Source organism: Cupressus sempervirens, chromosome 6 (genome assembly GCF_028749045.1).
Source record: "Cupressus sempervirens isolate cs-2001-9-10 chromosome 6, ASM2874904v1, whole genome shotgun sequence".
Taxonomy (NCBI): domain Eukaryota; kingdom Viridiplantae; phylum Streptophyta; class Pinopsida; order Cupressales; family Cupressaceae; genus Cupressus; species Cupressus sempervirens.
The window spans coordinates 346,064,706-346,208,884 of record NC_143123.1 but is presented as its reverse complement, the minus strand read 5'-3'; the positions used below and the strand labels follow the sequence as shown (position 1 = coordinate 346,208,884).

General features: G+C 35.7%; 1 protein-coding gene across 2 annotated transcripts; it reads left to right on the top strand.

Annotated features, from left to right (window-relative positions):
* Positions 1-39,144: 39,144 nt before the first annotated feature.
* Positions 39,145-134,485, top strand: LOC149552547 (T-complex protein 1 subunit alpha). 2 transcript variants are annotated; one of them, XM_089788120.1, is made up of 18 exons: positions 39,145-39,429; positions 39,509-39,573; positions 67,300-67,389; positions 67,552-67,638; positions 67,812-67,871; positions 68,064-68,114; positions 68,424-68,519; positions 86,547-86,612; positions 103,121-103,338; positions 103,771-103,867; positions 103,960-104,046; positions 128,612-128,746; positions 128,868-128,972; positions 129,122-129,250; positions 129,349-129,452; positions 133,521-133,611; positions 133,709-133,828; positions 134,196-134,485. In XM_089788120.1, the coding sequence occupies exons 1-17, from the start codon at positions 39,357-39,359 to the stop codon at positions 133,793-133,795; spliced, it is 1,641 nt and encodes a 546-aa protein (XP_089644246.1). In that variant the 5' UTR covers positions 39,145-39,356; the 3' UTR covers positions 133,796-133,828; positions 134,196-134,485. The 2 variants fall into 2 exon arrangements, with proteins under 2 accessions (XP_089644246.1, XP_089644247.1); XM_089788121.1 differs by lacking the exon at positions 134,196-134,485 and having other exon boundaries at positions 133,709-134,118.
* The last annotated feature ends 9,694 nt before the right edge of the window (positions 134,486-144,179 follow it).

The window sequence follows — 144,179 nt, the reverse complement described above, 5'->3', positions numbered from 1 at the left end:
AATGAAAGCACTAGACTCTTCAACCAAAAATGATGAGAATCAAAATAGAGTCGCCAATCTCAAGTAGAGATAATAATATAAATTGAGGAAGTAAAACTTCAATACTAATCTTTGTTTCCGCTTCCCCAGCAGAGTCGCCAAAAATCTATTGGTAAATAGATTGTTCTTTCCAATGTAACTCTTACATGCCCGAACCTGTGAGAAATAATTTGATACCAACAGTTGGATAATCTATCATGAGATTGATAGATTTCCTCTTAATTGAAAGGTACAGCTCCCTTATCAATGATATTCAATAAAATTTTTTGTTCCTAAACTAATTGGGTACGTTCTTAACTCGAGAATGGAAGAGGAAAACCAAGCCAGTCCTAGACAGAACTAACTCAGGCATATTTTAACTCCTAAATCTAGCCAATGCCAAGAATCCACAACTCCTATGACTTCTTGATAGCGGTAATGCAATATGGATGAAAATTATGTGAATGCAATAAAGAAATGAAGATTTAATATTCAGATTTATGCAATAGGAATACGTGCAAATACTCTGATCTACAACACATTCATTATTTGACACAAGATGCAAGATAATGTCCAAAATTGAACACAACAATGCTCCAATTGAATATATTCAGAAAATAATACCCAAATTCTCTGGTTTGAAGCAAAACTTTTCTTTGTTTTGAACACAACAAATACAATGCTCTGATTTTTATTTGCCTGCAACTCTGGCCAAATCTATTACAGAAATTAATGCATGAAATGAAATGCATAAAATAAACTATTGTCTTCCCTCTACTCTAGCAATACCTACTCTTGCAGAAAAGAAGCCCCTCTCAATGGAAAAGGTTTTACAATAAATAGATTCTCCAGCAACTGTTTGGTTTCTTCCAGTGACTTTTCAATTCTGTAACTGATCTTGTCTCTTCAACTTCTCATATTTTTCCTTTTGAAAACTGATATGCTTATTAAATTTTTAAGTTAATAATGATAGATATTGACATATTTAAATTATATGTTAACAATTGACATTTAAAAATGTTAAATCAATATCAAAATCTTTCCTTCATTGAGTGGACAGCAAAATAGATAGTTCTGCCAGGTAAAAATGATCCATTTTTCGTGGGGCATATCTTTTTATTCCACCGTTGGATTGAGCTCATTTTTGGATATGTTCTTCCAAACTTAGTTATCTTCATCCTGACAGGAGCGATCGAAAAAATAATCAATGAGTAAAAATATATGAATTTCTAAATTCTGCTCTATATGAGTGCTACAAAATCAGAATTAATAAAATAAAATTTCCAGCCATTCTTCTTTCGATGCTCTATAATCCATGTCTTCAATCTGCAACAATGTTATCTTCAATGCTTGCAATGTTAATTCTCTGCTAAAATTTGGGAGAAATTCTCTGGAATTCTTATAGCGGAAATCTGACTTTTGTCTTCTCCCTTTGGTGGAAAATTGCACTTTGACTGCGAAAGTCGCAGTGGAAAATGAATTTTCGATTTTCATGTAGTGCGCACAATTTTGATGTAGATTGATTCACAAATTATTTTTTTAGAGTAATCTTGATGCTAGACCCCATATACCTTCATCTTGGATTGAGATTTTCCTTTTCTCTCCTCACGTGGAAAATTGGACTTTGCCTACGAAAGTCGTAGTGGAAAATGAATTTTCCGCTATGCATTTTTCTTTTTGCTAGAAAATGAAATATTTGCTTCTCCAATGAAAAATTAGAAAATGACTACGAAAAGTGAAGTAGAAAATGGGTTTTCCATTACCCATTTTTCCTTTGGTGAAAAATCCCAAGTTGGCTTCTCCATTGCAAAAAATTAGAAAAGTGCTTCTCCATGGTGGAAAATTAGAAAAGTGCTTGAAAGTCGCAGTAGAAAATGAGTTTTCCACTACACTTCATTTTTCCTTTGGTGGAAAATGCCAAGTTGACTTCTCCATTGTGGAAAATTAGAAAAGTGCTTCTCCATGGTGGAAAATTAGAAAAGTGCTATGAAAGTCGCAGTAGAAAATGAGTTTTCCACTACACTTCATTTTTCCTTTGGTGGAAAATCCCAAGTTGACTTCTCCATTGTGGAAAATTAGAAAAGTGCTTCTCCATGGAAAATTAGAAAATGACTGCGAAAGGCACAGTGGAAAATGAGTTTTCCACTACACTTCATTTATCCTTTGGTGGAAAATCCCAAGTTGACTTCTCCATTGTGGAAAATTAGAAAAGTGCTTCTCCATGGTGGAAAAATGAACTTTGGCTTCTATTTGCTTCCACATTTGCATATCTGGACTCAGAAATAATTCAATCCTTCATAGAAATTTTGTTAAACACACTAAGAACAATTTTAAGAAATTCTTTATGGGTGGCAACTTTAAAAGTTTTTAAAATGGTGTACTAAAAGTGCACCTACAGGTATGCATGGTCATCCAACACATGATTAAGGCTCTCGTAGTGGACACCCAATTTATATGGACCCTTTGCATCATTAGAACTAAACCAATAAGCAAAAAACAAAGAAAAGGTTATGTCCCTAGTCATCACTCCTTTACTCAAGATAGCATCACAAAGTTTCTTAGAGGGGAATAATAAGTAAAAATCAATACAAATAATATCTAGTATAACTCAAGCCTATCTCTATTTAATTTTCATGTTCATAGATTTGGTTGTCTATAATGTTTGAAGTTTTAAGATGTTAGTGAGAAATCCCTTCAGTCATCAGGAGACAATAAGACTGACTCAAAGAGGATAGATAGTAATTGATACAAGGATGACCAGACTCAAATGTTAGGACATTGTGCAAGTATAGTTTGGTTGCCCCTAGACTAAGACATTGATCGATTTCAAGCCATGATGATTTTAGTAGAATCGCGAAAGTGACTGAAAGCTATATACAAGCTAAAGTGGTAGATGAAAGTGGGAAATGCAAGAAACTAAAAGCACTAGAATGTAGGGAATTGTAAGCAAATAAAATCAATAAAGTAGCCAAGAGATCCATTTGATAGATGGATCATTTAGAATCAAGAGGCACCTATTTACCAGGTTTGCACCTGCTTGGTAGAGATTCTATTTTCAATACTAGGATATCTATTTGTTGGGTTTTTATCAAGGTGCTTTTTCTTCTTTTTCAATTTTTTGGGTTCTTTTCTTTATTTTTCTATTTTTAAAAATTTATGATCCTTTTATTTTGTCGATATCATCAAGGCGCCTATTGCTAGGTTTTCACTAGGATGGTGATTTTTTTAGAACTTTTTCCACTTTTTATCTTTTTTTAGGACTTTTATGTATATAAAAAAAAGCTTCTTAGAATGTTAGTTGTAGAATTTCAATTACAATAGTTGGTGTTCCTGATATTCTTGCATGCATACCAATTAACCTATTGTGATGAACTAACTTAATTATCACCAATCAATATTGGATTTCCATATGAATTGCTATGGATTTCCATCAGTAACAACTATATAATATGTCACTTAATTAAATTCCTTAAGTGTTGATCTCTAATAGGTAGTTCCAAAAATCTCTTAATAATCGCCCAATTCCAACAATCTCCTGCTTTGGCATTGGTGGAAATATACTTGAGATCAATGAGATTGAATATTCCCCCTGAGTTTATATTCACCATTTTGTTATTTGCAATCCATCTCATCTTCTTCTAATTTTAATATTGATCATATAAACTTCTCCCTCTTTCTTCCTTCTCTTTAATCTTTTCCTTCTATATTCCCCCCAATCTTTAAAATTCTCCCCCATTTGACAATAATGTCAAAGGTGTAGTATTTAATAGGTAAATACTAATTTAGAACCTATAAAAGATAACCTTGTAGTTGATCTTTGCTAACTCCACTAATGTCTCCCATGTCTTCTACAAGTGATTTAAGAAAATAACATGTTCATACATCTTGGTTGTTGTCCCATCCAAACTATTAAATGATTATAAATCTAGTAATTCCAATGCTTCATTTGTTGTCTTTAATTTCTTCTACATGACTTATAAGATAGGGGATAAATTTTCTTGAAGATCAAGTATACTCATCATTCTAGTATCTTGTTCTTCTAATAGTTGTCTCATTTTGTGTAAAGTCTTCTTTACTTCTTCACTAGATATAGTAATCAAACTTGATATTGGATTATGTTGGCTAATAATAATATCTATCTCCTTTTGTGCATCACCTTTATGGCCTTTTAGATCCTTTACAAACTCTGAATAGTTTGATATCTAGGTGAATAGGCTTCATGCTTATGTTAGTGTTTTTCTAATGTCCATCATGATATCTACTAGCTTTCCTCATACTTCATTAACTCTCTCTACCATTTTACATGCCATTTTCTTTTCCATGTTTTCTTCAACAATACTCATTGTGGTCTGCAAGTCTATATCTTGATCGTAGATGGCTTTTATTAGTGTACATGATTAATCAATTATAGGATCCTTTGAGTTATATTCTACCTAGGTGCAAACTTAGCTAAAATATTTATTGTTTGTCTCAACACCTATTACTTCTTTTTTTTGTCTTTCATGGATCTGCTTTTCACCTTCTCAAAGTATTCTACTAACTCTTTTGGCTTTGTCCTATTGATATCTGCCAAAGTGTAAATTATTCCTTCTCCTAAATCTTCTTGTTCTTCCTCTATCAAAACTCTCACTAGTTTACATTTCGTCATCACACTTAGATTGAGACTTAATTTTCTCCTTTCTTGATATTCTTCTTCATTATTTTCTTCTCTTTCTTCTTGTTGAATTTCTTCAAGTGCTTCATCCTTATTCTCAAGTGCTCTTGATCCTTAGGTGATTCCTATTGGATGTCTTGTACCTAACTAGGAATATATTGAACAACATTTCTAATTATTTCTTCAACTATAAATGTATTGTCAACTTGAATAGGTGATAAGTGTCCCATTGTTTCCTCGTCAATCTTCAAAATCTTTCTCCATGTGTCTCTTGTTTTATCATGAAGACTTTGTGTATCTTGTATAAAAATTCTTGTTGCTCTTTTCTCCAAATTTGATTTTGTAAGCTTCATATATTATTTTGGCATCTTTAGAGCTTACATCAAGATCTAGCTCAATTAAAGATTTCTCTATAGTCTCCTTGTTCATTTGCAAAGCATATGACCATCTAGCATCCAACAATTATTGCAACTCATCTAGAATTATAGAGTACAATTCCAAGGGTATTCTCTCGAATTTATGAAGATGTTGGATTATTTCAATCTTCTTCTTATCATCCTCATTCTTAATATTGTACCTCTTAGCCACTATTATGCCACTGGTATATATTATAACTTTCACAATTTCATCTATTTTAGGGGCTTTGCTCTTCATTCCTCTCTTCTTTAGTTCAATATCTTACTTGATAGATTCTATATTTTCAACTTCTTCCTCTTTTCTTCTATCATACTTTTTCGTCCTAGAGATCTCTTTGGTTGCTTGACTCTTCCTCTTCGTTTGTTTTGACTTTACCTTTTTGGAAACTGATTGAGTAGGTTTGTTATTTACTCTCATGTAGGTAGATGAGATATTTATTTATGGATATTCAATTACAATGGTTGTTGTTCCTGATGCTCTTTCCTCCATTCCTAGTGCTATTTGTACTTGACCTATTGATATCCTACAAATTGTCATTGGTATTTTCATTTCTTTCAGTGTAATTGTAAGGATTTCTTCATTGACATATTTATTTAATTCAAAATACTATAAGAATTTCTTCTCCCTATGTACATTACGTTATTTAAATTCTCACCTTATTCTCTTATGAGTTCACCTATTTGAGTGACTGCTAGTTTGGTCTTGGACCATACAACATTTCCCTTTCCTGGAAAGTATTTTTTAATGGAAAATAAAATACCACTAAGGCTCCATACTTTATACTATCTCTATTTATTCTCTGCATGCTCTTCAGTGGTTGTGATCTAACCATCTCACATAGATCATAGATTATATCATTCTTCACCATTTGATAAGTGACATGAATGGCATCGCTTGGGATGTTGTTTGTTATGCTCAGCTGGTAAAGTATCCTGTTACCATTAAAGAAAAATAAACTTCTACATCTTCTATGTGATCAATAGTCATGTCTCTCCCACTGTATCTTGACTTAGTTAGGTTAGTAACCAAACTTGTTGGGATTTCCTTACCATACACTTCTCTCTCTGTGCTCAAAATCATCTTACTCTATGAATGATTGTCTTTGACAACTATTTTGGTTTATCAAACCACATGAATAGATCATAGAATCAACTAAGCATGAATCTTATCTAGTTTGGGTAAACTTTGGTTAGAATATTCACCACATAGGTCAAACCTTTCATTTGCAGATGCTTGTGCTCATCCTATAACACTCCATTTGAACACATATTCTTGTAATTATTCTTGATCTTTTTAGCTTCCAATTATTCAATCTTGAATTGGATATAATATTCAGCATCCTCCAACATCAATACTCCCGATGGTATAGTGGACAAATCACCAGACAGGTCAACTTGGGGTGTGTAAGTTGGGTTGAGATTCTTCTTTTGTATCGATTAAATAAAGTATTTCATTATTCTTTTCCATTATCCCTTTGATTCCAATGATCAACAAATCAAATTGGTAGCTTGTGATGGACCAATTAGGGCTCAAGAAAACACAATATAATTTTTTTCTGCACAAATCTCAATACCAATCTCAATGAATCATTTGACAATGCTCAATGTTTCTCTTGAATACACAATCAAAAGTAAACGTGTGAAATAAATCAACCTTGCACTATTTATCATCATGAAATAGATGTTGTAGTCACCAATGATTTGAAAAATACCATTACTAATGGTAGGAATAATGTATTGTCATCAATTGATGAATACGTATTGATTAGTTCGTTTTTAATGGTTATGACTAATTAAAAGAAATGTAACTTATGAAATCTTTTGAGAGACATGACTATTCAAAATTTCCATATTCTTTTTAGAAATAAAAATAACATACCTTTGTTGCATATCATATAAATTGTATCATTACATTCCTTACTATGGGGATCTTTAGATAGGTTCCTTTTATTTGCTCCCCCTAAGAAAGTGGTGTGCTTAGTTTGAAGATGAATTCATTATACCAAAAGATAGTGTTGTTTCTTCAGATGAATTTACCTATTCCAATTTCTCCTCCTTATTTATCCAATTCTTCTTCATATCATTTCTAAAATCCTCAAAACTCACATGATTCTTCACTTTTCCATGTGATGACCAATTAGGAGATGATTTCCTAAACCTATAATCCTTTTCAATATGCACAATCTTATTACATTGAAAATATAGTACTAGCAAATTATTTCTAGAATTATATTCATGTGCTCTAAACTTTTAGTTCTTTATTGAAATTCCTACATACCAAGCATGTAGGATTTAATTTTCATTTCCTTCTATAGGAGTTTATGAGTTAGATAGGTGATCTAGGGAATTTTACCTTGAATCTACATTCCTTAGCTTTGTGTTCATACTTGATCCAAGCATAACAGTAACCATTGAAACTATTATTACTATATTTAGGTTTAGATTTAAACTCTTATGTAATGTGTCCATACTTATAACAAGTATCAAGGACCTTCAAACAAATTGGGCTTATTAACTAGTTTTCTTCTACACACATTTGTAGTATGACCAATATTTCCACAATTGAAACAAGTGGGTTTGTTCAACCTCTTACCTTGATTGTTTGTGGTTCCTTTTTGGTTGTGTTATTGCTTCTTGGAATCACCTTTAGATGTCTCACCAATCATGTCTACTTCTTGGCCCATGTAATCAATCCTAATTGTATCATTGTGTCTTCTTTAGTTCTTTATCTTGTCAGCAAGCTTTTGCAAGATTTCATTGTATTGCTTTAGTTTCTCATTTGTATTATTCTTAGTTTGCAGTTATTTCCTCAATTTATCATTTTCTTCTTTCAATAGCCAATTCTTAATTATAATCTCTTGATTATCCATAGTCTTTGTTCGAAGGTGTTCATTCATGATAGCATACTCATGGGATATACTAAAAATTTGTCCATTCTTTTCATGTAGTGCATTATCAACATTTCTTTTGGAATATTCTACAAGTTTCATAGCTTCCTTGGTAGTTCATTTTCCTTCAAGGTCTTTAGACATTCTGACTTATTGACTTTCCATTTCTCTTTTTAGATTGGTCACTTTGTCTTTGAGCTTCTAATTATTTTCCATAAAATTTTCAATTTATTCTTTGGATTCATTGTACATAGAACTTTCAATCAATTATTCAATATAATCCTAACTTTAATTTAGCCTTCCAATGAGTTCTCTTCTCAGAGTTATGGATTTTCTCATATTTTCTTACAACTCTTAAATCATCTCATTAGCCCTTTTAAGGTACTTCTCATACTTGTAACTCTTCATGATTACGGATATTTTCCTCAAGATATTAGGCTTAGTATCAAGAGGATCAACAATCTGATACCAATTATTGGAATTCTTGCGTATTAAGAGTGGGGTGAATTAGTGCCTATAGGTAATTTAAAACTTTAAGCACTAATACGCCAAACCAAATTAATGTTGGAAACTACAAGTGGAATGATTGTTATATTATCATTGATGTCAAACCTTATTGGTAAGAAAAATTGTTATATGATTTGAGTTTCATAACTAGATGATTGATGAAGAGGACTTGTAATGTTAGACATATCAATAACACCTAGAGGAAAGGCTGAGTTATGAGATGAAACTACAATGGGCACTTGATTAGTTAGACTTTGACAAGATAAAGTGTTTGTCTGATCATGCTACAAGTGGAGAAGATAGTTGTAATGAACCCTTGAAGAAGTGATCAACGAATGACTCAAACATTGGCTTGACCGATCAAAAGAGTCGAAGATTGAGGAACTTGAAGTAAATTTTGAGTGACGCTAGTGTCAACTGAGCCCCAATATGTGTCGAGTAGAAGTAATGTCGACCAAACATTAGTATTCACCAAGCATCAGTATATATGCTGAACAAAAATTTGGTAGCGACTAAGTAACCCAGTGATGAGCGAGCATCAGAACACAGTAATGGCCAAGTGACAAAATTTTGACAGTTTATGAGAAAATAATGATTTCCATTCGACAGAGATAATTTCTTGGAATATGTAAACCGTGTTGAAGATAAGGATAGATGACTTGGAACATTGAAATTAAGGGAAATCATGTTTGTGTGTTTCTATGCAAGATTCAAGGAGAAGTTTGGAGAAGTTTCTAGAAGGGAAAGAGGAAAAAAAAATATTGGAAGGATTTGATGAATCTAATCGTTATCACAAAATTTTGCACCCTTGCCTAAAGTTTGACCTAAAGGAAACCTTGTGAAATATGGAAACAATCTCCAAGTTGTGGGACTTGAACAATGAGATTGAGTTTCCAGAGAAGATCAAATTCCTTACTATCAAGATGTACCTAACTACTTCTTAAGAGGAAAAGGGAGAAGGAAATGCATGAAAATCAAACTACCTAATCTAATCTAGAGGGGTGATACACCAAATATTATGTTTAGTCTTATCTCTACCTAAGAAAGCATAGTTCATTAATATAATCTCAAAATTTATAGATTTGATCCTTGCTTAACTCAACAACCATATATAGATTAGGAACCAAAAGAATGCTATAAGGAAGGAACTTCACTCTATATCATTCAAAGTAAAAAATAGATACAACATATTAGTTGAAGAATGAGAGCAATACATCAACATAAGGAAAGAAGATATTGCATAATATATTAATGGAAGAAAGAGATATAACAGAGAATTATATTCACTCATATGCAAAGGAAATTACAGTAGTAGAGTATGCAATACAACTACTATAGAATTAGACCAAAGATCAACCCTTAAAAGAGTTACAAAATTTACTTTTATAGCTTAAGCATAATTGAGAGACTTCCACTGAAAGCCAAAACTCAACTACTGCCTTCAAGTTGCAAAGAGAAATCACTGTTGATCCTAGGAATATTTGATCAGGGTATACAACCATATGTAAAAAAACATATCTTTGCTTGCAAATTCTGGTCTTGAAGAGACAAAACTGGTGGCCCTAACTGCTTTGGCTAGGTAGATAGATAAACAAGGCGGCAAAAGGATGAAAACTGCATTTACCAAGCATGGAGAACACCAAAAGGTGGTTGTAGATGATCAAAAGGACATGGTTTCCATCAAAGAGCTATTTGGTTTCATGTTCATGACCATGTTAGGTTAGCCATGTCATCAAGTCAACCAAATTCAAACATCTAACCTGCCACGTGGCCCTATATCCTTTAAACATTATGCCACCTTGCCCAATATTCTAACTATTATGTTGACCTGTTGACTACTCATGTTTGTAGATTTGCAACTCATTCTCCTCTTTAACTATTTTACCATGCAAAATAGTGACATACTTATTTCATGTCTTATCGTTGCTTCGCAGCTTGAAATCACTTGCAAACATCATAGAATTGACTACTTCGCACCCTCACAATGCTTAGGACCTAACGATCCTTTAACCGTGCAATGTTGTGAAGTACCTATCTTTAATCATGTTTCCCCATTAGAACTGCCAAACACAAGGTCCATTACAATCGTATGATGTTGTGCACATTGTTTTGATTGACTGCTACCAATGCTTCGCAACTTTGTGACTGAAGACTATAACTATGGGTGAATCCTTGCAAAGTTGTTCCTAACCCTTAATTGCTCCATCATTTCTTTTTTTGTAGCTTCACAACTTAAGTTTTAAACCTCGACTTTAACCTTGTGAGAGTGCGACAAAGGAAATCACCACTTCACAACCTAAACTAGGGTTCAGTGTTAACCTCTTCTGACACTGTGACTGCCCTTTAATTCACTGTTTGTATTACCCTTTCGCACCTTTGCAACTGTAAATGATCTCAAAGCCCTTTAACCCATGACATTGTGATAACTGCATAACTGACTACCATCACACCTTCGCAACTTAAATCATTAACTCAGCAATTGACCCTGCGACGGTGCGAACAAAGCATTTTGCATCATCACCAATCTAACTTTGGGTAACCCTTCACTATGTGTGAGGATGCAAAAGCCATCAAACCTAATTATTGCTACTCTCTGTTGAATGGTACACATGTTGCTATCTCACTTTCCTATTTTGGCTATCCTCTGCACAACTTTGAAAAGCAGGGAAGCGATAGGCGTTGATCTAGTGGATTTGACGATAGAGAATAATAATTGCTTATGTCTTTGACCTTTAAAACCTCACAACCAAAATTCATAACCACAGATGAATCATTGCAATATTGTGCTTGACTACTTTTGCTCCCTCACGACCCAAAATTGGATGGTAGCCCAAACAACTACGAAGTTGCACTAACCATGATTTTGACTATGTCGCACTTTTGCAACCAATCTAATGATTAAGTCACAAATCAGAATGACAAGGAGATGAAGGGGAATTGTATCGTCGCAACTTGAAGCGCTTATAGGATGGGCATACGATGCAAAAAATTATAAGGCTTAAGGATATAAAAAGGAAGGAACAATGTTTTTACATATCCCTTATATGCTTACATGGCAATAAATGAATAATTAAAAGAACGTGATCATGGCTATCACCCTGGATGTTCACGAAGATGACACTATTGGAACTTTAGGAAGGCATCTAAAATGGCTAACATTTATGGCAATTTAGAATGGATGCTTGCCTGCTAAGCATGGACCAATGGCCTTAAGCAATCCATTGAGCTAGAGTCACAAAAATGGGCCCTATTCTACAATAAACTATAACTTCTACAACTACAACTTCAAAAAAAAACTTGCTATCTCTCAAAGAAATAGCCTACACTTGTGCACTTATTAAAAATAAGAAACTACTCTATTATGTACAGAAATTGTTAACCTTCTCTAGAAGCAAGGTTTAAGGTAAATTTCATTGATTGGAATTGGCAGAATATCACCATTATGCCTGGACAACTGAAAGGTGTTGGCCTCTTTGCAATTGGTCATAACATATTGGTCACTTCACATAGCATCAAACTTGGAGTATCTACCTAGTTTAGCTCTACCTGCATCCCATTTGAGGACAAGATATCCCTCCTTGAAAACCCTAGCTTTAGCCCTTTTGTCAAAACTTCTTTTGACATGTTGTTGATGTGTCTAAAGTTTTTGCATAGCTTGTTGTCTTTTTTTGTCTAGCTCCATTAGTTTTTCCATCTTGACTGTCATGACACTATCTTTAATCAACTCCAATTGATGAGCTAATTCAAGAGAGGGGAACTCAAGCAAAATAGGAAGCCTAGCTTCCCTTCCATATACTAATATGAAAGGTGAGCTCCCAATTTCTCTCTTAGGTGTAATCCTATTGGCCCAAAGGGTTGTTCTTAACTTGGAATGCCAACACCTCTGATTGTCCTTAATTGTCCTCTTGCTAATCCTTATTAGGTTCTTGTTGGAGGACTTAGCCAAGACATTTCCTTGGGGATAGCAATTTGAGGAAGTGCTCAAATCGATACAATGGTCAACTACCCAAGAGAAAATGTGAGTCCCAAAAAAGGACTTGGTATTATCTAATATTATTATTGAAGGGACACCAAAACCTAGTAATAATTCCATCAAGGAATTCCACTACTGAAGTCTTTTTGGCATCCTTTAAAGCTACTACTTCTGTCCACCTTGTAAAGTAATCTGTTATAGCTAAGATCCACTTGTGACTAGAGTTGGAAGGTGGATTGATTGGACCAGTGAAATCTAGCCCCCACTGGACAAATAGTTGATCAACCTGAATAAGATGAAGAGGAAGAGTTGCTAACCTTTGTTTACTTGAAAAAAAAAAGCAAACTTCTCACATGTTTATGATAGTCATGGAATAGAGTTGGCCAATAATATCTAGCTCTCATGATATTCATGGTTGTCATTCTAGCTGAGAAGTGACCACCATTAGGGCCATCATGGAACTCTTTGATCATTCGATTTGTTTGATCAGGGTTAATGCACCTTAATAGGGCTCCATTGAGATCCTTCCTAAAAAGAATCCCATCCACTAGGATAAAAGGAATAGACTACAATCTGAATTATCTTCTTTTTGCTCTGTCTAATCCTTGTGGATATCCTCATCCCAACCAGAAGGTTGTCATGTCATGTATCTAATTATTCAAATTTCCATCCCCTATTGGTTCTTCATCTATTAATACCAATGCAACCTCTTCAGTCATCTCCTAGGATGAAATGATCTGCTCACACAATCCTTTGCCTCTCATAAGCTTTGTGACCTTGATGTCAATGTCATATTCCATAACCTTAGTGATCCATCCAGATCTTTTCTCATTGATATCTTTTTTCAAGAGGAAATCCTTCACACTTGCATGTAGAACTAGGTGTTGGACTTTTTTATGTGATAACAAATGTATGAATTTCTCCAAAGCTCTTATGATAGCAAGAACTTGCTTTTCCAAATAACTGTATTTGTCCTCATAATCATTTATCCCTTCACTAAAAAAGGCTATAGGTTGCTCTTCATCTACATAATTTAATTGTGTCAAGATAGATGATATGCTTGACTAACCCCCAAGGGTGTAGAGAATGAAATCCTTATCAAAGTTGGGGTTGATAAGGGTGGGGGTTGATGCTATTGTTGCTTTGATTTCTTCAAAACTAGCTCTCCCTCCCTTTGTCCAAGTGAAAACCAAATTCTTCTTTAGGATGGTTGTAAGAAGTTTGACCATGGTAGAAATATTAGGAATGAACCTTCTTACAAAGTTGATTCTACCAAGGAAGCTTTACAACCCTTTCTTATGACTACGAAGTGGAAGAGTAAGGATTGCTTTTGTTCTCTCTGGAACAATGGTTAAACCATCCTTAAACACAATATGTCCTAGCAACTTTCCTTGATTGGTGGCAAACACATGCTTGGATTTAAGGACACACCATATTCCCTACACTTGATGAACACCTGCCTCAGATGACCAAAGTGGTCTACCACATTCTTTGAATAAACTATTATGCCATCAAGATAGACCAGCACAAACTTCTCAAGCATGCTCTTGAAGGCCATCTCCATTTCCTTTTTGAAGGTAGCACCTGCATTGATTAGTCCAAATGACATTTTACAATAGGCATAAGTACCCCATTTGGTAGTGAAGGTTGTCTTGTAAACCTATCTAGGAAGGAAAATCTTTCAAAGCCATTGACCTTATATAGGATTTGTTTCATGGAAGGAAGAGGATGGTGATCTTTGAGAGAGGCCCTTTTTAAATCTCTAAAATCTACACATTTGCTAATTTCTCCATTCTTCTTCCTAACGGGAACAAGGTTGGCTACCCAAGAGAAATGCTTAATAGGAAAAATAATATTAGCCTCTATCAGCTTGAATAGCTCCTTTGTCATCATAGACTAAATCTTAGGATTGATTGGTCTTTGATTTTGGCTAATAGACTTTGCATCACTATTTAATTCTATGGTATGTTGAAACAAACTTGGGTCAAAACCCTTTAAATCATCATATGTCCATGCAAATACATCATTGAATTCTTGACATAAATGAACAAAATTTTCTCGTTCAGCTTTAGAGCATACTTTTCCCAAACTAAGAACCTTTCCATCAGCAATGACAACTAGTATGTGATCATCTTTATTTGTAGCTAGGTTCAAACCCTTGCTCCTTGCTTGGTCATCAAGATTGAAAACACTTTCTAAAGTAATTAGACCTTTAAGAAACTTGTTAGAGTTGAGGTTCATGATCTAATCACCATATTGGTTTTGTAGCTTGGATTGGTTCCTATCATAAAATTTTGCTTCATTTTGCAGATAGTTAACAATTTGCACATCAGAGTCAAACATCTCCCATTTGGTATGATTATTTGGAACTGAAGGTCTTACAACTAGTCTGATGTGTTCCTCCCTTTTGTCCTCAACATGCTTTGGTACATCATAATGATCACCTATTGTTGCAAGTCTATCAACATGTTTTTTATCCCTTTTAAGGACACTCTAGATATTGAATACTTGGAAACCCTAGCAGATCCCAAACTCTATGTTTGTATGATTTGAGAAGATTATTCTTTGTGATGTTTTGGCTCCTTACTTGGTTAAAAACTAGTTCACTGTCTCCAAAGACCTTTAAAGATTTTATCCCTCTCCCTTGTGCAAGTTGGAGACCTTGAATCAATGCTTCATACTCTATGATGTTGTTAGTGCAAGTGAATTGGAGTCTATAAGAGAAGTAAAACTTCTCCAAACTAGGGGAGACTAGCATCACACCAGTACCTAAACCATTCTTGTTTCTTGATCCATCAAAGAACATGCTCCATAATCTATTAGTATCTTCTTGCAATTTTATAAGATTAGGAATAGGAGCATTCTTTTCTAATATAAAATATGTACCAAGGCTTATCTTTAGAGCTTCTTATGTTGGATCAAATTGAAAAGCAGTGGCCCACTCATCTAAAAGATAATTAGGCACCTTTTCTAAGGAAGTGGTAGGTTCATATGTTATACTTCTATCATCTATCTTATTAGTTGAATAATTCATGTCTATAGGGTTGGGTGTGTAGGTCTCTATGTGATTAAGGGTCAAAGGTTCTTCCCTTATAGAAGCTTTTGTCCCATATGTTGTCCTAAAGAACATATAGGACCAATCTGATGCAATATAACCAACTATCTGTGCAGTGAAGTCTCTAGAAAGACATATGGCAAAATGTGGCTCAACCTTAGCTACTGATATGTCTTGAGTAATAGTACAACCATGGCATGCATGCAATGTCATTTCCACATTTTCCAAAATTCCTACAATTGTAACAGAGCTACCATCTAACTAAAGTACGCCTCTTTCGTAACAGAGCTACCATCTAATTGATCCGGTGATTGTGGCTATTTCGAACAGAGCTAGGGAGTCAGGGATGAACCTTTTAAATAATGCTTGCAACAACATGATTGATAATTTTAGATCAATCAAATGGATTTTCCATGAGCTTGAGGAGGTTAAAGACCAGGTGAAACACATTGAGGCAACAAGGAAAGGAATGGATGCCAATAGGAAGACAGATGCGGCTGATAGGCTCACTCTGGCGGAACAGAGGATACACAATCAGGAAAACTACAATCACAACCTTGCGAACCAAATGTTTTCCTTATTAAGTTCCATCAATAACAACATCATCTCTCTCATGGGCTGGATCAAAGACAGAGAAATGCACGATGATGAGGATGGAAATGACAGGGACGAGGCCAGAAAGGAGGATGACCCTGAAAAGGACAACTCCACTCCTGCTCAGGACCAGGTGAATCAAAGGGTGCAACAGATGGAAGAGGAGGAGAATCAACATGCCTTAGAGGCTGCTCAGGTGATGCATGATCTGGAGCAAAAGAATGAGGAATAACTCTTGCCTGTTCTTTTGTTTATTGCTGTCTTTTGGCTTTTTGTTCTGGCTTTTGGCTGTGGCTTTGTTTGTTTCAGTACTCTTTCCTTTGGCTGGGCTTAATTCTTATTATCAGCCTTTAAAATTTTACTTTTTTGGCTGGGCTGTCACGCTTATTATTAGCCTTCTTATGTACTAACTTTCGGGTTTCAGGTTCCCTGTAAAACCTGTTTATCTAATAAAAAAAAAAAACTAAAGTACACCTCTAACCATTGGTTCATATTTAATACCAAGGAGGTTAGCTATACATTTAGGCATTACTGAACTACTAGCTCTTGAATCTATCTTACAATTATGAACTAGTTTGTCTCCTATAATCAAAGAGACATAAAAAGGAGGATTCTTGTTTTTCTTACTTGTGTCTCCTTCTTTTGTTGGTTGTACCAAACTTGTTGCATCATCTAAGGTGGATGACTTATTTGACACCTTTATACTCTCCAATTTTTGTTGTAATAGCTCCATTTGTGATGGTATATTGACAACATCCCACAGAGGAATATTGACAATAGTCCTCTTCATCTTATCCACTATGTTGAGAGGAGTGTCAATTGCTTTGACTGGAGCCTTGGGGGCTATAGAAACTGATGACTGAATTTGAGTAACCTAAGATTCAATAGACTTCTTGTTGCTCATATTTTGCTTCTATTAGGGAGCAACATTTGGTTGTGCACTTGTAACTAGAGTTTGAGGGGCAACACCTAAAGTTGAAGTGTAGTTTGATGGAGGACATGTAGCATTCTCGATAGCTCTTCTTTTGCTTCTAGTATTATGAGAAATAGCACCATAGTTTTCATGATTAGTGTAACAATGTTTTTCTAATTGATGGTTCATAAAAGAACAATCACCCTGTTGCTGTAGATGGGAAACATCAGTAGGTTGGATGGCACCATACTGTTGTCCCAGTGCTTGATTTTGTGTGACTAATGCTTAGGATCATTCTGCCCTATAACACATACACTATTCATAGGAGTAATTTCAAGATGGACAAAAATCTTTCTCTTGAGCTAGATTGTTTTGAGGAACTAATGTCCTTGTTATATTTGTGTTTGTATTTATTGAGGCTGCATTACCCATAGCTTTACTTTGGTTTTGTGGAACATAACCCTAAGCCTGATTTGGTGGTCTATTATATGTGGGGGTTTGAAAATAAGGTTAGAGAGATCTATTACTTTGAGCTTGTTGCCTTTCTATGGTCACCACCTTGTTGCTCATCTTTTGCACCACTGAGAAGTTATCTTCTAGTTTCTTTTCTATATTGGAACCTTGATCTTGTAACCTCTGATTACTTAACATTGGGGACTACATCATGTCCCTCAACTCCCCTAACTCATTAGAAGAAGTAGAGGCTATTGGGGCTATGACAAGAGGTTGGCTTGTGGATGTGGTAGGAATAGGGGCTACTGTAGGCTAATGAGTAGGCATGTTAGGAAAGAAAGGAATTAGAGGTCTTGGAGCTAACTTTCCTCCTTTAATCAAAATGTTTTTTTGCTCTTATGGTGATTTCATAGGTAGTTGGTAAAGTATCCCCTCCCATGGCTTGTAAGGTAGTAGCAATATCACTATTGAAAGCTCTTAGGTAATGCAAGAAGGCATTACTAGGGGAAGGTTTTACTGCAACAAGTATTCCATCCCATGTCTTTTGGAATCTATAATTAAAATCAATCATATATTCATGGGGCACTCTCTTGATGGTAATTAGTTTTTCTAAAAGTGATAGGTGATCACTTTTATCTTCAAAATGTTTGCATAATCTCTCCTAACTCATCCCAATTATTGATAGAATTATGTGGTAATCTCGTATACCATATAAAGATTTTCCCTCTAACGATGAGGCTAAAAGTCTAACAACAACATCATCCTCTGTAATACCATGTATATTGTAGATGTTTGAAATTTCTTGAATGTTCTCTATAGGAGAAATGAAGGTTTCACCAATAAAATCAAGGAGACTCTTAAGAGTAGATACTGGGATATCATGTCTTTGGGCTAAAATGAGAGGACTACCACCATTAAAGGTAGAAAACACCTAATTCCTAGGGAGGGCCATGTGGAATAAAGGTCTATTCATATGAAGAGAGGGTATCCCAGGTTGTGATCTATCAATAGGAGGAGTAGAAAGAAATCTTGCAGGTGTATGTACTACAACTGAACTCCTAACTGGTGATAAATAGAGTCTACTTATTTTTCTTCTAGGATTTGAAAATGAAAGTTCACTATATTGACAAGTACCTCTAGAAGATGCCCTTGTTTGAGCCTTGGGCATGAATTACAACAATTCTAGTTTAGAAACCAAGATATATAGATGGAGTTGCCAAGTGCTTGGATGAGAGCCTCTTGAAGGATTGAAATACTAAGAACAACATTGTCTTCTCAACATGGAAGTTGAAGTCCTTTCTTGACACTAGTGAACTAGTAGAATTAAGAAGTTCTTCAATATCTATCCCACTAGGTGTGCCAAAAATAGTTGTCACAAAATTTTGCACCCTTGCCTGAAGTTTGACCTAAAGGCAACCTTGTGAAACATGGAAACAATCTCCAAGTTGTGGGACTTGAACAATGAGATTGAGTCTCTGGATAAGGTTGGCTTCCTTCCTATTAGGATGCACCTAACTACTTCTTGAGAGGAAAATGGAGAAGGAAATGCATGAAAATCAAACTAACTAATCTAATCTAGAGGGGTGATACACTAAATAGTATGTTAAGTCTTATTTATGCCTAAGAAAGCATAGTTCATCAATATAACCTCAAAATATATAGATTCGATCCTTGCTTAACTCAACAACCATATATAGATCAAGAACCAAAAGAATTCTATAAGGAAGGAACTTCACTCTATACCATCAAAGGCAAAATAGATAAAACATATGAACTGAAGAATGGGAGCAACACATTAACATAAAGCAAGAAGATATTGCACAATATATTAATGGAAGAAAGAGATACAACAGAGAATTTTATTCACTCAAAGGCAGAGGAAATTATAGTAGTAGAGTATGCAATACAATTTCTATAGAATTAGAGAAAAGATTGACCCTTAAGAGGATTACAAAATTTTCTTTTAAAGCTTAAGCATAATTGAGAGACTTCCACTGAAAGCCAAAACTCAACTACTGCCTTCAAGTTGTAGAGAGCAATCACTGCCAATCCGAGGAAGATTTGATTGAGGTACACATCAATATGTAGAAAATTAGATGTTTGCGTGCAAATTCTAGTCTTGAAGAGATAAAAATGAAAGCCATAACTACTCTAATTGGGTAGATGGATAAACAAGGCAACAGAAGGATGAAAACTATATTTATCGAGCATGGAGAACACTAAAAGGTGGTTGTAGAAAATCAAAAGGACTTGTTCACAATGAAAGAGCTTCTTGGTTCCATGTTCATGACCATGCTAGGTCATCCATGTCATCAAGTCAACCAAATTCAAACATCTAACCCTCCACGTAGCCCTATATCCTTTAAACATTCTACCACCTCACCCAACATTCTAACTATTATGTTGACCTATTGACTGCGACTATTTGCAACTTTGCAACTCATTCTCCTCTTTAACTATTTGGTCACGTGAAATGACAACATCTTTATTTCATGTCTTATCATTTCTTTGCAGCTTAAAATCACTTTAACTCACAAATCGTTGCAACCCTACGAACATCATAGAACTGACTACTTCACACCCTCGCAACGGTTAGGACCTAGCAATCCTTTAACCATGTGATGTTCTGAAGTACCTATCTTTAATCATGTTACCTTATTGAAACTTCCAGAAACAAGGTCCCTTACAATCGTGTGATGTTGCGCACATTGTTTCGATTGATTACTATCAATACTTCACAGCTTCACGATTGAAGATTGTAACTGTAGGTGAATCCTTGTGAAGTTATACCTAACCCTTAACTGCTTCATCATTTCTTTGTTTGCAGCTTCACAACTTAAGTTAATGGATCAACATGTGAGGTAAATTGTGACCTATATTTGCAAAGTGAGTTGTATTTGTCAAATCAAAACCTGATGTTACTTTCTAACCATTGTATCAGTATTGAAATCCTTTAATCAAGGTTGACCTAATAGTCATATGTAAATCCTTTAATCAAGGTGGAATTCTAATGGAATGTTCTAAAGTGCTCTTATAAGGCCACTCCTGACAAGGTCATTAAATCCTTTACCAAGATCACATTTAACAATGTGTTTTGTAACCTTTAACAGGGTTGGCTCCTAACAAAACTCACTTCAAAAGAGTGAAAATATTGGTGACATGTTACTGGCATTTTTTTCCTAAATTAAGTTTTTACGTTAAATCCTAGTGTCAAACTTGTGTGGATGTTATTTGTGATAATTTACTATTAATGTTTTACATTCTGCAAGTATGTTGTTATTAGGACAATGGACTTCTAGTTGATGTTATTGATAATATGCTATAGAGGTTGAGCTAATGGATGTTGAGATCTAAAGGAGATTAAGTGTTTTTTTTTTTTCAAATTGGTACATCTGGACCTTGGATAATTGATTCACCCCCCCACCCTCTTAGTTATTCTAAACATTCTAACAATTGCTATTAGAGCATTGGTGATTGTAGAGAAAATCTTGAAGCTACTTGAAGCTAAAGATCAAGATCTACAAAAAATATGTGCTAAGGTTAAACAAAGAGAACATCCCTACATTGCAAAGTTTGATGAGGCTACATTTGGTAGGAATAAGAGATGTTGCAATACATTTTTTGGACAATGCATATGTGGAGATAACAATTCTTCGTCTGATAGCTCAACAACTGAATGAGAAGTGAGAACACAACCAAGTTATGTTGGAGATAACATCTTCCCTTAGCTATTTCGTGTTTCATGACATTAAAGATTGCAAAACTACTAAGGAAACGTGGGATACACTACAAACCATCTATGGAGGAGACAAGAATGTCATGAGAGTAAAACCAAAGAGCTTGAGAAGTAAATTTGATGAAATGAGAATGATGGGAGGAAAAAATATAGTCCAGTATTGTGGAAGGATCAAAGAAGTTGTAAATGCCATAAGAGGAGCCAATGGAAAGATTGATGATGAGACTACGATCAGCAAGGTATCGAGAATTCTACTTCCTATTTATGCTATTAAGGTTTCTAAAATACAAGAATTGAGATGTACTCCTCGTAATAGCCTAACTCTAGAAGGTGTGATTGGTAGACTTACTACTTTTGGGATGTCAAATTTTGATAACTTCACTCCTACCACTATTGAATATGGTTTTGAATCACAATTAGTTCTTAGCAAGAAAGGAAAAGGAAAATGTGTGAAAAGTGAAAGTGATTTTTCTGACAATGAACTTGAAGCACTAATGGCTAGAAGACTTCTAAGAGGCAGAGGAAAATACAAAGGTAAACTTCCTATAATCTATTTTTCGTGTAACAAAGTTGGTCATACTACTGTGAGATGTCTTGACAAAGAATACGAGGATGAAAGAAGGGAAATAAAGTACCAAGGCAAAAGAGATGATAAAGACAACAAAAGAAACAAGGACTACAAAGACAAAGGTAAGAAATTTTGTTACATTGTTGAAGAAGAAACTGATAATGAATCTAAAAGTAATAATAAAGAAGTTGTCTATGTTGCTATGAAAGAAGATTCTAATTAAGATGATAAAACTACATTAATCTCATATATGAGTAAAGGTGATAGGTGGATAATTGATAGCGATTTTTCACATCACATGACTGGTGATAAAAGTAAATATGAAACCATGGGATCATACAAGGGTAGTTGTGTAAAGTAAGGTAATGATGCACCATGTCTTCTAAAAGGTAAATGATCAATACAATTGACTGATAAGATCAAGTTTGACAATGTTTATTAGGTTGAAGGACTAAACTATAACTTGTTGAGTGTTTCACAATTGAAAAAACCAAGATACAGGGTTGAATTCCATCACAAGAAGGCTAAGATATTTGATGTTGATGGTGAACTAATTGGAACTGGTGATCAAACAAAAGGTAATTTGTTCTATCTAGATTTATTTGATGAAGCATGTTTGTTTGCACAATATGAAGATATGTGGTTATGGAACAAGAAGTTATGTCATGTGAATTTTGACAATTTGGTAAGAATTAGTAAGATGAAAAGAGTAAGAGATTTGCCAAACCTGAAGAAACCTAACAATGCTATGTGTAAATAATGTTAATTGGGAAAAATGACAAAGTTTAGTTTCAAGAGCAAGACATATTCATCCGATGATATTTTGGAATTGGTTCATACTAATGTTTGTGAACCTATTAGTGTTCAAAGCTATTGTGGAGACAAATATTTCATTCTATTTATTGATGACTTTTCTAAGATGATGACTATGATATTTCTTAATGATAAATCCAACATTTTTCAGTAGTTTAAGTGGTATTTTCCCAGAGTTGAAAAGGACACAGGAAAGCATATGAAGTTCCTGAGATATGATAGAGGTGGAGAATTCATCTCTAATGAATTCAATATATTCTGCAATGATAGAGTAATCAAAAGGCAGATGTCAACACCTATAACCCCTCTCCAAAATGGAATAGCTAAAAGGGAAAATAGATCAATTGTGGATTGTGCTAGAATACTAATGATGGAGAAGAATGTGTCACAAAAATATTGGAGAGAAGCTATAAGTACAAAAATTTATACCTTTAATAGAGTGCAAGTAAAGAAAGGTGCAAATGTTACACCCTTTGAATTGTGGTATGGATATGCACCTAATGTGAAGTATTTTAATTTTTTTGGAAGAAAATGTTATATAATAAAGGATAATAGAAATGGAAAACTTGATGCTAAGAGTGATGAAGGCATATTCCTAAGATATTCCACTAAGATAAAAGCTTATAAGTGTTTGAACTCTAACACTAACAAAGTTGTGGAAAGTGCAAATGTGAAAGTTGATGAATATGCAAAAAAGAATGAAGTTGAATGCAAAACAAAGCCTCAAGATTGTAATACATTCATATATGTGAATGAAAGTGTTCCCTGCACCCTACTTGAGAAAGAGACAAAACCTACAAATCAACAACAAAATGGGAATGTTGAGTTGCAACAAGAAGTTGCCGAGATACATGTAGAAGAAGTCGAACATCAGGAAAAAAATGTTGACCAAGCAGAACCTGAACTAGAGAGAGAAAATGAACTTGAAATCATTTTTCAAGATGTACCTGAACAAAAAGAGAGAAGGAAAGAACATGTATTAGCAAAATATGTGAGAAGACACCATGCACCTAAGCAAATCATTGGTAACAAAGAATTTGAAGTTATGAAAAGAAAAAGACTCATAAGTGATACATGTTTACTTTGTGAGTTTGAAACTATATCAATGGAAGATGCTTTGGAGAATGAAGATTGGATTCAAGCAATGAATGAAGAAATAGAGCAAAAAGAGAAGAACAAAACATGGACAATTGTACCTAGACCAAAGGACAAAAATGTTATTGGAACAAAGTGGGTATTTGGGAACAAGATAAATGAAAAAGGTGAAGTCATAAGGAACAAGGCTAGACTAGTATGCAAAGACTATGCACAAGAAGAAGGAACTAACTATGGGGAAATATTTGCCCCAAGTGCAAGATTGGAAGAAGTTAGAACACTACTTGCATATTCTACTTACAAAGGATTTAAGATATACCAAATGGATGTCAAGTCTGCATTTTTGAATGGAATATTGGAAGAAGAAGTTTACATTGATCAACTTAAAGGATTTGTTGACCCTAGAAAGAAGAAAATGGTATGTAAAGTGCATAAGGCTCTGTATGGTTTGAAACAAGCCCTTGGAGCATGGTATGAGAGATTACATAATTACTTGGTGAAAATTGGATTTGCAAGAACTAATGATAACATTAATCTATATTTGAAGAATAGTAATAATAGTGAGGTATTGTCATTTGAAATCTTTGTTGATGATATCATATTTGGAGAAAAGGAAGCATTATGCAAATCAATTACAGATGAGATGAAGAAAGAATTTGAAATGTCTATGTTTGGTGAGATCAAATTGTTTGTTGGTTTACAAGTATATCAAATGAAGCAAGGTATCTTCATTAGTCAATGAAAATACATCATGGAGATACTGAAAACATTTTTAATGGAAGATTCAAGACCAGTTAGTACACCTATGGCCACAAGACATAAATTATCTAACAATGATGATTCTGTTGATGTGAACCAGACATTGTAAAGATCAATGATTGCAAAACTACAATATGTTGTTCACAAAAAATCTCATATTGCATTAGTAGTTGGGATAGTTGCAAGATTTTCTACAAGTCCTAAAGAGAATCACATGATGACAGTGAAAAGAATATCGAGATATTTGAAAGGAACATAATACTATGGATTGTATTACAAGAAGAATGAAAAGTTTGAATTGAAAGTGTTCAATGATTCAGATTGGGCATGAAATGTATCAATGACAAAAAAGTACAAGTGGAGGAGTATTCTTTCTAGGCAAGAGACTAGTTTCATGGACAAGCAATAAGCAAAACTGCATATCTCAAACAACAACTGAAGTTGAATATGTGGCAACAACATTGAATTATTCAAATATCATATGGATCAAGCAATTGTTGAAAGGGATGAAGGAAGGGATCACTGGTCTAATTTTTATCTATTTTGATAACATTAGTGCTATAAATATATCAAATAATCTTGTGATGCACACAAAGACTAAGCTTATTGCTATCAAGTATCATTACTTGAGAGAGCTAGTTCAAGACAAAGTAGTGAGATTGGAGTATGTAAATACTAAGGAGTGAATAGATGATATTTTCACTAAGTCCTTACCTAAGTATGCACATTTAAGAGGTAAATTAGGAGTGAGTAAATAGATGATATTTTCACTAAGTCCTTACCTAAGTATTGTAGAAGTTGTGAAAACCAACTTCACAGATCACTAAGAACACCTACATGCAAATAACCTGTACTTAAGAGAAATTAGAGAAGGAAAAAGTAGAGCTTGGAAAATCTCAACAGAGTGAGAGAAAAATGTATTCCAAGATAATGAAAATGAAAATACAAGCATTCAATCTTAAAGGTGAATGAAACCCTAAAGCTCAAGAAAGCTAGGTTGCACATTAATAATTAATATAAGGATTAATTATTAATGCACATAAGAGAAAGCTTAAGCACTAAAGAGTAATAACTTGATTAATTAAATCAAAATGATTTAAGTAGTAAGAAAACAAAATATTACTCTAACACTCCCCCTTAAGCTAAGCGAAGGGGAAAAGATAACCTAGCACAACTATGAAAGTAGGAAATGGGTCCTCACAACAAGGCCTGATCAGGTACCCAATACAAGGAAATCTTTGTAAACCAGAGACAAAGGAGAAAACCCAATGGGAAAAAGTCCTCTCCAAAAAGAGATAATAAATAAATAAAAAGAAATGGCTCAAGAGACTCTCTCAAAACCATAAGTACAACCAGTCCCCCCATGAGAGAGAGAAGAGACACCAAAGCCCCCCCAAAATGATGGAGCCCCTATAGAAATGAACAAACCAATGGAACTCCAATGTGGAAGAAACAAGAGCACAGAACAAGGAAACCTTTGAATGACTGGAAGGCCTAACTGATGCTCAAAGGAGAAAACATGAGGATCCTAAAAGGGAATCCCCAATGCAGGTGTGCTGACACTGTCATGAAAGAGGGGATGAATGCCCTCTATAGAATCCTCAACAAGTGCACCTGGAGGCTCGATGAATGGAGCTAGAGGGTTAGGCAAAGAGGAAGAAGAATCCTACTAAAGAGAAAAGACCTCAACTAGATGTGGTGTGGTAGTCAAAACAGTGATCTTAGGAATAATACAAAGGTTTAAGTGTCCTAACTGCACCACATGATGTTCTCACGAAAGAGAAGAGTTGTGCTCCAATAGTGGAGATAGTGGACAAAGTGCAAGAAGGTGTAGAGATGAGTGGAATGATCTACTATCCTTGTAACAATAAGGCCTCCTATTGCACTATCTCGAATGAAGACTAAATCTGTAGTGAACTCAACTATCTTCCTTGATCCCCTACGTGTAATATGATAAATCGAGAGAAGGTTTGCTGAAAGAGATGGAACATACAATACATCATTGAAATTTCTGACCCTAAATGCCAACTGAACCTTTCTCATAGACTGTTAGGGCAGTGTTATTCCCCATGAGAATATGAGGAATGTGAGAAGCCTCAATAGTGGAGAAGACCCCTTGAGAAGATGCCATACAGTGAGAAGCACCTGAATCTAGTATCCAAGGGACCTCGAAAGGGGATACAATGGATGCCCGTAATGCATGACCCTGTCCAAAATTTAGCGTGGATGATGAAGAGATGGAAGAAGATTGAAAGGCAGACCTCTGTGAGGTAGAAGAGGATGGAGAGGAAATAGTATTCTTCTAAAGAAGAGCTTGCAAATTTGTAATCTATTTCTCATAGCCATCAAATCTCTTCTAAAACTAATGTGACTCATCATGAGGTCCCTTCCAACAATATGAACATGCAAGAGTCTTAGTCTTCTTTTTCTCATTCTTAGAAGAAGATGATGGACCAATAGAGTACTGAGAAGAGGAATCTGATATCTGCTTCAACTTCAGCTTCTGTGTATCCTAAGGTGACTTAGCAAGCAATGCCTATGATTGTGAACCTGTAAGTGAATCCATCTGAGTGAGCTTGGACTACTCACAAGTTAACATGTCATGCACCTAGAGTATCCATAGTGGAGTAGAAGGTAGAGGTGAAAATTTGATAAGGACCTCAAAGCTTTGAGAGTATCAAAAAGATACACTCAACATTTGACTTTGTCTTTCTAGCAACCTGTAAAATAGATCAAAGAGACTTGAATTTCATCAAAAAGTCTTCAATACTGGTGAATGATTAAGGAACCAAGGAGGTGAAATTTGCATCTATCTGTAGAAACCTGAACTAATTCATTATCCCAAACAAGGTGGAAAACTTGTTCCACATATCCATAGGTGTAGTCAAACCATCCACATGAAATAGTAACCCATCTAAAATATTCATTGCAATGAGGCCCATTGCCTCATCCATCTTATTGCGCTGCATAAGAACCTCATAAGGCCTCTGTAGAACTAGCTGAGCCACATCGAAGCATGACCATAACCCCTTTGCAATAAGTAATTTGGTCATCTGTCCTTTCCAAGTATGGTAGTTGTGAGGTATAAGGCAGGTGACAGAAGAGTCTGCCATTAAGAGAAGAAGACAGAAGAAGAAGGGTTGTTTCTGAATTAAATGACAGAAATGAAAATGCACCTCCTCATAATGTATAAATCTATCCCTTGTAAACCAAAAAACCAACTAAGGAAAGCACAAAAAATGAGAAGAAAGCTTGGATGCTAGATGCAGAGAGGGAGGAAATAGAAGCCTCTACTTCAATGCCAAAAATAGGAGCTCAAATAGCCTCGTAACAAAATGAAATTTGCATCATCATCTCTGACACAGAACCAACTTTTTGACGCTTCTTTCGGATCGAAAAAAGACCTCTATATGCTTAAGTTATGGCCAAAAAACAAACTGCTCCTTCAAAAATAATCTCTTTAGAAAAGTACAAGCACGAGAAAAAATTTGACGACCGTATGGCCATCAATTGCCCATTTGCCAAAAAAATTAGGTCGCTAAAATATGATGTCAACATGCCAACAAATGATGTCAGCCAACCGAAAAGTGATGTTAGCAACTGAAAAAGTCCCTAGCTGAAATGCTAATGTTAGCCTGTCTAAAAGTGACATCACCGCAGGGAAAGTGATGTCACCTATTGGAAAGGTGATGTCAGCTCGCTAGGTGCAAGACCAGCGGTGTTGTGCCGATGAAGGTGGCTGGAGGGGCAACCCACTAGTGGTGGTTAGGTGTGGATCTTGTTGCTGGCGGTGCGCTGGCTGCGACAGAGCGCTGGGCAGGTGTGGATGGCGCTTTGGTGGCAATGGGGCAGCATCCAAGTAGAGAGGCCAAAAATAGAGTTTTTTTAAATTTTTAAAAACTTTTTCTTTGTTTTTGTGTCCGTATGGCCCCCCGAGAAGCCAAAATTTTTTTCCAGAGGCTACAGTGGCCAAAAATCACAAATTTTATATGAATATTGACTATACCAGGCCTTTTGAGTGTGATGGCGGTGTTCATTTTTGCCCAAAGTGTACCAAAAAAATGCGCCTCCTCCCAATTGAAAAAAAAATCTCTAAAAAGTTGGGGTTTCTATCTCCAAATTGCAACTTCAAAATCTCCAAACCAAGAAGTAGCAAAGACGCTTTGATACCATGTAGAAGTTGTGAAAACCAACTTCATAAATCACCAAGAACACCTACATGCAAATAACCTATGTTGAAGAGAAACTAGAGAAGGAAAAAGTAGAGCTTGAAAAATCTCAACAAAGTGAGAGAAAAATGTATTCCAAGATAATGAAAACGAAAATACAAGCATTCAACCTTAAAGGTGAATGAAACCCTAAAGCCTAAGAAAGCTAGGTTGCACATTAATATTAATATAAGGATTAATTATTAATGCACCTAAGAGAAAGCTTAAGCACTAAAGAGTAATAACTTGACTAATTAAATCAAAATGATTTAAGTGGTAAGGAAACAAAATATTACTATAACAAGTATGCACATTTAAGAGATAAATTAGGAGTGATTCACCTATACAAGGCTACTTAAGTTGAGATGATGTTCTGCATCAAGTGTGTTGCTCTAAATATCTTACAAGCTTATGCAAATAGTCATACTTTAGGAGTTGCCTAAGATAGTAAAGGAAGAAGGACAAAATGTTGTATCGGTCATGCACAAATGATAGATGATGAATTTAGTACCGACATAAAGATATCTACATGACAAAGATGTATGAGAAAGATATAGTGTCTTTGGCATTGTTGCCAAAGAGGGAGATAATATTATGATTTAGTTACCTGTGCAATAACAAGAAAGAGGGAGACTATAGTAGAAGGGGATGTTATCAAAGAGGGAGTTCATAGAGCTTATGCAAGGTGTTTCCAGCAATACAAAAGAATCTGATTGATTTCATGATCTAATATGATAGAGGGAGCTTATATGTTGCATATCAGAGTTGCATGGATGATAATAAGAATGAAACTAAAAAGAGAAGAGATTGTTGGACATAGAGATGATAATTAAAATGAAACTAAGGATATTAATGAAGAGTTGATAATAAATAGAGAGGGAGATTGCTCGTAGCAGTACATGTTTTGGATTGCATGGTAACTAGATGTGTTGCCATCAATGCCAAAGACGGAGATTGTTGGAAACTAAAATTGGAATAATTGTTATGTTGTCGTTGATGTCAAACCTTATCGATAAGACAATTTATTATCTAATTTGAGTGCCATATCTAGATGATTGATGAAGAAGATTTGAGAAGTTGGACATAACAATAGTACCTAGAGGAAAGGTTGAGTTATGAGATGAAACTACAATGGGCATTTGATTGGTTAGTCTTTAACAATATAAAGTGATTGTTTAATCATGCTATAAGTGGAGAAAATAGATTTATTAAAGCCTTGAAGAAGTGATCAAATAATGACCCAAACATAGGATTGACTGAACAAAAGAGAAGAAGATTAAGGAACTTGAAGTAAATGTTGAGTGATGCTAGTGTCGACCTAGCCCCAGTATGTGCTGAGAAAAAGTAGTGTCGACCAAGCATTTGTATTGGTCGAGCATCAGTATATGTGCTAAATAGAAAGTTGGTAGCGATCGAGTAACCCAATGATGACCGAGTATCATAACACAATGTTGGCCAAGGGACAACATTTTGATATTTTATGTGAAAATTATGATATCTAGTCAACATAGTTGATTTCTTAGAATATGTAAAGCATGTTGAAGATAAGGATGGATGACCTAGAACATTTAAATCAAGGGAAATCATGTTTGTGCGTTTCTATGCAAGGATAAAATATTGGTAACATGTTACTAGTGGTTTTTCCCAAATTGGGTTTCCACGTTAAATCCTAGTGTCAAACTTGTGTGGATGTTATTTGTGATGATTTATTGTTAATGTTTTACATTCTCCAAGTTGTTATTATTACGAAAATGGATTGTTAGTTGATTTTATTGATAATCTTCTATAGAAGCCGAGCTAATGGATGTTGAGATTTGAAGTAGATTAAGTGTTTGTTTGTTTAATTGGTACATTTGGACCTTGGATAATTGATTCACCCCCTCTCAGTTGTTCTAAACATTCTAATAATTAATAGCTTCCAAATAAAAAAGTATATAACTAGTCTCAGTAAGTAAATCACAATAATATAAAACCACCACACATTCATCACATATGACACAATGATTTTGGTATTGTGAAAACCCTCATTATAAGGTAAAAATTATGGTAGGAATGATACTCACAAAGCTCACTATTGCAATACATGAATTGCCCTATTAGGAGCATATAATTACCCTTTCTAGGGGTTCACCCTTTTAGGAGTGACTTTCCACCCTGTTAGACCTACAAATAAATCTTATAAGATCTACCTTGCCAAAGGATTTACAAATCTTGTTTAAGTGTTTATCTTGTTAGGAGATCACCCAATTTAGGGTTTTACAACTAGAACTTGTTAGAGCTCACCTAATTTAGGGATTTACCTATTATAATTGTTAGGAAACAACAAAATCACTGATCTCATTGTGGCAATCCTTTCCTATCAAATACAATTAGTTCTTTGATCTTCTACCATTATACAATGCACTTGTCTGCTCAATGTCTTGATTACAACTGATCAATCACTCTACTAATTCTTGATCTCCTTTCTTCTCTACTTCTTTCACCACTTGTTCACATTATTTCTTACCTCTTATTCTATTAAAGAGCATATTTGTGTGTACCTATTCTCTTTTTCCTCTTAATCCTAACCATCCATTAAATCTTTAAGCTTCTCGACCATTCTCCTTAAGGTTCTCACATATCTCAAAGTCATATTATAATATTCTCCTCATCATGTCGACCTCCAACTAGATTTACCTATGTACTTCTTAAATCATTCAAAACATGCCACCTTTTCCCAATGTGTCGTTGCATATTTTTTTTATACAGGTCTAACAATCCAAGTTATACCAATGTAAGCATCTCTTGTCCTTCGCTTTTTCATGCCACACTTTCCAATGTGACTACATCTCAATTTTTAAATGCATGTGGCTTTAATGAGAAGTATTACCTCTACCCACTTTGTAAGGTGCTTCGCTGTTGTAATAATGAACTTGTGTCCATTATATGAAGATGGGTAAATTTTTCATATTAGATCAAAGACCCATTATTGAAATGGTCAATGCATGATAAAAGGTAATAACTCTCTATCCAAAGCATGGTTAAGATTACCATGAAGCTGGTACTACTTGTATGACTTAGCAAATTTGATAGCATCATCTTCCATATTTGGCCAATAGTAACTTGCTCTAAGTAGTTTCCAAGCTAGTGTTAGGCCATTAGAGTGAGATCCACAAATGCCTTCATGTACATCAACTAATGTGCATTTAGAATTTTTTTTTTTTTTGGGATCGACTGTGTAAGTTTTCTTTACACCTAAAAAACTTACATAATCGATCCCAGAAAAAAGATAGAATATTTTACATGGATTATGGAAATCTAATAGCTTTGATCTAAGTAGGATATCGTATAGACGTAGACCTCATCTATATAAGTCATTTTCTATGACAACATACCATGAAGCATTATGGATGATGTTTCATTTCTCATTATGTGTGTGGTTTTTAGGAATGATTTGATCATAGAGATATGAGTACATGTGATGGTAGCAAGATGAGTCACATCCTACAAAGAAATAGACCATTCAAGAGGTAGGATAATCATAGGCAAGGTAGTGTAACATCTCCACATGAACTTGGAATGGAATTCAATTTCTGGCATTTGTAGCATTAAGACAAATATTTCTGTGACATTACCTACTTCTTCTTCTTTTATGCCCTTGGTATCTGTTGAAAAATAACATATGCGGAGTATTTCTTGAGATTATCTACCAACCTGTTGTAAGGAAATATTTTTTCATCTTTTATTTGGTAGACAAAATTTACTTGATTTATCACCAAATGTGAATCTCCATAGATATGTAATTCATTTACTTTCCATTTAATGGCTATTTTCATACTATTGATTAAGGCTTCATATTCTGCAATGTTGTTAGCACAAGGGAAAAGTATCTTGTATGCCTTAGGTAGAGAATAATACTAAGGTGTGATGAACACATTTTTGACACCAAATCCTTACTGAGTAAAGGAGACATCAAAGAACATCATCCATGTATATTGAGTAAGATGCATGATGGATTCGTCTAGAAATTTAATACTTGGTGGTTGATCATCATTAATTGGTGCTTCTTCCGACTAATCTAGAATTACTTGTCCTTTAATAGCTTTCTAATCCATATCTGCAATGTCAAACTCGCTAAGGATCATGACCCATTTAGCTACCCTTCCTATTAATGTTCCTTTATTCAACATATATCTGAATGGATCAATCTTTGCATCTAGCTTGATAGAATGAGATAACATGTAGTGTCCAATCTTTTGAGAAACAAATACAACTGCCAAGAAAGCCTTTTCAATTATAGTGTTCTTGATTTCATAAGAGACTAGAGTCCTACTAATGTAGTATAATACTCTTTCTTTCTTATTTTCATATTCTTGTGCTATGAGTGCTCCTAATGAAGCTACAATTATTACTATGTACAAGATCATTGACTTCCTTGAATAGGAGATATCATAATCAATGGATTTGTGAGATATAACTCTTTTCACAGTCTTCATTCCACATACAAGTGGTTCTTTTATGCAAATTTTAGGTGAATGGTTGTTCTCTTTAGCTAGTTGTGATATGAATCTTCTAATAGATTGTAGTCTTACCTGTAACCCTCTCATTTGACTAATATTGTAAGGTCATTGCATGTCCATTATAGCCTTTACCTTTTTAGGATCTACTTCAATGCCTTTAATTGACACAAGGTATCCCATTAGTTTTCTAGATGTAACACCAAATGTGCACTTCTTTGGATTAAGTCATACTTTGAATTGTTCCATTTGATCTAGGATTGGAATCAAATCTTGAAGATGTGTTGTCCTCTACATAGATTTAGTAAAGGTATCGTCAATAGAATCATCTATGGTCTTGTGCATCATATCATAGAAGATGGTTGTCAAATTGCATGTTGATATATGTCTCTTGCATTCTTTAGACCAAAGGGCATAACATGCCAATAGAATGTTCCCCAAGCACAAGTGAAAGTTGTTTTCTCCTAATCTTCTGGTGTTATTTTTATTTGGTTATACCCAAAGAATCCATCCATTATTGAATGCATTTCATACCCAACTATCATTTTTCACTATTATATCTATGTTTGAGAGTGAAAAATCATCTTTAGGACATGCCTTATTCAAATCTCAAAAGTCAATGCACACCCTTATTGGTTTATTGGGTTTTGATACTGACACTATGTTAGAAATCCACTCAGTATAATCAATTTCTCTAATGAACGCTACTCGTATGAGTATTGTTGTATGAATAGCTTTGCAAGTTCATTAAAAGTTTTAATCCCAGTATGTAATCATGAAAACTATTTTATAGCTTGTCCACCTAGGGTTCACGGAAACAAGTGCATAAGGTAAGTTTGATCTTGTAAGAACTCCATAAATAAAGTAGGGAACTCTCTTAGATGATCTTGGAGGTTAGATATACCCAAGTACTTGTCATATTTTAGTATCTCCACTCCTTTAGGGAAAGCATGTATAAACATGTTCTTATCAAAAGGGAAAGGATAGATGGTGTCCAATGAGTATTGTATGGTAGGTTTGTCATTTTTTTCCTTAAAAAAAAAAGTTGATCTTGAATGTCTTGTGATTTTTTGGTTGAGATAGATATAGGAGTTTCCTCCTTTGTGACAATAGTTTCTAGATTGTAGTATTTGGGTAGTTTGGATTCTTCAAGAGTGAGTTCAAAGAAGTAATTCTCATTCTCTTGTTTGATCCTTCTATGTTCCTCGTTGTATTGGTTGTGTTCAAACATCTTTGTTGATAGTTGTTGTTCAATGTTTGGTCTTACAAAAATTGATGTCTTACTCCTGATAATAAACTTAGGTTCAAGAAATGAGTCATCAAAGATCTCGTCTAAAGTTTGTTCTTAGAACAATGGGTTATGAGCTTGGTTGAAGTTTTGGTTGAAGGGACATTTCATGTAAACACATTTCTTAGATGATGAAGACCACGAGGACCCATCAATAGAGGAAGAGTATGTCAAAACCTGAGTGGGACTCTTTCCTTTTTTGTATCTCTCTATTGTAAATTTTCTAGCACTCCTAGTCTCAACAAACATCAAGATGTGTAACAATGGTATGATAAGTTTTGATCAATATCACATTCAAGTTTCATCTCAATGTAGATGAAGATAACAATGAAGGTGAAGCATATCAAGCTACAAGCCATAAGAGTAATGAATAAATATCCTAGATGGGTGGCTCTAGCAACAACAAGTGACAACAGAATAGGTAATAGTAGATGGATCAGAGATATGAGACTAGCTTTAGCATGGATCAAGATTGTAACTAGGTTCCAATCAATAGTTTTAGGTGTTGTTGAAGATGTGAGAATGTGTAGATAGTTCCTAGAGAATGACCAAGTTAGACAAAGGACCACATAGAAAAAAAAATTATCTTTTTTTGATGTTTCAGGCTAGGCTCGACAACAAATTGATCTACCAGATGACATAATGTCAGTCTTGTATGACAAAATATATGACCAAATGATATTATGCAAGTTCATATGATAAATAATTGATTTTGATAAGTTTTGATAGTTTGACAACAGATCACTTATACAACAAATTGTAGGATCAAATAATACTATGCTAATATCGTACGATAGTATGCAAGGTTTGATAGGTTTTCGTAGTAAATGAGCATATGCTCGTACAAATGAGAACTAGGTTTCAGATGATGGTAGGTAGGCTACCAGACACTAAACCATGGACAACATGTCCCAGAATCTTGACTCATATAGGATTTTGTAGTTGATAAGATGATAGTTTAGGAAGAGTTTCTAGATTTTTTAGTTTTAAAGGAATATTTGTGGGTTTCTAGTTTGTTTAGGTTGTTTTTCCAAAATGCTTGACAATAGGTAATATATTGGTGCAAATAGTAGTCTCGAAAACAGATGTTCCACAAGGGACAAAGAAAAATTATGGGGCACCGAGTGGGGTTAGTCTATGAGATTTGACAAGTATAAACTAAAAAATACACATGTCTATCCCCAGAAAGAAAATGGTTGAGAGAACATAACCTTTGTTTTACATCTTATGTGCATACGCTCACCTCACAAAATCATATCACCCTATAAAGGCGCCCAAATTTTTGGTGTTTCCAAGGGCTCAATAAAATATGTTCAAAGGTTACCTTGCAACAAAGGCCAACTCATATTCCACCTTCAACCACCCAAGTGTATGCCTATGGTGAGAATTTAGGGGAGAGATTCTTCCCCCTCCATGGACAAAGATTATGACTCCTTTCAGAGGTAAAATGAATGACAACTATCTAGAAGGTATTTACTTTGCTTTCATTTATATTAACCCTTGGTGCTCTCGCAAGCAAGATTGAGGCCTCTCAGTCACACTGACACCTACAAGTGTATACCCTTGGCAATTAAGGTTGGGAGTGACACTGTTCAGTACAATGAATATGGCATTCTCAAGATATGTGTTGATCTTGAATCAAGAGGATGCAATTTAGATGATTTTAGAGTCTTTGGACTATACATAACTTCTTTATAATAATAGGGTAGAATCACCAATGCTAAGTGTGTACCCACTTGGGTAATTCCCATTTCCCTCATCTGACAGACCCTCTAAAGGTGACTCATGGACTGACTAGTTTAGATCCAAAGGCTTTGAGTTTCTAATTCTCCTAAAAGGAGAAGAGCACACTCCCTTATCCTCTTCACTTCACCCGAGCACACAAAAGATATTCATCACAGAGCTAGATCCTCTTTCAACAAAGTCCAAAAGCTTATAGGTTTTTGATTGTCCCTCAAGGAGAGAAAAGCACACTCCCCTCACTAATAGAGAAGTCAAGTGATTCACTAGCTTTTCTTACTACCAAAAGAGTCTATCTCATAAAGAGGTCTAGGTTTTTTATTTTTCCATGGTCATCACCTCCATGTGACAAAGAGCATAAACCCCTATCTCAATATCAAGACCATAGAAGGAATTTAACAGGGCCTAACTAGACTAGTTCTTAAGAAATAATCTAAAGAAGACAAAATATCTCAAGTTCTCAAAGGTAACTTCCACACAATCATCAATAGTCTTGTATGATAGTCTTCAACTACATGTCCTACAAATACACGCCAGTTATTTTATATGAGAGTTCCTCAACAAACATCTTATAAACATGTGTGAGTAGTTTATATATATAATAGCCTTTGATAATGTGTCCTGCAAAATATGTTATGTTTCAAATTTAGGACAAAATATAGAACATGCAAGGGTTAGCATTAGTAATAATAAAAATTCAATTGAAAAACCCTAAAAATTATTCTTTTTTTGACAAGAAAACAAGTTACCAAATGATAGAGTGAATATTTGTATGACCCAAAAAAGGATCCTGCATGACAAATCAAAGTAGTCAATCATTCATACGAAGTAAGATCAATGATAAGATGAAAAAAATATGACGTATAACAAAAGACTATTCCAAACAAGAATCTATGATGATGTATAGAAAAATAAAGAATAAAAAAAATTGAGAACGGATGCAAATGAGATTAGAAATAAATTTTTTTGCCCCATGGTGGAAACCAAAAATGTGTGTGTAAAATATGGTCTTGCAACCGCAACAACATACTTCAATAAATCATTATACATCAGGTTAATTAGATAATCAAATGACTACATATGAGTAACTCAACAAACTAATTGATTGCCTTCTATCTAATGTGATAATGAATTTTCTTAGAATCAAAAGCTAATAAGCAACTATAGATGACATCACAACGAAGGATTTGAATGCAAATTAGGGCATTAATTTGTAGTTTTATATGCAAGTAAGATGACAAATTAATCTAGATGAATGGATCTAGTATGCAAGACTAAACTATATGAAAAAGTAAGGAAAATACTAAGTAATGATCTTCAATTCTCTTTAAAGTGATGCACAATGTCGCTAGAGATAATTCAACAACATGTTTTTACTCTTCAATTGCACATGCCAAATGAGGGATATGAACCATTCTTTTATAGAAACTCCTAATAAACAAACAATTGAGATTTATCCTAATGAATGGTCGAGATTGATCCAAAGTTGAGTTGAAGCTAAGTTATCACTTAGGCACCTCCAAATAAATGTTCTTTAAGAGGTGGAAGCATAGTTAACCAACCTGATTTGGAGTGATTTAAGAAGATGAAGGAGCTAACAAAATAATTAGATTTGTAAAGCTTAGTTAACACTTTATCACATTTTCACAACTGTTTATTTCTTTAGTTAACTCACTTTTTTGATTTTGAGTTAATTGATCTATCTCTTTCTTTGACTTATTTATTTATTTAAACTCACTTTTCCCTCAAAATTGGGATCTTGTGGATTTTTGAGAGGACCTTTGAATATTTATCTCAAATAATTGGATTTTCCAATTTATGAATATTTAATTCAATGATTGATGTTTTTGAGAGATTTTAATTTAATTTAATCAATTTAATTATTTTTTCATGTGTAATTGGCAAATCATGGGTTTAATTTTTGTGCAAAAGATATTAAATTAAATTAATTAGTTTAAGATGATTTAATTACCAATTGATGTCAATATTTAAGAATTAATATATTTTTGATGATTATTGCAAGTTAAGGATTTTATACAAATAGTAGAATTTGATTGCCTTTTGCTTAGGACTTTCATGATTTTTTTGATCAATAATTATGATTAGGGGCACCTGGTTTAGAAGACCATTTTTAGGTGATTACACTAACAAGGTGTGTAGGATCCTAATAGGTTTGAAGAATAAATCCTCTAAATAGATGACTTTTAGAAGGAGTTCTATATCTCTTAACATGGAAGATCCTAATAGATATCATTGAAAAGTTTCAAACAAGGCTTAACATTCTTAATTGGGTGAAACCCTAATCGAGTGGATTGTAATGCTCTTAACATGACAACTTATTGTTGCATTGGTGAGATTTTGTACTAATTCTCACCATGGTTTTTCCCTCTAACCAAGGGTTTCCACATTAAAAATACTAGTGTTGAAGTGTTTCATGTGTGAATGTTTGAATAACTTTTCCATTACTTGTTTATTTCCTTTACATGTTCCTTATTATGCAAGTTGGTGGTGAAATTAGTTAGATCTTTAGTTACATTGATTCACCCCTCCCCTCTCAACGTCATCTAGCATCAACATAACCACTTTATATTTTGTTTCATACAAGTTTTTCTCCTATGATAAGACCCTCTTTCATTACAATTTAAGCCAACAATGATAATCAATATTTTCAACCTTCTTTAAAAAGCTTATTAATTTGATTATCACTAATTAGATTATGAGCCATTTCCAACATAAAAGTATTGACTTTACTAATATAATTTCATATGAAACAGAAATTTCGACTTTTGAGGCTGTTTATAATTAAATACGTCTATATTCTCTCTAGCTATCTCCATCTACATTTTGTAATACTACCTCCATAAACTTGGCAACCATAAAGAATGACCAACCTAACAAGCAAACTAGAAGAATTGTCTTCATTGTCCACTTCCATGATCATAACTTGGAAATAGAAAAGAGGAGCCGTCGTTCAACCATGAAGCAACAAATAGAGAGGTAAAAAGTGCCATTGCGGGAGTTTCGAAGGGGTTGAAAGCTCAGCAAGAGAAAGGGTAAAGAAGGCGCCGAAACAATCAGTCCCTCACAGCGTCGGACCAGCTCTGTCGACGATTGCTCCTCGTAACAATACCACATAAATCTCTTCAAACGTTTCGTCTGATACATTTTTGCAAGCGCGTAAAATGGCACTTTCAATGCAAAATTTGGACATAATGGGTGAACGACACTCCGGGCAGGATGTCCGCACTCAAAATGGTTTGTCTTACATTTATACACTTAAGCTTTTAACATAATGCTTTTGGATGGAAATCTAACAGTGATAGTTGTATCACAGTAACGGCATGCCAGGCGGTTGCTAACATTGTCAAGACGTCTCTGGGACCAGTTGGATTGGATAAGGTGAGTAGATTACGTTTTCTTTCCTAGAAAACCTTAAATCTTTAGTAAAATAGGGTTTCGTTTTTGAAAGCTCCAAAAATTGCTGTGGTAATGGATGAATGCATTTTGAGCCAATGCTTTCACAAAGCTGCATTTTCGCTCGAGTGTTTAAAAAACTGTGTTAGATCTGATCCTCTTTTTGTGAGTTCAGTAGTCTTTGGTCTTTAACCTCACTCAAAATATCAATGCAAGTCAAATCTTTTTTAAAACATATGATATGACACTAGTTCTGTTGATAATTTCCATGTTGATAAGACGAGGTTGGCTAGGAGGTTGAGAAGTTGATTCAACTCACACCAGCTATGTCCGTAATGGACAATATACTATAGGATTACAAGAACATGAAATAAGTTTGAACCTTTTGACATGGGCACTTAGACATCAGTTTGAAATAGCGGACAGTTGTATTACATTTAAATACTATATTTTCAGAAAATGAGTATGGCTAAAAATAAGTCAAGGGATCTAGAATTCTTTATAAGTAATATCATAATGCATATTGATCATGGGCGTGTTTTCTCTTTAACAATGCAAAGAAACAAGGATTTATATATACTATTGGGAAACCGGTAAAAGCACGATTTTTCAAGTTGAGGGAGGCAAACTGCTGCCAAGATCGAAATGATAAAGATATTTGCCAGCTTCTTGGCAGAGCGAACATTTAGAGGACATGTTAGATAGTTTCTTGCTAAAGCTTTGATTTTGTCCCTTCGTCAGGAGGAACAAAAGAAACAAACCTGGATAGGCACATACTTCATAATATTTAGATCACTCCTGGGGTCCGGGTTTGAATGTTTAATTATTTAATATAAAAGTTATGTTGAAATCTTATTAAATTTAAAAGCAATATCACTACTTGAATAAATAAATGCTATGGAGCACAGTAGCAAAATTTGGGGGAAACTTGCAAGTAATAACTCGATATTATTGTCCATTGGTTTTTAAGTGCTGGTTCTGCTTAAACGTTATTCATTTAAACTTACAAAAGCTGGTAAAAAACAAGTCATTCAATACAGTCCACAATCAACCATGCACCATTCCTCTTGTATCATGCCACTTTTATTACGAAGTAATTGAAAAATATTTGCCTTTTATTAACAGTGATCAAGAGATCAATTTAGACAAGAGACTGAACGATGTTTCCTTAAGAAACAATCATAAAGAATACAAAAATTCTATTCTAGAAACAGAAAACCAAATACTAGAAACATTCTAATATTTACTGAATATTACAATAGATAACCATTAGATACTAAGCATATATAATAGAAACTATCTATTATTGTAATACCCTCCCTTAATGGTAATCTATCCAAAGCATGAAGCTGCCAAAAAGTGTAAAAGACAGATTCTGTCTACTCAAGGTGCTCCGCATTGTTCGCTGTGGGCTGTGAACTAGATTGCTTAGATAGGGCAGCTAAGTGCTTCTGACATTCAACCTTAATGCCCAAACTTGTGGCAATAGTTGCATTGAATGTTTTTCTTTCGAGAGCCTTGTGAAACTGGAGTAGAGGATGTCTGTTGAGAAGACTGCTGAAATTGACCTTTATCCTTTTAAAAGTTATGGCAGCAAAGGCTTGCTCTATGGAGGCAGAGTTGGAATTGCTACCGAATTGTTGTTTCCACCGATCTTGCTGAAGCAGAAGTGTGCAGAGATCGGTGAACTTAGATCAACAGTAGAAGACGAGATGTTGAAAGTCTTGACAAAATGCTCGTAGGACTTTGGTAAACTCTGAAGAGTGATACGATGCCCTCTTCCTCCATCTTGTGACCAGTGGCAAGCAATTGATCATGAATTTCCTGAATCTTATTTAGGTGAGCCTAGAGAAATCTTCGCTCATCCATGATAATAGAAAGCAAAGTGTTCTTCAAGAAGAGTGCTCTACTTTTGTTAGAAGTCTCATGAAGCTTTTTGAGATGTGCCCATATCTCAACAGTTGTCTTGCCGGATGGAATATGAGAGAGCTGATCATCGGCTACGGATAATTTGAGAAACATCACAACCTCCCAATTATTCAAATCCCATGTATCCTAATTAGTACTAGGGGCAATCAGACGCTGTGTAACACCTAGAACAATTTGATTGGTATTTCGCTATTCAAAGCTTGCTACTATCCGCTGTTTCCAAGTGCCATAATTCCAACCATTGAATTTTGAATTTCTCTCGAGTAAAATATTAGGCAATGATGCCATAGCACGTTTTTCAATGAAAAAGCATGAAATTTTGTGAAGGCACGTTCTTTGAGACAAAAAATGGAAGACCCAGAAAATTTGAAGGGGGTGCCAATAAGAGAGCTTGAAAAAATTAGAAAGAATATGTTGTTGGTTTTTGAATCCGCTAGTGCGAAAATTGAGGCACCTAGAAAAATCGGACAACCTAGTTGAGCTCTTGAAAAATCCACGAAGAATCTAAAAATCAGAAAATCTTTTCGAGCCCAAAAATTAGGGTTTTGAACAAAGACGATCTTGCTGCAAAAAAAACCACAAGAAATGACAGAAATGTGCAGAAAAACAGATGACGGTTGCAAAAAAATGGCTGTAAGAAGTAGATATCACAAAAAATAATTTTGAAAAATATTGCTCTGATAATTTTGAACAAGAAATCATAATGTTTTTCGAAAAAATTCAAAGAACTGACTCTAATACCATATTACGAAGTAATTGGAAAGTATTTGCTATTTATCAACAATGATCAAGAGATCAATTTATACAAGAGTTTGAATGATGTTTTTTTAATAAACAATCGTAAAGAATAGAAACTTTCTATTCTATAAACTTAAAACTAAATATTAGAAACATTATAATATTTACAGAAGATTACAATAGATAACCATCAGATACTAAATAGAGATATAGAAACTATCTATTATCATAATAACTTGATGTTGTGTAAGTAGATTGTGACTTTTGTAGAGAGTTGCAGATTTAAGACAACACAATAAATTGCTTGATAACAAACTTATCTTGAATTCATATCTATTCAAAATTAAACAAGCATAGATCTAACAATTGGATAATCTAGGAGTTTGACGTCATTCATTCTTTTGCGTTAATTTGCTTTTTTAAAAATTGATTACAAATTACTAATAAAGTATCAAAATACGGTTCGTTGACCAAGCTGGTCACTTGCAATATGCTCAAACCAGCCTTTCCAAAAATTTCAAAGCAGTAATAAACTGTTTAAAAAGTGCTACTATGAGTGTAAGAGTCTATGTCATAGATATCATTAACATTATGCTATAATAAAAGCAACTGGTAATGTGCAAGGACACGTAGTTTCAGTCTTCATCAGAATTAGAATGGCGCTTCTCATCTTTTCTGCAATCTGGACCTCCTTCTTCATCTTCATTAACTTTTCCTTTTCCTTTTCCTTTATCATCCTTTGGTTTGGTCCTGCTGATCTGAAATGAATCAAAAGCCTGCCGAGGAGAGCCAAAATTCTCTCCTAACTATAGTTATTAAAGTTTTGGTGTGTCCATTCTAGATCTCGGACTGTTTGATCTTGCCTTAGTTGGTACTCATGCTCCTTGCAGTAGGTGTTTTGGAGGTCAAGGTACTCCTCTTGAAACTTCTCATGTTTTGGAAGTCGAGGTACTCCTCATCAAACTTCTTGTCTATCCTCCTGAGATCCCGAGGCCAAAAGACTTCTTCTTGAATATGATCTTTGTAAATTGTGGCACCTTCCTCCATGACCTTTATTAACCTATCAGCTGGAAGTTTCAGAGTGAAACTCATATGTTCCACAACCAAAGTCATAGTGAGTCTACAAGTAGACTCAATAAGGACCTTCTCTCCCTTAATATATGTGCTCATTTCTTTTCTTCCTGAAAAACCCAAAGAACATTAGTAGAAATAACTAACCAAAAGACATTATGCTTTTTCCCTAACCTCTTAACAAACCCCATAAGAATTTCAGACCAGCAATCCTTATTAGTGCTGTTCCATTCCTTAATGTTACCCATAAAGAGAGACCAGATCATATAGCAGCCACCTGTGAAAAACCTTTAACAAAGTAATTGGTAAAATACTTGCTTGTTATTAATAGACACCGAAAGGTCAATATATACAAAAGAATAAAATGATGTTTCCTTAGGAAATGATTGTAAATAATAGAAACATTCTATTCTTACAGAGAAAGCTAAAAAACGAAAGTTAACTAAAGCTAACTAGATATTTACAATAGATTACCATTAACTAATAAAAAACGATTATCTATTATCGTAATACCCTCCTTTAATGGTTAATCTAACTAGAACACCAAGCTGTCCTTTGAATTTGACAAACTTATCAGGACCAAGAGGCTTGGTGAGAATGTCTGCAGTCTAATTTGTGGTAGGAACATACTGCAAACCTATAGTCCTGTCTTCAACCAGCCGTCGTATGTTATGACAGTGAACATCCACATGCCTTGTTCGTTCATGGAAGACTGGGTTTCGTGCTAACTTGATAATGCCTTCATTATCAACAAACAGAGTAGTCGGTCCTGCTAGTGACATCTGCATATCCCCAAGCATTCGACGAAGCCAAACAACTTCATAGCTTGCCTTAACAGTTCCTCTGTATTCAGCCTCTGTAGAGGAGAGAGAAACTGCCTGCTGCTTCTTACTAGTCCATGTGACTGCACCGGATCCCAAACTGAACACATATCCAGAAGTTGACTTTTTATCATCAACAGAGCCTGCCCAAACTGAATCTGTGAACCCACTGAGTTTAGGATTAGAACTTCAAGAGTACAAAAGTCCACAATCTGAAGTGCCTTGCACATAACGAAGCACGCTTTGCTGCCATCCAATGATCAGCCTTAGGAGCTGTCATAAAGCGTGCAATATAGCTGACTGCGAAGCTGATATCAGGCCTAGTAGTAGAGAGGTAGATGAGATTGCCTACTAGTTGCTTGTATGTAGTATCATCAACGAAAGGAGAATTAGACTTTGTTGATAACTTGAGACCTTTTTCCATAGGTGTAGATGCAGGCTTGCAATCCTGCATACATAATTTGTCTAATAGGGCCCAGGCATATTTGGACTAAGAGGTGAATATACTAGAAGACTGTTGCCAAACTTCAACACCTAGGCAATAATGCATGAGCCCAAGGTTAGTCATATAAAAAACAAGCGTAAATTCTATTTGATTCCCTTAATCACGGATGTCGAACTGCCAGTGATGACCAAATCATCCACATAGATAACCAGAAGGATGATGTCACTGTCAGTAGTCTTGATGTACAAATTAGAGTCTGAAGAACTCCTCTTGAAGCTTTGATCACTGAGGTACTTATCAATTTTTATTTACCATGCCCAAGGGGCTTGCTTTGAGCCATAGAGAGCTTTTTCCAATCTAAGAACTTGATGATTTTTACCAACAACCTTGAAACCAGGAGGTTGCGTCATGTGACCTCTTCATGGAGATCACCATTCAGAAAAGCACTCTTGACGTCCATCCGATGGACCTTCTAGCCAAACTGTGCTGCCATGGCCGGGACTAGTCTGATGGTGCTCTTCTTTGCAGTAGGAGCAAAGGACTCTTCATAAATAATGCCCTGACACTGAGAAAAGCCCTTCACCACTAAACGAGCTTTGTACTTATCCGAAGTACCATCCGATTTGTATTTAATTTTGTAGACCCATTTGTAGCCAATAGGTTTCTTCCCTGGTGGAAGATCAGAAAGGACCTAGGTGCTGTTCTTCAGCAGGCTCTAGTGTTCAGATGTCATGGCCTATTCCCACTCTGGAATTCCTTTAGCCTTGGAATATGTTTGAAGTTCAAACACACTATGAATGTTGGCCATGAGAGCAAAGTTAACAAACTCTGTAGTTTTGCTCTTTTTCCGAGCAGTTCTCCCATTTATGAGTCATCATCATGAAGATCAACAAGTGTCTTAGCCCATCACTTAGGCCAGATAGGAGAATGACTAACATTAGTATCAGGACATGCGTGATGACCTAGTTCCTCATCAGAAGAATCTGGATCAAACTCAGGTGAAGCATCTACAAAGCGAGGTGATCCTGCAGGAGAAGCCAGAGGTGTTTGTATAGATCACTGGTATAACTGGAGTTTCAGGAGCTATTGGAGCCCGCCTATCAGGTGAACCTAATGGAAGCTGAACTCCCAAATCATGAACCTTCATAGGTTGGTCTGTTGGATCAGGAACATGAGAAACAAGTATCAAAGGTTCTTGTTGCTCATCAAAGACTACATCATGACTGTAGATGAGACGAGATGTCTCAACATCGATTAGGTAGTAGGCTTTGTGAAGACTACTGTATCCAACAAGCATGAGTTTCTAACTCTTGGCATCCAACTTGGTGCACGACGCATTAGGGATCCAAACAAAAGCAAGGGAGCCAAAAACCGCTAGGTGACTGATTCTGGGCTTGCGATCTGACTAGGCCTCTTCTGGAGTTTTACCTTTGACCGCCACTGTGGGTAACTGGTTCAATAGATAAACTGCAGTGTTAACTGCTTCTGCCCAAAACTCCTTTGGAACATGTCTGTGTTCGAGCATGGATCAAGCCACCTCGATGATTGTCCTGTTTCGACGTTCAACTACACTGTTCTGTTGTGGCGTGTGGTTAACTGGCGTTTGATGCCATGTGTATCCAAGAAGCTGGAGATAAAATTAGAACAAAATTGCGCATTAGGGATCCAAACAAAAGCAAGGGAGCCAAAAACCGCTAGGTGACTGATTCTGGGCTTGCGATCTGACTAGGCCTCTTCTGGAGTTTTACCTTTGACCGCCACTAGGGGTAACTGGTTCAATAGATAAACTACAGTGTTAACTGCTTCTGCCCAAAACTCCTTTGGAACATGTTTGTGTTCGAGCATGGATCGAGCCATCTCGATGATTGTCCTGTTTCGACGTTCAACTACACTGTTCTGTTGTGGCGTGTGGTTAACTGGCGTTTGATGCCATGTGTATCCAAGAAGCTGGAGATAAAATTAGAACAAAATTCTGCCCCCCCCCCCCCCCCCCCCCCCACATTGTCTGATCTAAGAGTAATAATAGATTTTCCAAACTCTTTTTCAACTAAAGGTTTAAACTTCTAAAATATAGGAAATGCATCTGATTTCTTTTTAAGGAAATACACCCACATTTTTCTATTGAAATCATCAACAAACAACATAAAATATCTGGACTCAAGAATAGAAGTGGCCATAGGGCCGCAGATATTGGCATGCACAAGCTGAAGTACTTGAGAAGCTCGCCATGAATCGCCACTGGTGAAAGGTTTGCAATGTTGCTTCCCAGCCTGACATGTATCACAAACTCCAAGTTGTTGAGTCTGAATCTCTGGCAATCCAAGAACAAGCTCATCCCGAGCAAGCTGTGAGAGATAATGCACATTTAAGTGCCCATATCGTTGATGCCAAAGTGTGCTGACAAAAGACCGTTGAGCATCCATAGCTAAGTCCCGAGAATCACTAGAATCATTAAGTTTGAAAAGACGATGATCTTCAAGACACACTGCAATAGTAGACTGAGTTGCCCGATCAGCGATGGTGCATTGATGTGAACTGAAGGTGACATTCAAGTGTGGAGAATGTTGCAACAACTGATTGACTGATAGTAGATTTAGTTCCATCCTTGGAACATAGTACACATCGAGGAATATGAGGTTCCTCCCAATAGGCTGAATCTAAATGTTGCCTTTGCCGACAACCGTGTACTCTTCTCCGCCACCAAAAGTAATAGAGTTTGAATAAGACTGGAAGTCAGTAAACCAGTCTTTGCAGTGAGTGAAATGACGAGAGGCACTCGAATCAATATACCAGGCAAACGACTTCACATGATCTGCAGGTCTTTTAGCCATGAAGGTGTAAAAGGTAGACTCTGTCTGCTCAGCGTGCTCTGCACTATTCGCTTTGGCCTGCGAACCTGATTACTTAGATTGTGCAGGTAAGCGTTTTCGACATTCAACCTTCATGTGTCCAAACTTGTGGCAGTAGTTGCATTGCATGTTCTTCTTTTGGGAACCATTTGATGGTGGTGCAGAAGACTTTTGCTGAGATGGCTGCTGAAACTTGCCTTTATCCTTTTGAAAGGATTTTACAAAAAAGCCTTGCTCTGTGGAGGTGGAGGTGGAGCTGCTACCGAATTGTTCTTTCCACCGATCTTGCTGAAGCAACAATTTGTGAACTTCAAATCAACACCAGAAGATGTGATGTTGAGAGTCTCGATAAAATGCTCATAGGACTTTGGTAAACTCGGAAGAGTGATAGCCACAATATCCTCTTCCTCCATCTTGTGACTGATCAAGTAACTAATCACGGATTTTCTGAATCCGATTTAGGTGTGCCTGGAGTGAGGTGTGCTCATCCACGACAATAGAAAACCGAGTGTTTTTCAGAAAGAAAGCTCTGTTTTGTTAGAAGTCTCATGAAGACCTTTGAGATGGGTTCAGATCTCGACAGTTGTCTTGCCGGATGGAATATGAGAAAGCTAATCATCAGCCATAGATAATATGAGAAGCATCACTGCCTCCCGATTATTCAGATCCCATGTATCCTGATCAGACCTAGGAGCAGTTGGATGCTTCATAACACCCAGTACAAGTTGATCGGTTCTGTGATATTCAAAAATTGCGATGATTCGCTGCTTCCAAGTGCCATAATTTCGACCATTGAATTTGGAGTTCTGCTTGAGCAGAATGTTTGTCAGAGATGCCATGGCACATTTTTCAATGAAAAATTGTGAAAATCAGTGAAGACACGTTCTTTGAGGCAAAAAATAGAAGACCCAAGAAAATCAGAGAGTGACCCAGAAGAGAGCTTGAAAAACCCAGAAGGAATATGGTGTCATTTTCTAGATCCGCTAGCTAGAAACTTGAGGCACAAAAATCGAGGCACCAAAAAAATCTGATGAGGACCCAATTGAGCTCTAAAAAAACCACCAAGAATCTGAAATCAAAATTTTTTTCGAGCTCAAAATTTAGGGTTTTGAGCAAAACCCTAGCTAGCAACCAAGAACGGTCAAAAATTGCAGAAATAAGGAGGTTTGTTAATAAAAACGCCAAGTTTTCTTCAAGGATGGATGAACAGGATTGGAGAGTGTTAAACGAACATCAAGGAAATGGTGTAGCAGTCGGAAGTTTGAAGAATCGAATGCAGAAACCCGTCTGGAAAAAACGACATGTTTTTTCCCAAAAACGTGATGCACAACAAAGACGTCTACAACACAAAGGTGAGATAGTAGAGAAAATTGCGGTTTGTAGCAGCGCCGAGTTCCTTAGCCAACGAAAATGGGAGCACTAAGAAAAACATGAGTTTGTTAAAATCGCGATTTTTGGAGGGCCAACTACTTTGAAAAGCGAAAAATTACACAGGATGCAAGCTTGTTTTCATTCACAAACTAGAGATCATGCAATCTTCAAACAAATTTGATGATTCTCCAAAATTCGAACAGAAACCCTAGGCGGGTTTTTTTAAACAAATAATTTCAAAAAGAAATTATAATTTTTTTTGAAGTTTTGGCTCTGATATCATATTACAAAGTAATTGGTAAAATACTTGCTTGTTATTAACAGAGATCGAAAGGTCAATATATACAAAAGAATAAAAGATGTTTTCTTAGGAAACGATTGCAAAGAATAGAAACATTCTATGCTAAAAAAAGTGAAAGCTAACTAATGCTAACTAGATATTTACAATAGATTACCATTAACTAATAATAGACGATTATCTATTATCGTAATATTTTTCAAGATCAATGCTAACTCCTTTGGAACTAATGATGTGACCAAGGTACAAATTCCGTTAAGCCGAATTCACACTTAGACTCCTTAGCAAACAAAGATTCTTCCTCCTAAATACTAAGCACTTCCTCTAAATGTTTCAAGTGCTCATCCCATGTTTTGTTATATATCAAATTGTCATAAAAAAATATCAAAACAAACTTCTGAAGCTGCTTGATGAAAATTCAGTTCATACAAGATTGGAAGGTGGCTGGTGCATTAGTCAGCCCAAAGGGTATGACTAGAAACTTGTAGTGCCCATAATGACACCTAAATGCTATCTTCTCTACATCCCTTGCTCTTAAATTTGATTTGATGGTACCCGGATTTCAAGTCTATCTTTGAAAAGAAGCAAGCTCCATGCAGCTCATCAATCAACTCATCAATGTGAGGAATGGGGTACCAATTCTTAATTGTTTTCTTGTTTAAGGCTCTATAATCAATACACGTGTATGGTTCCATCTTTATTTCACTAAGACCATGGAAGAAGCAAAGTGACTCTTGCGTGGCCTAATGTGACCCATTTCCAACAGCTCTTTAATTGCCTTCTCTATTTCATCTTTATGCCTCATAGAGTGTCTATATGGAGTAGTTATGACCAGTTTAGCTCCATTCTCCAATTCTATTATATGCTCAATGCCTCTATCCGGTGGAATACCATGCAGAATGTCATGAAAGACCTTGTTGTACTTATCCAACAACACCTTAATCTCAGGCTGAGAACTCTTATTTTGCTGTCCCAAGTCGGTTGGCGTGATAACACACTCTGCTGCCCACTCCACTTGATCATGGCTTATTAATTTTTCCATTCTTTTGAAGGAGACTATCTTACGACTACCACTTGTCATTCCCCTAAGGAGAAACTTCTTACCTTCCACTTCAAATTTTATTTCCATTGTTTGCAAATTCATTCTAAATTCACCAAGTGAACGTAAGCATTGGATGCCAAGAACCACATCGGCGTCTCCTATTCTAACTACATAGAAGTCATGCTTCAATTCGTACTCACCAATCTGAATGCACAAGTTTGATATCTTACATGTGTATGTGATTGTGAATCCAACAACAACCATTACTCTAAAGGCTTTATGTTCTTCAGTCTTAAAACTTCTACGTGCTACTATTCCTTTGTCTATGAAATTGTGGGTAGCACCGGTATCTACTAATGTGATTACTCATTGTCCACTCTTATGTTCTCCTGATTCATCTGATGTAAAATCTTCTTTGCTAGAGCTTAATTCGTGCGCTGCCCCGAATTTTCAGAACCTGATTCAGGGGTTGTAAAATACTCGAACTGTTCCACCTTTGCCTTAAATGGACACTAATGAGTTGGGTGCCAAGGTTCCCTGCATTGGAAACATAATTTCTTCTTTTTAAGTGCTTTAAGTTGCTCATCATCCAATCTGATCTGCGATTTCTAATCAACATCCTTATGTGAGTGTTTTTTGTTCTTCTCCCTCATGTGATGGAGGTTTCTTGGAAAGTATTTACTTCTTGAAGTTGATGCCTCCATTTCCCTTGCTTTTTTGATGGCATCCTGCAAGTTAATTGAGTTCAAAGCCTTAACCCAACCTCTCAAGGGCTCTATCAACCCATCAATGAAGAGTATCACCCTCCTCTCTGAAATATCCATCATTGAAACTGAATTTTATTTGAAATCTGAAATGTAGTTTCTACAGTTCCCCATTGCTTCAATTGTGCCAACTCCTTGAAGTCATGCTCAGGGTCTTTCTTGTCAAAACGATCAATAAGCTTCTCAATAAATTTAGCATAAGACACAATCTTATCATGGTCTAAAGTAATCAATCCAAAGAACCACCAATTGTGAGCACTCCCTTCCAAATACAAGGTTGCATATTATATTGCTTCATCTTCCGTCATTGATTTGAGCTGAAAAAAGGTATCCAACTTCTGAACTCATGATCTTGCTGTAATTTTCCCCGACCCATCAAAATAAGGCATGGACACTTTGCCCACTCTTTGTTGCAAATCTTGATTCTGATACCTTTTAGCAATCCCTCTTCCTGGTCTATTCCTTTACCAAAAGGCAATGTTATCAGGAAATGTTATTTCATCTTGGAAATCTGCTCCTAATGCTTGCCAATCAGCCCATACATGTCTATAAAGGTCTTGATTTGTTTGCTCATTCCCTGCTGGTATGTTATTAGCTTGGTTGAAAGTAGGCATTAATGGCCTAGAGTAAATTGTTGAACCATAATTCCCCTATTGTCCGTGCACATTCATGCACATTCGAAGTTGAACTTTGTCCCTTATTTCTATTCTTTCCTTGGTTGGTGGTGTTGTCATGGTTTCTATTATATGTAGGTCCTTGATTCCCATTATTCACATGTTGTTGTACCAATTGTGTGAGCATCTGAGTCATCTGTTGTTGAGATTGTACCATTAAGTTCCTCATTTCCCGTGAGGTCCTTGCCAGTTCTCCTAAGGCATTCTCAATCCCACTTGTGTTTGTGGCATCCTTGTCCATTATTTCAATCTGGAAATTAGATTGCCCAATTTTTGGTTGCTGGTCCAAATTTGGTGTTTGATCTATTCCTGCAAATATAATGCTGTAATGGACGCATAACATTCAATCTTCCCAAGAGCTTGTCAAAGCTCTGATACCACTATAATAGGCTACCCTGTTGTTCACCTTCCTTTCTAATTAAAGTCCCAGTTTTCTCAAAAAAACTAACGGATGACATGCATAGCAATATTAATTCTTGCACAAGTTAATAAAATCTCAAAACAACTCTCATTCATAAAAAAACTCAATAAGTTTATCCGTCACAACCCTCCAAATAACAATTGCTAATTAAACATAGCAATCACATTTCATACTTTCAAGAGTAGAGTATTTCAAGGATAACTTTTGCACTTCATGAGTTCAAACTGACCTTGTGCTTTCTGCTAAAGATTCAACACCCACCACTCTCTGAAAGGCACCAACAACTTCACCCAGTTTCACCTGACAACTGATAATTCAACGCTGGTTATAGATATAACAATTGCATAGACTGGGACTGGAGCGACATTGTGATCCACCGTTTGGGTTACCATGTTGGATCACTTTCTTCCTCCAATGGTTGTACTATTCTTCCTTTCTCTGCGAGGTGACTTATTTCATGAACTTTTAGCACCATCCCGTCATCACTCCTTCATTCTGTTACACTCCAGGTTCTGTGAAGCGAGTGTTTTTAAAAATCAACTCTGCTTCTGTTTTCCGCTCACGACTTCGATCTCCAACTGCAACAATATGGAATCCATTGAAGTCTCAGTTAATTGACGCCCAGTTATTGGACTTGTAAACTTTTTAGTAAGCTCTGGTTAACCATAGAGGTCGCTCCAGGAATCTTTGCAAAATCTGTCAAACTCGCTTCCTTAATCTTTTTCTTCCCTCTTTTCTTCTTCTCCCTATCAGTCCTGCTGGACTGGATATATTTGCCAAGACTCTGATATGTAACACAAAGGTCCTCTTGTATTCCCAATTACGTGGCCTTTACTGATTTTGTTCTCCTCTTTTTGTTATATATATATATATATATATATTCAGATTTAATCTTTAGCTTTTCATGATGCTCCTATAATTACATACACATTAGTTTTTTCTCATTTATTAAATACAAAAAAGGTAAGAAAAACATTTAATAAATGTATGGTAACTTATGTGTTTAGGAGGGGACATTACATATGATATTAAAACTATATTGACTATGTGGCAAATATTTTAACGACTATTCAAGGAAGTCATTGGTCTCCACTTTCTGGTTCTCTTGTTGTGTAACTGTCGTTGGTTTTTTGGGTTGTCTCGGTAGGATCGAAGGGATATTTTGATGTTGCCATTTTTTTCTGACAGGTATAATGAGCATAACACCCTTTTCGGGAGCCTTTTCAGAAACTCTCTTTTACTTTCTATTTTTAGTAGATTAGTGATGAGCATTGACCATGTTAGTTGCTATTTTTTGTAATATCGGTGGAGTTGGCTTTGATGCTTATTTTGGGATTTGATATAATATGGAGTTATTAAATTAAATAACAAGTTATCAATTTATAAAGTTAAATTAAATATTTAACTTTATCATTATTTTAATTTATTTTATAGGGACTATGGAAAGATCAAATATTTAAAATAAAAATTATAGGTTCAAAGTGCTCTTTTATTTAAAAGTGACATGGTGGGTGGGGAATAGTAGAAAAACATTCGTGGGATAATAGCAAAAAAGCATTTGTGAAAAATGACAAAAACCATTCTCAAAAAGGGGGAAAAACATTCCTGAAAAATAGAGAGAAAGCAAAAAGGGAGGATTGGGGCTCTCATTTTGGGTTGTTGATGAATTGGATATTGTTTATGTTTTGAAGGAGTTGTTGCTTCTTGGTTTGTGAGGATGGAAACTCTTGCAGATAACATTCTCCACATTGTTGAAAGAAAGATGCAATCTGGAAGATAAGTTGGCCATTTTACACAAAGGTCACAACTGAGTTTCAATAGTGCTGATACCTTTGGTTCTTTGAGCAGCAGAGTGTTAGAGCCCAATTGCAAGGCTGATTGAGGAGATTTTGCAGATTTGTGGGTCTGATCATTGCTGACCAGTCTCTGTAATGCTAGTTGTTCATCTTCTGGGACATTGCATGTCATGTCCCCTTTTCAAATAATTAAAAATAATAATCTTTGCTAAGGTAGGCAGGCTCAAAAAGGTGAAGTTTCGGCAAAAGGGGCTAATCTTTGGAAACCAATGGACTAATAAATAAAAATTATTATTAAAATATAATTTATTAATCCATCTTGGACGTGAGTTAGGGTTATGCCCTCTTTTAAGGGATTTGGAGGCATTTTGGGCTTATTCCAAAACTTGATTTTCGCTTATTGCTTTGTTGTTCTTCAGAGGCTGCCAAACCTGTGGAGAAGGAGACCCAAGGATGGGAGTTTGCAGGTTTCCAGGAAGGCTAAGGACGGGAGTTTAAAGCCATTCCATGTGCAAGCTCATGCAGAGTTTGCCCTTGTGCTAAACAGTGCAAATTTGTGGGTTTTCGGATCTATTAATAATATGTGAAGCTGTGAAGTTTTTGGCACTATTTTGGGCATACCCGATTTGGGGTTTATTGAGAAATTGGTGGATCTTTGAAATATTGGTTGTTTGATTTTAAAAATCTGATTAGAGGCTTGAAATATCATATAAAATCAGAGGAAGGGACATTTCATTGCAGAGGTTTATAACTGGTTTGTGGCACCATTTCTCGTGCTCCAGTCGTCCATCTCGGAGTTCTTGGTGTAGATGGTTAGGGCTTTGAAACCCATTTTCTGATTTTGCTGTTGCATGTATGTTAATTTATTTTTCGGCAACTAGGTATGTTAGGTAGACGATTTTAATTGGTTTTCATCGAGTATTTCAAGTTTGATCCCTGTATTGTATTTCCAAGTTTATTGTATATTATAAACATTTTGAAAGTAGCAACCAATCCCCACTCAATTAGATAATTGCATGCTTAATTCTCGTTTCATGTTATTGTACTAAATGAGTTGGAGTAGACATCCTTCACTCATCAAGTTGTTTATCTTTAGGACTCAGGAGCATTGTATTTGTGAGTTTCATATTATTGCACTGATTGAGTTGGAGCAGATATTCCCCACTCAACCAGTTTTTTATCTTTTGAAGTATTTGCATATGCAAGTTTAATTAGTGTGCATGCAATCGGAATCTAACAATCAGCAGTAGATATATCTTGTTTCATTTATCATAAATGCGAAAAATCAGGAGTGGTCAAAACAGTCATGGTAGTATAGAGTTGAATATAACCAGGAAATTGAAAGAAGAAACATCAATAGTGCAAAGTCTTCATTTCATAAGTTATATAAGAGTAATGCAATGAAAGCTAACTAGAAGGAGGAACTAAGGCTTATTACACAACAAAATCCTACGTTTCCATATTTGCTCAATCACCTGTGAATTCGGAAGTTGATTTGCTTTGAATTCTGGTTGTAAAGTTTCTACAAATTCTGATCAACCAATACTGAAATAATGATTCTAGTCTTGCTGAAAATTGATCTACTTCAATTTGGGCTGAATGTTATTGTTCAGGAAGTCTGAAATGAATTCTGGAAATTATATTCTATCTCTAATCTAAATTGTCAAGGAGCAGAGTGGAAGAAGAGCAGACTTTGATAATATTGTGTGTCTTCTATCCACAATCTTGTTCCTATTTTATACATTAACCAAGGGTCTTGTCTTTCCATAAGACACACCCCTTCTAGGATGACCCTCCATGAAACAATCCTTTTCCGTAACAAATCGGTGGCCTTTATCAAATAACTAATAGTTAATTAGTAATCAACTACACTAGTTATTTAAGAGGCATATAAGTATAACTAGTAAAATGCCGATCATTATAGTGAGAAGTATTTATCATGAGGCAGTATAAGGGAACTTATATGCATATCAGATCCGTCTAATCAGGAATATCAAAACATTGACATAATCAAGTTATTAGGATTTAACACTCCCTCTTAACTTGATAATATAAATGAGAGAAACATATCTAGCAACATTGTTTAAGCAAGCATAGAATTGCACTCTATATCTATCTGATTTTTCCATGCATGTAGTATCATGGCACACATGAGACTTTGTTATATTACTAAACCTGTAATATGGATTATCACTAACACTTGTTGTAACAACTGGTTTTCTACTAACTAACTTCATCATTTATCTAACTGAAATATAGTTCAGTTTCACATGACATAGAAATCAATAACAGTTTAAAAATCTGAAATTTAAGTCTACATTACTTTTCTATTCGAACAAGTTTATCATTAACTAATAATTGATATAATCAGCTGTAAACAAATCTGATCTAATTATGATTTATTGAAATGAAAATGCAGATTGAAATGCTCATAAACAACTAACTAATTTTTAAGAAATATCTAACTTTATAATAAATGAAACTTACAGCTTGAAAGGAAAAATATTGAACTTACAGGTTAAGTAGTCATACAGTTTTTAGTTGTAAGACTTTCTAGATTGGTTGTTTAAGCTCTGACTCTGGTGAGAGGAGAAGCATTATCATATGCTTAACCTCCCAACCGCGGACCTTTTTACTTATCCCCATAGGTTCTAAATTAATAGAACGACCCTCCTTACCTCGAGGTCGGGCTTGGGACGTTTATTGATCCAGCCATCGGAGTAATCAGGTGGGTTGAGGTCCCAACAGTTATTCGAATGAATAACTAAAGCGTCAGGACAACAACATGATCAATTTGTTGTGGCAAGTCTGCCTTTTACCACCTCGGCCAAGGATTTCGAAATGTGGGTTTATAACCCGATCTCCACCACTCAACTTGACAACTAATTTCGAAAGTGGAATTTGCATGAGCTATTTTCATTAGATTTTATTTATATAATAATGGTTACTGATTTCATTCATGTATTTCTTTTTAACAGGTTCATCTACACCTCCTCACTGTAACAGGCCATCAGGCTAGTGACTTTTTGGTGCTTGAACATTTATCTTTGTTAGTATAGCTCGCACCTTCATCATCTCATTCTGGCATTAGCCTGGTGATATCCTTGGTGCACTCAATACTGTTATTAGATATTGTATCACATTATCAAAAGTAAAGCTTTAAATTTCAAACATTATTTATAAAGACTGGCATACTTGAGGATATTCTATAATTTTAAGACATTTGGCTGAAGAGTATTGCTTTGGACAAACGACAATATTCAGCTAAGGTATTGGCTTAATACAGTTCACATGAATGTAAAATACAGACTTCAAATGAAGGTTATGAATGCTCTAAAACCATATAGGAGATGACTTGTAAAACACAGAAAAAGGATAATTACCGACTCAGCTTAAACAAGGTAAAATAAGAAAGAAAGAATTACTGGTCGTCTCCTTATGTGACTCTTTGTTCAGCAGTTGAATTTGTTGTTCCTAGATTCAACGCTTTCTTCTCAGACTTCCATGGCTTACTAGTGTTTAAGAAATGCAAAATAATATTGATCTTTGAGTGCTGTTGGCATTGTAGTAGAGCAGGGAATTCAAAATTGTGAAATGGTAAAGGAGAAAGCTGAATATCTCAATGGGGTATTGATACACGACAAAGCTCACATAAATATATTTTAAGCCAACCTTATGGCTTCCTTGTCGTTACAAGAATTACATTCGAATTCTTTTTCAATCGGTTTGAAAAGAAGAAATAAGGAAAGAGGGAAAAATTGAAATGAAAAGGAAAGATGAAGAGTCCATTTATTAATATTATTTTATATTATTTTATCATCTTGGTTAAGTTTATAAATACTTATTTGTAAGGTGGCATTATTGGATTAATAATTTTAATGTAATGGTGCCACTTTGTATTTATTTATTTATGATCTTAATCGAGAGAGTAAAATAACATTAGGTGATATTATTATTTGATAAATTTAATTGAGGCAAGAACTTTGTTTATTTTTAATATTTATATTATTTTTAATTTTAGCTCATGCGGTTCCACCAAGAAATTTATTGTCAAGTTCTAATAACCTTGCTAGGGCGATGTTTAAGTCAAACCTATCATTCTTGATGACTGAATCCTATGACCATCCCATTCCGATGACCTCGTTTCGTAATGCTTCCCCTCTCTCTCCGGTCTTCATCCTGTAAACATTTTAAAACAACATTCTCGCCAAAACATCAATTCAGGATTCATAATTTGTTTAACAAAATCATCTAGTGATCGTTAGGAAATTTCATTATAATAACTAACCCATTCATCATAAATGTACAACGGCTAAAATTAACTAATTCCATTTCACATGAACACAACGACTAGATTTAACTGACTAGTTTCATTTGATAATCAAATCAATGCAACAACTATAATTAATTGATTCAATTTCACATGAACATGAAGAAATAAATAACGACTATAACTAACATGATATGACAACGGCTATAATGAACTAACTCGATTTCACATGAATATGAAAAATTAATTTAGTTCAATGGCTATAATCAGCTAAAAAATTTTAGGGCAAAAATTGGGATGTAACACTTGTGATATTAGTATTACATGTAATGCAATACATAGGATAAAATCTAGAGAATGATAAAATTCTTCCTTTATCCAAATTGGGACTCGTAGGTACTAACAAACTTATATCACAATATGATCCTAAGTTAAGATCTACCAGTACACAGGATAAAATTCGGAGAATGATAAAATTCTTCCTTTATCTAAGTGGTGACTCATAGGCATAGAAATGTCTACATCACAACGTGATCTTGAACTCATCCAGATCTGATAGTAGTTCTTTACTTCTCAGTACATTATCTTAGAGATCGTCATCTCTCATAATGTCTTTTATACAAGTGTTCATTATATCAGAGATTGTCACCTCTTAGATAATGAATACAAATGGTGAAGCCCATAACAGTCAATAGCCTGACAATACTAATTTTAACTTAAAATTATTTTATTAATAATTAAAGAATACAAATGTATTATAATTAAACCATACCAAGTCTTTTTTTGAAGTGATCCATCTTCACTCGAGAGAGAGGTTTGGTAAGAATATTTGTTGTCTGATCTGCAGTGCTAATGTATTCTAACTTTACAATATTCATGTCTACCATAATGGTAAGGAATTTCAATATGCTTCGACCTGTCATGAAAAAGTGAATTCACAGAAAGCTTGATGGAACTCTGATTATCACAGTGAATAATAGTAGGATTCATGGGTTGGCCAAATAATCCCACAAGTAACTTTCTAAGCCACACTGCTTCCTGAGAGGCCATTGTTGCTGCAATGTCTTAAGCTTTTGTGGAACTCTGTGCTACTGAAGCTTACTTTCTGCATATCCATGATATCATCATTGAGCCTAAACTGAAACAACATTCTGAAGTGCTTTTCCTATCAGTAACACTTCCAACCCAATCCGAGTCTGTGTACCCATGTAAGTCCAAGTCAACTTTCTCATACTTGAGCCCAAGGTTAAGAGTGCCTTGTAAGTATCTCATAATGTGTTTTACTGCAACTAGGTGAATCTCCTTTGGCTCACACATGAACTGACTTAAGGCATTAACAACATAGAAAATATCAGGTTTTGTATTTACCAAGTACATAAGAGACCCAATCATCTGTCTGTAAAGAGTAGAATCTATGAAGGATGATTCTGTTGCTGCTTCCTTAAGTTTGTGTAGATTAATCTCCATAGGAGAAGACATAGGTTTGCAGTTCCACATTCCAAATCTCTTCAAGATGTCTAATGTATACTTTCTTTGATTAAGTATGATGTTATAAGAGTTCTGCCATACTTCCAGGCCTAGGAAGTAATAAAGGAGTCCTCAATCTTTCATTTCAAATTCTCTGATTAGATCTTTCTTGCATTAATCTATAAGATGATCATCACCAGTTATTAGTAAATTATCAACATATAGTATCAAAACTATCATATCATCTTTATCCTTTTCATAATAGAGATTTGGATCAGCTTCATTCTTGGAGAATCCTACACTAGATGGATACTTATCAATTCTTTCATACCATGCCCTTGGAGCCTGTTTAAGCCCATAGAGAGCTTTCTTGAGCTTGCAAACAAAAACTTTAGGGTTATGAGTTTCAAATCATTCAGATTGTTCCAAATATACCTCTTTTGTAATCTTTCCATTCAGAAGTGCTATTTTTACATCCATCTGATGTTGCAATAGCTAAGACTGCTCTTACATAGGTGTATCTAGCAACTGGAGCAATGATTTCTTCATAATCAATTCCCTCCTAAGAGAATCCTCTGGCTACGAATCTATCTTTATATTTTTCAATACTATCGTTAACAACATGCTTGATTTTAAATATCCACTTAGAAGAAAGAACAAATTTTCCTTCACACTTTGGAACAATTTTCCAAACATCATTTTTAATAATGAATTGGTATTCTTTCGTCATTGCATCCTTCCAAGCTGTATTTTATTAGCATCTGAAACATTGGTTGGTTCTGATTTAGATAAATCACTCATGTTTGCTGCATAACTAGAAAATCTTTTGGATCTTTTGCTTTCTCTAAAGGTTCCAGATGGTGCAGTGAAATCTTGTGCTTCTTCTACAGTCTTAATAGCCCAAAGTGGTCTTTTCTTAGGATTTTGAGTTTCCTCAAGATTAAGATTTTGAATTTCATCTTCAATTTCTTCAATGTTCTCCCTCTGAAACTCAGATTCATGACTTGCTTCAGAACTAGGCATATGTGAAGGCTCTTCAGAACTAAGGGCTCTTTTGAATGCTAAATCTTCTTCAAATATTACATCCCTACTAAGTTCAATGTTTTTTTGACTAGGTATAAAAACTTTATATGCCTTAGATGTTTCACTATACCCGACAAAAGTGCCTTTCCTCCCGGAGGGCTCTAACTTAGTTATCTTTTCTTTTGGAACATGTATGTATACTAGGCACCCAAATATCCTAAGATGGCTTATATTTGGTGTAATCTTAGAAAAGACTTCTTCAAGAGTTTTATCTCTAAGGTGGGAGCGAGGATTTCTATTTTGAAGAAAGACAATAGTACATGAGGCTTCTGCCCAAAGATAATATTCTAAATTTTGATCAAATTTTATAGCTCTTGCCGCTTTTATAATTGTTCTATTCTTCCTTTCTGCTACCCTGTTTTGCTGCGGGTTATAAGGGACAATATACTCCCTCTTAATTCCCACTTTACAGAAATCTTTAAACAAATATGAAATATATTCCTCTCCATTATCAGTCTTAAGAGATTTAATTTTGTGTCTTGATAAGTTTTCAGTTAATGTTTTGAATTCTTTAAATCTCTTAAGGATTTCTTCTGATTCTTTACATTTTAACAAGTAAATCCATGTTTTCCTAGAGAAATCATCTATAAAAAGTATATAGTGCCAGGATCCTCCAAGAGAAGGAACATACATAGGGCCACATAAATCTGAGTGGACTAATTCCAAACATTGTTAGTTTTCCTAGTGCTATCTTGAAATGGACTCTTGGTGTTCTTACCTAGAGCGCATCCTTTGCATATGCTTGAATGATTTTTATTCAACTTAGGTAAACCAGTAACCATCTTCTCCATTTTTGATAAGGCTTTGAAGTTTAGATGTCCTAACCTTCTATGCCATTTTTCTTTTATATCAGCAACTTCGTGAATTAAGGCTTGAATAGGTTCTATGTTTAATTCATACAAGTATCCCTTTCTTTGACCAATCAACTTTGATTTCTTAAATGAAGAGTTCTTAGAGCAGGTCATTACTTTACCGTCCATGAATGCAACATTATGCCCATCATCTTCAAGTGCTGTAACAAAGATTAGATTCCTCTTTATTCCTGGTACATAGAGTACTTTTTTGAGATAGAGAGAAATACCCGACTTTAGTTTCAAGGTGTAGTTCCCATTTCCTTTGACTGAATGAGTGGAATTATCACCTATGGTAACTTTGTCATTAACTTCTTCTCATATTGAGTTTAGTACTTCTTTGTATCCTATAATGTGTTGAGATGATCCACTATCAATTACCCATGCTTGCTTGATACTTCATTTGATAGTGCAGAATACAATACACGTTTCTCAAGATCATAGTTTTCTTCTTTCCTAGTAACATATGTACAATTTACTTGCTGCTTTGTATTCTCAAGGCAATTAGATTTATAGTGTCCAAATTTTTCATATTTGAAGCATATTATTTGGATAAATCTCTCTTAGGTTTGTCATTCTTTGATTACCCTTCTTCTTCTCGAAGTGCTTCTTCTTACCTTTATAGGAATTTGTGTTAAGAACATAAAGTTCCTCATCTTCAGTTTTCAATTTTACTCCTTTCTTGAGTTTCCTAGATTCTTCTTGAAGGCAATATCCTTTAAGTCCTTAAAGTCTGGAAGATTATCTCTAGCACTTACTCCTTATGAGAATGTTTTCCATGAGTCTGGTAACCCATCTATAGCCATAAGTGTTAGCTCTTTGTCTTTAATTATGGTCCCTATATTTGCAAGTTCATCTCTTAGACTAGCCACCCTTAGGAAGTATGAATTCATAGATTCTCCCTCCTTTTTCTGTATATGATTTAGTTGCAATTTTAGTGCAAGGGTTCTAGTTGCATTGTTAACCTTATGCATTTAATAATGCACTCATCATATTAAATGCTGTCTGATTTTTCATTAGCGTAGGTACTATTTCATTTTTAACTCCATCTAATATGATTTGTATGGCTTTCCTGTTTCCTTTACTCCAAATAGTTTTATGAGGATTAGCGTGAGGTTGCTTGGATTCTTTATCAACAAATTGTTTTACATCATTGTCTTCAAAAATTATCATAATTCTGAATTTCCAAGCAACAAAGTGTTCTTTTCCATCAAACTTGTCTTCGGTTCTGATTTCGCTAGCCATTGATGGTAGAAGGATGTTGCTAGATATTTCAAATCTGATTGTCAATTGGCAGAGCCTAGGTTTGACTACCAGACTCTGATACCATGTAAAGTTTCTACAAATTCTGATCAACCAATATTGAAATAATGATTTTAGTTTTGCTGAAAATCGATCTACTTCATTTGGGCTGAATGTTATTGTTCAGGAAGTTTGAAATGAATTCTGCAAATTATATTTTATCTTTGATCTAAATCGTCAAGGAGTAGATTGCTAGAAGAGTAGACTTTGATAATATTGGGTTTCTTCTATCCACAATCTTGTTCCTATTTTATACATTAACCAAGGGTCTTTTCTTTCCATAAGACACACCCCTTCTAGTTAAGCCCTCCATGAAACAATCCTTTTCCATAACAAATCGGTGGCCTTTATCAAATAACTAATAGTTAATTAGTAATCAACTACACTGGTTATTTAAGAGGCATATAAGTATACCTAGTAAAACGCCGATCATTATAGTGAGAAGTATTTATCATGAGGTAGTATAAGGGAACTTATATGCATATCAGATCTGTCTAATCGGGAATATTAGAACATTGATATAATCAAGTTATTAGGATTTAACACTGGTGCGGTTTGAATTCGTCTGAAAGTCAGCGACAATCTGTAAAAGTTGGGTCAAATTCCCCAAGTAGGACCTTGGATGAATGTGACACAAATTCAACGAGTCCAAAACGAATGTTGACAAGCGTCGACTGAATTTTGGTTTTGTTGACTTCTCAACAACCTTTTAAAACTCTTTTTTGGCCATGTTAGCCATTTAACGACAACTTCAGACCCAATTTCTGCATTTTAATAAACACATCATTGCTTATCCACGAGCTTTCCACCCAATGTCGGTTGAGGTTTTAGCATTTGGCCGAGGCTGCAGTTTATTGTGTTTGAAAATAAGAAACACAGGAATTGCAGAGGAACAATGGGACACAACAGAGGCATACTCACAAAGCAAATCCATAGACGTCCATTTAATTAAGCTTTTAAGATTCCAAGGATGTTGAGAGCTCAAACAAATGGTAGCAAGAAAGGCAACTAGCAGAAATGATCTTCATCACACCCTAAATCCATTTGTTCATGCCCTGAATTTATTTATTCACATCGTGCAATGAAAATGAATTCCTTAGTGCCCATGGTGTAGACAGTTTTTTTAAAAATAGTTTTGAATACATGTTTCTTATAATTTTTGTAGATATATTATTACGTGTTTAAAATTAATAATATTGTTCTATTTTCCATACGTTATAATTTAATGAGTATAATATTTATAATAATTTTATTTTAATTTATTTTAATAGAAAATTTATTTTATTATTTTATTTGGTAATATTATTTAATTTTAAATTTATTTTGTAATCTTAAATTATATAGTTAATTTAATGGATTTATTATATATATTTTTGGCCTTCATCAAACTTATTTATTTTATTATTGATGAACTCAAGCTCCAACTTGAGCCTTGTGACTTAGCTCATGGCATTCATGCCATTCACACTCAATAAAAATATCTCTAAGTAATTTAAATTGTATAAACTAATTGTCTCTAAATTTTGTTACTTGACAACTCATCTAAGAGATGGTCCTCAAACCCGAAGTGGTTGTGTGACTTCTTATGCTTGCTTATGGTCCACTGGGAAAAAGTTATTATCTACGTTGTGAGAATGTTTGGTCTATGGAAAGCACTTTGCAGACTACTTAAATTGTGGAAGCGGATTAAATTATCTTCAATCATAGTCTATGCATTAACAAAGATGAAACTTTTATATATATATATATATATATATATATATATATATATATATATATATATATATATATAGTACGAACGAACCCAAAATGAACCCGAACCCAACCCAAAAAAAAGGACGAATTTCAAACCCACATCTGTACCAGAATCCAAATTGGCAACTTAGACATAAATTAGCTACAAGGAGGAACTAAAGGTTTACAAATCTCCATAGGTTGATTTAAGTTTCTTCATATTGGCAAAGAATTTAGTTGACAAGATTAAAAGTGACATTGCTTGAGGATAAGTAATCTTGGGTGGGGTAGATTGTAATGTCCTCTTTCGGAAAGAAGATCTAAAATATTTAAAAATAAATAATAATAAAATTAAAATATAAAATATAAAAAAGAATAATATATATATTATATTATAATACAATATAATTACATGCTTATTAAGTTTAATGAAAGGTATAGAGGCATGCAATGAAGAGGTGTGACTCTCTCAAACATGACATATAATAGGGAGAAGAGTTCATTTGATAGGGGATATGGAGGGAGGAAGAAAGAATGGAGCATAAAAATTAAGGAAGGATTGGTGGAAGAAGAAAGGAATGAGAAGAGAATATAGAAGTGACTGTTTCAAAGGGTAACTATGATGATAGGTTGTTACTCTTTCAAAGGGTGGTAACTATGGAAGGTTGAGACTCTCCTAAAGGGTAGAAATGGTGAAGGATTGTGAGTGTTTCAAGGGTGGTAATTGTGAAAATTTAATGAAGTGGTGTGACTTTCCCTCACATTGGAAGATATAAAGGGGAGAAGGTTTCATTTGAGGACGTCCAAGGGAAATTAATTTGGGAAATAATTTATAATTCTCAAGTTTGACAATATACAATTTTTTTGCGTTCATACAACGATCTTCAAGGCATGTTCCACCAATGAAAGATTTTGACTCTTTCAAGGGTGGTAATTGTGAAATTTTAATTAAGAGGTGTGACTTTCCCTCACATCAGAAGATATAAACGGGAGAAGATTTCATTTGAGGTAGACATCCAGGGCAAATTAATTTGGGAAATAATTTATAATTCTCAAGTTTGACAAGATACTTTTTTTTGCATTGATACAACAATCTTCAAGGCATGTTGCACCAATGAAAGATTCTGACTCTTTCGAGTGTGGTAATTGTGTAAGTTTAATGAAGAGATGTGACTTTCCCTCACATTAGAAGATATAAAGGGGAGAAGGTTTCATTTGAGGAAGACAACCAGGGCAAATTAATTTGTAGAATAATTTATAATTCCCAAATTTGACAAGATACAGTTTCTCTGCGTTCATACAACAATCTTTGAGGCATGTTCCACCAATGAACTCCACCAACCAATTCATGTAGTTGGATACTTAACCCTGGTATTTCCTGTTTGGATAGCTTCAGAGATGTTATTAGAGAGGTTATGGAGGGCCTCATATTATGCATTGAATCTTTTTCTTTTGGAACTATATATTCAAGGAAGAACCACTCAGTCACTAAGCCCCAAAAATTGGAGTTTTACTTGCATCTTACAAGTTACAAATTTCAAATATTGATAAAATATGGTTTACTTACTAACTCTTGAAAATCATATAGGTTCTTGTTGGGGAGATTAGGGTACAAATATGCAAATGTCAGCCCACCCCTTGTAGTGCACTCCTCATGAGCATGACTGGAGTTGATTTGAAGCCATTCACATAAAGAAGTAGAATATATGAAGTCAAACACTCTTTAATAACTTTGTCTTTGTACAATACAATGTTTGGCTTCACATAAGAATGCTAGTGGGCAAATTAGAGGAAGTCTTTGCTTTGGATGATATTGATCCTTTTGGTGATCGCACGATAGTGGATGGGGAGACTTTATTGTTTACTATGGATGAGATTTGAGAGGAAAGCAATGAGGGATATGACTGGAACAAAAGGAGCAATTGGATTGCCATTGGATGACATTAGCGAGGTAGAGGAGTCATTGGTATCTAGTAGAAGCATGGAAATTGAGCTGGAAACACAAACTTGACCTTTTAATATTTAATGCCAACCAAGGTGCTGCAGCAGAGTGCAAGGATTGACCTTTCCCCAAGTTTTCCTTAGATGAGGGAAGAAAATGTTAAATGTTGTAATATGCAATTTATGAATTTGATGATGATTTTCAAAGGCAATCATCATAAATTCATAATAGTAGCCAGCTAAGCATTGTAACAAGATTTTGCAATATGATTTTGAACTAAATTTGTATTTAAATGAATCAAATGTAATAGAAAACATGTTGGTGCTCGTTGTATATTCTGTCATTTAATTTTCTCCAAAATAATGTTTTGAAAGAAATCGAAGCAAATTTTTAAGCTGTCAAAGTTTTGCCAAGTCAAATTTTGGGTCTGCTGAGTTTCTAGCTTGAACTATTGCATGTATCCTGACTAAATCTTCTCATGCACTGGATCTTGAACTAGATATGTACTGAATCTGGTTCCTGCCATGCCCTTTGATGAATGGTTAACTAGGCAAAATAATTACTGGAAAAAGGTAATCGTGGGAGCATATTACTAATGTCATAACAGGGCTGTAAGTTCTGTTTCTCAAGAGAGGTGTTAGATTACTCCTGTCATTTATATGTGTATTTGAAAGGTGCATAAAACACTTGAGGAATTAGGGAATGAACTTGTGGAGATTTTACAATAATACAATTATTTTAAGCATGTAGACTGTTAGTCAGACAGTAGTATTTATGTTTGATTTCTACAAGGTGATAACAGACATCTTTAACCAATGCTTTAACATGTTTGGCATATGACAGATGTTGGTTGATGATATTGGAGATGTTACTATCACTAATGACGGAGCAACCATTTTGAAGATGCTGGAAGTGGAGCATCCAGCTGCAAAGGTAGGGTCAGTTGTTCTCTTGGTTTTTCTTATTGTCCCTTTGTTGTTCTTAATATCTATGCTATGTGCAATGGCAATGGTAATGTTTGGAAAAATTGCACTATTTTTTCAGTGCATTCAATGTATTCTTGATTAGGTTGGTGTGTTGTTCATTTATCTGTAGGTCTTGGTGGAACTTGCAGAATTGCAGGATCGAGAAGTTGGGGATGGCACAACATCAGTTGTTATTATTGCTGCGGAGTTGCTGAAGGCATGTTGCACAAATTATATCTCCTTTTAGGGATCTTGTCTCTTATTTTACCTTGTATACTTTTCTAAGACCTTTAAAGCTTTACTTTCCTTCTTAGGTTCTTATATCAAATTTCATAAAGGAATCTTTCTTACAGTCTGCTGCATGTGCCTATTTGATTTCTGTACTTACAGCGGGCAAATGACCTGGTTCGGAATAAGATCCATCCAACTTCTATCATCAGTGGATATAGGGTAACTTTAGCTATTTATCTTACTATTTAAAAATGCATGCATACAGAATTGTATTTTTGGATTATAGAATAGGGATTTAATTAGCATGGTTTGTGAGCGGTAAAATCAGCTGTTTCTTTATGATTTAGATGATTTTTTAGTAATTCAAGTGTTTCCAGTTGCAAACCATGTTGTGATTTTTACTTTGAACAGCTTGCAATGAGGGAAGCCTGCAAATATATTGATGATAAGTTGGCTGTCAAGGTGAGTTATGCATCGATAGTGTTAAGGATGCCTCTAGAATTAATGCATGCTTGAGGTACATTCACATGTGTGTTTTGGTTTAATTGTTAATACCATATTCAGCTTTTTCATTGGGGAGTCACACTTTAAGCTTCTCAGATTGCATTGACTTAATTATTGGAGGTGACCTCTTTTGTGTAGGAATAATGTTAATGATTTTGAAATTGGTCCATGATTGAGACTATTTTGATGAGTTTTCTTTTGCTTTGATGTTTTATTGCTTAGTACATGAATGAAGCCAACTTTGAGGAATTGATTGTCTCATAACAGGTTGAGAAGCTTGGCAAGGATTCTCTTATCAACTGTGCAAAGACTAGCATGTCTTCAAAAATTGTAGCTACTGACAACGACTTATTTTCAAAAATGGCAAGTCTTATTAGATCAATCCAGCATATGAATTAAATGATCCGAGTATAAATCATTATTGTGCATTAAGTGCTAAAGCTGTGGATGCATGCAGAAATATGGTGCTATTTTGAACTCTGTCCATGTTCTTCCATTGAAATGCACTTTTACTCATTAATCGTACATATATATTATTTAATCATGGCTGAACATCTATATTAACTCTGCGCTTTCCCAAATAAAGATTTTTTTTGAACCTTAAACATTTAAAATATGGAAGAGCTTGAGATACATGGTATTGCATTGTGTTGCCTGGTTAACATTGTTAAGAAGCAAATTTTAATTTCTAATAGGTTGTTTTTCTATACAAGCGTAGACAGACTACATAGAAGTGAAAAACTAATGATGTCTGGTGAAATCCTGCAATCACTATAATGAAGTTTATTAACAAAAGACAAGGTTGATCAATTAATCACATAAGTATAAAAATGTTCATGTGAATCTAGCTTCAAGGCAATTTTTGATTGGAAACTTCCATAATCCAATTCAGTGAAGCTGCAGTGTTGTCTTTATACATCATCACTCCCATTTAGATTCTATGTCTATGAACCTCATATATTTAGGATCCTGCAAACAAATGCTTAAAGCTAATTTTGATGTCTTATGAATCAAAACATCTTCTAAAGAGTAAAGCCAGATGTAAACTCAGGAAATATGTTTTTGTTATGTCATAATTTATGGAGGGATTCTATTTGGGCCCTCACCCATAGATAAAAGTATATACCATTTACTTTCAAACAAGGTGGCTTAGCACATCAACCAAAAAATTGCAGAAATAGGGACCTAAGCCCAACAAAAGTCAATATTTCCAAAAAAGGGACATTATGGATATGGGACTTTCCAAAGGAAAGACTAAGAATTATGACAAAGAAAAAGCTTCTCAACCATCTGTACTGCCACTGCATCCAGAAAATGAATCTACCAAGGAAATCAACACCATGAGTAACCTCTTTGGACTATACAGAGTCAAGGAGGGTTTCATCAATGAACTATGGGAGACTGGTAGTCCCAAGGGTTCCCTAGGAGTGGGTTACGGAAAGATTTTCCAGAAAAGTAGTCCGTTGAGTCTGGTATTTTCTTGTTTAGTGTCAATTCAGTTGTTGTAGGATATAGTAATAACCTTTTCATATAATACTTGTATCAAAAATCTTTGAATCAGAATGAACAATGACGTATATTAGTTCTTTTATAGTTGTCTCCATAGCATTGTACTCAAACTTCATTGAAATTTAGTGAACAAGTTTCGTTTTTTCAGCTCTGTGTTATTTGCATGGTGTGTCTCATATTTGTCATCTTTTCAAGTAAAAGATTAAACTGCTTAAAATAAGACTAAACCACCAGTACATATATGGGAACAGGCATAAATACAGATATAGAATATGGGTATACATCTATGAGATTTTTTCCTCCTTGGATATTGTATGTTTGGGTATGGGATACAAACACATGCACACATACATAGGTACCGAATTTGTGTAGAACATTGATATCTTGTTGATTTTCAAATATATAAAAGATTAATTATATATATATATTAAAAATCATTGTTGAAAGGTCACAGGATTCAAATTGGAATGGACAATCATAGAATTCAAATGAAATTCACCTTTTTTTTTTTTTGGTCACTAATGATTGTTTATATAAATAATAGAAAGTATTACAAAATACAAAAGGCTCCATAGGAGCTAACAGTCTTTAAGTATAGAAATCCAAAAAACTTCCCTTCCACTACTCCCCGAGAATCCAAATACTATTGTCTGCTGAAAACAAAAAGCCTTTAACTACCATATCTAAATACAACCTTGCTATCTACATTATCTATACATCACTAAACAACTACACGCTATACAATATTAACCGTATAACCAAAAAACTTCAGGTGGCCTCCGCTGAACTTGACCTGGCACGTTATTCTTCCACTAGAGCCTTCCCTTGTCCTTCAGCTGTCATTTTGCCACCTTGCGAGCTACGTCGACGGCGGGAAAAATTCGCCCATTTAGTCATTGCTTGCTTCGCGCCACCTTTTGCCTTGTTAAACTCAGCTCACAATTTCTCCCATGCTTGTTGTGCTTCGTGGTAGAGCGAAAGCTTATCCACCTTGGCTTTCCACCTCAGGAAAGGGATATACCCATATCGACGCCCCTCATCCTCATCTTTGAAGCATTCCGAAAAGTTAGAGCCAACACCAGGGACCGACCATTCCAGTATAGAGTCAAGCCCTCCAAACAAATTCTCATCAAACAGAGACCGCACCACAGACCCCACCTCCTCCATTGAAACAGTCAGCTCCAAGCCCCAAGCAACCACCATTGCTATCACATCTAAGTCGCAGTGCCGTTGTACCGCCCATTCCTGGAATTGTGAGCCAATCATCCCCAGAACAACATCAATCATACCATCCGTTTTCACCTTCAGTAAGCCCTTCATTCTCTCCCGACTAATTGGGCCCTTAAAAAGCTTTCAACTGCTTGTCAGAGTTCAGAGAGAATGAGGCCTCCATCGCTACCTACTCTTTCACACTTGCTAAATAAAACTGAAAACATAACGGCCTTCTCCTTGCTTAAAAAGAAAACTCCTGCCGATCGTATAGAAGCATTAATCACTCACACACTTAAACTGCCTTTCCATCTTTGCATCTGTAACAATCTTCCTCCTAAATGATACTCAAGTTTGACACAATCTTTTGCTTTCGATAAACGGGTATCTCAATGCCTCGAAATCTCTTCATCACACGCGCGACCATGTCCCATCCGTCACCTTCCTTTAATTCATTAATTAGCTTCATCCGCCATCAAGCCGTTACCAAAATCAAAATCATTGTCACTAAAAATCTCCTGGAAATCCTCCACTATAATTAAATTGACTATGGGGAACGATGTAGCCCAATTAGCTAATTTATCCGCTTCTTTATTCCCTTCTCAGTATGTATGGTTTACTTTGAAATTTAAAAAACAACCCAGTTCCTCTCGAATCCTCTAAATTAGGTGTTGCTAATTCCAGGTTTGCATTGTCCCTCTGACAATGTCATCTATTATAACTTTAGAGTCCCCCTCCATGTGTAAATACTGAACACCCAATTTCCTGCCTAGTAATACTGCCAGCATTGCAGCTTCCACCTCCGCAACCGTATTGGTTCCATCCCTTAACCTCTTCGTTGCCAATCTGATGATTTCTCCTGATGCATTTCTAGCTATGGCCCGTGCTCCTGACAAGCCTTTATTTCCTTTAGAGGCGCCATCAAAATTGATTTTGATCCATTCACCAATTGGTGGGCGCCATCTAATGGCTTTCCTATCTATTCGCACCTTGTCTTCTCTTCCACCATCATTAGCCCATTTGATTTTAACACCCAGCCAAAATTTCTGCACTATACTATGTTTTTAAAATAGTTTTTAAATTTAATTTAAATATTTTAATTCACATATAAGTACACAAGAAGTTAATTTAATATAAATGTAATTTAATTTAATAAAACAAATTTTAAATGTAATATATACTAAACTAAATATAATATTTTAAAATGTACATTGTTGAAAATTTAAATACATATTAATAACAATTTTTAATATAATCTATGCACCTTTCATATATTACATGGTCTTGAAAATAATAGATGTATCAAAACATTTAAGTAGATTATATATACTACTACAAGTTATTTGAAAGACGAAATTTTATAATATAACAAAAAAATAAATAAAAATAAAGCTCCGTCGCTGCTGTGCCCTAGTGCCTGCAAACAATGCTTGTCGCAGCTTGGCAGGTAAAAATGCCGGAAAAATTCACTTTTGCTTTTTAGATCACTTAACAGTCCCTTTGACCATGTCTTTGACCAATATCCAGCAATTTCTGATGAGTTTTGGTAGAAAAGATTGCTGTGATATATTCAAAGACTCATGGGCGTTATTTTTTGTGATCAAATCGTTTGCACAAATGTAGCACGATATATCTTCACGTTATTAAACTATGGTATATACACATATATGTGCATATATGCACATATATATGTATGTGTGTGTATAAATGTACAAATTAAATGTGGTAGTTCAGAATTTTAATATTATCATTTGCCATATAATCTATAATAATATTGATATATCATCTGCCCTTAATAAATGACCAAAACAAGAGAAGTGATATTTAACAGAGAAAAATGATCTTTTTATTGGATGAGATGATGCTTTTAGGAGAATCTTATGGTTATTGGATGCACAAAAAAGGTTAAAGAATTGTCTCTTTTTGTTTTTTGGTGCTCAGTGCTGTTGAGTATGCCTAGGTTTGTACCTTGGGCAAACCCAGGCTAACACTCAGGCAAATCTGTACCTAAACATACCCAAGACAGCTGCTAGAGATGTTAATGATTTCGGTGAAATATTAGGGATCAAGAAGAAGAAATCTATAGGATATCAATTGGGAATGTTAATATAATGCATAAAAATTTAATACTGTGCACCTTATGATTGAAATCTAACTTGCTATATGTTTGTTGTTTAATTTCCACAATTGGCTCTGCAACCCTAGATAGACACTAGTTTGGAATTCTTCTCTCTTATTAGATGGAAACATAGTCAGAATTAAACAAATCAAATCTACTTTCAGCCATTTGTTGTTTAAAGTAGGATATATGTCCCGAGAGCTACCAATGCATGATATTTAGGAATTATGTCAAATGGTTATATATATTATGTAGCTCTTGACCTAATGTATTGTCTAGGGTTCACCCTCATTGGTTTTGCAGAACCAAAAGTGCAAAGGAATCCAACTTTGTTGTTGATTCCTGTTTGTTGGCAATTGCGTTGGAGAAGTCATTGAATATAAGGAATTGACAAATCATAAGAAGATTTCAAGCAATCAGAGAACCGACAAATCCCTCTCCAAGTTTCAAGCATATTTAGATGTTATTGTACTTGAAGCTATGTTACTTGGGGATGTGTTCCGACCCTAAACCCTAGGTTTTGGAAACGGGGACAATTTCGGGATGGGGGAACGACTAGGGACATTTCTAAGCTGTCGTTGACCAGATCAGAAAATCAGAAACCTGTCTTGGAAACATCGGAATCAGTCAAGTGTTTCCAATGGTTGTTGACTGCCGCGGGGATGACATTTAGCCATCTCCCAACCATCCTAGGGAAGGATTGAGCTTTTTGGCGGCAAAATAATATTAAACAAAAAAATATTAATAGATTACAAATTAATGGGCGCAACAGAGATTAATAAAATAATAAAACAACGTATGATATGTTAGTTGTAATGTATCATATGTTTGCTTTTAAAAAATTATTTTTTCGTTAACAAGAAGATCTATTCAATATAAGACTACATGTGCATCAAGTTGATGATATGAAGCAACGAAACCAATTACTTTCTATGGCCCTTAATTAAAAAAATCCTTAGAGCCATCACATATCTTTCTATAATACATATAGCCATCCCCTGTCGTCTCCTACTATGGCAAAAAAGAACATCTTGGAAAACCATTTCCCCGTAATTTCTTGAGGAATGATTTTTTGAGGAGGAATCATAATATTACTTGTGAAAGCTCGTTTACTGGTCATGAAGTGGTGGCAAGCACATGGGCCTTGGGAGGAAGACCAAATGGGAGGAATATTTGAGCTTACTTGTGAATGCTTTCGATGACCTTTTTGTAAGGCTATGCTTATTTGAAGCAAAGCAACATCGAGTCCACAAAATGCAACAATATCCTATGACCATCCATTTTGAACAAATTGAAGTTGCTTAAGATCAAGATGAGAAGGTAAGCTTTGTTTTATGCAACAATTATCGAGGAGTTCAAGATAAAGAGCAATCAGGAAGCAACCTTGTACTAGGGTTAACACCTCCTTTGGACAAATGACAAAGTTTCCAAGTGATGTAGATAGTAGGACAAAAACAAGTCTAACAACTACATCAGTGCAGAAGTTCATGCTCAAAATACTTAACTTACAAAAATAGTAATAAAGGATTATAGAATTGAGCCCTTAGATGGAATCATTGGCACTAATCCCAATGTTTTAGTAAACACCACCCAAGAAACTGTCAGATTGCTAGAAGTTAAAGTACAACTATTTTGGTAACAAATGTGGGTGTAAGGACAGCCTCTAAATTTCTTGATTGATGGTGGGAGCAAAAAGAACTTGACTATTGCAACAACCATCACACGCTTGAATTCACTAATCATGCCTCATTAATAACTTTACAAATAGGGATGCTTTAACTTTTTACAACACCCAAGGTACACATTTTGTTCCCTTGTGCCACTTTTCATATGCTATTCATCTTTTTTAGGGAGTTAGTTTGTGATGGAATGTGGATAGAAATTTTTAATGTATTCCTTTGACATTGATAGTTGTACAACAAATTCTTGCAGCATAGCTGTATCATTGGGCAATAAGAGGTATCAAATTCTTGAAGTGAATTCAAGCAAAACACATGTTTTGTCAACGTCAAAGTAATTGTGTGATATAGGCATCCATATTCAAAATTCTACTCTTCACCTTCAACTGATGCATGACTTGTAACGACAAGGCTAATTAGATTTTGGAAGCTCTATTCAGATCAAAATTTTTATGCCATGTAGGGTCATCAGAGTGATATAGCAAGCCAAGTGGTTCACTGAGTAGAAGCTATAAGTCTAAAATCGACAGACTGATATAGCAAGCCAAGTGGTTCTTTGAGCAGAAGCTAGAAGTCTAAAATCCACACTTCCTTCCTAGACAATACAATCAAGAGTTGCTTTCCAAGGAGGGGTAATTGATCCAGAAAGATCTATCAATCATGGTTCCTGCAGTGACACCAAAACCATGTGCTTCCTACAGTAACACTAATATGATTCATACCACATCAGGGCACCTCCCAGATGCTTGTTTTAACACAAGGATCATCCACTCCTTGTAACATACGAATTTTCCTAACCAATTTAAAACAATATTTAACTATCAACTAATCCCATTCACATGACAATGATTTCCATTAACTAATTAGAACTAGAAAGAAGTAACTGCAATCTAATCTAATTGCATTTTAAATTCATTGTATGTAAAAGAAATTAATTAAATGATTACTTTGATATCATTAAAATCAATCTAACATGCTCAACTGAAAAATAAAGTAGCAACTACCATTTAAAACATCTAATATATTCATGCATATATTCTACACTATCTAATTATGCTTCCATGAATCCAAAGGTAAAAGTGCAAAAGAAAATACAAATATGATGGAGAATTCCCTTTGTCTTGTTGTTCAAGCCTCGACATTGGTGAGAGGAGAAGCATTGACATAGGCTTAACCTCCCAACCACAGACCATACTGATCCCCACAAAATCTAACTTAATAGAACGACCCTCTCTACCTTGGGATCGAGCTGGGATGTTATGAAGTCCAGCCATTAGAGTAATCCGGTGGTTTGAGTGTCCCATCAGTTATTCCAAAATAACAGAAGCATCTGGACAAACAAAAAAAGATCTTATGTTCGGCAAATCTGCCTATATCTACCTTGGCCGAGGATTTCAAAGTTGGGTTCGTAAACCCGATCTCCACCACTTGACTTGACACCGTATTTTATCATTAGGACATGCATGAGCTAATATATTATTCAATCCATTCTGATTTCTTGTTTTATTTACTTGCAGGTTAGTGTACACTTCTTCACCATTTATTGGCCTCTTTGCCGGGTGAATTCCTTGGTGTTTTCATGGTTCCGACTTGATTTTGCACCTCTTCACCCATACTATGGCTTCATTGCTAGGTGAACTCCTTGGTGTCATGTAATCTGATTTCAAGCCTGGTATTACATATATTATGGGGATGGCATTCAAGTGGATTCCTTCAGTATTCATTATTAATGTAGTCTGCAACAGACTGCATACTTAATGTAAACTCAAGATCGTTTGGAAAAATTGGTACAATATACAGCTTAGTTATCTACAGAAAAACACATTGGATTATCTCTACATATATTCCTAACCAGTTGAGGGAATTCGTTGATACAAAAAGGAAGTGCAATAAATATAATATGGAAGTATGTATGCACAATATTTACATTCAGTCAAGTTAGGATAGATTGATTCCATGTTTCACTGTTTTTAAGTACTAAACTCGCCATTGCAACATTACACAATCGGTTACTAAGGATTTACAAAACAAGAGAATGACCTGCGAGCTTGGTTGTAATTTGTTCTCGCGTAATCCGATGGTTGAGTCTCAGCTTCTGCTTCACGGTAGAAGATTTATCGGGTTCACAGCGAATGACTAAAGATGTATTTGCAGGGATTCGATTGTATAAACAAAATGTTGTTCGGCGGTATGGAAGGATTATTCAGAGCATTGAAAAATCATGGGGTCTGAGAGACATGTTTATATTCAGTCCCGACCATGGCTCTTGAAAGTTAAATTGACACTCTTGGCTTCCGTACGTTTCCAAGAAGTCTGTTCAGTTGCTCTAAGAATATTCAATTTGGAAAGAAAAGAATAAAAGCGGGAAGTTAAATGAGGGGAAAGAAAAAATGAAAAGATTAAATCTTTTATATTATTATTATAAGCTCTTATGTACATTCTCATATGTATATTGATAAGGTGGCATCATTAGATTATTTATTTATAAATTATTGGTGCAACTTAATTTTTTTCTATACAATTTTGTCAAGGTTGCACGGGTACGCGTACCCAGACCCCTGGTACACGTACCAGGTACTGGTACGCGTATCCCGTACCGGGTACGGACTAGGGCACGTTTCCTAAATTGTGAAACGCCACGTTAGCTTTTGAAAAGGTAGAGGCGGAATAATTGGTCGTGCTGGAAAGTTGAAATAAAGTGTAACCTAAAATGCGGCGTTATATTACCAAAACGCGGCATTAAACACTCTCCATCCACGAGCAGGTCAAAGAGGAGGTTAAAGGTTGAACGCAGGTCGAAGACAACGTTGAACGCAGGTCGAAGACAACGTTGAACGCAGCCGCAAGTCAAAGAAAGTCGAAAAACGGAAGGCAAAGACAGTTTCACGCGTTTTTCTCAGACGCCACGCAAAGTTCAAACGCTTCACCCCATTTTCTACAACCTCAGACTCGGCGCTCGCACAGAGGTATTTTAATTTTTTATTTTGCTGATGAAAAGTTCTGCTCGCGTTTACAAAACACAATATTATTTTTCAACGTTTTTAAATTTTGTTTGAGTTTTATTTTAAACTTTTAAGTTTTAAAGTTTTCACTTTCAGTTTTAACTTTTAACAAAGTTTAATATTTTAATATAATAATATATGATGGAAATACATAACTATAGTAAATACTAAACTTAAAGTTTAAAGTCTTAAACCAAATAAAATTAATAAATATTTTTAAATTTCAATATTTATACATTTTATAACTTTATTGAAATTAATTTTTAAATGTTATTGTTTAACTTTAGTATTTATTTAATTTTTAATTTTTTATATAATTTAAAATTGATAAAATTAAGTTAAAGTATTATTTTATTGATTTAATTAAATTAATTTATCCTTTAGTAGTTTACTATTTAGTATTTTGACTTGTAACAATACACGATCATCTTAAATTTTAAAAAATTTAAATTGTAATATCAGTATGGATTTTTAAAATTTTAAATAGATGTTTACAATTTAAATAATCGTTTAAATTTTAAAGTGAAATTTATTTTAGAATATAAAGCAATATAAAGCAACTTTAAGTGTTTAATTCTTTTTTATTTGCTATACAATATCTTCTCAACAGTTCGACAGTAATTATTGAATTTTTAAAAAAAAATTTCAGGTAGAATGTCAGGTGGAGGAAAGCAAGCGTTGTATCCTTTGTGGAAGTATGTTGATCGTGTTCGAGGGCCGAAGGGTTCAGGTGGATCAGCCGAGGTCACATGCAAGCTTTGCCCTTTGAAATGGAAAGGTTCTTACACGAGAGTGAAAGCTCACTTCCTTCACATATCTGGGGTAGGTGTTGATCCTTGTACAAATGAGGTGGAACGATATGATCTTATAAGGGAGCAAGAAAGGGCTGAAGGGAAAGTTGCTAAGAAGAGCTCTCATGCTTCAACAACAGGGCATGTACAGAGTCAACATGGAGATTCAGAAGTAGATGTCTCAACTACAGATGTAGCCCGCAAGAGACAACACATTGGCAGCTCAAATCCCATTGAAGAATTGTTTGATGTGATCGGTCGAGATGCTGTTGATGCAGCAATTGCACGATTCTTTTATGCAAATGGAATTGCATTTAATGTTTCTCGCTCCCCTTTCTACATTGAGATGGTCCAAGCTATCCTTCATGCACCAACAGGGTATAAACCACCTGGATATGAAAAGCTTCGCACTACTTTACTTGATAAAGAGAAAAGTCGATTAGATGAACAAACTACACCACTGAAAAGAGTGTGGGTTACAGAGGGATGCAGTATTGTGATGGATGGGTGGACAGATGCTAGAAATCGTCCATTACTTAACATCATGGTAACATGCAGCAAAGGGCCTTATTTTTTGAAGGCAATAGACTGTTCAGGGCAAGAAAAAAATGCAGAATTTCTACACACCCAGCTATGTGAGGGCATTGAGGAGGTGGGGGCTACACATGTGGTCCAAGTTGTTACTGATGCTGCCCCTGTTTGTAAAGCAGCAGGTATGTTGGTGCAAAAAAAGTACAAGCATATATTTTGGACACCCTGTTGTGTGCATTCGTTGAATAATTCACTCAAAGACATTGGCAAGTTTCAATGGATTACAGATCTCATAGAGAAGGGGAGAAAAATACAAATGTTTATATGCAATCACCACCACACACAAGCCATCTATCGTAAATTTGCCAAGGTGGAGCTACTCAAACCTGCTGATACACGTTTTGCTTCTTACTTCATTCTTCTTGACCGCCTTTGTGAAGTCAAGGGAGCTTTGTGTTCCACAGTTGTTAGTGAAGCATGGACAGCTTGGAGACAATCTACTTCGGATACTGCTGTTGAGGTGCGAGGTATGATTCTTGATGAGCATTTTTGGGCTGATGTGAAATTTGTTGTGGAGTTTATTAAGCCCATATGTGAGCTGATCAGATATGCAGATTCAGATAAGGCATGTTTGGGAGAAATTTATGAAGCAATAGATTCCATGTGTGAAAAAGTGAAGACAATAACTGATATAAAAGACCCTTCTCTATATCCTTTGATAGAGGAGAAGTTACATGGAAGATGGAATAAGCTTAACACACCTCTTCATTGTGCTGCGTATGCTCTTAATCCTAAATGGCATGATATACAAGTGACTGGGAAGAGGGCTCCACATCAGGATAGAGAGGTAATGAAAGGATTTTGGGCTGCAATAAAAAAGATCTATGGCCGAGGTGAGGATGCTGCAATTATAAGGAGTCAATGGAATAAGTTTTCACGTGGGAAAGGTAAGTTTGGTTCTGTGGAAGCTTTATATGATATGAAATTAAAGATAGACCCTATAGAGTGGTGGTGGAACCATGGAGGTGAAGCTCCTGAATTGCAATCATTTGCCATAAGATTGCTCTCACAAGTAGCTAGCTCTTCATCTTGTGAGAGAAATTGGAGTACTTATGGGTTCATCCATTCACTATTGAGAAACCGTTTGGGGTCAAAGAAAGCAGAGAAATTGGTGTACATTCACAGCTCACTTCGTCTCCTCTCTCGTCTAGATCCTGGATACAATGATGGTCCTTCATCAAAATGGGATCAAATCTCACCTGATGGAGAACTTGCTGCCCTTGTGGATGGAGAGGTTGAAGTAGATGGCCTTATTGACTTGCCTATTATTATTCTACCAGCAGAGGAACCTGAGCTCGAGAGTGATGATTATTTGGACAGCATCATAACTGAGGACCTTGATATGGATGATGAAGACATAGAAGACTAGAAAATAGATTAAGATGTCTGATTTTTGTTTTAGTTTTTTGTTTGCATATCAGCTTGCTGTTTATCAAGCTTATTTCGATATGTAATCAGTTTGAGACTTTGGTACAATGCTGATTAACAATAGATTATAATCTATAAAGTCATAAACTTTTTCTGATTTTCACTGTTTAAACTTTTAAGTTTAAACTAGAAGTTTATCATTTCTAATATCAATATGTCCTATCTATATGATTTATCATTATGAAGTTATTGTTCGTATTTAAAATTTGTCTTCTCTGTTAAGTATCTTTATCATTATGAAGTTATTACTGTTATTGTTTGTATTTAAAGTTTGTCTTCTCTGTTAAGTATCTAGACTCTAAAGTTCAAAACTTTAAACTTTTAAACATTCAGCAGTAGTATATATTATAAATTTATGCAGATACAGGCTGCTACAACACTTCCTTTTCTATCCTTAAATTTGTTCAGCCCAGTATGAACGAAACCATTAGATTGCTTCAGAGTTTGGACCCTCATATCTCCTTTCCTAACCTTGCTCAAACTGGTATGACTTAGATTTCAGGTATTTTTGATTGCTGTGGCATATATCAGAACTGTTGCAGACTGTTATAAACCCTCCTGGACATGTACAGCCAGCTTATAGACTCATGAGACTCACCTCAGCATGTATGGCCTCTCTGATTTTCTCAGCCAGTATGGCATCTTGTTCTTAATATCAATGTTGAGTGAGTACTTCTTCAAACAGCAGAGCAATTCCCAGAGCCTTCAATCACAATCTTCAGCATACTATCACAGTTTCATATATTAAAATTTATAACTTTAAACTTTAAACATTTTTGGATTTCTTGTTTTGGATGCTCAATGTCATGACTCATGACTGATATTTTGATTTTCAGATTTTCTATAAGATAATTATATATATATAAAATATTAAAATTAGACATACACACGTACCCCCGTCCCCTGTTTTGAAAAATACCCGTACCCGTTCCCGTTCCCGTACCCACGTACCCATGCAACCTTGAATTTTGTATTTACGAGTTTATAATAATGATTAAATAAAAGAGATTCAATGATTCTTAAAAGGTATAAATTATATTTAGTTTTAATTATTTTAAGTTATTAGTTCAGCTGGGTCCCTACTATTATATCTATGGGGTATGTTATGTATAGAATTTGGTGCGTGCACCGGTCCCTTGCCACAATGGTCCTTTAATGCAATATGTTGTCAAGTCTTCGTATCCTTTCCCAGGTAGTCTAGGTCAAACCTGTCGATTTTGATGATTGGACTAATTGACCATCCCCTTCCGATGATCCCATTTAGCAATGCTTCCCCTCTCTTCAGTCTTCTTCCTGCAATCACCCAAGAAAAACATTCTCGCCAAGACATTAATTCAAAGATATATTGATCGTTAGTTTCAATCAAGCAATTGTCGATCATCTGCTAATAGTTATAGATTTCATCAAAGTCTATAATAACTAACTCATTTCACATGATCATGAATGAAATAACTCGTTATTAGTTGGTACAACGTATATAATTAACTAACTCACTTCACATGATCAAGAAAGAAATAAATTGATACAACGTCTATTATTAACTAACTTGTTCAGGAAAGAAATAATTCGTTAAACCAACGACTATGATCAAATTAAAACTTAGGGCAAAATTTGGGATGTAACACTCCTCCTTTGTGCCTCAATAGTGGTACAGTGTGCTAACCACACTTCTACCAAACCTTCTAGACTTTCTTGCACATTCTCGTCAAGGTCCAACCCACCTCAAGGACAAACTACAAAGGCTAATTCATGGTCAACGGTATTGTTTCAAGTATCACCCTACAAACATTAGGTAGTGTAGTCATTGTGGTAATCCAAAGGAGGGGCATTTGATCTAGAAGGATCTACCAACCGTGGTTCCTACAGTGACACCAAAATCATGTGCTCCTTATGGTAACGCATCTATGATTCGTAGCACACTAGAGCACCTCCCAGATGCTTGGGTTAATAAAAGGATCGTCCATTCCTCCTTTGGGCCTCCATCAGTGGCACGATGTGCTTCTAGAGTTTCGAGCACATTTGCAATAAGGTCTAACACATCTCAAGGCTAAACTACAAAGGCTAATCCATGGTCAGCTGCATTATTTCAAGTATCACCCACAAACATTAGGTAGTGCAGTCATTGTAGTAATCTAGGTGACACTTCTAATGCTTGCGCTATGCTAGGTTTTTGACTGACACATTGCACACCTTCCATTCACACAATATAACCTTTGGTAGATGTTGAGTCACATGGAAATGATTTAACATCCTTAATGAATCTTGGCTATCTATAACATTAGCTTACTAGGCATGTAGATATATAGATACAAGATAGCAACTACACATCTTTATCAAGAATGTGCCATATACAAGACAAACAAATAAATAAAATACTTCAGTCTCACAAACTTCCACCCAGATAAATTGTTCTAGATTCTCATCTAGCAAGTTTTCCTTTTAGTTGCAGCCTAAGTTAAGGATTAGCTCTAGCCAACAGCAACTATCTTCACAATTGTGGCAATCTTTAAACCCTGAATTACTAGATGCATTAAAGAAAAGAGTAGTCTGATATCAAAATGAGATGACCTCAATGGAATGAAAGAAAAGTAAGGAAAAACTTTTAATAGGGTGTTGTTTTTCTCAGGCTGCTGCAAATGTAATAGCATTGCCATATTTTTGGTATGTGTATTCCAAATGGCAGCAACCTGTAATTTATAATGAGTATAAGCCATGAGGAGACATGTCCCTTCATGGGACATGTCTATTTGTTAAATTGCTAATGAATATAATAGCGAATCACACACACACACACACACACACACACATATAAATATATATATCATTATTGTATTAATCTCTCACATAATAAGACTTTTATCTCAGATATAATGAACATGTAATTCTATCTCATGCGTGTATGTGTGTGTGTATGTTTAGGTTTATTCGATTGAAGCTACCAAACATCAACACTCTGTATTAGCTAGGGAGGATAAATACATGACATATATTACACCATTGGTAATATTGGGAATGACAGATTTTAAGGATATCTTTGATAAGAAAATATCCACCATTTTCATGTAACATTTGATATCAAGAGTAGCGGTCTTCCAGAATATCAACACATGAGATTCACTAAATAATCTAAGTAACATTCTGATATCACATTTGATATCATGAGTATTGGTATTCCATATCAACACATGATATTCACTAAGAACTCAAATAAGGTTTTGATACCAAATCTGGTATCATAAGTATTGGTCTCCCAAAATATCGACATTCGATATTCACCAAGTACTCAAAAAGTTTTGATATCATGAGTAGTGGTCTCCTAGAATATTAACATTCGATATTCACCAAGTACTTTTTGAGTAATGACCTTCCAGAATGTTGAGATGTAAGATGTTCACCTAGGAGTAATGGCCTTCCAGAACACCAAGTTGCATAATATTGACCAACTACTTAGTGTAATGGCCCTCCAGAACATCAATTTGCATAGCCCTCCAGAACATCAATTTGCATAACATTCACCATGTACTAAAAAAATGTTTATGAGGTAGGTGCACACGCATTCTAATAATGCGTACCATATAAATATCCACCATGCAAAGTATATAATCTATCATGATTTGCATAGACATTGTAAGATATCCATCATAATAGAAAATTAAGTTATTGTAAGATCGTCACCGTTCAATAATTTCTGCAAATACAAGTGACGATCATTAGGAAGTCGTCACTTCCTCATGATGTACACAGGGGATAGGCTCATTAAATCATGTAATCACACACATGATACCAAAAGTTTACATGAAGTCAAAATTCCCTCCGATTCTGATATGATCAAGATCTTCAAAGGTCAACTAAAACATATCCTCGGCAAGTCAGATTCCCTCTGACCATCAAAACTTTGAGCTTCTTATCCAAACTTGCCTTAACAAGGTGTCAGACTCCCTTTTAATATGATATCAATCATTTTTGCTGCAATAACAGTCTCGGAGGAAAAGATCAAGGCACATAACTCTTATAGTAATACAAAAATAATAAAGATAGATATAATATTCAAGAATAATAAATTCTACATAATAAGATCATTCCAATACAAATAAATCTCTAATTGAAATATATATATATATATATATATATATATATATATATATATATATATATATATATATATAATACCATAATATAAATGGAGCTCTACAAATATGTTTTCATTTACCTCACTAATATAAAGGAAATAAACATCACCTGAAATTACCTTATTATTCGTGGGGTCCTATTTTGTACCAATGTTGACTCTAGACACGTTAGTGTCCTTGGGATTTGAATGATAATCTTGCCGTCACTTGGCTTGCTCAATATTCCACCTTAATGTTTTATAAGTTTTCCAATGGTCTTTGTGCCCACCTCATTATAACCCTTTACTTGGTCTCGCATCGATAGACGTGGATAATGTTATTAAGTGTAGATTTCAGCCAACTCTGTGTATGTGAATTTTGGGTGGTCTCACTACTGTGGTGGCTTTTCTTTGACACTTTTTTTCTTATCTTCTTCCATTATGCTCTCCTCCTATGTTGATTGTTATGTGCATTTATTAGTCAAGCGCTCCTTGCGATCTATGTCCACAGTTTAAATGCTGATTGGACTTCCTCCTCTCCGTTTCCTATCTTTTCTATCTGTAAGAACAATTATGATGTAAGGAGCTGAGGTAATGCTATCCGCACATAATCTTTGAGTCAATGGCAGTATACGTGATGATTTATATCATTTTGGGTGGCAGCCTAGTGTTTCCTTCTTATCATTCTGTCATTGCATCCTTGATATACATGTGTTTGGTTGTCAACCAATATATTTTGAAGAAATCATACATATTTCTACAGCATCATCTAGATAGTATGACTTCTCCATCACTTTCCCAGGATGCTTGATGATGGTTCCAAGTTCGAATGTAAACTCTTAATTGATGAAAGCTGACAGGACACTTTGCCTCTTATTTAATAACTATTAATTTCAGAATAGTCGCTGACTGTGTGTCCCTTAGTTCCTATTCGCATCTCCCTGCATATTACATCCATCTTTTGTATCATTGATGTACTTATAGGATGCAATTTTTATAATGGTAAAGTTGTTGATGTTTTTCATTGTCTTCTTTGAGTGATCTGGTTACATCAGCAGTATCTGTGTAAGAATAGGAGATAAATAATTTTACTCATACTTCCCTCTTATCCTGTCTCTGCCTTGCACTGTCTACCAATGGTTTTGATCTGAAATCTATTGTTATTATTGGAGATGTCTGAGTATTAACAGGCTTAGGAGTCGCCTGCTCTGATACCATGATGTTTTTCTCGGACTGCTGCAAATGTGATTGCACAGCCATATTTTTGGTATGTGTGTTCAAATGGCAGCAACCTATAATTTATAATGAGTATAAGCCATAAGGAGACATGTCCCTTCATGGGACATGTCTATTCATTAAATTGCTAATTAATATATATATTCGACCGTAGCTACGAAACATCAACACATGGGAATAAATTACAAAAGTTGAAAGGTTTTCAAATGTTAGGAGTCAAAGCTTCAAATGGAAGCAATCATTATTGCTAGACAACTTTGTTTTAAAATGAAGTCCAAAGTGGTGTTATGATATAGTTGTTTTATCCCAAATTAGAGGATTTCATATGTAAAATTTGCTTTGATAAATCCTTTTAAAAAGTTCTCACAATTTTCTTAAAGATGCTGGGTTGACACAGCAAGGATCAAATATTGTGCCCCTCGTTGCACAATGATGTGTTTAGGAGAGTATTGCTTATTCATGGGTTTAGAGAACAACATATACCTCTGATGAAACAAAGGATAAGCATATTGGAAAACACTCAAACAACTATTGCTGTGGGTAGTGCTTTCTCAATGAAAAATTCACATGTTATTCTAAAATTGTTATGCCAATTGAACATAAAAGATTGGCTTCCTGATATTTTGTTTATAAACAGGCACTCGCCGTTGACTAGTATTCTTATATCTGTCTGGTAAAACTTCTGATTTCTTTGTTTGTTTTTTGTATTGATTTGTAGGTTGTTGAAGCTGTTCAAGCTGTAAAAACTCCTGGAAACACGGGTGGAATGAAATATCCAATCAAGGTATATGGTGGCCTCTATAAAGCATGCAGTTGCATGGTATCTAGGTTTACATTTGTTTTATGTGTTGCCATGTTGTGCTTGCACTTTTTTTAGCAATGCCCATTTTCAGGTTGTGATGGATTATCATGGTGAAGAAAAGAATATGCAGGAGAAGGAATGCTAATAAAATTCCTAAAACTTTATAAAAATAAACAATTGCACACTCAATAGCGTATTTTTCTTTGGGAAACCCTTTAGAAAAACAACCCTATTAAGTCAACTGTTCATAATATGGTAAGATTTTTTGCACTTGCTTCCAATATTCCTCGTGCAAGTATGTACATCTACAGAAGAAACTTAAGTGGCATCATAATATAATGGGTATAATTTTTATAGATCTCGTCATAGCAGTGACGGTTTATTTTTTTGCTAAGTTACTGATTCTGGTTTTGATACAGGTTCAGGTACATGGGTTCAACAATTGTTTTTTGCTTGTGTTCTAGTTCTGCAAATGTAAATCATATATTATATATATTCATATTGATAAATGATAAATTATAAGTTTATATATACATCATGGATTCATACATGTTCATTCATCATTGGTTCAAAACTTCAACATATGATATTAATAAGTTAGAAGTGTGATACTCATATGACACAAATCCATAATTGCCAATAATATTATAAATATAGTACCTCATATATCATTTTCATAATTTGCAAGTCACAAAATGTCATTAGACAATGAAAGTTCAAATTACAAACCATACTTTGTATTTAGCATTCAAATTCATCTTCATCATGATCATTGTAATTAAGGTCAGCATTTGGTTCAACTTCATTTGAACTACAAGCCATGCCACTCGCTATGTCTGTGTCATGTGCAAGAGCTACCTCTTGTTCAAACCAACTTGCAAAATTAATCCTTCAAACTATTGATCCAAATGTTAAGCACGAAATCAAAGATCCACAACATCAAATGAACACATAACACCATGATTTTTGGCGTGGAAACCATGTTAGGGGAAAACCCACGATGGGGCTGAAACCCACAATAAGAATATAACCTGTTAAAAGTATAACTTATTGCAATGGGGAATGGACATGGAATCAGGCACACTGCCTAGAGCTCACTTCTCAATTGCACAAGGGAAGGCTCACTGCCCTATGGATTCACTTGGACAACTATCCACAAGTTATGAATGGCCTGGTAGCATCTTTAATATGCCTTATCAATCCGATGAAGTACATTAGATTCTAGTCATACCTCTTCACATAGTCACCAATGCATAACTCACATCTGTACACACAACACTTACCTCTGCAGTTACAAATGATTAACATTGTTTTATACATTTCATCAACCTTTTATAAACAAGGTCGGAAACACTGAACACTTAATTACAAAAAATTTATATATTACAACTCAAATTACAAAGTGATCCATTAAATGTTGGCTAGGACATTCCAATGATCCATAACAACATTTTTGAACACACACAACTCCAAAATTACACAATGATCTTTCACAACACACCACACCATCAAGTCGGCCGAGAACATTGTTCTTAATATGCGCTCCAATTCTGTTGCTCTAGAAACACGGCTTGTGATCCTCATCACCATGAACCACTTAATTCAAGGACTCAAAACCAAGTCCTAAACATGTCACAACCTTTGTGTCCAGTAATTCTATCACATTGATGCACACCGATCCAATTACTGTCACTCTGTCTCTTCCTGAACACCAAAATACCAGTTTCTAATAAATCACCTGTAACTCACTCGAATCTTACTACGATCCTTGTAACTTGATATTACTCCACTACAGTCATCCCTCAACACATCTGTTCCTTTGCAACATCTGATCAACAATAGAGTAACATCTCTGCAACACTTTCTAGACTAAGAAATATGTTGACATCAGTGACAACACATCTCTAAAATATGTGAATGCAATCTCCGAAGCACAGCTTTGCCCAATATTCCAACAATTTTCCCCTATGGCATTAAAGGCAACATATGATGTGATAAACAAAATCAATGTCAGAGATCAAATTAGTATCAACAGTTTTAGTATTTTTTAGAGTCTTTCTAACAATCTGAACTTTCATAGGAACAATCTCTCCCCCTTTGTTCCATACTTATTCTTCTCTCCGTCACACATATTCTCAGATACATGACTTCTTCCCCCTTTCACATCAATGACAAAGACACATATTTTCTACACAAATATCCATCAGTGCATCTCAAAATTTGATCTCATACCTGAATAACATGCTCTGATCACCAAGCTTTCCAACTACAAGTATCAGTATTCATTACGCCCCCTAAAGTGCAGTGTCATCACATCAATCCTAGAAAAGTATCAGTGTTAAGTACCTTGGACTGATGCAAATCAATGTATCTTCAGATTTGATCAGGAGGGGAAATAACCCCTACCTGTTCCCTTGGATGCTCAAAACTATCCTTAGGCAAAGACTTAGTGAAAATATTTGAAATCTGATCCCGAGTAGACACATCCCTGGTTTGACTTTTGTTTTAGCTACCTTGTCCATCAAGGAATGATACTTGATAAATATATGCCTTGTCTTTGAATGTAGCACTAGATTATTAGAAATATTGGAAATACTTGAATCATCACAATAATTAGTAATTGGCCCATTAATACTCACTTTGATATCTTTCAGCATTTTCTTGATTCATACAACCCGTGAACAATTAGTAGCAGCAACAACATACTCTGCCTTAGCAGTAGACTGGGATACACAATTTTCTTTCTCACTAGCCCATGCAATCAATCCCTTACGCAAGGAGAATGCACAACTACTTGTACTCTTTTAGTCATCCACATTGCTTACCCAATCAACATCAGTAGAATCACACAATATCAAATCATCGTCCTTAGCATACCATAGGCCCTAATCAGCTGTACCTTTCAAATATCAGAAAATCTTCTTCACTGCACCCTCATGAGAATTCTTGTGTTCTGCTTGAAATCTAGCTACCATACATATTGCATTCATAATATCAGGTCTTGTTTGTGTCAAGTACAGTAGGCCACCAATCATGGAACAATATTTTGTCTGTTTTGCTTTAGGAGTGTCATCATCTTTTGTCAACTTGCAACCAGTCGCCTTAGGAGTTCCAACTAGTCTAGAGACTTTCATACCAAATTTCTTCAACAATTAGACTGAGATATGAAAATCCCTTTTTCATATCGTACAATTTGTAAACCAAGAAAGAACTTTATCTCACCTATCATAGACATCTGAAATTCACTTCACATTTCATTAGCAAGCACTTTACTCAATTCTTCTTTTCAACCAAAAATGATATCGTCAATAAATACCTCAACAATTAACATGTTATCCCGATTAACTTTGTAATACCAATTACCGTCAATAATACCTTTGTTAAAGCCAAGTTTCAAAAGATATTTATCCAATCTTGCATACCATGCTAGGGGCTTGTTTCAGTCCATATAAAGCTTTCTGCAACTTGCATACCATATTGCTTTCTTTTGTCAAAGAGAAACCATCTGGTTGTTCCACATATGATTCCTCTTCTAACTCATCATTTAAAAATGCAGTTTTGACATGCATCTGATACACTTTGAAGTCTTTAAATAATATAAGCAAAAAATAATCAAACTGCCTCAATTCTAGTAACAAGAGCAAAAGTTTCTTCAAATTCAATACCTTCCATTTGCGAGTAGCCCTTGCAAACAAGTCTAGCTTTATTTCTCACATCTTCACCATCCACATTCAATTTGTTCCTAAATACCCACTTAGTACCAAGCACACTCTTATCCTTAGGCCTAGAAATTAAGATCCATGTGTTGTTCTTATGAATCTGATTTAGTTCTTCTTCCATATCCTTTACCCAATTTTCATCTTTGCATGCTTTATGTACATTCTCAGGTTTAACTTTAGAAATCATCTCTAACCTCCGTTAACCTTCTTGTAGTCCTAACACCTTGATTCTCATACCTACAATATGATTTTCAAAATGATTTAGCTTTTCATACATTGGAGTCTTTGGATTCGCAGGAGCACTTGATTGTTGAGTGTCTTCTTCAAGTTGAACTCTCTCATCTTGGTCACCATGAACTCTAGGAAGGCTGAAGTTGATTCTGTGATTGTGTTTGTGTTCCCTGATTTGCATTTGTGTCTTCATCATCTGAATCATAAGCACGAGATTTGGACTCTCTCTAATTGCATTCATCATCTTTTACATTTGTACTCTCAATTGTTTTCCTCAACTTCTTATTGTAGTACTTTATGCCATGCTTTTGGTAGAATAGCCAAGAAAGATACTTTAATCACTTCTAGGATCAAACTTCCTTAGATCTTCATCTCCTCTGATATAACACTTATGTCCAAAAACTACGAAATATTTTGCAGTAGGTTTGTTACCATTTCAAAGTTCATAAGGAGTCTCACTGCTTCCACCTTTTATTTGCACAAGGTTCAATGTATAAACTGCTATTAGAACTGCCTCTCTCCAATAGATCTATGAAACATTTCCCTCAATCATCGTGGTCCTAATAGTGTCTAGGATTGACCTCTCCCTTCTTTCTACAACACCATTTTGCTGTGAAGTCCTGAGAGCAGAAGTTTGCCTCCTTATCCCATGTTCTTCACAAAAAAACATAAAACTCACCAGATGTGAATTCACCACCTCTATTTGATCTCAGACACTTGATCTTGAGACTTGTTCTTGTCTCCACCATAATATTAGAGATCTTAAACTTGTCAAAAACCTCAGATTTCTCTTTGAAGAAAGTAACACACATTATCCTTGAACAATCATCCACAGGAAGTTTGAAATATCTATCTCCATGATAACTCCTAGTTCTAGGCGGACCACACAAATCAATATGCAAAAGATCGAACAATCCTTTTGTAAAATCAGTTTTGCTTTTGAAAGTAGATGTAGTTTGATTGCCCATCAAGCATTCCTTATGCATAGCATTAGTAAGATTCATCAATTTAGGTAGATCTCTCACCACCTTAGTAGCACTTATCTTCACAATGTTGTCAAGTTCACATGACACATTCTCTTATGCCATAATGAACTATCATCAATTTGTGCAATCAAAATCTTCTTTCAGACTATTCAAATGAAAAATGTGAACTTTTGAGTTGGCACCTGATGTAATCTCATCTCCTAGGCTTCTCAAAATTTTGCATTTGACATTCTTGAATTGTAAATTATATCCCTTATCAACTAGTTGTCCAATACTCAAAGGATTATGCTTTAGACCTTCAACATATAAAACATCATTGGCATTGTTCTTACAATCAAGAGTAATGGATCCCTTGCCACAAATCAAACAAGGAGTGTCATCACCAAATCTAACAACACTACCACCATGCCTTTCCAATTCCACAAACTTGCTTGCTACGTGTCGTATCATGTGAGATCCACTATCAATAACTCATTCATTTTTCTCCTCAACATTTATAACCAAAGCTCTCTCAACAATCATGGTAGGGCTTGTATCTTCTTCCTTGATAGCAATGAATCCCCATTCATCATCATTCTTACTATCTTTCTCAGATTTTTCATTAGTTATACCTTCATCAGCATAATAATTGTTCTTCTGATATCTAGTAGGTCGATATTTCCTATGCTTTGCTTTAGAAACTCTCTCAAGACATCTTGATGCAAGATGACCAATCTTATTGCAAGAAAAACATATAAAAGGTAATCTTCTTTCATACTTACCAACTCCTTTGGGTACCCTTCTGGCAATTAGGTGTTCAAGTTCTTCAAGCTTCCTTTTTTCTTCTTCAAGCTCTTTAATCTCCTTGGTATATTTGGATACATACTTCGTTGAACTCTTTCTAGGGTCATATCTCTACATGTCTTTAGAAACAATGGCTTTAAATGCAGTCTCAACCTTAGGAAGGGCATCTTCAAATTCACTCATCTCAAATGCAAATAGCTTACAAGCAACATGTCTTATGTAACCCTAGTCTTTATTATAATTTCTTCGATAACTGCAACCTTTTGTTTGTAGGTAGAAACCTTAGCCACAATCTCATCTTCTTCTACTGTTCCACCAACGTTTCTCATACTACAAACAAGCTTAATCACTTTTTGCATACAAGAAGTGATATTCTCATCTTTGCTCATCTTTGGGGATTCATACTTTTCTTTTAATAGCAAAATCATCTTTGCTCATCTTTGGGGATTCATACTTTTCTTTTAATGTCTGCAACTTTGCCATCTTCACTTGAGGGTCTCCTTTATTATGTGTCTCTAACTTTACCCAAATCTCATGAGCTGCCTCCAATTCCATGGCATTAAAATATTCTAAAATTTGAAAGTGCAATTAATGAGGCTTCCTTGGTTCTAATGTTGATATCAAACTTAATCTTATCAGCTCTAGCACTTGCAAGATCTGTAGGAGGTTGATAATTTTTCTTTGTGACAACCCAATGCTCAAATGTCAAGTGAGTCTCCATTTGATCTTTTAAAAAAGAATAGTTTGTGCCATCAAATCTCAAACTATCCTTCTTGATAACCTTAAGTTGTTGGGTTTCAAAAGATGAACCTTGGTCTGATACCAACTAATAGAGATATAACATCACCACACAACTGAGGGGTGGGGGGGTGAATCAGTTGTGTCCCAACCACATAAATCTTAACCAACTTGCAAAATGAATCCTTCAAACCATTGACTCTAATGTTAAGCATGAAATCAAAGAACCACAACATCAAATGAACACATAACACTAAGATTTTTTATGTGGAAATCCTATTAGGGGAAAAACCACGGTGGGGCTGAAATCCACAATAAGAATATACCCTGTTAAAAGTATAACTTATTACAATAGGGATCACACATGTATTTAGGCACACTACCTAAATCTCACTGCTCAATTACACAAGGGGAGGCTCACTTCCTTACAGATTTACTTGGACAACAGTTCAATAGTGGATAACAATCTACAAGCTAGGAATTGCCTGGTAGCATCTTGAATATGTCCGATCAGTTTGATGAAGTATATTAGGCTCCACTAATACCTCTTCACATAGATATTAATACATAGCTCGCATCCACACACCTCTGCAGTTACAAATGAGTACATTCTTTTATACATTTCATCAACGTTGTAGAGGTAAACAAGGTCAACCACACTAAACACCTAATTTTAAAATATTTATTCATTAAAACTCAAATTACAAAGCGATATGTTGAATGTCGTCCGTGACATTTCATTGATCCATTACAACATATTCAAACACGCAACAACTCCATAAATCACGTCACAATCTATCACAACAGATTTGAGAAAATGTGGATGCAGCACAAGGATTTCAATGATGTCTGTAACACTTGGTGGTAAACTAAAATAGATGGAACGACCATGTACAAAATTGCCAAAAAACTCAGAATTGTCAAAGACAGAGTTAAAGTTTGGAACAAGTCTTCCTTTGGTGACATATTTGAAAATAAAGAAGTTTTTTAGAAGGAACTTCAAGTGACTCAGGAAAAAATTCAAGTTGATGGTTATTCGGAGGAGCCTATCAAAGAAGAAAATGTGACTTTTGTCTAAACTCCATAATGTCATCTCCTTTGAAGAATCGTACTGGGGACAATCGTCTAGGGCTATCTGGCTCAAGGAAGGGGACCATAATTCCAGATACTTTCATATCACTACCTTGAAGCACAGAGTTGCTAATAGAATTTGCAATCTCAAGATTGGACATGAAGAGTTCACTAATAAGGAAGATATTACTATCAAAATGTAGGATTTTTTCTCTTCCCTACTTTCTTCTGACAAGAATCTTTGTGATTACAGCCAAAGAAAAATGCTGCAAAATATTCCTTCCATCATTTTCAACCATCAAAATTCTGTTTTAGTTGCAATCCCCTATTCTTCTGCAATCCACAAAGCTGTCTTCTCTTTTGAAGGTGACAAAGCGCTAGGCCCTGATGGTTTCTCGATGATTTTTTTTCAAAAACAGTGGCATATTGTTGGTAACTATGTGTGTGATGCTCCAAGGAGTTCTTTGGACCTAGATGCCTCTTGAAAGAGCTTAATGCTACCTTTCTAGCTCTCATCCCAAAGAAGGTGGGGGCTAATACTCCGGATGCTTTCCATCCTATCAGTCTTTGTAACTCTATTTACAAGATCATCTCCAAGGTCCTTACCTTGAGAATCCTTGATATCCTTCCGAACATCATCTCCTTTGAACATAGTGGCTTTGTCCCTGGCTGTCAAATTCTGGACTCGGTTATTATTGCTCATGAAAACATCCATTCTATGGTGGCTTCTCAAAATCAAGGTTTTCTTATGAAGTTGGACCTGTCCAAGGCCTATGACTGAGTGGATTGGAGTTCCTTATTTAAGATTTTGGAGTCCTTTGGTTTTGGGAAAAGATGCATCTAGCTTATTTCTCAACTTGTGTCAATGTTCTCTTTGGTTGTCCTGGTCAACAATTCTTCAAATTTCTTCTCTCCTAGAGGGCTTTGGCAAGGGGATCCCATTTCCCCCATCTTATTTATTATAGCAGAATGTCTGAGAAGATACATTAATCACCTCAATGCTCAAGGTTGTATCCATGGCCTCTGCCCCTCTTCTATCTCCAATGCTAGCTCTCATGAACAGTTTGTGGATGATACGATTCTGATGGGGATTGCCATGGTGAAGGAAGTAAGGAGATACAAGAATGCTTTAAATCTCTATATCAAAGCCTCTGGTCAACTCATCAATTGGGAGAAGAGTTCTATCTTCTTTTTGAATACTCCCTTGGAAAGAGAGTAAAATCTCTAGGATTTTGGGTTGTGGTATTGCTGCCCTCCCTGGCTTATACCTAGGCCTCCCCCTTGGTTCCAACCCGCTTAATTCCTTCTGAGAAATGCTCATTGACAAACACAACAAAAAACTTGTGGGCTGGAAGGGCACTTTGCTAAGTGATGTTGGTATGATTATTTTTCTCAAATCTTGTCTTCAAAGTCTCTCCATCTATGCTCTTAGTTTGTTCAAAATGCCAATTAAGTATGGTGATGCTATGGAAAGAATTCAAAGGTCTTTTCTGTGGTCTGGGACTGAGAATAAAAATAGACTTTCTCTTATTGCTTGGGACTTTGTCTGCAAGCCTAAGACTCTTGGAGGGCTGGGCATTAGATCTATTAGAGAAATGAATAAAGCCCTCCTGGCTAAATATGGCTAGAGAGTCTTCAATGATGATAGGGATTGGAGTAAAATCTGAAAGAGTAAATATCTTTAGTACTCGCCCTCTTTGAATAATTTTCTCTTTGTTGATAATTTAGAAAATGTGTCTTCCATTTGGAAAGCTGTCCAAGATACAAAGAGTATTCTAACCAAAGGTTGTAAATGGAAGCTGGGTGATGGTAAAACTATTTGTTTCTGGGAGGATAGTTGGTTATGGATTCTCCCTTGAACTTGTCTTATAATAATGACTAGATCATAGAGTACTGCAAAGCCAACTTCGATGTGAAAGTTGATGATTATTGGGTTAACAACAAATGGGTGAACCTAACTTCTCTAGATATCAATCTTCGCCCTATTCAAGTCTCTTTTTCTTTTCTTCTTGTGTCAATCTCAACTCCCCAGACATGGTCATTTGGGCTATGCATCCGAGCGGTAACTTCAAGGTTTCTTCCCTTTTTGAAGAACAAATAATTGATCTCCTGTGGGTTAAAGCTTGGACCAAAGGTTTAAACCCTAAGATTGAGATTTTGTTTTGGTTTTGTAGAAAGGATATGGAATTTGTTAACCATATGTTTCTGCATTGTTGTTATGCTAGGGATGTTTGGAAGGAAATTTTGAATTAGTGGGAAATACCATGGACTTTTCATGAGAATCTTATTGACAGTTTTTTAAGCTGGAGTAGTCCATTCAAAGGAGAACATGCTTGCATCCTTTGGCGGTATTCTTTTCCCCACATTTGCTGGGGCTTGTGGAAAGAAATGAATGACATAACCTTTAGAGATACCAGTACCCCCTCCTGGGTAATTGGTAAAAGAATTATCAGAAACATAAAGGAGAATTTTATATCACGTTTTGGCCCCTCTAAAAATCTCAACTTGGAATATCCTGGTCAAAATTGTAAAGTTAAAGTTAAAAAGGATAATTTGCGGCAAAATGCCATTTGTTTATCCCTTCCCAGTGGTTGGATTAAGGCTAATTTTGATGGGGCTTCCAAAGGGAACCTAGGCAAGGCTAGCTGTGGGGGAGTCATAATGGATTGTAATTGCAATATCATTAGGGCTCAGGCTATTCCTCTTGGAATTGATTCTAGCCATAAAGCCGAGATGGCTGGGGCACATTATATGATTAAGCTGGCTAAGGACATTGGTTGTAGGAGCCTCTAGTTGGAAGGGGACTCCAAAAATATTATCAACATCCTTAATAATAAACATGACCCTGCCTCAAATATTTCTAGCCTTTGTGAAAGTAAAGAAGACCTCAAATTTTTTCAAAAAGTGTTCGTTTCTCATAACTATCATGAGACGGACATGTTGGCTGATTGGATGGCCAACTTGGCAGTTCAAAGCAATGATATCGTCATGTGGACTGACCAGCTAAGCATAGATAACGATCTAAAAGCTAAATGTAATTATGAAAGAAACATATCTCAAGAAGGGAAAATCAATATTTGATATGCTCGTAGCCTCCACTTATCAAATCATCAATGCTTCCATTTATTGTTTTAAATGGAATGGTTTTCGTGTATGCATGTTTGTCAGTACTTCACACAAATTGTGTGTGTTTTTTGGGCTTTCAAGAGGTAAGACGCTAATCATTTCTTGGGGTTTTTCTTTGAGCTTTTTCAGTTACATTCTGCAGAGTGGTTTTCTTTCTTTGAATATGGGTGGGGAGGCGAAAAAGATGGAACCTGAGAAGTGCCACTACTGGAAAAAGAATGAAGTTTGGCATCAGCTCGAGAAAGGAAAGGTGACCAGTTACATTGAAAAACTTCATGGTTACAAACCTCATGTGACAAACAATTTCTACAAAGCTTGGGATGGTGACAAGGTTACGCTCTATGGTAGACAATTTACCTTTAATGCTAATTTCACTGTTGAGGTTACCGGGCTATTGAATGAAGGTATTAGATTTTTCAAGTAGAAAAAAGCTTTGGAAGAGGCGGTCAAGCGCTTTCCCAAAAATGACCAAGAGGATGCGAGACTGGTGAAGGTTGGTAACTTCTATGATCTTGCTTAAATTAAGGACATCTAACAAGAGGTTCTCACCTGTGTGTGGTTGTACTTCATTCGAGATGGTAGGGTTTCAAGGGTTCATCAATACCACTTTTTTTTTTTGAATCATTTCCGTTATAAGAAAAGAATCTCCTTTCCTTCCTACTTGGCGAATTCTCTCCTAATTGGGCTTAAAGCCCATAAGCATAAGGAGTCTTGACCTATCATTCATGAGGGTCTCATCCTGCTTATCACTGAGTTTTGCTGAGATAGTACCCTTGCTCACTCTGTTTCCAGCAACAAACAAAAAAGGGGAGTGGAAGGCATGCCTAACAGAAAGGATATTGTTGGTGATTCTTTGATGAAAAACAAAAGTGGCAGCAAGTGGGCTTTGGTGATGGAAACAAACTTTGATCAGAGCTCCAAAGATTTGGAGGTTGTTGAAGCTCTCCTGGATGATGACATGGCCCAGACTGCGAGTGACGGTTGTTCTTCTGAGAACAAGGATTGCGCTCTCAGCTTGGATGATATCTTAGCTCATGATTCTCCGCTTTCTTCCCCTAGTACTGTCAGCAAGCGAGGTAAGCACTCTTCTAATAAGGGTAAAATTATGGATAATGTCCCTTCCTCGAAGAGTAAAAGAATAAAAAGAAACAATTCTAGTCTTGAGTACAAGGGTGTTTCTGGATGGGGAATAAGAAGGTCTTGCATGATATCAAAATTAGGAAGGAGATTAGTTCTAATGACAAAGATGGGTTAATCAACTTGATTACCCAAACATTGGACTTGGAGTGTAGTGAGAATTCCCCTGTTAATACTACCCTTTCCCTTGATCCAGTAAATGCTACTGATTCTCTAGCCAAATGTGGTCATGAAGATACTAATCCAGGTACAGATAATAAGCCAAAGACCCAAACCCAGGACTTTAAGTAAAAGCCTCAACAGATTGATGATTTTGAGGGTGCCTAGGATTTAAAGGGTGATGATAATGTTTTGGAATTTTTGAATAAAGCCAAAGACAGAGCTAATAACAGGATGGAGATGGACAACTGGACGTACAATGAAATTAAAAAACTTTGCTCATCTGTTTCTTCCTTGCAGGAAAAGTCCCTATTTTTACAGCTGAAGCTGGATGAGGAATGTAAGAAGTGGAGGGAGCTGGATTCTCTGGTTGAGAACATCCCAACCAAACATCTGGAGTGTGAAGCTTCCCTTAAAAAATTGATTAAGGACAGTGAGATGGGTATGCAGGATGTTACTTCGTCCATCCTGGTTGCTACTGCTTCTATTGGGAAAGTTTCTTTGGATGAAGCTAATTAGATCGGTCATGCTCCGCTATTGGCTGGTGGTCCGAGCAGGAGAACCAGACAAAGCACTAAGAAAGCGGACCTCAAGCTTCCTATGAAGAATATTCAAGACTCTCTCAAAGAGGTTATTGTCTTAGGCACTTCTATTACTAATGCTATTAAAGATCCGGTCTAAGTTTTTTAACTGGTTTTTTTCTGGACTTTTGGTCCCTACTGTTTTGTTTACTTATGTTGGTTGCTAGTCCTTGGAAAACCAGCTCTTGACTTTGGTTCCTTTTTGTTTGGGGTTTTTGGTCCCCTTCAAACCTGCTTTTACCTAATTAAAACACGCTACATCATTAGGTCGGTGAAGAATATTGTTTTGGATGTATGCTCCATCTCTGTTACTTTAGGAACATAACTTGTGATCCTCATCACCACAGACCAATCAATTCAAGGACACAAAACCAAGTCCTAAACATGTCATAACCTTCACATCTAGTAATTCTATCAAACTGATGCACACCAATCCAAATACAATCACTTTATCTCTTCTTGAATACTTCCTAAACACCAAAATACTAGTCTCCGATAAATCACGTGTAACTCACTTGAATCTTATTGCGACCATTTTTAACTTAACATTAGTTCACTACAGTCATCCCTCAACACATTTGTTCCTTCACAACATCTAATCTCCTAATCCAATCATCTGTGAGTGCAATTTTTGAAGCACATTTTTGTCTAATATTCCAACACGGGGGATTGATATCAACATACCTAATCATGCTCATGATGGGCTTGGTGAATTTCAAAACATGTTTCGCTCGATCCCATCATTCATACTCAAGGATCAATGCTTTTACTTTTTGAAATCTTTTTGTGTTTGGTTGCGCCCATACACTCTACTATAAAATGCTGATGAATATAGCACCCAAGGACTCTCGCAGCTCCATAAGTTGTCTTAGGACAATTGTGTGAGATGCAAATCGTGATTTAGAACCTAACATGACATCAAACATGCATGTCATATATCTAGTTCAATGATAATCTAAAAACAAAACAAAACAAAAATATAAAAACAAACTTAAATAGCCTTCAACATCTCCAATTAAGAGGAGGTCCTAAATATGACTTATGCCATGCGATGACTCCTTGGCCTTTGTGTAATTTTTTTGACCCATTTAATTTGAGCGCCAATCTTTTGCATGATTAAATTGAGTGAGCGGATTATATATGGTGTCTCAAAAATGTGATCATACGTGGCCTCCATTATAGCCCTAGCTGCATATATTATTTTTAGCATTGTTTGTTATGACATGAACAAGATTTATAACCTCCACCATCCCAATTGATTCCATGAGAATATTGGCAATGAAGCTTGCATCATTCACATGCCCCTCCTAATCCACTGCCTTCCAGAACATTGCCACGTTAGGGGACATTGCTATAACATTGATTAATGGTCCATTCTTGCAATCTTTCTATCGTTCGAAAATGATGGATACACCTATTTCCGTCCATGTATCCTTGATCACTCTCAATTGTGTCTCTGCCAAGGCTTTCTCATTCACTCATAAAGTAGTTCACACCTTTTCATGCTTAAGACTAACATGATTAGATGAATTGCAAAGGCTAGTCACCATTTTCCTCCAATAAGGTGATCTAACAAGGTTGATCAGAAATCTGTCCTATTTCATTTTTGAAGGCTGCATCCAGTGGGGCTCTTTTCCTTGTAACAATTTCTGGTTCAGAAGGTGGTCCCATTAGCAAGAAAGAATGTGGGCCAATGGATTTAACCAAGCCACTGAAAGGATTCCTCGAGCCTATGTTGGCAAGGGTTTGAGTATTTTTGCTTTGTTGCTTCTCCTATCAGCTTCCTCTTGTTCTCTAATATATTTGAGGATTACATGCTTTGGCAGTCCTCTGTCATGAGGCCTCTTACAGGGCTTCATTCCTTTTCTAGAGGTGGCATAGAAATGAGCTTTACTTGAAAGTATGAGCTCCAATACTCTACATTGCCATGGCAACATAGCCAAATAAAACTCCAACCGCCAGACAATGCCCCTATTGTTGTGTAATGCCCAAAGTGGTGAAGCTGCATTAATTTTAAAAGGGTTCACTGAACCAGGGCTTCTACTTTCAATTTCAATTTCACTTTCACTTCCATTTCCACTTCCACTTCCACTTCCACTTCCAGCTATTGAGGCTAAATCTGACTAATGAACCTAAAATGAAAAAGAAAATTCAAGACATTTTTGCAAAAAAATGATTATTTTTGTCATTTTAGCCTCTTAACATGCATACAGAGCATAAAAAAGTATTCAAGACTTCTTTAATTTTTTTTAAAAAAGTTAATATTAAAAAAAACTTCTTGAAAAATTCTTTGAAAACTTGAACAAAATGAACCTTTGACCGCTAAGTCTGCCTTCCCCAATGATTCTTAAGCTTTTGATCCATGTCTCTGTCCTTTGTAGCATTCACCTTCAAAGAAAAATGTGACAACTGTAGAGAAAAGCAAAAATGGTGAAAAATGCTTGAGAGAAGAATGAAATAACATCAAATGACCAAAGACATGCTTTATAGGTCAAAATTAGGGCTTTGCATGAATGAAATAACATCAAATGACCAAACACATGCTTTATAGGTCAAAATTAGGGCTTTGCATTACTTTTTAGTTTTTAGAAAAGTAAAAATGACATGTGGGGCCTGTGTTTGGACACCTACAACATTGGGTTCCTGTGGGTCCTGCCTAGGTTCCACCAGGGTCCTTGGCAGCCAAGGAAGGACTTGGGTGGAACTCAGGCCGGGCCAGCTCATGACCAGGACCTGGATCGGACAAGGATCATTCAAGGCTAAACAGACGGACTGGTATCTTAGAGTTTTGGTAGTCTCATGTTCAGCTCATCCGTGAGTAGTTTAGGATCACAATAGTCTCACTGTCTGTATCTGGGCATACAACTGTTCCACACAACCATGCGAATTGTGACAGATGGCTTATCAAAGGAGCTATTTATTCATGTTTAGGTAACATAGAGAGTTATCATATTTGACAGAAAAGCATTTGAAAGGCATTTCTAGATGATGAGCCATTTCATATGGTGATTGCATTCTTTATTTTTTATTCAGGTATTTAGGTTGCACTTTAGAAAGCTTGCTAGATACATGTGCCATGTTACATTAGACATAGCCTTGTTGTTTGTAAAAATTTATTCAGTGATCTTTGACTTTTTGCCTTGTTTTCTCTTTATTTTTATTTTGCTGCAATTATAATATATGCATTTAAAACCATCATTTGACTTAAACTTTGCAATATGTTGAGAGTTATCAGTTTGTTCTTAATCTTCTTGATTTTGTGTGTTTTGTCATTCTTTATTCCGGACTGTTAACTTCATCTAAATAACATTGATTTGAACAGTATCAGAGAATGAAACAAAGAACAGACTAACACAACCTTTATATTAAGATTCCTGAAGTTAATCAATACATTAGCATAAGAACTTAGTTTAAAGGTGACCTTTTCCCTGACTAAACAGGTAGGTAGTTAATAGGCAGGATAAAACAAACCTAAAAATGGACGAACTTTGTCCTTCGTTGAAGTATACAAAAAAAAGGATACTCATACCCTGGTGAGTTAGTCTTTCTGTGTAATTGGCAACCATTTTCCTCGAGTGTTATTCAGGAATAGTATAATTGCAAGCTAAAAATTAGTTGTTATCAGTGACTGTTGGTAAGATGGTGTTGGTTGCATGATTTTATGAATTGATGGATGTTATTGCTCCATTTTACAGAACCTTAGTCTTTTGAACCTGTGGATCTTTTTCTGTCAGATGACTATTTTTTATTTGACTGAACTCACTTGGGAACTGGTGGACTGTATAAATACCCGTGGGGGATAATTTATTTTCAGACTGTAGCGTAGGATATTTGAATCAATTTTTTGAATGTTTGCTTATGAAGAAATTCATTTTCTCTGCACAGACTGTAGATTAGGATTTTGAATCAATTTTTTGGATGCTTGCTTATGAATGATCATGTTTTTCTTTTTTCTCTAGGGCATCAATATTTTGAAGGCGCATGGACAGGGGTCTAAAGATAGTTATCTATTGAATGGTTATGCTCTGAATACTGGTCGGGCAGCTCAAGGAATGCCTACAAGAGTGGCACCAGCAAGAATCGCATGTTTGGATTTCAATCTTCAGAAGACAAAAATGCAGATGGGAGTGCAAGTTCTTGTCACTGATCCAAGGCAGCTTGATAAGATCCGTGAAAGGTAGATTAGTAATGCACTCTATTTATTAATAAGATATGGCGTTTTATTGAGTTTTGGATAAGTTATATCCAATTTGCTGATTTTTTATATTTCCACCATTATGCTTTTCTCAACAACCAGAGAGGTCCCCATAAAATTTATTTGCAAAGATGTGCTAAGCATTGCCCAGGACAAATTTAATGTGCATAAGTGATAGGAAATACTGGACAGCCAGGAGTTGCCACAATTTTCAAACTTGTTTGCTGTTATTAGTCTGTTTATAACTTTATGTTGTTGGAAATTGTGCATTGTTGTTTGAAGATGAGCATGGTGTGTTTAGTTTCCAATGCAGCAATGTAGAGTTGGATAGATGATTGAGTATTGGTGTTTTTAATACACAGTTGCATATTATTGATCACTGTCATTTTGGTTTCATTTGTTTTGTTTGTGCAGAGAAGCAGATATTACTAAGGAGCGTATTGAGAAGCTTTTAAAAGCTGGTGCAAATGTCATTTTAACAACAAAAGGAATAGATGACATGGCTCTTAAGGTGTACTTGCTTGATGTCTCACAAATGAAATTGCTAATGTTACTTCTGTTTGGATCAGCGGGCTAATGGCTGTTTATTTTTACATGGTGCAGTATTTTGTAGAAGCTGGTGCAATTGCAGTGCGTCGTGTACGTAAGGAAGACTTGCGTCATGTTGCCAAGGCAACTGGTGCTACACAGGTAGTGATTTTATTATGTCAGCTTTGTCTGCTTTTTAAATAGTGGTGATACATATTTTTCTAGAGGAATTAAAGTTCACAAAATCATGTCTATTAAGGACAGTTTCCAATCATGCTAAACTGGAAACAAAAAATTAGTAATTACAGAAGTATGTCAAAAATAAGATCCACTATCAACTTTAAAAGCTTCAACACATACCTTTTTCCCTCACAAAATCGAATCAATGCCCAGGGGTGAGCAGAAGCTCCGGAAGTAGCTTTTTGGTGCATCTGCAGGTCATTGTGGTTATGTTACCTTGGCTAGCTGTCAGATTTCTTTAAAAGCTTCAACAAATCACATTTTTGCCTCACAAAATCAAATCAATGCTGAGGAGGGAGCAGAAGCTCCAGCACTAGGTTTTGGTGCATCTGCAACATCATTGTTGGTTAGGTTCCCTTGGCTAACATACTCTCCTTCTCCTCCTCCCCGGCTTCTGCTTATCAATCTCATGTATGTATTCCAGCCTCTGATTATTAGTACCATGCACCTTTTGCTCTAGTAATCACCAATTCAAGCTAGAATGACACCACCATACCCTCAATCTAGAAATGGACGGTCAGTAAGAAATGAGTCTGAGCAATAGAGCAATATGTCTCTTTGCCTTGGCTTTAATGCCATTAGAGCTTGATGATAAGGAAAACTTTAGTTTGCTCATTGCCTTTGATATGAAAATCAGATAGAAGAAACTGGATAATTAGGGTCATAGTGTTTCTTTCTTCACATCAAGGAGTTGTCTAAGTGCCTTAAAATTGTGATTTTGTCAAGTTTCATGGTGCAGAGCAGTAGGGACTATATTGTTGTCAAGGAATGTCTTAAATTATCCAGGGCATCTGGGGGAGTCCTTGGAATTTGAATTGTTTTGTTGTTTGATCTGGCTTTTTGGGGAGTCATAGGAGAGGCATACGTTCATTGTGTTAACTTTTGAACCAGAATTGCATAGAAACAAAGACCAGATGAATCAAGAAACACAAGAATACCAAGACACCCTAGGAAAATCCTCCTACTCGAGAGAAAAACCCAGCCAGACCAAAATGTTCTCCTTTATTGAATAATAATAATAGTTTGGATACAAAGCTCAAACCTTAAACTGCACACTGTAAAAGAACTCCACACTTTTTTCTCCTTACAATGATAGTGTCTCAGATTATGACATATCACACAGAAGAATAAATGTATTTTCACAATGCTGATCACTCAGAGTAATGAGAGTAGACTGGAACTTGAATACTCGTGATATGTCATGCTATGAACACCTACAGAATGCTCACACTAGACTTAGCACCATGCACGGTGGCTACCATAACACTGATAAACATACACGATGAACATTAATAATTATTTGCTGCAGATGCAGAGTCTCTGAGCAATATCGAATTCGATGCCTTCAGGCCAATCACCACAGACACAAACTCCTAATAAAAGCTTTGACTAGCAGAACGATAACTATACTCTGCAAAGAAAAATGGTATCCAAAGTCTCTGTCTTCCGTGACCAACTGAACCGATTGCTGTTACGAAAGTAGATGGCCTTTCATATCTAGAAACTGGAAGACTCTTCAGTCTTCAATTGATTGCCACACAAGGATACATGAAGAGCCATCATCTTGGATGTGTGGAAGATGAGCTGGAGCATTGACTTTTCAAAGGCGGCAATGACCTTGAAAGCTGTTCAAGGAATAAGACTTAATAGTCTTAAGTCACTTGACCATAAGGAAGGATTAGACATCACAGACAATAGGCAACGCGTTCATAGACAAAAAAATATACTGTTTCATATTCTAATTGTTGTGGCATAAGGGATGCCAGTGATAAGCAATAATGAGCTGATAACCATCCATATGAAAGAACCACCCATCATTGAAGACTTCTACAATCACGAAACTCTACAGATACAATAACGGAGATGCTACTTTTGATGTAGCTCTTTAAATACAAACAGATAAGTCTCTTAATAAGCAACAGACATGTGCACACATGAGCATATAAGACATCAACGCTGATGGAGATAACAATTTCACATAGGAACAGCCATCGGAGGTATAGTTGATATCTCCTGCAGCTACCAATCTTTAACACAAAGTTAACTGGTTAGATACGTTGTCTCTCACTGTATACTTCACTATTTTAGTGGAAGTGACAAAGCAAGTTTTTCCTTTGTTGCAGATGCACATTATAGGTGTGAGGAGTAACTTATTGTTACGACCCTTAAAAGCCTTAGGAACATTGTAACACCTTTGTAATTGGACCATGATAGTGGAATGAGGAACGCTTGTTCACTCTTGCTAGTTTTGACCCATTTAAGGGTTTCACCTGGATAGCTTGCTTGTTGCAGTCATTGTGAATGTGTTCTCTTGTGTGTTATGTGATTATTATATTTTCTTTCATGCTTTACAAACAAGATGAACATTTTATAATTGTAGATAGCATCAATTTGAATTTGGTTTACATGTTTGGAAAGTGGTTTCTAGAATTGACAATGACATCTGTTGTTGGTGAAGCTAATACATCAGTTATAGGGACAATTCTAAGAAAGTTGTCTGCTTTTACTAATGAGTATTCTGGGTAGACTTTTAGCCCACAATAATTGAATAGATTTGTGAATCAGTTCCGGGTATTCTCGGTAGACAATCTATGAAATGCAATTTCATTACTGAGATCAATAAGCACCTGCTTTTGTTGAAAGACAATTTTTGTTTCTTAGAAATGTAAGCACCTTGCAAAGGTCAACCTCAACTCTAGTGAAAAACAATTTTTTTCTCATTGCTGATGCCACACATGATAGTAAGACTCGTTATAGGGGATAGCTTGACAAAACAAAAGAAATGACTGTTTCAATTAAAATTGGGAAGAACTTAAGAAAAGAATCTGCAAATAAAAAGATGCAGAGATTTAAAAAATTTGAGAAGTAATTTTTAAAATTTGGTTCCAAATAAAGGCATAAGACAGAAAACAAAAAGTGAACACCATGAATCTGGAGTTTTTAAATTAATTGAGATTGTTGCCTTACTAATTTGCACATGATAGTACATGATTGTATAATTTGACTTCAAAGTTTGAACCTAAAAGCTGTAAATCAATTGTAAAATACAAAATATACTACACGAACTAACAAAACAGGGAGGGAGCCAATAAGGTGCTTCTAGGATCTAGGAGTTATAGATTGCGATGTTGATACTCTGGGGTTCATGCGTCAAATACCAAGATAGCTCGGTCCTCGTTATTTATAGTGGCTCATCATTATCCATTTTGGAATTGGGTCAATCTTGTCAAGGTTAATTAGTTGATCGTTCTCAATGCTCCTAGGTTTGATTAATTTGAATCAAAGTTGCATGGATACAGATACGGATAGAAATACAAAAGTGTATTGGGTATGGATACAGCCATTTTTTAAGATCTCCAATATGGATATGGCTGGATACGACATTAATAAATATCACATATACATATATTTAACACAATTTACTAAGTTATTAGAGGAATTTTTCATAACTTCCAAGTTCAAAAACAATATTGACATGCAAATGCTATATAAATTTTGATAAGTTAATTTAACCCTTTACAATATGCAAAAATACTAGAGTTGCATTAGAAGATAACCCAACAAAATGGGTTGTTGGATAGAAAAACATTTTGTCTTTTTCGTTTGGTGTAGGTTTTGTTTATACCATTTTTTTAAAACAATTGTATTACTAAAGATATTTAAATTAAATTTGGGAAGATTTGTGCTAAATCTTTTTGAAATCAAATTATGTAGTATTGGCATGGTTGGAAATTCAAGTTTTTTTAGTCAGACATGGGTGCAATATTCAACGTGTATCCAGGTGGTATCGGGTACGTTAATATCAAGGCGCCTCCATCTGGTTGCCCTCATCATGCCCACTGACAACCTTGAGAAAGCTAGCTTTCTCACATGAAAGTCATCTTGTGCATTGGCCCAAAAATATTGTATAGTAGAAATATGTTTAAATGTGTTTTCGTGAGATGCCTTGATAAGACCATTGGGATCAAATCCCCATCTTGCTCTATACCATCCTAGATGATACCATTCTAACTCCTCCGCAACTGCAAAGGCGACAAGATTGGGGCAAATATCTTGCCTATTCCAAATGAGAAGGTGATCCCTATCTCACCTTTAAGTTTAATCATCTTGTCATAATGCTCAAGTTGTCTCAAGTTGCCTAGCCAATTCCATCAAAACTATCTTGTTGGGTAGGTACCTTGGAAATCTCTTGGGACAAACTGTACTTCTTGCCACTCTAATATATGAGAATTGCAGAAATTGGATGAACCAACTCCCATACTTCTTAAGTTTTGCTTCCACTTCTGTTGAGAGCCTCCTAGCAGGTGTCCCTTGTAATATCCTTATTGTCTTCATTGCAAAGGCGTCATAAAACATCTTATAATCTTTGGTGTTGTGTAAATGAAGCTATGGATAGCCCTCATGCACCAAACATTGCCCCGAACCATTGCCAATCACTCCAAAGGCCTTAAGTCCAGGATTTTCATAGAGTCTCGCAATTAGATAGAAAATGTAGGATCCCTTGTAGAATTGCTTTTGAATTTGTATTGTCCTTGAGCTACGCCCATGATTCGGTTGAGAAGCACAATAAGGTCGCCATACTCTAATTTGAAATCCGACTTGGTGAGCTTTGATGACTTGGTAACTCCTTTCTTGCCTTCGTGTAACCAATTTTGCTTTAGATGAATGAAGTAGGCATCCTGATTATCCTGAAATAACTTGGCCGCTTGATCCATCATTACCACTGTCAGGCCGTTATTACCATTGTCAGGCCTTTATGCTGGGGAATAGTGAATACTTCTTGGACCACTTGTCCGCTGATGGTAGCCAACACTCTCTTCCCTTCATCAAAAATGATGGACTTGGTAACAATATTAGGTATTCAAACGAGAACAAGAACTACATCTAGTGAATGTGCTAATCTCTATTTGTTATCTCAAATTGAACCTAAATCATATAAAGAAGCTAGTATGGATGAGTTTTGGGTTAATGCTATGAAAGAGGAACTAAGTCAAATTGGAAAGAATAAAACTTGGGAATTAGTGCCTAGACCTAAAGATAAAAATGTAATAGGTGCTAAATGGGTCTTTAGAAATAAACTTGATGAAAATGGAAAGATATCAGGGAACAAGGCTAGATTGGTTTGTAAGGGTTATGCACAAATAGAAGGTGTGGACTTTGATGAAACTTTTGCACCAGTGGCTAGAATTGAAGCAATTAGAATTTTTCTTGCATATTCAGCTTTCAAGGGCTTTAAAATGTACCAAATGGATGTTAAAACGACATTTCTTAATGGATATCTTGATGAAGAGATTTATATGGATCAACTTGAAGGATTTGAAAACAAAAACTATCCTAATCATGTCTATAGGCTTAAAAAGGCTCTTTATGGTTTGAAACAAGCTCCGAGGGCTTGGTATTCTGGGTTGGATCAGTATCTTATAAAAAATGGCATTAGAAGAGGTGGTGTTGATAGCAATTTGTATATATATTGTACATGTGATGATGTTTTCATTGTTCTTGTTTATGTTGATGATATAATATTTGGATCCAATGATGATGCTTCAAGTCAAGGTTTTTCAAAGCTTATGCAATCTGAATTTGAAATGTCCATGCTTGGAGAACTATCCTATTTTCTTGGGTTGCAAATTTCTCAGTTGGAAAATGGTATATTCTTATCCCAAACTAAGTATGCAAAAGAAATGTTAAAGAAATTTCATATGGAAGATTGTAAGCCTATGGGAACACCAATGATAATAGGATGTAAACTTACTAAAAATGATGATTCTCCTAATGTTGATAAAAGTACATATAGATCCATGATTGGTAGTTTACTATATCTCACAGCTTCAAGGCCTGATATCATGCATGCAGTATGTTTGGTTGGAAGATTTCAATCTTCACCTAAAGAATCTCATGTTATGGCAATTAAAAGAATTTTCAGAGATATTCAGGGTACTTTGGATTATGGGATTTGGTATCCTAAACATGATGATTTCAGATTTGTTGCTTATACTGACTCAGATTGGGTAGGTTGTCTAGATGAAAGAAAAAGTACTTTAGGAGCAGCATTTTTCTTGGGTAAGAGGCTAGTGTGTTGGCATAGTAAAAGGCAAGAATCTACTACACTTTCTACTGCAGAGGTTGAATATATAGCCGCATGTTCTTATTGTCAACAAGTTCTTTGGATGGTTCAAACTTTATTAGATATGAAAGTAACAATTTCTAAACCAGTTCCTATCTATTGTGATAATCAGAGTGCAATCAACATTTCTAAGAATCCAGTTATACATTCACGCACCAAGCACATTGATGTTCGTTATCATTTCATAAGGGAACATGTCTTGAATGGTAACGTTGAATTAGAATTTTTTCCTTCTTCAGATCAACTTGCTGACATATTTACAAAACCTCTCTCAAGAGCTACATTTGAAGGCTTAACAACAAGATTGGGGGTTTTATCCCTCTCTTCTATTGCATAAGTTCATAAATGAGTGATAGGTTTCAGGGGGAGCATATTTTGCTTATCTTTTTGTTACACTAAAACCTTGGTATATCTCCTTTGTCATTGATGTCAAAGGGGGAGAGAAATGAAGATGTCTACATGTTGGATATACAGGTACACGTGGATATACAGTTGGAAGTTGGTATTGACATCAATGCCAAAGGGGGAGTATGTTGAACCCTTGGTATTTGGTCTTTGATTGTTGTCATTGATGTCAATAATGAACATATTTTGTGGCTAACATCATTTAATTATCTTATTTGATGTCCTTCAATATTGTTCAAAACATATTCAAGAAAAATTTAAAGTGTTATACAATTAACACTTAATGTTCACATTGTTTTTGAAAACGAATATAAAATAAATTGTTTTGGTCTATTAGAAAGTCGACAAGCTTTTTTATCAGATAGACCCCAACTATCATACCTTTTTGGAAAGGTCTCGGAGTTAGCTAAAATGGGTCTTCATTAGTTTTTGCTTAACACATGTATGGAAGGAGAAAAGGTCTATTTATCAGAAACGGGTACCAAATTTTTATGACAATTTTGGCAATTTTGAGCGGTTTTGGTCTAATGGAAGTTTGGGGTATGTAACTGCCTCCAAAATTTCGATTTTCTTGGTTTATAAGTAGATGATACATTCCTCTAAAACATCCAATAGGTGGTTTTGATAGAAGTTGCAGAATTGGTGTGGAATTCTTTATAGACCAAATAGTTCGCAGACAGATTTTTAATAGCAAAGAAGAGGGTAATGCTTTATGTTTCTATTCTCATATTTGTGATTTGATTTTTATTGAAGAAGTTTATAAGATGTAAAAGAAGTGTTATATATTGCTGCTTCATTCATTCATATCAGTATTTGATTAGATCTTTTAATAGAAAAAAAAACTATATTTGGATATTGGATGTTTTGAGGAGAATAGAAGTATATCCTGCATTGTGTTTTTAATAAGAAGTTGAAACTAGTGATTCATGATTTGTGTTGTAATAGAGATGATCCTCTGATTTTATATCTCATTTGTTCATTGTGGAAGTTGGTGCTTCTTGTATTCATGAAGTTGGTGCTTCGAGTGTAAGGGATTGGTGTTCCTTGAAATTGGTGTTTCTAAAACAAGGTGTTGTGCTTCCAAGAGTTGTAGCTTTAAAAGATTTCCCAAAAGGCCAATAAAGTTTCAGATTCAAAGTGGTTTTTTACCCTAAGGGGTTTTCCACGTTAAAATATTGTCACTTTGTTATTCATTAACCATCTTGCTCATGTGTTAAATTTTTATAGCTTGTAATTGTTTCAAGTTTTTCAAAGTATTTTAAACCACTAATTCACCCCCCCCTCTCAGTGGTGTTTGTATTCCAACAAGCCAACACTCTCTTTCTTTCATAAAAAATGATGGACTTGGTAACAATATCAAACCGGGATGCACACTCCATTACCAATTCCGAACAAGACAAGGTAGGAGGGAAAGCTACCGCATGTACAATTCCACTCTTGTAGATCTTCTTTGCCATGGGGATTGTCCTTCCTTCAATCTATCCTTCAACTGTACCATGTTCATCGTGCCGATATTGGTGTCACTTATTCGCCTTACTTTCGAGAAGAAGGTGGTCTTAGGCATCATTTCTTCTTTGCCTTTTTTGGTATTCGTTCCTTTTGGGTTCTTGCTTGCACTAACATCTACCATCCTAAACACTTATTTCTGCCCCTTCGTTCTAAATGATATGGACTACACTTAACAATCTCCAAACTTCTTTCTATCTATGGAATCTAGCTTATTTTTGCCTCTCCAAATCTTATCTCTACACTTATCAATCTCCAAACTTCAATCTTAGGGGTGAGACTACCACTTATTTCTGCCTCTTCATTATCTTATGATGGACTGTACTTATATCTCCCAACTTCAGTTCTAGTGTGGTCTAGCTTATTTCTGCCTCTCCAAGTGTCCTATCATGAAATCTACACTTATATCTCCCAACTTCAGCCTATCAATGGAAATGATGAAGGATGAAAAGTGCAAGAAGAAGATAAGGGAAACGAACCAAGGAAGAACAAGGAATAAAATCCGCCTTTAAATCCAATCTTCACCTCTAAAAATAAATGAGAATTTTACCTTAAATCTGCCTTTACCAATAATCGGGCCTCTTCAAGTTCAGATCTGCTCTCAGAAAATTTAGTCACTCTCCAAAATATGATGCCCTAGCAAATGAATTGCTTGCAAAAATCTGCTCCTCTTCAAATTTCGACCTTCTAAATTCGCCCACAATTGCCAAAATTCAAATCTCAAATCGCCTTGCCTCGTTGCCAAACAACATTGCTATAGCTGGAGGAAACATTTGCTGCCCTAGGAGAAAAATCAGATCTCAAAAATCACTGCCAATCTTGCAAAAATCAGATCTTCTCCAAAATTGCCTTAGGGCAGAAATCGCCCAACTCCAAGGAAGAAATTGATGCTCAAAAATGGAAAATCAGACCTTTGAAAATTGACAAATTCACTCCTTTGGAAGAAAATTGCTCAACCAAGCAAGAGGTGGAAAAGAATGAGGAAATAAGAGGGGGGAAGCCCCTTCTTATTTCCTCCTGTTGATCTCTAGAGTGGGCCGACCTGCCTGCAGGGAAACAAAATTTAAGTTAAACCCCCAAAGATGGTCCAGTTTTAAATGAAACATTAAAATAACTAAGCCCTATGGGAAAATTGTCTCATTTAATTGCCAATTTGATCCAGAATTGCAAAATAGAAATAAGATAAGCCTAGGAGATGTCAAAATTTTCATTTACAACATTTTGGCAATTAAAATATCATTAAAATTGAATCTAACAAGCCAAAATCAATTTTCAATTCTAAATTACTAGTTTTCTTTAACATTTCTAAAATCCTCTAGGCAAAATTTCAACCAAATTAATGAGATTTTGAAATTTAATCTAATTTCAATTTTGTGATACACTTTCAATTTTTTAACAAAATAAATCCTTTTCCTGACACTTGAAATTCAAACTCTAAATTCAATTTCACTATCAAAATTTCTTTTCACCTAAATTTTTTCAAGATATCCAAAACAACTAAATCCACAAATTCATTTTGAAAATGCTCAAGCTTATACAGTTATATCAATTTTTTCAAAAATCCATCGAAGTCCAAAATTTGAAAATTTATTCTGCCAAATATTATTTTAACCATCAAAAATAAATGTTGTTGTTGAAACCTGTTTGGCCAAAGGATAAAATTACATGCTCCAAATTTTTGCCAAGCCAATCAAAAAATTCCCAAAATCCGTGAAAAATGCCAAGGCTTACCCGAAAGAGGGGGTACCTAAATTTTTTTGGGGTGATGGTGTGAAAATCTCACAACAAAAGTATCGCACAATACTCATCTAAATTATCGCTTGGATCTTCGAAAAACCTGTCCGGGCGGACAACGGGTACTTTTCGGGTTGACCGAAAGTTTTCAGGAGGTGTTTTGGCTATACCCTCTACGGTGTTCTTGAATACCTTGGAATTGCATTTTGATTTCAGAATGTTTTAGATTCGAAATCGTTTGCGTCCTTCCTGATTAGTCGTTTTGGTTAGTAGTGTTGTTTGGAGATCCGTTGGTGTTTGGATGTTTGTTTAGTCTTCTGTTGGGATCTTTGTGATCCTAGTATGTTGTATGTTGTGTGCATCCATACTTGTTTCAAAAAAAATTGTCTTGGCTTATATTTATCCTTGTTCCAAGGATCTCTAGGCTGGGCAATACAATACACCCAAAGCCGAAAGGGTCAAGCATTGATGGGTAGCGAGGAGAAGAGAACCCTACAAGAACAAACATATGTCAATATATGAAAGTAATAAAATGATAAAATTGTATATACCAAGTCAGCTCATGGTATTTAGTAGAGTGGTGGGATTGATACTCTAGTATTAGGATGCTCAGTGGATGGACAAGGCGTTCCATGTCTATTTCCAGGTAGGGAGGGCCTCTCTCGTTAAAGATTGTGTGAGATAAGTAAGGTCTGAGGTTGGGCAGTTAAGCCCCTGACAATGTTTCCCTCTGCACAATATGTCACGACATGCACCAGACAAAGATTAATTATGCATTCAAACATTTGTTGATAACATGTATTTTACTTTTATGATGTTTATACAAGTAGTAGACATGATGGATTGATTTATATCATCGATTCAATTATTTCCTTTAATGAAAGCAACTTTTCTCGTCAATGTAATTGGTAGCCAGTTAGATCGTTTGATCTTCTAACTGAACATGGAATATATCTATATGCAAGAGATAGATTTATTTGATGGATTGTTATTTCAGTCTTTCATTTATGTGAATAATAAATATGAGTGTATTTTCTAACTGAATATTATTACCATAGTTAGCAATGGAAGGAAAAGGGATGACACAGTGGTATTTGATGCCCTAAATGATACAAAGGCATTTGATGCCCTAAACGACACTTGTATTTGATGCCCTAAATGATATAATGGTATTTGATGGTAATTGTCATTTTGATAAAGTGGTATAGCTAATTATTTCTAAGCGGTATTTATTGACTAACTTGGGTTTTGTAGAAGCATCCCTAGACGGATTTCGGTTTTGAATACTATGGTATGAAGATTTTAAATTCATTGATGGTGTTTTCAACTGTTAGTTATGAAATTTTCATTAATTGATTGTAACCATTAATCTCATTCACATGAACATAACTAATATAACTGTCTTCCTATGAATATGAAGTAATAACTATATTTCTTTGATATGCTAGTTGTTAGTTAAGACCTGGGAAAAGTGGTTGTTACATGAAAGATCTGTATTGGATTGTGAAGAAATTAAGACAATAAAAAGATATGTAGTTTATGATTATATCTTTGAATAATATGGATCATGAATTTTATGTAGTTAATATTTTGAGAATAGCGAATGCTTTTGGCATTGATCTGGACATTTCTCTTATTTTAGGTTGACTCTATTCTTTATTGTTAATCTCTCTTAAACAAGATGGATGGAGAAGCACCGAGATGATGAGAGATTGCATGCAAAGTGATGCAAGATTGGACGAGAGCGAAAGTGACGAAAAATGGAAGTGGAAAAAGGAAAAAAGAGGAAAAAGGTCATTTCATTTTTTAAGGCACATAGGTGGCATAAAAAGAGAGAGGAATAAAAAAAGTTTCAATTCATTTCGAGGTGTTTAGATGACATTTTAGAAGTTTGTGGAAAGTTCCTTAAAATGCTTTAGGCATTTATTTACATAATGCATTTAATATTTGTAGCTAGGTAGTTACACCTTATTTAGTGGTTACATCTACTCTATTTGCATAAAGAAAATGTAATTTTCTAATTGGCCCACATGGTGGTGTTTAATTGTAATTGGGTGGGCATTTTATATTTGTATCAAGGTAGTTGCATCTACCTTTTATCCCACATTGGTTGTGCTTCTAATATCTTGGGTGGTAAGTACTCATAAAAGCAAGGCATATGAACACTTGTAAGCAAGCTCTTGAGGTGAAAGATCTTAGTGTACAAGCTAAGCTCTTGGTGTGCAAGCTCTTGGTGTACAAAGCTCTTAGTGTGGAAGCTCTTAATTTTTAACTCTAATTGTAAGCTCTCATATTAGAAGCTCTCTCATATTGTAAGAAGTTGGAGTTCTCTCATCTTGAAAATTTTGTAAGGAATTTCATGTATTGATGCATGATTTGTAAAGCATTTTGTCTTCTTTGTATCTCCATATTGTGTTGTCTTTGGTTATGAGTTGGTAAGAGTGGTGTAGCCCTTTGTCAGTGGTATCAAAGCAGGAGTTCTTGAGCATGTAGACAAATCGCCAACTAAGAGGCAGTTTGAACCAAGACCTTGGGTTGGGTGAAGTTTTCCTTAAGAGGACACGAGTATGAAAAAAGATGATGATAATTCTTTGATGTAGGAAAGAAAGATGTTGTAGAGTTCCATGCACATGGTACAAAAGAAGAGGAAGAGGATGGATATAAAGAGATTCGTGAACTTGAAGTTGATGAAGATGATTTATTAATGAAGATTTCAGCAGTAGAGGCAAAGTGAAATACCTTGGTCGAAGGTCAAAAAGTGAAGCAATTATATACCTTGTTGAAGATACAAAAGAAGTGAACAAAGTAACAGAGATAATTTTTTACAAATCATGGGATGCTGAATTTTGAGATGGATTTGAAAGATATTTATAATAGTTTACATGAGGATCTTGTAAGCAATGAGTGGTATGCAAAAGGAGATTTTTATGCTATTGAATATTTTATTATAGGCACATTAAATCCAACAAGATTGGAGGAAAATGGGAGTTACACTTGGACGAAATTAATTGCAAAATCAGTATTGTCAGCAGCAGATAATTGTTCCGGCTAGACATTGGAAGAGAAAAGAAAAAGAAAAAAAGAATGTATATATACCAGTAGCGGATCCTTCATTTTGTGAAACCATATTCACAAAAGTCTTTCTACCTCGCGAATTTGATGCAAGAGCATCTTGCATCAAAAGAAAAGGGGGAGCACAATAAAAAAATAAATTAAAAATTGTGGAGAGAGAGTAACAAAAGTAGAATCGGAAAAAGAAAAAAAGGAAAAAAGGACAAAGAAGGTCACTCATTTTTCAAGGCGCATAGGTGGCATAGAAAGATAAAAAAGAAAAGAAAAGAAGATTCATTTCATTTATCAAGGTGCTTAGATGACATTTTAGAAGTTTGTGGACAGTTCCTTAAAATTCCTTTAGGCATTTATTTACACCATCCATTTAATAGTTATAGCTAGGTAGTTACACCTTATCTAGTGGTTACATCTGATCTATTTTCATATTGGCCCACAAAGGCAATGTAATTTTCTAATTGGCCCATATGGTGTGCTTGATTGTAATAGGGTGGACATTTAACATTTGTTTCAAGGTAATTGCATCTACCTTTTATCCAACATTGGTTGTGCTTGTAATATCTTGGCTAGTAAGTGCATATACAAGCAAGGCATAAGAGCATTTGCAAGCAAGCCCTTGAGGTGAAAGATTTGAGTGTGTAAAACCTTAGTATGCAAGCTCTTCATGTGTAAGCTCTTCGTGTGCAAGTTCTTGGTGTGTAAGCTCTCAGCGTGCAAGCTCTTGGTGTGTAAACTCTCATATTGGAACTTTCTCATATTGTAAGAAGTTGGAATTACCTTATTTTGGAGAATTTGAAAGGGATTTCAAGTATTAATGCATGATTTGTAAGGCATTTTGTCTTCTCTTTATCTCCATATAGTTATGTCTTTGGTTATGAGTTGGTAAGGGTGGTGTGGCCCTTCATCACAAAGTCATGCAGGCTGAAGAAATGAACAAACATGAGGACTTTGTTTACAGTAATGGAACTATGTTGATGGCACACAACTTCATTAGAGAGGGAGAACCTTTACAAATTGTATTTGCATTCAAAGGAAGAAATAATATTCAGAGGGAGCTTGTGTGGTAGAGGGAGAGTGCCAAGTCCCTTGCAGAGGATCAGCAAGCTCATGTAGCAGTATGAGTAGAAAATCTCCTTGTTGATCAGACATTATAGTCAATTCATTTATGGTGATAATCAAAGTTGAGTATGTTATCCTTGTTGAGAGGGAGTCTCAACATTTAGATGATCTTTTATGTGCTTTAAAGAGTTCCTCTTTGTGAGGGAGAAGTTTTAGGTGCAATCACTTGTTAATGAGTATTTCTCCGTGAGGGAGAAGTTCGGCGTACAATACCTTATTAATACATTCTTCTTTGCAAGAGAAGTCTGAGGGGGAAGTCCTTGTTCCACCCTCTAGGAGCAGCCATGGCGGATGTCATGTGAGAGACTCCGTGACTTAGTTTTTTGTTCTTTCGCCCTCTAGTCATGGTGAATGCCATGTTGAGAAGACAATATTTAGTTGAGAAAATATGTGGTGAGAATTTGTAATTGACATTTTGGTTTGCACCTCCATTGTGCTTGTCAGGTTGAGACACACTATGACATGTGAATAATTTTTCTCTTTCTAAGGAGTGTAAATGTTTAGGTGGCTGCAGAGATCTCATTCATACCTGTGGTGGTTCTACTATGCATCTTCTCATATATTTGTGTCAATGGTCCTTTGCTATGCATCTTTGAGAGCTCCTTATCAAGCTAATGTACGGGTCTGTTGTTCTATATCTATTGTATCTTATTGTGGAAGGCTCAAGTTCACTGGTTAAGGTTAACAGCATCATTTATTATTACCGCTTAGCTTCTTTCCTGGTCAAGTTTCCATTTAAACACTTGGCACCTAGAACTTATGACTTGGCATCATTTTTTTTTTTCTCGTGTGTGGTTCAAAGTCACACATTATTGGAAAATGTTTTTAAAGAGACTTTATCATGCGAGTAACGGTAGTCTTTTGGCATTCTGCTAGAGTATCTTAAGCTACCAAAAGCTCTGTGTGTTGTGAGAGTGAAATAGAAAAGTGTCGTACAAGATATTATATACATTGGACAATATTATGTCTGTTTTTCTGAAGATGGGTGTTTGATATGGCTATCAATAGATTGACATAATATTCTTCAGATAATCTGAGAAAAGATCATGTGCATGGTCAGTGTGCATTTATTTTGTTAGTAGGAAAGAGATAGTTTTGTTTTATGCTTTCAGCAGCAGAGCATTCTCTATGTAATTATCGTGTGGTCGATTGTTTGGTGCTATGATAACAGCCTTTAAGAAGAAGTCATTCATCTGACTTAGCTTGTGAAGCACTGTACTGTATATTATGGTTACTAATAAAGGATATATCTTGGGTGTGGTTGGGTTTTCCCCTCAAGTAGAAGGGTTTTCCCAATTATCTCTAGTGTCCTTGTGTTTCTTGCTTTCTCTATTATTTATTTATATTATTCTGTACTTTCTCTGTTATTTATTTTTATTATTCTGGTTCGAATACTTATTGGGTCACTTTTTCACCCTTAATGATATTTGAATTCTTTGGCCAAGATAGAACTTTGTCTTCTTGGAAGGTGATTCAATGCCCTTGATCAGCAAGACCGGAGATAGAGACCAAATTTCTTTTTATACGAGGTACAAATAAAACATTCTTAAGTTAGAGAGTAATACCTGAATTTATTTGAATTGAATATGATTCAATACTTTTAACCGGGTGTGTAGAGTTGTCTCCAATGGTTACTTCTTCAGAGGAGTATCCTTCGAAGCTTTCAAATTTATCTTTAAAGGCTGTGATATGACGTGATGCTCCACTTTCTATAATCCAAGTATTTTTGTTGCAGTTCAATTCACTTAAGAGTGCAAGATAAAATGCGAAGTTTTCTTCTTTTTTTATCTTTTTCTTCTTTGATTTCTGCTAGAGCTGCTTGAATTTTCTTCGTTCTGGACATAAGTTATGAGTGTGACCAAATTTGTCACATTTGAATCATTGTAACTTTTACCAATCCCGTTTCTTGTATGATTTGTTGAATTCCTCTCTATTTCATTTGAATTTGCCTTTATTTTCTTTATTGTTGGTATTAGCTTGAAGAGCTTGAATGTCTCCCTTTTGATTTAAGCTGATTCATCTAGAAACTAATCTTGATTCTTCTTGAGTGCATTCATTTTTAAGTAGTTCAAATTTAGGAAGATCAGGTCGAGAGCTTAGACCATGAATAAAAGTTTCCCAAGATAGTGGTAGTCCTTTTAAGGCTATAATTCTAAGTTCTTTGTCATCTACTTGACTTCCAATAGTCGCAAGTTGATCTTTCAACTCATAAATTCTTAAGAAATAAGATGTAATCGATTCTCCATTGTTCATTTTGATATATAGAAGATCTTGCTTCAATGTTAGCAATCCTAGTGTTGTTAATTTCGAAAGTATTCTTAATTGTAGAAAACATCTCAAAAGCTGTTTCAAGACTAGATATAGAGGGGAGAATGTGATCCTTCACAGAATCTATAATAATCTTTATGGCTTTATTGTTGTGCCTCTTCCATGTTTTATCTTGATCATTTTCGGGTATTGGATTATTTGACTCTATATATTCTTCTAATTCCATCTCTCGTAGTACAATCATAACTCGAATTCTCCATGATGCAAAATTTGAAGCTCCTTCAAGTCTATCCTCTAACCTTACGTGATTCACCATTTTGAATTGAAGATAAATATCTGATATTAATAATTCTGAGATCAGGTTTCTCTATTAGGATGGCTCTGATACCATGTAAAGGTTGGAGGGATCTCTGATAGAGATAAACTAAATTTCTTTTGATGTAATATCAATATACTGATATAGAATTATCAGTACTGTATATATATGAACATAACTGGATCTGGTTCTGATTACTAATAATAACAATGTGCTCTTGATATGGTATGTATATTGATAATATTTCTGATCACAGTTCAAATTGTATATATCTTTGACAGGGTTGAATGTGGCAACACTATTACTTGTTTATTATCGCTGGAGAAGAGCAGATCATGCCTTGTGATTGATGATGCAATTCCTCCAGCGGTCGGTGATTATGTATGAGGAAGTAGAGGTGCATATTCCTACGGGATATGACTATACGTGGCCAATGGCCACGTAGAGTCATGGCCCTATGGGGTCATGCACTTAGGGCCATGCACTTCTAATTAACTGTTTCAATAAAAAACTAATATTAATCAGGCACTGATAACAAATATGATTAAGTATATGACGATTAGTAAACACATATTTTATATATATAAACAAATATGCAAACTTCACTTCTTCTGAAGCTATACATTAACAGAAGTTGCCAGCTAAATCTGGTTCTCCAGTTGAGAGTGAATTTGTGTTTAGGCAACTAGTGGGCAACTTAATCTATCTCACCACCACAAGACCTGATCTGAGCTTTTTGTAAGCTACATGTCATGCTTCATGACTTTGGTATCCTCTATGGATGAACCAAAGGTCCGAGACTCATTGGGTATACAAATTTGGTTCGGGAGGCTTTGTTGATTGCAAACAGAACACTATTGGGTATGTATTCAGTTTGGGCATAGGTGCTATCACTTGTACTGACAAGAAGCAACAAATAATATCTCTTACCTTGATAGAAGCTGAATCGAGAAAACAGTCAAAGGAGCTTGTGAGGCAGTTTGGCTTCGAAGGATACTTTTAGACATCCAAATGTCTCAAGCAAGCCCTTCACCTCTCCTTTGTGACAATCAAGGGGTGCTCAAACTCTCCAAAATCTAGTCTTCCTATAGTGGAGGACTAGACTGTTGATATTCTCAACAAGTCTTTTCTACTAGAGAACTTTGTTAAGTTTGGGGGACTCCTTGGTGTAGTTGACAGATTGAGCATTAAGGGAGGGTATCAGAATAATATCTTGTTTATTGTTATTCTAATGGTAAATATTGCAAGTCTAGTAAACATTAGAATGTTTCTAACATTTTTTTTATTTTTTTGTTATTAGATTGTTTCTAATAACAACATTATTTTTTGCAATAGAAACATTGTCTTTGTAAGCTATATGTGAGCATCTTGCTCATTCCTTATATCATCCAATATTTTATCAATTACTTGTGTAATAACACCTATTAACTTGAATGCAATGTTTCTTTCTGAAATATTTCTGGTCTCTTTTCATCATATGTATGATATTAGATTTTGGTCTTGAAAACGAAAAGAAAGATTGGGCTGATCATGTTGAATGGGATCATATGTTGTCATGATTTTGAGGCATACCCAATTATTTTTGTTAAATATATGTTCATTTGTTTATCTTAATTCATGAATTGTAATTGCCTTTTAATATAGTCTAATATGCAGACAAATCTCAAAATAGCACCAACAGTCAAGTTGTGAACAATATAGCAATGCTGATGCGGGTCTTCTACACATGTCAAACATATCTGTGTACTCAGTGCCTTAACAAATTGCGATCTCTTAGGGTGAAAGGACCAAACGTTTTACATGCCACAATCTTAAACATTTCTACAATATGATTCAAATGTTTTCTTTTGTGGTTGTAGATACAATTAGGGTGTTTGTTGTTGTTGGTAAATCTATACTGTAGCCAACAGGTAGAATAGTATCCGAAAGGGCACGTGATGGTTGAGTCACCCCTTCGGGAAGGTATATGTACACCGTCCAGAATTGACTTCGGCATCAATCATATCGAATATTGTAGTATCTTCTATATACATGCAAATAATAAAAGGAATACTTCTGTGTTACATGTTCTTCTCTATTGTCTGAATGCATTAAATAAACTGTTTACCCTGTACGGTAAACATTTGGCGCCGTTGCCTATAAGGACTAGGTGCTATGAATGCCGAACACATTGGATAAAGATAGAAATAAGAATCTAGAAGACGACAGCATATGTGTGGCACGGGAAATATTAAACTGCACATAGCAAAGCGACTGGAGGCACAAACTCCAAGAACTCGTCGAAGGGTATGACAGTGGTGTCATAGGAGGTGACCACGGTACCGCGGGAGCATTGATGAATGGAGTGCAATCGCCAAGTTGATTAAGGGAGAGGTTGATAAAAGAAGCCCGAGAAAGGAGAGGGGTGATCGAAGGAACAAAGGAAGCATTGGCAAACTGGTGTTACGCCAAGGGGAAATCCAGAAGGAAGGGAAAGGACCAACACGGCTTAGAGTGTTGAAGGAACACGAGCGTGGGGTGAACTCTTCGTCCTTGATACACCTGATGAGCAAATACAATTTGGTCGAAACAACCAAGTCCTTGAGGAAGCCTTCATGCCACTCGAGAATGTAGGTGTCAGTAATGCGGGTGTTTAGAGTGGTACGAGAGTACAGAACAACATGGATACTGACAACAGCGCACAACGAAAGAAAGAAAGGGTACCAATGGCTGGTCCAAAGGAAAAGTTACCAAAGTTCGACAATGATGGCACGGTTGACCCAATCAGACACTGCAAAACTTGCGAAATGATTTGGACAACGAATGGAGAAAATGATCATGACGAATGGGCAAGGCAATTTCCAGCCACTTTACGAGGTGTAGCAATCCATTGGTTTTTTGACACCGATCCGACAAAGCTAACCACATGGGAAAACATAGAGAAGGAATTTATTACAGAGTTTCACCTGCTATGCGATGACAACGAGATAGTAGCAGAAATCTACACCACAAAACAAGGAAGAAATGAAACAGTCTGTGTATATGCTAGAAAACTAAAAGAATTAGTAAATAAAATGGAAAGTAAACTAGTAGACGAGCTGAAAAAGAGATGTTTCATAGAAGGACTACGCTCGGAGTTAAAAAGGAAAATGAATATTGTATCGCCATTGTCGTACACTGAAGCGTACAATCGAGTGATGAACTTAGAGAGTGAACAGAAAACAAAGAAAAAGAAGAAAAACAGATCATCCGACTCGGATGAATCCTCTTTTGAGAATAGCAGTAGTGATGAAAAGGGCAGTAAGAAGGTCTGAGCTCTCTAGAAGGATATGATCAGGATGATGAAAGAGTTTAAGAATATGCAGAAAAAGAATAGCCAGACCAAAGAAAACGAGCTATGGTGCACAAAATGCAAGACAAAAGGTCACACTAAGGGATCCTGTCTGAAGAAACAGTTCTGTGATAACTGCCAAATTGCAGGACATTCCACAAAGGAATGCTTGTTCAATATGAAAACAAAAGGGCATCAACAAGTGCTCCTGACATAGGAAGCATCCATGTTAGGAGGGAACGGAAACACAAACAATGACAGTGCCACCTCGGGTGGGTACAGAAACAACAGAAGGGAACAAAACAACAACACCAACAACAACAATAATAACAATAATAATAACAATAATAACAATAATAATGGGGACCGTAGTCGGATTTAGTATGATGCGAATGGTCGACCGATGGTTCAATGTCGGGCATGCAACTTGTGGGGCCACTTTGCACGAAACTGTACAACGACGAAAACACCACAGTTGTTATGCAGATGGTGTGGTCTTGGAGACCATGAAGATGCCAAGTGCCCAAAATTGAAATCAGGAGTGAATTTGATCAGCATCGAATTGGGAATGGATGAAGAGGAAGTCTTGGAAATTACACGTAAACAGGCAAAGTTGTACCCAGACCCGACGGAAGAAGAAGAGACTGGAAGAAGCATGGGCAGAAATTGAGAAGGGGATGCAGACAGAGAAATCACAAACGGAGAAGGGGGACACTGCGGGTACCTCAATGAGGAACTACGTAGAACATAATATTATAAGGCAGATATTACAAACTGAAGTGCCAGTAAAATTAAATGATCTGATCCTCACAAGAGCCCAACTACGAACGAGACTCATAAACATGGCTCTGGCTGCTAAACTACCAAAAGAACATAGGAAGGAGAAGGGAAGCAGAACAAGCGCAACAGATCCAATGCTGCTAGCCCTCACATCAAGAAGGCATCCAACGGTCTTAGAAATGTGTATATTGGGAACAATCTTCTTAGACACAATTGTGGACGGAGGTTCGGGGGTAAATGTCCTACTAGAAGATACCTGGAAGAAGTTGGGACAGCCGACAATGTGGCCACCTACGTTCCAATTGCTAACTGCAGACCAACATGGCATTAAGCCTATAGGGAACCTGATGTCACAACCAGTAACGATTGGAACACAACCATTCCTACTTGACTTTGTAGTCATCCCGCTAAAAAGAAGGGGATATGACACCATTCTTGGACGAGGATGGCTCGTACAAGCAAAGGTTAAACATGACTGGAAGAAGAATACACTATCAATGGAGAGCAGAGGACGGAGATTTATTATTGATTTACACACACAAATGGTTGGAGAAGAAACCGGATCGTCTGATTCAGAAGGAGAGGACGAACGTAAGAAGCAAATGGAACCGGATGAGGAAGAAGTCCTATGCTTGGAAGGTGGATCGAAGGACGACGATCTGGATTCAGTAAACGGTCTATTCCACTGGCAGATGGAGGATTACGAGCTCTTTCTGAGTTGTAATATGTTAAGGGTCGATGAAGGTGAGAAAGAAGAGGAAAATGAATGTCCAAAGGAATACAAAAAAGTGGAAGAAGGAAAGGCGGTTATGGTTGAAGCTGAAGGGAAGAACATACCGTGTGAATCCAACAGAAGGAAAGATTCCACCGTATGGTACACAATTAATGGACCGCGTAGAAAGAAAATGTTATGTCGCACCACTGATTTAGTAGAAAGGTACTGGTAGCAAGGGAAACACATTGCACTCTCTGCACAGGAAACGAAGAGGAAAGACTTAATAAAAACTTCAGCAATACAGAGTGAAGGTTCTAAAATCAAGAATACAATTATTGACGACGAGGTGTGGCAGTTGACGAAATTCATGGTACGAAGTTCGAGGATTGCGATCGAAAACAAGCTTGGAGATATGGAAAGTCAGAGTGAGGAATGGTATAATTTAAATAAACTTGATGAGCGACAATTGTAGGCATAATGGGCCAGGAAGGTTACACAGAATAGACAAAAGGCATGGCACGACAGGTACTTGAAGTTGAACAAATTTCAATCGGGACAACTAGCGCTGAAGTATAATGAGTGCAATGAGATCAGACCAAGAAATTTAAAATAAAGTGGTTCGGGCCATAATAAATCCGTGAAGTGGGCGATAACATAGCAATAAAATTATGGATGCTCGACGGGAAGAAAGTAGTCGGTTCAGTGAATGGGTTGAAGTTGAAAGTCTATCATGAAAGAAATAACACACCTCCGTGGACGAGCAACTGAGAGATAGTAAAAAAATAAAATAAAAAAATATCAGTGTATATATGTAAATTAAGTGTAAAATAAAATCTTTTTATTTTTAAGTTGATAGACGTAATAAGATATAAACAGGAGAAAATTAGTCAAAGGAATCATTTCTGTACGGTACAGCTAGAAAACCAAGGAATCCATCACTGTACGATAGATACCGTACGACTACCAGGAAAAAAGGAAGACTATAAAAAGTGTTGAACAGAGAGTATTTTGAGCAGTAAACATCTGGAAGACCGTATGACCGTACAGACACAATGAGAGGAAGAAGGTACCATATGGAGCATTGAGGAGCAACAAAAAGCCATGAAAAACTATACCATACAGTCCATATAGAAGTAACAAGGATGGAACACTAGCGGCTATTGGTAAAGACCGTACTGCAATAGCGAAAGAGGGACAGGAACATCGTACGGCAGTAGTAAATCATCGTACGATAGGGAGAAAAGGGAATAACTATACGATCTCACATCATAACCTTGGTAAACCACCGTACGACATTCATAAGGAAGTAGTAACCGTACGGCCTAAGGAAGGTACAAACTCAAGGAGAGCACAAGTTAACACATCGTACAACCTTAAGGAAAGCACATGGACTATACGGCCCTGTATAGGAGATGACAACTGATCAATTGTACAGCTAAATAAAAGAATAGAAATTCCACAGGCGGTACATGATACACTGTACGGAAAGGGAGACAGAGAAAGGAGGCAATAGGAAGTAGATCGTACAACACTAATGAGTAACACAAGTACTGATTAGTCATACTCTGTGGTGACCGTACAAAGAACTAGAGGCAGTGAATGGTGTAGTTGTACACCGTACGACACAGGCATAGTTAGTTATACAGCACAAAAGTCTGAGATCACCGTACTTGAAGGGAAGCAGATTGCAGTACACTAGTAAACACAAAAGAAGGGTGATAGTAGGTTCTAAAAAAAAACAAAAAAAAAACGACAATAGACCAAAACAGTTGAGAATGGAAAACGTATGGTACTGGAGGGATAGACATAAACAGGTAATGAAGAAAACATAAGCAGTTGGTAGAAAGAGTGTGGGATTGGAAGAAAATCACAAAAATGGTGTGTTCCATGGACTTTTTTTGTGGGTTTGAGAGTGCTAATTTGGTCTTGGCGATGCCCCCTAGACCCCCAGTCAGTCCAGTTATCAGTCGTGGGAAGTGTGACCAGTTGATGAGACTTGGAGTTGCTGCAGGCATAGAGTGTCTGCGTGTCAGAGGTGGAGAGAGCACTGGAGCAAGCCTTTCGAGAAGGATGCTACACTTTGAGGCATTCGGAGTAGGTGTTGGACATAGGGTTGTCTTGGTGGATGCATAAAGAGCTCGGGAGGAGCAGATCATCCAGTTGGAGGCAGTAGAGCGATACTTGGCTCAGTGTACCTAAGAGTTGGAAGCAAAGAATGCGGCACGGGTGGCTATCAAGGTCAGATTGGCTAAGGTGATAGTATTGTGTTATTAGAGGCTATAGATGCAACGTGTTTTGGAGACCAGTTTGGTGCAGGCACAGAACGAATGTGAAAGTGGTGTGACGAAAACAGATCTATCTTGTTATAGTTAGTTAGTTAATGTATTCCGGTTTGTTAATTGTCGTCTGGAGACAACTTTTATTTTGGGGGGAGTGATGTTGTTGATAAATCTATATTGTAGCCGACGGGTAGAATAGTATCCGAAAGAGCGCGTGACGGTTGAGTCACCCCTTCGGGAAGGTATATGTACACCGTCCGGAATTGACTTTGGCATCAATCATATCGAATATTGTAGCATCTTCTGTATACATGCAAATAATAAAATGAATACTACTGTGTTACGTGCTTTTGTCTATTGTCTGAATGCATTAATAAACTGTTTTACCCTGTATGGTAAACATTTGTGAACTTGTGCTGATTGGTTCTTGGATATGAACTACTTATGACCTGAAGGTCAGAAATATACTGAGCATCAAGTTAAACAGTCAAGTCAATAAATTAGTTATAGTATCCAATCACTGTTGCAATTGCAACATTGTTTTTATTGTTCAGTAGTTCATTCCTTAATATTGCTATATTCTTCTAACATTGATGAGAGCAGTTTTGAATTTCAAACATTTTGACTTGCAACATAGATGATCATTAAAATAATAAAACTGCTACCATGATTGGAATGATTGAAGTTATCCAATTTTCTGGAATTGTTTTATAGTAGTAGTACTGTAGTAAACCTAAGATTTTCTACTCCATTTTCAAGATTCCACTTCAGTATATTTTTGAAAATTTATCCATGAAAGTAATTATAGATGTTTTTCTTGTCAATGTATGTTTTTGCTTATTGGTGAATATTGGTTGTCTAGGTCCTGACATTTGCTGATATGGAAGGTGGTGAAACATTTGATCCATCATTCCTTGGTTCTGCGGATGAGGTTGTAGAAGAGCGCATTGCTGATGATGATGCCATTTTGATTAAGGGACCAAAAAGTTCAAGGGCGGTGTGTAAAATTATATATGATGCTGAATGCTGAAGATGTTTCTATTCCTTGGTTTATTCTTAGGGGTGTGAAACAGTTCCTTAGACTGACTAATTCTGAGGATACTCATTTGATGAATCAGGTTTCCATAATTCTAAGAGGTGCTAATGACTATATGTTGGATGAAATGGAACGATCTATACATGATGCATTGTCTATTGTGAAGAGAACTCTGGAGTCTAATACTGTATGATTCCTGCATTTTTAGTATCTATAGGTTCTTTCTGGTGTTTTCTATCTTTTTAATTTCTCTCTTTTGATACATCTTTATCTTCCATTCTTTGGTTTCAGAAGCCTTTCTTATATTATTTGGCTGTATTATTTTTTTCTCAACAGGTGGTTGCTGGTGGTGGTGCTGTTGAAGCAGCTTTATCTGTATACTTGGAGAATTTGGCAACTACTTTGGGTTCTCGAGAACAACTTGCTATCGCAGAGTTTGCACAATCTCTTTTAATCATACCAAAGGTTGCTGCATAACTGCTTTCTCTGAAACGTGCTTTTAATCTTAAATTTTAGTTGATGTTAGTCATTTTATACAAATACAATTTTTTTTTGTATTGCAGGTTCTTGCAGTCAATGCTGCAAAAGATGCTACAGAGCTTGTTGCCAAACTTCGTGCCTACCATCATAGTGCTCAAACAAAGGCTGACAAACAACACCTTTCAAAGTATGACGGAAGTTTTGGTTGTTTTTAATAATTATTATCTCCGTCCCTATGTGCAATAGGCATTATTGAAGTATAGCTGTTAGATGCCATTCAACATTGAAAATTTAAGAATTTGTTTGCTTGGGATCGTGTTTTGAACTTTCAATACTAGTTTTTACTAATATATGTGGATGGTTATTTATTAAAATTGATAACACATTCAAGAATCTAATAAACTAACAAGAAATCTTGTAATGCCCCGCTCGGAGATCCTTGGAACAAGGATTCAATACAAGGTAAGATAAAGTTTTTTTCTAACGAGTATGGATGTACACAACACTCAACAAATGAGGATCACAAAGATCGCAACGGAAGACTTAACCACAATCCCAGCAACTAACAAATCTCCAAATGCCACTACCAAGCTGACACACACAAACAAAAGAATGAAGACCAAAAACCAAAGATGACACAGAAAAAAGAATCTGAAGTTTGTCCTAGCATGGAAAATTAAGCAAACCAAAGGGTACTTAAAACACCAAATTGCATTTCCTGGAAACCAGCAGAGATGCCCCCTATTTTTTGCGTGAGGACAGCAACAAATAGAATTCTCGTGCGAGGAAGTACAACACGCTATGTGAGAAGTTGCCTTTTGCGTGAGGAAATGCACCAAACGGCACAAGGAAGTATTTGGCCCAGCAGCCAAAACACCCATAATTGGTGTGGGGTTTTGCGCGAGGAAGTACCAAGAGCTGCGCAAGGAAACCCAACACACCGCGCGAACTTTTGCATTCTCGTGCGAGAAAGTGCAATATCGCACGAGGATCCAAAATAGCAAGCCAAAAAACATAAAGATAAAAAACTAAGAAATGAATTTCCTCCACATCGGGGGGTACCAGATCTACAAATCGAGGCATAGACACTTGAACACTAAACTGCAAGACGGAAACTACAACCACCATCTGAAACAAAGCAGTAAAAGAATGTTTTGGAAGTAACATCGTAGTGTATAGAAACAACATTGCAATGAACTAAAACAACCAAACTAAGTGTGTGGTTCTTCCCAACCGTAATAGCATCATGAGACCTTGAAGGCCCTAGCCATCCCCCACGTGCAACATCCCAAACTACCAACTAGATAGTCGGAGTTGTCTTATAAGGGTGTCACTACTAAAGCGTAATAACATCATAAGAACGGAAATTTAACATGCTAAACCAAAAGCAATAGATACTCCTAAGCAGAGAACATCATCTAATCATATGCTAACGTCATAAAGAGGAAATACGTCAATAACTAACATCATCTACAAGATGATATACAAGCATTCCAATGAAAGCATGAATCACAAGAAAGCATACTCTAGAACCCGAAGTACCAAGTGAAAACATTCAACAACAATTGCACTAGGACAATAGACCGTCTTTGTACACTAGTCCCTACCAATGGTATAGGTAGCTACGCCTCCCAACTACGTGAAACCTATAGGTCCACTCCCGCTGTGCTGATGGAGATAATGATTTAACCACAAACACATAAAGAAAAAGTCCATGACTAACACTCATGCCATACAGTAATGATGATTGAAACCAAGAACATTAGAAAATGCAAGTACTATAGGTCTTGGTTAGACACTCTATGGGTAACTATGTAGGGGCTATAGTGGAGAGTAATACGCTTGGGACTCCCAAGCTAACCTAGTGCGGAAATGCTCTCAAGGAACTCCCTTGGAGGCCATTGCACTAGTGCAGAAACACTCTCAAGGTACTCCCTTGGAGGCCATTGCTGAGTGTTCTCGGAATCAAACTGTAAGACACTCGCCCTCGGATAAATCGAACATGCATCTCATTTTATAATCTTAATTTTATTACCGAGTAAATTAATTAGTTTTCACTTGTTTAGAACTTCTTCATGCCAGCCCTTTGGGAAATAGTCACCAAGGCTGCGAGAGAAGCCCCTCCACTGCCTACCCTACATACCCATACTCATCACACATTGAGTGCCCATAGGCATGCATATTCCCAACCCAACCCCAATGAACATGACTCCATTGAAATACAACTAGGAGTTTGGGTCTCGTAAGTCACCTGACAAATGCACGTTCGCATGTGCTCGTGTGTGGTGCACCACCATCACAAAGATCATAGAACTAAGGCTGGATGAGAACACAAGCAAAAATATCACTCAATCGAAAACAATACATGAGGACGGATGCGACACACATCCCAATGCAACAACAAAAGTGCAACCATGGTTTGACTGACATCCAAATGGATGATCTAGGTGTACGACCAACATCATGCCAAGAAAACTCGAGAGAATAGGGTGGCACGCAAAATGAGGTAAAAATCTCAAAAATTGGAAAAATCCAAAATAAAAACCCATTTGTTCTTTGGGCACAAAAGCCTCAAAAATCTAATAAAATTTGGGTTCAAACATTTTGTGCAAAAACGGCTAGCATAACGGTGTGAATCTCCAAACCCTCATCCTGAAAATTGGGAAAACGTTCATACCTGACCAATCGGGAAGAACCAACCGACAGAAACGGAGGGGAACACTAGTTCTCGGCCTCCAAACCAACAACTACTAGAAGCAATACTAGAAACGAAGCTGAAACATGAAAACGAGAAAGCCCTGCTTGACAGCCAAAAGGGCTAAAACGGAAAACAGCCAGGTAAAATACATAATCCGCAGATATAGCCGAAAATGATAGCAAATCAAGGTCTCCCTGAGCTGGATCCAACGAGTCTGTCCTCGCAAGGATCCCACGCTTGTAGCTCTCACAACGAATAAAAAACCAATCCTTCAGGAAAGGAAATTAGAAAAAGATCTCAATTTTCTAAATTGCAAAAGTGAGAAGTGAGGAATTAAATTCCTCTTTCAAAACTTATTCACTTTTCGAGTGAATAATTGATTAGGGCAAATAGCCAGTTAGACTAGTTAGACTCCGAATCGACCCAAACGAAAATAGACTATTCCTAGTAATAGGAATTCATCTATGGCAAAGCTGCTAGAAATTAAATTCAATAAAATTTAAAGCCCTAAAACCTTGAAACCAAAATTACAGAAGGCCTTAACAACTTCGCGACAATGCGAAATTCGCATAGACATGCTCACTAGTCTAATCACATAATGCAAATGAGTTCGGATTTAATAATCACCAAAAGGTTTAATTAAATATTTAATTAAGGATACGTCGACCATACAAGGATGACATTGGTAAAATATGAACAGTTGAATTACTAACTCCATGTGCCACTACTAGGGATATAAATCTTGCACACTAAAACACATGATCAAGTGCAATTGCATATAATATCAGAGCCGAAGCAATAAATGCATTAAATACCTAATTTAACCATTTACTCAATGATATTGATATAATCCACTTACATCACTCACATTCGCATAAAACATAATGAAGTAAGAAGGAAGTAAATATCTTTAGCATAAAATCCATTACATAACATAATCAGAGATATGTCCAAATATTAGATAATCAAAGAATGGCATCAGCATGCAAATATGATAAACTGAACAACATAGCAGTATAGCATCCATGATACTGAAATCAAAGTATAACATCCAACCCTCAGTTCATCTCAAATGAACCATAACAAGAATATCAGGAATTGCTCGAATCAAAATATAACAAGGTTTAGACTGCAAACACGCGAGGCACTACAAATCTGGTGTAACTTGAGGGAATCAGTCTTATGATAAGAACATTTATTGCTAACAAATATGCTTGTTGAAAATAAATAATATTCATTAATTTAAATGCAATTATTTATAAACCTTTTTTGGTATACTGTGTAGATTTGGTGTATTTTCAAATAAAATTTGGGTAGATATTTAAAGTGGACCACATTTAAATTAGTATAATATTTGGAAAAGTGTGTCAAACTAATTTTGTGAGTTTTCTCAAAAGCCTGAAGTTTTGATGCCTGCAGACTTTTACTTAAAATTACTTGATTTCACAGAGAAAAATGCCAGGATTCTTTAATGCCATCCTTTATCTTTAAATTTTCAAGGCATTTAAATCATTTGTGAGTTTCTTCCTCATATCTTTTTTGATGATTGATTTGCAGCATGGGACTTGATCTTATAAAAGGACAAGTGAGAAACAATCTTGAAGCAGGCGTCCTTGAACCAGCCATGAGTAAAGTTAAAATCATACAGGTTTGTGATTTTGTAAGTGATATAAGAGATTTTAGGGAAAATACAATTGTTTAAGATTTGTCACCCATGGTTTTAACTAATTTTTATTTGTTTGCAGTTTGCGACTGAGGCTGCTATAACAATTATGCGAATAGATGATATGATCAAGCTTTACAAAGAGGAAAATCAAAACGAAGAGGACTGAAGACTGCATTTTCTATTGAACACGTCTTGTTGTGTAATATTCTTTTGTTCCATGCTGAAGTAGTTTCTGATTTTTTTTTTGAAATTTCAATTATTCTTTTTATATAAATGTACCTTCTGCAATTTTGCCAGACCTCAATTTCCGTTTTCAAAACCATTTAGGCAGTTACAAGCTTCTTAGGTTTGTATAGTCGGTATATGTAAGATTTAGAATAGAAAATCAACAAATGAAATTTAGGCAGTTGCAGCCAACTATTTCCCCAAGAGTTCATTGTTGCATACAGCTAAATTTATTATCAGTATTACCCAGTAAATCTTGCCTTATTTGCAATCTTGTAAGTGATGTTTTGGCTCTTTCAGCAAAGCCTAATTGACTCAATGTCCTTTAACCTTTGTGCTAGGTGGATGTGTGAAGGAATACTGTTCAAAGAGTTTGTGCTAGGTGAAACGGAGTCTTTGCATTGATAAGTAGCTACAGTCTCACATTACTTTTAAGCATTCATGAATACTTAACATGTACAGGAATTTAAAATGGTGAAAGTAAATGTGCAGCGGTTGGAAAACTAAATAACCGACTTCTAGAAATTAAAAAAGTCATGTGACATGTGACCAGGAATGACCTAGCTTTTTACTATCACAATTTCCTGTGACCACTGATTGATCGAAACAAAGAAAAGCTTTTGCGTGCTCCTATTCAATTATATTAGAATGTATTGAATAATGCAGATATAGAACATTAATAATTACTATATGAGCTGGTGCAACACAGAATGTATACATGGAAAAGTAATAATAATATTTTGCAATTAATAGAACAGTAATTGACATGTAACTTGACCCCTGGTACATGAAAAACATTCCCATCATGGAGATACGTGTGGACAAGTCTCCGGACATTAGCAGACTTGAGATGAAGTTTCTTTGCGATACCCACGTTTCCCATAAACATCCCTCGAAAATGAGAAGACTTGAAGTTTTAAAAGTATATCACATAAATTACATTGAATTTGGAATGAAAATAATCGATACACGTAGGCTTGTAATTTTTTTTGTCCGTTGAATTTTACAAGCTCCCTTTTATGCTTAAATTTCCTTATGAGACCCCGAAGAGGAATGAATATGAAACAGAATAATAAGGGTCATTTTGTGCAATTAAAATGTATTCATCTGCATAATAACTAAAATTCATCTCCTATTCCCTGTCATTTCCTGAGGATTATAGTTTTAAATATATATTTTATCCTGATGATTGTTAAATAATAATATAATTAATTATGAAGGGTTCATCTCGTAGTTTTTCATTTCTAGAGGATTCTGGTTTTAAATATATTGTATAATGCTGGTTTTCAAATATTTTTACAATAAATAACTACTGTTTATTTTAAATTTAAATATTTATATATAATCTGCAGATTTAGTTTTTGAATATTCTTTACAAGTTTCTGGTGTGTTTTTTTTATAAATTATTTTTCCTTTCTTTGACATTCTTTACATGAAGTGCAAATCTCTCTCTCTCTCTTTATATATATATATATATATATATATATATATATATATATATATATATATATATATATAGAATAATCACCATTTCAAGCTATAGAATACAATACAAAAATAAGATGGTGAAGTGATTTAGAGATTAAATGACCAACTAATAGTTTTATAGCATGTCTAGATTTTTGCGGCATTTCATTATTAGTTGTGTTGGCATGCTTGAATGTATTTTTGTTTTGTTTGCAAATTAATACATGCAGGAAAAATATAATTACATTTGGTCACAAATAAGATAAGAATGGAGTTAAGCTTTGCACTATAATATAAAAGAGCATTGATTTGATTTGAGTGGATATCTTTGAAGCTTTTCAACCTCGACAATTTCTCTATGAGATTACGTGTTATCAATGTTTTTTGATTAGATAAGCATTCTCTACCAGAGTAATGAATTGACACAGTGTTTTGAAAAGGTCCCAAAATCTTGTACATCAAGAAAGACAATGCCAACAATATACTAGGACCAAGAAAAAGATGGACCTTAAAATCAAAGATGCCTTTGAGTAATAAATAAAACTCATGGAAGGATGACTAGAACAAATTTAGGAAGGTTTAAGTCCAAACTTTGTCAAGAAGCATTAGGTGGAGTTAAGGCTTGTATTGTTTGTAGTTTCTTTCATTACTTCAAAATAAAACCTAGGCTTAACTAAAGGAGACTTGCAGTACTTGGTTTTCTTTACTTTAAAGAAAGGTTGTTAAGTTTTCGTTGCAGTATATTACACCAATACCTTTAATTTATAGAATATTTTTTTCTTGAAAATTGATTATTGATTACTAATAAAGCATCAAAGTATGGATTGGTCTAAAATCTAGTAGCCAAGCTAGTCACTTACAATATGCCCAAACTAGGACACATTATGGATTAGTTGGGAATCTAGTAGCCAACTTGGCCACTTACAATATGCCCAAACTAGGCCACATCAAAAATCTCAAAGCAACAGTAAGCAGTTAAAACAAGTACTACTATAAGTTCAAGAGTATATATCATAGATATCATTAACATCACACTATAATAACAACTAGTGATATAAATTTTTGAATATGCTGCTCCCGCTCACGCGATCTTTGCTCCCGCTCACGCGATCTTTGCTCCCGCTCACACGATCTCCTGTGACTAGACATGCGGCTCCAGGGCTTGTTCTGCTCCTGTCTACGCCTATTCTCGGGCCTTCCTCTGCCACTGCCCTGTCATCCAAGGCTGCCGTCGCGCGCGCATCTATGGATCCATCCTTGGCTCTCGCTTTTGCATATGTGTTTGCTGACGATGATTTCCCTCCGCTGCCTTTAGTGTCTGTTGCGGTGGATGGTGCCGTTGGGGGGAAGGGTTCCCTTCCTCCTGATGGCGTCCGTCTTCCTCCCTTGTTGGTCAATGCTACTTCGGCCCTGCCTAGTGCCTTCCTCTGCTAGTCTGTGGGGTTGGGCTTCCTCATATGTTGATGTGGCCGCTTTTGAGGTCGGATTGCACGACGCTCCTCCTACTGTGGGTCTCTCTTTCGGGCCTTCTCGTTCATTGTTTTAGACCAAGATATCGATAATGAAATTTTTGCTACGATAGAGGAGTTCTCTGCCTTAGCAGCTATTTTTCGATTCCAAGGCTTTTGGCCCTCTCTTTCTATTCTTCATGCTTGGATCTCCAAGCATTGGGAACTAATCTTAGTCAATGGTGTTCAGATCTTCCTGATTGCTAGAGGTTTCTTCATTGTCAAGTTTGCATCTGCTGAGGATAGGAAGTCTATTCTGTTTGGTTCTTTCTCATGGCAAGGTTGTTTCCCTCTCATGGCCAAACTATGCAATATGGACTTTGACCTGGTGACGGAGTCCTTCAATAAGGTTCCTATTTGGGTTAGGCTTCCAAATCTCCCTATGCATCTCTGGCTTGACTCTGTTTTGGAATTTGTGGGGAATGCTATTGGAAATTTTTTGGTTTGTGGACTCGACTACTTCTGATATTCTCCATTTGACATGTGCACGAATTCTTGTTGAGTTGGATGTCTCAAAGGGCCTCCTTGAGCGTATCTATTTGGCCTCTTCGCGAGGCTCCTGGACTCAAATACTGGATTACGAAAGTATCCCCTTTCACTGCAAGAAGTGTCATATGATTGGTCACTTGGCTGCTCGTTGCTTTTCTGTGAAGAACAAGCTGAGGCGTCCTCCTTCTTGGTGGCATGGGGCCTCCTCTGAGCACTATACGGTGCACAAGTCTGATCTTGAGGATGGCTCTTCCCTTGAGTCTGATCCTGAAGATGGCTCTTCCTCTGTGATTGGTTCTCCTCAGGTTGTCGCTTCTTCGGGGACATTGGATGTTGTGGATGACTGACCTTTAGGTCTGGATCCTGAGGATGGCTCTTCCCTTGGGTTTGATCCTGAGGATGGCTCTTCCCCTGTGGCTGGTTCTCCTTAGGCTGACACTTCTTTGGGGACATTGGATGCTCTAGATGCCTAGCCTTCGGGTTTGGATCTTGTCCCTTCTCTTGTCCCTGATTTGGCTGCTTTTCCTGGCCCTGATGGGGGCCTGTCTTCTTCGGTTCCTCCCAAGGAGATTGTTCTATTGGGTGCTTCTGCTTCCCCTGGCCTCCTCTCTACTTCTTCTGGGGATTGGCTTGGTGAGGAAGCAAGAGTGGAGGAGGGATGGATTGCAGTAAAAAGAAAGAAATCTAAGCCTTCTCTTCCTCCACTAGATTTGATTCTCAGGTCGGGCAAAGGAATCTCAAAATCAAAGGGAAAATCGTGAGCTCCCTTGCTATGCCTGGTTTTAGGTGATGGAGCCCATTGTTGGATTCTCTGGCTCCTTTTTGTTGGTGATAGGTTGTCACCATGGGTACCTCTTTTCTTGGAGGATAGCCGGTTCCATCTTTGGTTCTGTGCTTATTGAAAATCCCAAGCTGTGTACAGGGTTTCAGGCACCCTTCAAAACCTGTTTTTCTTAATAAAAAACAACTAGTAATATGGAGGAAGTATAGTTTCAAGCTTCATCATAATAAAAATGGTGCTAATCTTTTTTATCATCTTGACCTCCCCTATCTTCATTAGCTTTTCCCTTGCCTTCATCTTTCATTAGTCTCTTTTGATATGAAATGAATCAAAAGCTTGCCTAAGGGGAGGATGATTTCTCTCCCATTTGGAATTGTCAAAATTATGGTGTGTCCATCCTAGATCTTATATTGCTTCATCTTGCCTTAATACTCATGCCCCTTGTAACAGGTGTTTTGGAAGTCAAGGTACTTTTGAAACTTCTTGTCTACTTTATCAAGATCCTTCCACAATCAAAAGTACAGTGAATCTACAAGTAGAGTAAGAAAGAACCCTATCTTTCCCTTCATATATGTGCTCTTTCCTTTTCTTCCACAAGAAAAAACACCAAAGAACATTAATAGACCAGACCAATTAGAAGACATTACGCTTTTCACTTAACCCCTTAGCAAAATCCATAAGGATTTTAGAAGAACACACTTTATGTGTACCATTCCATTTGTTAATGTTGCCAATAAAAAGAGAGGCCAAATTACAATAGTATATTGACATTGAAAAAAGATATGTATGCAACATTTTAATGCACCAAAAAGTACATGATGCACATGAGAGGGGCTAATAATAAGTTTTTGAATTAGAAACTGTCATTTACAATAGTTCTTCTTAGGCTCAATTTTGACTTAAGGCTGCAATACATAAATCGTCACTTAGATTTGGATTCTATTTCCTATTCACATGTTCATGAATACAATGAGTTTGGGTAAGGGAGCAATACACTTTTTTAGCCTTGAGGTTTATAAGAAGGTAGCATCAACCCACTTGATATTGGAAGTTAGATTTTTTGATAGATTTGATATGCCTCCTCAAATTGGCGAGAGATTTGCACAAAACATTGTAAGTTCTTTTATTTCTGCCAATTTAATAGGTTTCAGATTTTAGACTTGCCCAACTTTTAGTATCTCACTCAATACAAAGGTCATCCAAGGGTGTTAACCTTTTCACATTCTAACTTCTAGTAGAGCAACCTTGAAGAGCTAGGGTTTTACCAATGTGCTCAATATTTCACCCAGTTGATCTATATACCCAATAATTTCACCTTCAGTATAGTTAATAGCATTAGTATGGATAAGGTGACAGTTGTACAATTCCCAAGCTCTTCATATGCTGTGAAACACATTGGATCCCATTGGGATGCAACTAAAGTTTTGCCAAATCAAATATCATGACAATGTAACCCTTGCCATTTGTTGGCCCTTTTGATAGAGGCTTCATGTATATGTTTCCTCTTGAGCAATTTCTATGGCTCCTCACTATTGAGAGCCTTCACAAACCATTTACTAGGTAACAATGTTTTGCTTCCCAAGGTCCTTAAGTAACATACCTCCTTCATCTTTTCATACACAAAACCACAAAAAAATTTCTTATTAATTTATGAACTCTATTGATTTGATACCCTACAAAAAACCATGTGTAGGCATACTAAAGTGTAAGACGAGAGTGTTTGTTGAACAACTTGAAGTTAACTTGGTAGAGACAAGTAGTTCAAGTTACAACTAGTCCCTCATCTTAAGAAAAGTAGGGGAGATTAAAAATAGGAAACCTAGATATCTTAAATTTCATCAAGTACTCCTTATTGCCAACCATAATTATTAATAGGTTCATGAAGTTTATGAGTCCAATCAAGAAGAATGCATTTGACTTGCGACACTTTTGATTCAATAGATTTTATTTATTGTGGCTTCATCTAGAATAGTCTAAAATCGTGCAAAAGTGATGTAGTGGGTGGAGAAAAGATATTTAAAACCCTTTTTTGATATTTTTCTATGTTTTAGTAATTTGCATTTTGGAGGTTGAAGGAGCAAAATTTTGGGTTAAAAATTTCATTGGTCCACTTGGTAAGTTCAAGGCATTGTATTAAGAGTTTGAAATTAGATCTCTCAAATACCTTTCTATTGGTGTAGGTTGTTTTCAATTCTGAGCATTGAGCATGGAGTTATCACCCTACTAGGTTGGGTTCACCACATGTTAAGGTGACAAAGTTTTTACCAAATCCACAAGATCCTTCAAAAGCTTTTAGTTTTAAAGTTTGCTTGTTACATAGAGTGCATGTGTTGTGTCATAGAGCTTTTGATGGTTCAAAGGTAAACAACTACTACAAATCCCTCCAATGTGCTATGTTTTACCAACACACATGTTTAGCATAACCTAAAGGGATGAGCTCCACAAGCTCCCTCCTACGTGATGTGTTTACGAGCCACAATCATGTTGATCAATAAACTATGGGATCCACAATTGTCAAGTTAAAGTGTTGCTCGTTGATCTAGCAAAGCATCTTAAGGTAGATTTGGTCCAAAAGAAACCACTGCCTTGCACCAAAAAGCGAGTCAATACTGTGAGTGGAATTGTAAAGTGTGTTATGGGAAATAGCTATCAAGGGTACATCCCCACTTCCCATATACACTGGAATACAAAACCCACCCTTAGACCAAATCTGATTAAAACAACCCAAAAGGATGAAGGATGCTTACATACGATCTAGATAAAGGGGGATTTTGGAGGTAGTGACTATACTAATGTAAATGTATGTATATGACATATAAAGTAAAATGCTAATGCAATGATAAAGGAAATGATAACTAGCAAGATATGATATTAGATCTAATGTATCAAAGTACACGCGAAAGGAAAATAGGAATCATGTACTCACCCTGAGGATTAGTAGATGACAAGTAAACCTCTAATCTGGGTTTGACTATCAAAAACTTGTCGGAAGCATAAATAGTATAGATTTGGGAACTTGAGACCTACATCTCATGATTGTATAATTTGTAGATCCTTGAGACAATGCCAACTTGGGACTCAATTTGGCCTAGTCCTGGGAGGATGCAAATTATTTAATTATGTGGAGGATCAATCTTTGGTTTTAAAAAATTTAAAAATTAGAATATGTAACTCTTTGCCACTTGTTCTTGCACATAGGAAACAAGGGGAGACTAGTGTGGAAAAGGGCTTGCCTTGGTCAAGCCCATAGATAGGAATTAACCTTGAAATGAAATAATGAAAGTATGTAAAACAAAAAAAATGTAAGTATTCACCTTGCTTGTAAAACTCTTCTGGGTAGATGTTAGGATTTGATAAACCCATGAAGATATATGCATGCTTTCTTGAGACGTGTTGTAGAATCAAGGATATCTTTAGAAATGATGGATCTATACTTGCCAAATCCATATCTTATATGAATGTTTGCTTGATCACTTCAATGGAGAAAAAGAGAAAATAAGGATGAGGATTTTCTTGTTCATTCGTGGTTACCATTGAATGGATCTTGAATTACAAGAATACTTTGAGATCGTGAATTGTATGCTTGTCTTCAAATCTTGAAATCTAAAAGAGATTGATTACACTTGAAATCGTAAAAGGTTGCTTGCATAGTAGATGGATGTAAGTACATAAGAGTGGATTGATAATTGTGGATGTGAAAATGAGGAGCCTTCACATCCTCTTATAGTAATTTCAGGGATCAAAATTGGCAAGACAATTACAATTAAGATGAGAAAATGAAACATCCCTACATTAGGCGTAGAGCCCATTGAAAATCACTCCTTGATGACAAGGCTAACTCCAACCTAGTCCTAGAACAAGGCCACCATCAACCTAGCTTCGAAGAGGGTAATTTAAAAAATGGTTCGAGGTTTCAGAAGAGTTTTGTGGCAAGAGGATAAGAGGAGTGAGAAATCAAGCATGAACACATATAAATATTAAAAATAACTGAAATGAGATGGTAAAGGTCTTAGAACTTCTAAATAAATGATTGCTAACTTTTTAGTATGATACATTTTGCCCACACTTTAGTGAGAGTATGAAGCAAATGCATGCTCATGACAAAGTAGATCAAAAGGATCAGATGATCTTATATGGGTTAAGGAGGTGAGAAAACATGAAGCCCCCAAGTGACTTCAGTCCTCATCAAATCCAAAATTAAGAGGTGTGTGTGTGTGTGTGTGTGTGTGTGTGTGAGAGAGAGAGAGAGAGAGAGAGAGAGAGAGAGAGAGAGAGAGAGAGGTTGTGTTTTACTATGAACCACACAACGAAGGCACAACAAAAGATGACATATTTTCTACTAGGTTTGTGTGCCATGAGCCAATTTGTCAAGGATTATTTATCCTTAAGGAAATTATATCCATTAAGGGATCCAACAAAGGAATGACCTGTCCTAAGGGAAGGTAAGCTTCCTTAGGGGATAACAAGGGGGAGAAGCAAGACCTATCCTCAAGGAAAATGTATTAATAAGAGATTCAACAGAGCAATCTATCATAAGGGAATGTAAGTTTCCTTAGGTATCAAAATGAGAAATAAGATCGATTCTTAAGGAAAGTGTATCCATTAAGAGATCCAAAATGCAAAGTAACATTGAAACAATGTGTGTTCTCAAAATGTTATTAGAGTGAATGCTCCTATGTTACAACTATTGCAAACACCTTAATGGGATAAATGGATTAAATAGAGCACATTGACATCCATCAGAAATGTTTCTACTATGAAATACCGTAAAGAAAGGACACATAAAAGGAAATGAGCACATAACAAAAGAGAGCATGGAAAAGATCTACCAACTTTGGGGTTTCTATGATCATATAGTAATACGTGAAATATTATGTTAGAATGAAATGCCATTATTCCCCAAAGGAAGGATACCTACAACAAAATGGAAGAAATTCATGTAAGAGTTACGAAGAAAAGTCCTTTTGGGTCTACATCAAAGAGAACAAAAAAAAAGCCTACCATTTCACATCATCCCAAGTAGACAACACAAAGACACATTTATGAATAATGATACATGCACATCATAATATGTAGAAACATATAGAGGAAGAGAGATACAAATACCAAAACGTTTAGGACATGTAAGCTTCTTTATTACCTTGCACCAAAATAGCAACAAGGGTTGTTTAAACAAATCTAAACAAATAAAATAACATGCGACACATCATGGCGAAAGCACATTATGACAAGAAACCACATAGAATCCACCATATAAGAGGAGCTAATCAAGTGTATTGCCTACCCCCTATTTCAATCCATAGTGTTTAGGGAAGGTGGGAAACTTGCAAAAGGAGAAACACCAAGCATGATAGATCGAACAATAGCCAATAATAAACAAGGACCACACTATGAAGATAGGTCACTACACTCATTACTAGGAGCGATAGATAAATGTTCCAAAAATATAATTGGTAAATTGTGATCAATATCAATTGTCTTATACATGTCATTTAATTCATTTGCATGAATATCATTGTTAGTACCATAAACATCATCATGAAGAATATCATCATCATCATCAAGGTTAATTGTAATAGAATCTAAGATTTGAATAACTTTGTCAAGTTTAAATTTATTTCCCCCACTGGCTCAAACATAGGTTCGTCAAAGGGAAGCAAAGTATGGGGAAATGTATTAGGTTATGACAGTAACCATGAGCATGATGGTTACATTTAGTCTTGTTAGAAATTTGGGTTAGGATAGGATCAATCAACACCATGACCTTTTCTTCTTTAGGAGGAAGAACAAAATGAATCACACTAGGTAGAGAGATGTCAAGGAAGAGGATGCATATAAGAGATATGAGGTGGAGCATAATCTTATAAAGGAGGTATAGGTGGTGTAGGAAGAAGTTCACCTCTAGGATCATTCTTAGGTTTTCTAAGTTCACAAATCCGTATAATCTTGTAGGATTGGTGTGATTGAAAGAGGTAGTTAGGAAGGGTTTGAGTTGGTTGAGGTATGGAAGGCCAAAAGAAATCAAGGTCAACTGAGTCTCGAGGTATGAAAGTTGATAAAGACTATGGTTAACGGTCATA

Coding starts and splice junctions, on each gene's coding strand:
- LOC149552547 (XM_089788120.1), top strand. CDS start 39,357: ATGGCACTTTCAATGCAAAATTTGGACATAATGGGTGAACGACACTCC. Junction 129,453..133,520: donor GACAAACAACACCTTTCAAA/GTATGACGGAAG, acceptor ATTGATTTGCAG/CATGGGACTTGATCTTATAA. Junction 133,612..133,708: donor GTAAAGTTAAAATCATACAG/GTTTGTGATTTT, acceptor ATTTGTTTGCAG/TTTGCGACTGAGGCTGCTAT.